This window comes from Gymnoscopelus braueri (assembly GCF_963280865.1).
Source record: "Gymnoscopelus braueri genome assembly, chromosome: 11".
Classification (NCBI taxonomy): domain Eukaryota; kingdom Metazoa; phylum Chordata; class Actinopteri; order Myctophiformes; family Myctophidae; genus Gymnoscopelus; species Gymnoscopelus braueri.
The window spans coordinates 51,227,738-51,352,643 of NC_137613.1; the positions used below are offsets into that span (position 1 = coordinate 51,227,738).

At 43.5% G+C, this 124,906-nt stretch overlaps 1 protein-coding gene across 4 annotated transcripts; it reads right to left on the minus strand.

Annotated features, from left to right (window-relative positions):
* Positions 1–6,972: 6,972 nt before the first annotated feature.
* arid1ab (AT-rich interactive domain 1Ab) lies at positions 6,973–120,191 on the minus strand. 4 transcript variants are annotated; one of them, XM_080442822.1, is made up of 26 exons: positions 118,791–120,191; positions 79,880–80,137; positions 76,456–77,292; positions 73,643–73,759; positions 48,650–48,899; positions 47,503–47,592; positions 46,649–46,819; positions 42,874–43,198; positions 40,196–40,350; positions 39,320–39,432; positions 38,403–38,612; positions 37,160–37,367; positions 31,016–31,148; positions 28,383–28,561; positions 26,158–26,308; positions 24,495–24,614; positions 22,151–22,247; positions 20,744–21,080; positions 18,893–19,185; positions 17,849–18,095; positions 17,258–17,388; positions 16,254–16,520; positions 15,101–15,322; positions 13,989–14,207; positions 12,930–13,483; positions 6,973–9,726 (listed from the first exon to the last, which is right to left on the minus strand). In XM_080442822.1, exons 1-26 carry the CDS (start codon positions 120,036–120,038, stop codon positions 8,916–8,918), a joined length of 7,743 nt encoding a protein of 2,580 aa, XP_080298948.1. In that variant the 5' UTR covers positions 120,039–120,191; the 3' UTR covers positions 6,973–8,915. The 4 variants fall into 4 exon arrangements, with proteins under 4 accessions (XP_080298948.1, XP_080298947.1, XP_080298950.1 ...); XM_080442821.1 differs by having other exon boundaries at positions 24,495–24,617; XM_080442824.1 differs by lacking the exon at positions 118,791–120,191 and adding an exon at positions 95,690–95,797 and having other exon boundaries at positions 24,495–24,617.
* Positions 120,192–124,906: the final 4,715 nt, after the last annotated feature.

A 124,906-nucleotide genomic window follows, 5' to 3' on the forward strand; every position in this document is an offset into this window, starting at 1 on the left:
GCTCCTGTGGGTCATGGCCAAGGTCAGAGCGAGAGAAGGATGAGGCTGGCTGGGTACTGTGTCAGGCACCCGGAACTGGTGGCGAGCAAACTGACACTGTGGGAGCCAACCCAAGGCACAGGCAGTAAGGGATTGATTGATTGAATACTTTATTATCATGATTAACAGTACAGGTTATGCTGGGGGCTTGTTTCCAACTTTCCATTGTGGTCCATTGTACTCAATTCATCGGGAAAGAGGTGCACCACCTACGTAGACTAGTCCACACTCTGGCATGGCATGTCTGCTTGGTGCCCTGCTGAATGGACTGGGTTTTAGTACACTCAACATAGGGTCCAGGGACCGCCAGGGGTCCCTGGAGGGGGGGGGGGTAGGATTGAGCATTCAGTCTCATGCCATAGTTCTTGTCTAGCTTCCAACGATAACAAGGTCACTCTGGCCTGCGCTCTCTCTCTCACACAGTGGTAAACATTTTGGCTGCCTGCTCCAAACGCCATGAAAAACACTATGCTCGTATGATCAATTTATTCTTAGAAATTCTGACATAGGCAATTAATTTAATATTTGGCTTCCAATCTATGGATTTACTAATCATTGCATTAGTTTTCATGAGATGCATTTTCATGCATTTTCAAAACACAAAATATGTATTTGTATCTCAAACACATTTCTCAGACCGGTATTTTGCATTTGTATTGTGATAAATCCTTTGATCCAGTATTTGTAATTTGTATCCAAATACTTTTTAATGTATTTTCGCCCATCTCTGGTTATACTGTCCAGTGTCCGCCACTGTACCGTGACATCAATTCCTTTGAAAGCCTCTTGATGCAAACACAACTCATCAACTTTGTCATTTAGAAGATTAACCTCTGCCCTGAGTCGTGTGCAACTCATTTGTCAAAGCCTGTAAAGACTGTAGGCTGGCAGGCTGGTATTTGAGCCTCGATGATGTTGTCTGGGTATGAATGACTTGGGACTAATTGCGCTCATCCATGCATTCTGTCTGCCTGGTGTTGTCATGCTCAGTCAGTGTCATTGCTAATGCCGGAAGGGGCAGTATCTAGGTCAGATAGCACAGTTTTTCTCAAACTTTTACATTTCAAGGATTAAAGGAATAGTTCACCCAAAAAAATGCCACCCCATGTCACCTCATGGAGACGTGAATTATTACGTGAAAGACGTGAGATATTTTTTTGTTTTTGTCGCATTCCTAAGCCAATAATTTGATGACCAGCGGAACGGTAGGCAGCGGTTCCGGTAGGAGACACATAGGAGACTCTTTGTGTCTCCTACCGGAACCGCTGCCGGTCATCAAATTATTGGCTTAGGAATGCGACAAAAACAAAAAGATATCCATGAAATCAAGTCTCCATGGGGTGACTAATCGATAGATAAAAAGTCATTTTAGGGGTGAACTATCCCTTTAATTCTGACAGTATAGAAATGGCCCTAACAGGTCAATTTGGTTCCATTTGTATACTGTCAGAGTTACAGTCTTGTAAGGGTCAATTTAGAACCTCCTCAAGTAGGGTGACCATATTCAGACCCTCAAGAGACGTCAACACCGCCTCACTTGCGGCCATGGCCACACATGGTACACATTATCTTCGGAGTTATGTGATCAAGATGTATCAGCCACCATTGGCTATGACTGACTTCCAAAATGTTGCAGGCCCTGGGTAGCCAACCCGGCCTGACGGAGATCTGCGGTCGGAGGAGCGCACATTTGGACTCATGGTGGCTCCGGGCCCATCGTTGAGAACCCGGACTCTTTTCCCAGTGTTTCGCCCAGGTGGGCGTGGTTTTGAGGTTAGGGTTCGGCATAGTTTCTGTGAGGTTAGGGTTAGGGTTAAGGTTAGGTTCAAGCATAGTTTTTGTGAGGTTAAAGTGGCACACTGGGATATGGATCAGACTCCAACAGATTAAATAGATAGAACTCAAGTGCATTTTTTAATATTCTTTCTTTATCACAATTATTTCAGAAGGCCCAGGGCTCCTGTTACACAGAATGACCACTAGAGGGGGGAGTGAGACAATGTTTTATACCTGCATGGACTGAACGGGACTTCCACGCACTTAACCACTGGAGTGCTGAGGGACTCAACCATAAATGGGGTTTAAGTGGGTAAGGTCCACTCACTGCTCATCACACTGCAGTAGTCTTAATGTCTTGTTTTGGGGACAACGGATGGAAATTAGCATTCGCTATTATTATATTTACACATAATCATGTGTATGCACTACTACATCATGTCATAAGGTCCTTACACACCGGCGAATATGCGAATATACGCAAAATTCGGACTCGTTCCGAATAATTAAAAGACGCTTTTTCGCTTCGCGAAACTGATGTGGACGCTTGCATTGACTTTATAAGGTTTTAAAAAATGTATTCGCATGAAGAATTCGCCCCGGTGTGTAAGGACCTTTAATGTTCATTAATGTGCAGTGTCCCGGCCAAATAAACAAATACAGTAAATTAAAGCAAGAGGGGCCTCCAAATAATTGGCAAAACACTAAGATTTGAATGATAATATAATATTAAAAGTAGGGTAAGTGATGTTTTTGTAAAAATAAGTGTTAAATTGTGTTATTTTTTTATTTATTTTTATCCCACGATTTTTGTAACCCCATTTTTTACACCCAGTGCCAATTGTCTATGTAATCCTGGGCACTACCTTCCCTCTGCCAACCTAGGGAGGCCAGGGCCGAGCTCATGCCTCCTTCAATGCATGAGAGCCAACTGACCTTCTTGTCACCTGACAGGGGAGAGTTTCCCTGGTTGGACGTAGCGCGCGGAAGATCAGGAACTCTGACAGTGAAGTGACAATTTATGGACTTTTAAGACCTTTTTGATACCTAAAAAAAGAAAGAAACGAAAAGAGACCATTACTGCATCAAAAGTATCAACAAACTATACTATTAAAACTGCTCAAACATTGGCCAAATTGTCAAATAACTAGAAGTTCTGCCCGCTACGCGGGCAGAATTCTAGTACCCCCCCCCTAACCCCGCCAAAGAAAATGTTGTTTGGGGGTACAAAATCATGGGATAAAAAAAAAAAACATTGGGTGCCCCCCCCCCCCCCCCCTTGGGGGTCCCTGGAGACAGGCCATGACCTACAGACGCGAAGGAAAACTGTGAAGCCACCCACAGCCAGCATGCAAGATGTTGCACATGAACTCAGCAGCCGCACTGAGGCGCTCCAACACAAACACTCTGACATTAAGCTTCACACAACAAACATCAGCGGCAAACATTCACCACAATGACAAATAAATTACGTCCGCGGGAAAATAAGCGAGGGCTTGCTTATTTTGTCTTTCCCTCCCTCCCTCTCTTCCTCTCTCTCTCTCTCCCTCTCTGTCTCTGCGTCAGCGAAAATTATGTCGCGCTGTTTAGCTGACTATTCTCTCTCTTCCACCCTCCCTCTCTCTCCCTGTGTGTGTGTGTGTGTGTGTGTGTGTGTGTGTGTGTGTGTGTGTGTGGTGTGTGGTGGGGGTGGGGCGGGGGGGACAGCCATGACGCAACGGGACTTTTGAGATGGCTATTGGCAAAATAGGTTGACTTATTCGGATACATGCGTGTGACTGTTCGCCCCTGACGGTTCTCTGAATTTTTATTTTTAAATAGGCTCTGTCATGATTAATTGACCACATATATGAAGTGAAACAACTAAATTCTATCCAAACGATATGTTATAAGTGAATTCCGTGCCTCAAAGCAGTAGTTTGAGAGCGTTTAATAAGCGAAAATAAGAAGTGAAGGCACTCGGACAACCAACAATGGCTGCCGTTCGTATTTTTTCAGGCTGCGAACTCGCCACCTGATTGGCCAACTTTTGCTGTCAATCACAGAACGATGAGCGACGTTGCCATGTCCAGGTTTTGTAAGCGTGAAGTGGGTGTAAATTGGTTAGAGAAAGTGCGTCGACGCATGCGCAGTGCGCAGCTTTGTGTTTTTTCATGAAGCTGGTTGCTTGTTGCTCGCGCACGATCTGGCAACAGCGGGGCATACGCATGCGCAGTTTAACACCGGTGACTGATTTTCCCCTTTCAGCCAGTTTGCGAATTGTAAGGTAGATGTAAGAAAAAGGCAAACATTTTGAAAATAGCCGATCTACAAGCTCACAACGCCTCAAGCGTTGTGAGCTTGTAGATCGGCTATTTTCACAATATTTATCAGCGGAACAGAGTCAAACTAATTGTAATGCCTCAACTCCTACATTCCAAATGCTTATCATGGTGGGGGGTCCCCAGTTCAAATATGATTATTTTGGGGGGTCCCCAGTTCAAATATGATCATTTTGGGGGGTCCCCAGTTCAAATATGATTATTTTGGGGGGTCCCCAGTTCAAATATGATCATTTTGGGGGGTCCCCAGTTCAAATATGATTATGATGAATATGGGGGCCTGAAAAGGTTGAGAATCATTGCTCTAGGTGATGATATTCTGGAGCGTTTCACCGTCACTGAATGAGAACTCTTCAGTCATCTGTATGCAGCCTTCCACCTGCTCACCCCCATCTCCCACCCGCCTAATGTAAATATGCTCAGTGTCGTGGTGGAAACCTCATATGTCCAAAACTGTTTTTTCATGTTAATGTGAGTTTTCAGACTTTTAACCACATAAACCGTCCATACTAGGTAAACTTGACCCACTCTGTACTTAGTCTGCTCTTTTTCCCCCTACACCAAACCTCTTTCTCAAAAATAGCAGATCTACAAGCGCACAACGCCTCACAGCGTGAGGCGTTGTGTGCTTGTAGATCTGCAATTTTTGGCTAAAGTTCTCCTCAGAATAGGGATGCTTGATTGAAGTGGTTAATGTTAAAATCGCATAGATTTGGCGGCCCCCCTGTAGTAACTCTGAGGACCCCCTAGGGGTCCCGGAGCACCTGTTGAAGACCCCTGAAGTAGGGCATTAACTTACCAAACCCCCTACACAAAAAGTTAGAATATGGAGATAAGAGATTTCTGCCCGACAACAGCAATATGGATGTGGATAATATCAGCATGCATGATCCATCAGGAGGCAGAGAGAGATGCAGTGTCTTGGGGTTCAGATGGAAGTGATTGTAGAATAATGGGAGCCGCGGCGGTGCATTCGATAATGTAAGGGCCCCGTGTGTCAACGTGTGTGTGTGTGAGCATAATGTGCAAATATCAACACACTCAGCACAAACACCACATGGATGAGGTGAATGCAAAAGTCAGGGATTTTCTTTGTTTTAGCCGGTTAAGACCCGAGGCGACTGTGTTTTGGGGGGGGGATTTTGGTATTCCTTCTAAATCCTAAAATAAATGATGTTGCTTATGTGGTTCTCAAACTTTTTCATGTCAAGGACCGCCAAAATTATATTTGTCTATTTGGCCACGGACCCCGACCTTAAAATATGTTCGCTTTAAAAATATATATATTCAAAGATTTGCACAAATTTAAGATATAAAACAAAAGAAAAAAAAGAGCTTGTATATCTGCTATTTTTGAATAGCCAAAAGAATTCTAAAATGACGCGTTTCCAAAGGGTTTTTCAACTGGGAAAACAAAACGATAAAACCAGCATTAAATCAACTCGTCCGGCATTTCCGGGATTGTTGCGCTGACAACGCGTCGCGACGTGACGTGTCAATCAGCATGTTTTTGGGGACCCAGCATTGGCCGGGATTATTGTTTGGGTGAAATATTCCCGCTCTCTCGCTGATTGAGTTCTAGTGCGATGACCGTCTGAACGCATGCCCCTTCGCTTACGCAATACCTGAAGTAATCATAATAGTCAAAGTACTTTGACTAGTTTGATGTCTCCATATATGGGGATCTGCAGATTTGTAGAAAACCAATGATCAGACCGACTTCACACCGGGCGCCGCACTCCCTCGGGTCCATGGCGCTAAACACGCCGAGTTTGAAGTCACACGGTTGTTGAGATATGCGAAGGACAAACACACACACACACACACACATCATTTGTAGGGGTGTAACGATACAGTAGTTGTATCAATGCATCGATTTTGAATTCCATCGATACAACTGCATCGATATGTAAACAGCAACATACCGTGTCGTGTGACTTATGTAGAATTGGTTTTCAATGCAAATAATTGATTGTATCGATACTAAGAACTTGTGCGTTATGTTAACTCATTCAGTGCCAGACTTATTTCTGGCTGTGTTTGATTTTTTAATTTCTCTTAGATTTTCAAGTAGTCACAGCATATTTATCTCCAGTATGATCGATCCCCTGATGGCTGCTAATCACAGAGGGTTTCACTGTGCTTCCGCAAAAAAAAAAAAAAAAAAGTCATCGCGACCTCCCGTTCCCTTTATTCCACCTTTGAAAATAGCATGTCTCGGCCAAAAATACATAGTAAAAAAAACAAAGTACACCAGAGCCGAGATACAGGATTTTTAGTTGAACCAAAAAGAGAATGGAGCAGTACATCTACGGATCACGTTATCTTGGGTTCTGGACGTTCTTTTATTTATTTTTTACGGACGTCGGCGACGTCAATGGCGCTCTGGGCTTATGAAAATGTGGACGTCGGCGACGTCAATGGCACTGAATGAGTTAAGACAAGAAAGAGGGGTTTAATTGCTTTCCCATTCCATATCGCTACATTTGGGTCTATCGATGAATGTGTGTGATCTGTGTTCATGTCAAGGTGCGAGTTTGTCCGTATGTGTTCAAATACAACATCCACGTATTTGCCAGAGAGTCACTGTGTTTACTTACTTATATCCATAATACATTTTTCACTTAAAAGAAAAATCTTGCACTATCCACACGTTTCACACAGATAGAATCTTTTTGCTAAATAGTTACTGTATCGACTTTAAATCATTGATGCGCATCGTATTGCTGTTAACATGTATCGTTACACCCCAATAGATAATAAAATTATATATATACAATATATAGACATCACATAGGAGGGGAATAATGAATAAATCAACAGCCAACATCTTACAAAGATTTCATGTACATTTATTCTTAACACGTGGAACATATAGTATAAAGATTTTCATACTGAATAAATGATATTCATTAAGCCAAAAAAAGGAAAAAGGGGAATTTACATCAAGGGGTTTTTAGCTACATCGTCTGAAATACAAATATGCAGAATCCGCATCACTGAAAAAAAAAGAAAGAAAAAAGAACAAATTAAAACAAAACAAAGAAAAAAACAAAATCAAATGGTTTCTTCATCAAGGTCTATAGCTTGTGGTTTTTGACAAAGAGTTCAAATGGAGCCGCAGATGTGATACTTTTTTGTTTTTGTCGTGTCATTATATTTCTCTTACAACCTGTAACTGGAGATAGATACAGAAACTTGATCTTGTGTGTGTTGGTTGGTGGGTTCGGTTTGGGTGGGGGGAGGGTGGGGGTTGCACGGGAGAGCAGCAGCGCACCCCTGTGGCCAGACGTAGACGAGCAGGGGGGAGGTGGGTGATGCCGAGGGGCTCGGAGGTCAAAGGAAAGAGAGATGAGGGAGGGGGGTAGTAATCACAAACGCGGGGAAAAGCTTCGATTAGCGTAACTCCGAGAGAGAACAAATGCATTCGAACATTTGTTCTCCTCTCGGAGTTACGCTAACTGAGGATTTCTTTTTACGGCGCGGCGACCTCGATGCGGTGAACTTTCACTTGAACGTGACCTTTTTAAATTTGTCGGAGGTTTAAAAAACGGTGAAGAGCAACGGAAGGTGGAGAAAAAAAGGGAGGAAGGGAGAGAGAAAGAGAGAGAGAGAGGTGTAATGTACATGGTATTATATACACTGCAGCTTGGTTTCTGCATCTAAGAGTCAAGGACGAGTCCTAAAAACGAGGTTTTGTCCTAAAACGAGGTGACTTCTTTCATTTAAGGGTCAAGTCATACAATCAAGGAAGTTAAGAAGAGGTCGGGGTGTTGTAAGGTTTCTCCGTTTTAAACTTTGGGGGGAAAGCCGTTTTTGTTTGTTTTTTTTTCTCGTTTTTTTTTCGTTTTTTCTCTCTCGAACATTTAACTAAAATGAAAGTTTTTAAAAACTACAGTTTTTTTTTCCCGCTGCCAAGCCAGCCTCAGTGTGAAACAGTATTATTACAGTATGTATACATTTTTTTTTTTTTTTTTTTTTTTACTTTTTAAAGGTGTACAGTACAAGAAAAAAAGTTTTCCTACAATCTACTGCACAGGCCTCCCCATCGTGACAACGTCATCTGTTCACAGCCAATAGCCTGGTTCCTTGTAAGGGGCTGAGTAATATAAGATTCCAAGTTTACAGCAATTATACCACACCAGAGTTCCATGAGTTTCTAGTTAATTTAGCCTCCAAAAACATGAACCAAGACATTGTTTTTTTTTCTCGCCCCCTAAAAATCACTCCCCGGTTCAACCACCAGGGGGGGTGGGGGGGACGACACCGGGGCGCACACAACATTATCCCCCAAATTCACTGTAAACGAGACAGCAACTTTGGTTACAGTTTTTATGTTTGTTTTTTTTTCTTCTTTTTCTGAAGGTTTTTCTTTTTCATTAAAAAAAGAAAGGAAAAAAAAATAGGTGTCCTTTTTTTTTCTCCGCAGGGGGCAGCGCACTCTCTCCTTAAAAACCCGGGTCCCGATTTATCGTTCCGTTTCTTTTCGTCCCCCCCCACACCGGACGATTTTAAAATCCACAGCGAGCGACTTCATGATATTCCTTCCTTTCAGGTGGGAAGCAGGGCTTAAACAGAGACAGTGGAATCCGAGGTGATTTTGCATAAATAAAAAAAAAACAAAAAAAAAACAGGACAAGTTTTTATTTCCTCTCAGTCTCTTCACTCACACGCAACAGACACACAAACGAAATAAGGGGGGAGGGGGAGAGAAGAAGAAGGGGAGGCGGGAGGAGGGGGGGAGGCGTGGGGTCAACGGAAAGAAACCCCCAGCGGCCGTCATGACCGGCCGATGAGAAAGAGTACGTCACAGATCACGTGGGACACCAGCGAGTTCATGAGGGGCGACACCGAGATGTCGAGCAGCCGCGACTCGTACAGGGTGAACTCCGAGCGGTTCTCCTCCAACTTGGCCAGGGCGTGCAGGGCCCGCGCCGCCCGCCGCATCATGTCCACGCTGGTGGGCTCCGGCCCGACGCCAGCGCCTTGCTGCATGTGCAGCAGCGAGCCCTGCTGGCTCTGCTGGTACTGCGTGGCAGCCAGGCTGTCCTCCAGGAAGCCCAGCAGGTTGCCCACGCTGGCCTTCTGCACGGCGATGGCGCGCGCCGCCAGCCCATCGCCTTGCGCCAGGTTGGCGAGCAGCACGACCGCCATCTCGCGGCACACGGCCACCTTGCGCTCGCCGACCAGGCGCACCAGCGCGCCGTAGAGCTTCTCCATGCGGCTGAAGGGCGGCGTGGCCAGGATGAGGTCCACGTTGTTGTCCTGGATGCTGAGCTTGCTGAGGGTCTCCAGGACCAGTCTCTGCGGCGAGAGCGAGCCGTGCGGCCCCAGCGTGGGGAAGGGGTCCAGGGCCTCGGCCGAGGGGCACACGGCCCAGTGGAGGAGGCCGTCGAGCAGGGGCAGGCAGATGCTCTCGGGGTAGACGCTGAGGTCCAGCTGGCCCGAGATGTTGGCGAGCGTCACCAGGCAGTTCTCCCGCAGCACCTCCAGACAGTCCCACCACCACTCGTCGCGCTCGCAGCTCACGCCCTCGTCCTCCTCGTCCTCCTTCTCATAGGTGACGGGCGCCTGCTTGCGCTCGGGATGCCTGCGGGGGTGAGAGGGGGAGAATCGGTTAAATCAGACTAATTGATATAATAGAGATTATTTAAAAAAAGAATCAACTAGTGCTCCTCGGAGCACAGGTCTCCGGCAGGTCAGGTAGGTTATTGTGGCTTCCTGGTGGCGCTATAATAGGCCAATGTGAAAAGGGTGCCCATTTCTTCTTAGGCCTTTCACGACAATCGGACACTGCATTCATGATTTGATGCATTTTGTTCCAAAAATGTGTTTTGCTAGATTAGACCTGCTGGTGGCGCTATAACAGGCCAATGTTAAAAGGGTGGCATTTCTTCCTCAGCCTAGTGGGAATGTGCGTGTAAAATTTCACGGAAATCGCAAGCTGAGTGCATAATTTGAGGCATTTCGTTCAAAACGGACCAATCCTGCAAACTTTGGAAGCCAGCCTTAGCCAATGAGGATGGAATATGGGAAATCGGACAGATCCGTGTTGATCACATGACTATAGAGATACTGTGTACCGATTTGCATGACGTTTGCATAAAATCTGTAGGAGTAATATAAAGAAATTGGTTTTGCACAAATCGGCCTCCTGGTGGCGCTATAACAGGCCCATGTGAAAAATTTGGGGCAGAGGTTCTGAATTGGCATCCAGGGAGTGTGTGTGCACAGTTTCGCAGCGACCGGGCCAACGGTGCCAGAGATTAGCTGCGGACAGACGGACGGACGGACGGACGGACGGACGGACGGACAGGGTGAAAAACACACTCTCTCGCCATGCCTTTCGGCCTGGCGGAGACAATAATTGAACTTTGAATTGATTTTTTTGGGGGAGGTGGGGTTGAAATTGTTTGCCATTTTATTTTCTATATGAAAAACAAATCACGAAATAGCAATAGATCGGCAATGTGCAACAATGTTGTACAACAAAGTATTAAAGAGATAGTTCACCCACAAAAAAAAAAATTCCTATCGATTAGTCACCCCATTGTTTTGTCGCATTCTGTTGTTTTTTGTCGCATTCCTAAGCCAACAATTTGATGACCAGTGGACCGGTAGGCACTAGGCAGCGGTTCCAGTAGGAGACACAAAGGAGACTCTTTAGCCTCTTTTCCATTACAGCTTAAGCACGACACTGTCCAGTACAGTCCAGAACCGCACCGCACCGCTTCAAAATGTCTTGCGTTTCCATTGCACAAAAGTCCCCACTCCAAAATCCCCACCCTCCCCTCCCCTCCCCTCCCCTCCCGAAGGAAATCAACGCCCCTTTCTTTAACACACCAACTTAGCCTCAGGCTACAGGGTTAGCCTAAATGCTAGCGTGCTTCCTCAGAGCTAGTTTGGCTCTTAAAGGGGAAGACCACCCATTTTCAATATTTAACTATGTCATTAATATAGCATAAAGGAGTTGTGTGGAAATAAGAAAAATTTTAAATGTTAAAAATTTTAAATTTTAAACCCAAATTGATTTTGGGTTTAACATTGCAAATTACACCATGATGAGTCATCACGGTGTAATTTGCAATGTTAAACCCAAAATCAATTTGGGTTTAAAATTTAAAATTTTTAACATTTAAAATTTTTCTTATTTCCACACAACTCCTTTATGCTATATTAATGACATAGTTAAATATTGAAAATGGGTGGTCTTCCCCTTTAAGTTATTATTTGGCCATGTTCACCCTGACTTTAATCTTCGCTATTGTTGGGAAGACCTGTGTGGTGTCTAAACACGTTGCCATCACTTATATAAAAAACATTATTAGCGTGTATCGTCGCACATTCATTGTTGCCAGGTTTAGCAGAAAAAAATAAGCAATCAGGTCTATGAAAACAATCCCAAAAGAAGCGACTATCTACGGCCAATTGAAAATAGCAGATCTACAAACTCACAACGCGTAGCGATGCTACGCATTGTGAGTGTGTGCATCTGCTATTTAAAAAATATATATACATATATAATGTTGACAAATACATATTAATTTGGGGGTCCTTGACATGAAAATGTTTAAGAACCACTGGTTTCAACAACATATGGAAACAAGCCCCAAATAATCAACTACATTTTAGAAACAAGCAGTGGTGGAAAAAGTACTCAAATGTTTTACTTAAGTAAAAGTATCAATACTGCAATGTAGAAGCACTCTACAAGTGAAAGTCTGGAATTACTTGAGTAAAAGTACAAAAACTATTGGTATCAAAATGTACTTAAGGTACCAAAAGTAAGTACTAAAATGTTTGAAAATAGCAGATCTACAATGATGCGATGCGTTGTGAGCTTGTAGATCGGCTATTTTCAAATAGCCTAGGTATAAAATAGGGCTTAAGTGGTTAATGTATGTTTTATAATGTAATCATTTATAGCTGAAAAGTAACTAGTAACTAGTAACTAATACGTTTTCAGATAATTGTAGTGGAGTAAAAGTACTACCAATATTTACAAGCAACTTTACAGAAAAATAAGCCCAATGTCGCTTATAATAAGTGGACATGGCAACACTGCAACCGTAGTGTTTACATTTTACAGAGACCTGAGTGGTCAGACACAGCTGTGAGCCGACCAATCAGCTTTATCACAGCTTTAGCCCTGCTTAGCCCAGCTCAGACCTACCCAAGACTGGGTACTTTTTAGGCACCAGTTTAGTACCACTTACACACCACTCTACCCACTTCATTGTAGTGGAAACCGTCGCTGTGGTGGGCGGTGTGGGGTGGGGCTAGGTAAGTCCATGTATATGGAAAGCCGCCTTTTGTGTCTCCTACCGGAACCGCTGCCTGTCATCAAATTATTGGCTTAGGAATGCGACAAAAATAAAAGAATATCCATGAATTCAAATCTCCATGGGGTGACTAATCGAATAGAAAAAAAGTCATTTTGGGAGTGAACTATCCCTTTAAACTTCAGACTAATCCATTTACCAATTCTTTTGTATATAAAATGTCACACCCAGTGTGAAGAACAAAGTGTGAAGTACAAATAAAAGTGCAAATACTGCTAATTAAAGATCAGGCAGGCTGCTGCTGTCTCTCTGCCTTCTCTCTTATAAATTAGTTGCATCCATTTGCAACTGTTTATGCGGTACTCATACATAACAGACATACAGACACAAACACAAAGATATAGAACAGATGTAGTTCTGATTCTGATAGAAAACGAAACAAACAAAAAACAAAAAACGCTTCTCGATTATTCCAAAAAGAGCATAATCGCAATTGGCCATCCCTACACACCTGTGGTGCAGCAGAACCAGGCGCCCCAGCAGCAGCAGCAGCCCGGGGTGCTTGGACATCTCCTCGTCGTTGCCGGGCACGAAGGAGAGGCTCCGCACGATGTTGGACACGCAGACGCAGCGGCGCGCCAGCGAGTCCTGCCAGTCCGTCAGCACGCTGAGCGGCGTCTCGTCCTTGCTGTGCGGCTCGTCCTCCAGGATCTTGACGTGGCGCCGGCGGCCGCTCTGCAGCTCGGCGGGGTTGATGCCGAACAGGAACTTGCCGGCGCTCCCCTTCTGCTCGTCGGGGCCGCCGCGCACCGCCTCCTCCGTCACCGAGCCGGGGCGCGCCGACAGGACGTCGTCGATGGTGGCGACGACCACCGGCGTGGCCAGCAGGTTGGAAAGAGCCGGCGCTTTGTCTGAGGATGACGACGACGACTTCTGCGTTTCCGAAGAAGACGATGACGACGACGACTGTTGTTGCCGGGGCTCGTCTCGCGTTGCGCTGCTCGTTGCCTTGGCTCCTCCTCCTCGCTCTGGGTTTTCCGTCGACGCTGTTGTCGCCTCGGAGGCCTGTTACGATCGTGACATTTTTGTTGATTAGTTGTCATATGAATAATTGTGTTTGATGATTTAAAGGAGTAGTTCACCCCATGAATTCAAGGCTTCATGTGGTGTGCAATTGATAGAAAATAAGTCATTTTCTGGGTAAACTACTCCTTTAATTTTGTATTTGGCATTGAAGACTAACAGAATTTAAATTTCTATTTATTTCACATAGAACAGGGAAGACGTAAAACACTAAGAAATTACTGACAATGTCCGGTACCAATAATCAAAATAAATAATGTACTTATGGCCAAAACAGGTCAAATTTGAATAATGTTATACTTCCAAAAACATTCAAAAATAGTGGAGCAACGCGTTGTGAGTTTGTAGAACGGCTGTTTCCATTATTTTTGAACGGATTACTTAATAAAGATGAATGAAAAACGGATCATGCCAAAAAATAACCTCGATGTCAAATAATTGCAATCAGTCGATCATGTAATAATAAATATTTCAAACAAAGCCTTACCGTCTCGCGTGCGTTCGAGGCGTTCTTGCGGCTCTCACCGGCCGCCGGCGTTCGTTTCCGGGACTTGAGGAGGTGTTTGCGGCTCTCGAAGTGTGTCTGGATGTGTTCCGTGGTGTCGCCGCCGCCGATGCTCCAGTGGATCAGACCGCTGTCGAAGCTCTGCCTCTGGCCCAGTTTGGACGAGTGGCTGCCCAGGAACGGGTTCTTCTTCCGCACCACCTGGGATTTGAACAAGATTTGAATTGATTAGAAGTTACGTTTAACCATTCAATCCGGGAACGCATCTGTGTGTACCCACTTTAACCATTATTTTATACTTTGGCTATTTAAAAATAGCAGATCTACAAACTCATAGCGTGAGATCTATGAGCGTGTAGATCTGCTATTTGAAAAAGATCTTTGAATACATATATTGTTTGAAACAAAATTTTTAACTCAAATCTTTGAGTCCCTGGAACAATATATTTTCAGATGGGGGGGGTCCGCGGCCAAATACATATAATTTTGGGGGTCCTTGACATGAAAAAGGTTTTGAGCACCACTGATTTTTTTCAGAAAACTTTTTGTCGCTTGTTTTTTTAAAGTTTTTTGTCGACATTTGTAGAATCCCCAGAAGCAAAGAAAGATTTAAGTTACAAATGTTCGCTTTAAAAACTATATATTCAAAGATTTGCACACATTTTCACGATTTTTGAAAAATAGCAGATCTACAAGCTCATAGTGCGGCACTCGGTGCCACGCTATGAGCTTGTAGATCTGCTATTTAAATAGCCAAAGAAATCTTTAAAAAAAACGTGGCATACATGCTTCTCACTGACAGAAAGCGGATAGAAAAACAATAGTCAGATGGAGTTTTGTGTGTCTAAGGACCACCAACGGAAATGAGTCAATTCCATTGTGGTCCTTGGACACACAAAACATGACAAACAACAAGCATCAGGTACATTCAATTATATACAACACTAAAAACGGTTCAGAGCATAAATAAAAAACAATTTAAACAAGGAACTGTTACTGTGCTATCCTGCAACATTTTTTACAGCTGTGATTTGACATTTTTTCCTTAAGAAGATGATTACCGCTAAAGTGCTCTTTATATGGTATTTCTTTACCTTGATGGGGAGCTTATCAAACTTGCTGGCCTGTTTGGGTTTTTCAACAGGGGGGACGGCGGTTGCGGCCTCCTGGGTCGAACCCGAGGAGGCGGGCTCCTTGAGGGAGGCCGAGGAGGCGGGCTCTCCTTTCCTCTCCTCCTCCTCCTCCTTGGATGGAGGAGGAACCGACTTGGCCTTGTCCGCAGCCTCCTCTTCCTCATCCTCCTCCTCCTGCTTCACCTGGATAGATAGTAATAAAAAAAACATTACAAACTACATATTACACATGAACGACATTATACGACGAGTATAGACCTGATAAACTGTATCCAGCCCTGTGCATAAAAAAAATACGTATTTGTATTTTATTTTATATTTTGTATAATATCAATGAATCAACGCAGGAAAGTTCTAATATATTCTTTTAAAATTGAGTAAATCAATATTAGCCAATTAACCTCTTAAAAGAGTAGTTCACCCAGAACATTTCAGGCAGATATATGCTAATGTATCCGGTAGGAGACTCAAAGGAGACTCTTTGAGTCTCCTACCGGAGTGACCGCCGGTCATCAAATGATTGGCTCTGGAATGGGACAAAAACAAAAAAAATTCCATGAATTCAATGCTTCATGGGGTGTGTAATTGATAGAAAATAAGTAATTTTTTGGGGTGAACTACTCCTTTAAGGCACACATTATACTTTTGCTCTGCAAAAACAGCAAAAGTAGCAGATCTACAAGCTCACAAATAGCTGAGCTTGTAGATCAGTCATTTTCCCTTTTGTATCACTCATTCATTGTAATCGAGGGAAACGTTTTAACTAATCGGTTAACAGTATCATTACAGTACCCTGCACTCAGTGTTGCCAGATTCTGTGAGAGAAACAAGCAACCAGGCCTAGGAAAACCAGCCCAAAAGAAGCAACTATGGGCCACATCAGCACTTTAACACACACACATCAGCTATTTGAAAATAGCAGATCTACAAGCTCACAACGCGTCGCGATGCGACGCGTTGTGAGCTTGTAGATCGGCTATTTTCAAATAAAATCTTGCGGGGAAATTATAATAAGCAGATCTGGCAACCCTGCCTGCACTATGCAGACATGAACACACGCAATCACAGTGTCACAGTGTCATCATCCCACACTATACAGAACCACATAACACACCTGGACTAGCGTCGAGGAGGACGACGATAGCGGCGGAGGAGGCGGATTCGATTTGGCTTCGTCTTCGTCCTCCTCCTCTTCGTCTGTGTCGGGGTCGTCCAGCAGGTCGGGGGGCATGGGGAAGTCGTCGTCGACGTCCTCGGCCGCATTGGGGTCGATGAGGGTCCGCTGGCCGGGGTCGCCCACCTCGTACTCCTTCAGGATGCCGAAGATCTCGATCAGACACCGTCTGAAGTACTCCACCACCAGCTCCAGGAAGCCAGGCAGCTGGACGTAAACACAAGCACAATGTTAACACGTGGGCATCTGCACAGTTCAAAATATGTTGTTCCAGGGACCCCCAAGATTTGAGTCAAAAATGTTCCCTTTAAAAAAATATATATATTCATGGAAATATATATATATATATATATATATATATATATATATATATATATATATATATATATATATATATATATTTTTTTTTTTTTTTTTTTTTAAAGAAATAACAGAACTACAAGCTCATAGCTCATATGAGCTTGTATATCTGCTATTTTTTTTATAGCCAAAGTATAAAATAATGGTTATAGCTAAAATCTAAAATGCTAAATTAGTTAATATAGTATCAAAATCTGTTTTACTACTTTAACCCTATGAACATCAGCTATTTAGCAGCCTGTGAATGATCCAAGTACCACCGAAGAAGAGTACACGCAGAAATCACGTAATCGCAACAACAAAAAGCAAGGCACCTTTCATCCTTTCATGTTAAAGGATTTATAAAAAGTCAAATTTTCTCGGATTTCTGTTGTTTTCCGAGTGTTTTTCAAAAAACAAGCCACATTCAAACGGCCCTGTGTGTGTAATGAGCCGATCTCCGTGATGACGGCGCTGACGGAGAATATTCCATGATTTTTCAAAAGGTACAGTAGAATCGCCATTTTCGCTGGGCAAGGGGACCGGAGACAATGTTTCAACTCTGGCAGTCAATGAATTAAGAACCCATAAATGAAAAGCCATACCTGGCAGAGGTTGAAGGTGGAGATGCTGGAGTCATCGTACAGTAGAATATTAATGGTGTCCAGGGCCCAGGTGCTCTCTGCCAGCAGACCTGACTTTAGAGACATCATGACTCTCCAAGCCTCTGGTGTGCCTGTGTGGACGCAGAAGAATAGAAGAATGAATGAATGAATAAGGGGGGTCAAATGCAGTGTTTCCCAAATGGTGGGTCGTGGACCCATTTCTATGGGTCGCGGGTAAATATCCCCCTTTTTTTTTTTTACCTTGTTTTCCACACAATCTTTTAAAATTATTATGATTCTGTTGCAGAATGTCATCTGGTTGAAGTACTGTATAAATACATTTAAAGGTAGTGTAAGAGTTGTTTTGGGGTTTAAACAAAGGAGATAAAGCTCTATATTGTGATAGGGGTCATTGCAGTGGAGTGTTTGTTCAGTAACGGGGGTCTTCATCTCTCTCCAGCTCTTCAGTAAGCAGAACATACACAAATTACATAATTGTAGTGGAGTAAAAAGTGCAATATTTGCCTCTGAGATGTAGTTAAATATAAAGCATTGAAAAATGTAAATGCAAATGAAGAGTTTTTCCATTACCGATATCTTTCATGGTGAGCCTCCGGCGGGGCTTGAGGTGGGGTTGCGACGCCTCCACCGAGCCGGGGGGGAAGCTGATGTCCCGCCGGATGAGGGGCGGCTGGACGGGGGCGTGGCCTATGTGGGAGGCGGGCACGGGCGGCCCGGCCTTCTGCATCTTGATGCCCGACGGGTGCATGTAGGGAGACGACTTGCTGGGAGACGTCCTGCTCTCCATGGGCCGCGGCATGGGCGCCGGGCTCGATACCTGCAAGGGTTTGGAATTTTGTCGTTCATTTTTATTCATATATTCTTGGAGTTTGTGCTTTCAATTTCAACGTTTTATTTTTGTTTTTGGCCACTTAAACACTCTAAGCCTAGTAAATTGGACCCTTGGTGGCTCGGTGCTTGGACCGCTTTTTTTTCTGTCCGCACCAAATCTCTTTGCCAAAAATAGCCGATCTACAAGCTTGATTCAAAGTTTACTATTGTAAAACATAGCATTAAAAAATGTAGTCACAGTTAAAGGAGTAGTTCACCCAAAAAAAATCTTATTTATTTTCTATCAATCACACACCCCATGAAGCATTGAATTCATGGAGATTGTTTCGTTTTTGTCACATTCATGAGCCAATCATTTCATGACCAGCTGCGTTTCCGGTAGGAGACTCAAAGAGACTCTTTTGAGTCTCCTACCGGATACATTAGCATCTTTCCGCCGGTCATTAAATTATTAGCTTAGGAATGCGACAAAAAAAATCCATGAATTCAAGGCTTCACAGGCTGCGTAATTAATATAAAATGGCACACAGAGAAAAAAGGAAGATAGATTTCATATCCACTCAAAACACTAGGCTTATGTTTGAAATATTGATAAAGACTAAGGTCATTTTCTCTATGATTGTTAGTTTTGTAAACAATACAGTTTCACTTGGGCATCTTTTTATTGTAAAGCTTCGTTTTAGTTTTGAATCTCCGTTAGCCAATTTCCTTTAAAAAATACAATTCAAGTCTAGTATTTGTTATTGTGTTAGTTTCATAGTGAACCACAACAACCTGGTCTACCTGTGGAATGTGGTTCTGTGCGTTCTGGTAGTTGGAAGGCAGCGGCCGGGACATGGGCGGCCCCGAGGCTCCCGGAACGTAGGGGGGCTGCCGCTGGTTGACGTGGCCCGGCCACGGACCGCCCTCGCTCATGCGCTGGTCCGACGGCATCATCTCCTCGGAGCGGTTCATGCCGTGGTAGACGCCGGGGGGGCCCTGGCCCGGCCCGGGGGGGCCCTGGCGGCTGGGGTAGGTGGGGTAGCCCCCCATCTCGTTGCGGCTCTGCCACATGGGGCCCTGTGGCCCGTCGGGACCTGAAGGTGGAGACAAGGACTTTTTTACTTGTCGATTCGTTGCCGTGCAAATAATTACGCTTTAATGATTTAATTTATGTTTTGGGTTTTGAACGTTGAAACATAGAGATAAAAATAACATTTCAGTTTGACTTTTACGCTTTCTAAACAAAAATTGCACAGGGCAGATACAGTATGACAAATAACTTAAAGGGATAGTTCACCCCCAAAATGACTTTTTTCCTATCGATTAGTCACCCCATGGAGACTTGAATTCATGGATATTCTTTTGTTTTTGTCGCATTCCTAAGCCAATAATTTGATGACCGGCAGCGGTCAAAGAGTCTCCTTTGTGTCTCCTACCGGAACCGCTGCCTGTCATCATTGGCTTATGAATGCGACAAAAACAAAAAAAATATCCATGAATTCAAGTCTCCATGGGGTGACTAATCGATAGAGAAAAAGTAATCTTTTGGGTGAATTATCCCTTTAAATATACAAAGAAATTACTGATAATGAGCGGTACCAAACATATGATTAACACATTGGGTGCCAAACAAGGTCTGAACCGTGTTTTCACAGAGTAGCACTTTGGTGCCGAACACGGTCTGAACCGTGTTTTCAGTCTTTTTGTTTTTTTCCACACGGGAGGGGCTAGAGCAGCTCTGGAATCACCCGTGGTGATTCTGAGAAGGAAAGGACAGATGGATCACCGTGTCAAAAAACATGGCTCCGATCCGCTTCCGTTCTATCTCCTTCTCTAAAACCCCTATAACTCCGAAACCTTTTACGCTGGGGAAAACCGAACGACTCATTTTGTATGCACGATCGCTCCGCCATTGTTACTCGTGTGAGAGATGTTATCGTTCCAGGCGTTAGCCAGGACCATCGTGCAAAATGAACACATGCTTTGTTTCACATGGATTTCTCGTCTTCAGCTAAAACAGCGCCGCGCAGCTTAACGGTGAGATTTCTGGCACCGTAATCTGTTATTATAAAATTCTGGCACCCAATGTGTTAAATGATATGTACTGTGGCCAAAACAGGCCATATCTAATCATTTTGTACTTCCAAAATTTGTAAAAAATAAATACATAGTGGAAATAGCGGATCTTACTAGCTCGCAATGCGCTGCATTGTTAACTTGTAGATCTGCCATTTCCGCTATCTTTGAAGATGCATAATTTGTACAGACGAATGGAAAACGATTAAAGAGATACTTCACCCCCAAAATGACTTTTTTCCTATCGAAGTCACCCCATGGAGAATTGAATTCATGGATATTTTTTTGTTTTTGTCGCATTCCTAAGCCAATAATTTGATGACGACAGCGGTTCCGGTAGGAGACACAAAGAGTCTCCTTTGTGTCTCCTGCCGGAACCGCCGCCTACAAATTATTGGTCAACAAATTATTGGCTTAGGAATTCGACAAAAACTAAAAAATATCCATGAATTGAAGTCTCCATGGGGTGACTAATCAATAGGGTGAATTTGGGTGAACTATCCCTTTAAGCAAAGCAATAACTGCAATTATCTCAAATAATTTGTGATCAATGTGATATTTGTGACAGAGCCTTACCTGAAGCCATGGGGCTAGACATCATCTGGGGGTTCATGGGGGACCCCTGGGGGTTGGGTCCCGCAGAGGACCCCGGGGGTCCCCGGTCCCGGCCAAAAGGGAATCCGGGGAACTGGTTCTGTGGGCCCGGCGGCGGACCCCCCCGGCGGTCCCCTCCTCCGGGTCCGGGGTAGGCGTTGTACTGGTTGTACATGTCCTGCTGGGGACCCTGGGGACCCCCGGAGGACTGGGGTCCCCCCGGCTGCTGCTGCTGGCCGCTGTAGGGGACGTTGTACATGTCCCCCTCGTGGCGCTTGGCGGGGGGTCCGTAGCCTCCGTCTGCAGGTCTCTTGTAGTTCTGTCGGGGACACATAAACACTCAGTGTTATTCATCAAGTATCATTGCTTAACCCCATTCAATCCGGGAACTAGGGAGGCAAAGTATCGATTCATTCATTAATTGATAGTTTTTGCAGTTTTTTAGGACCAAAAGGAAAATTCTTAAATGAGTGCAGAAACTGTAACATTAACGAGCGTCAACGAGCATCAGCTGGACACAGACACACACCTCCCCTCTGCGGGGCTCTATGGAGTCTGTTTCATTTCTCTCCAAAAGCTCTTGAATATGATGGAATATGATTAAGGATTACTGTGATTATGGTAAACTCACATTTGATATCACACACCCAAAAAAAACAACGCATTTGTTTTTCAACATCTATTTTTTCAATTCATTGAACGTTTTATTTATGTATTTAACCACTTTTAGCTGCACTATGTAACTTGAACTATGAACCCGTTTCCTGTGCAAGTTCCTGCTTGCTCAGGGGATACATTGAATCTTCACCCTCAGGTCAAAATTCATGTCAGATCCTGTGTCTAGGTGAGACATGACCTTTGACACTGTCTAAATGTCTCAATAGAAGAGCAGGGAGACAAAATACAACCACTACAATTGTATAAGGTTATATTGCATTAACATACTCTACCATACAGATTGGACTAAATGTCATTTTATTCATAAAAGAAAGTTACATAGCGCCGCTCAAACCCTACTAAAAAAAATTCCAATAATAGTAATTGGAAAATAGACAATTTCCTACGACGACATGCCCAAAATAGGGAAATCGGGTTGAAAGTGGTTTAAAATAAATCGGCTGCATAATTGCCGCAAAAAGAATGGCCTGGCACATCGATCTGGCTCTAATCATCATTACATAATCAACCATAATGATACGGAGAGGGCTCAAAGCCAGACTAATGACGCAGCAATCAACAAGATATCCAACGTTTTTGGGGAATTTGGAATGCCATTTAGAAAGCAGTGAAACGTGTCCAAATCAAGAGGGGCTGCGGGCTGTGCTGCTCGTGGGAGAGGAGAACACAGCACAGCAAGAACACAACAGCGTACAAAATGTTCTCTCTCACCGCTTGTTGCTGGGGGTACATTCCTGGCTGCTGGTTGGGGTAGGGGCCACCAGGGGGAGCTCCTTGGCCAGGATACTGATTGCCATAGGAGTCATGCCTGTTAAAACAGAAACAAGAAAACAACAACAGTCAATAGATTTCTCCTTGTAAGTTGTTGAACGGTTAAAATAAAGACTGGTATCTTAGGTTTTTTTTACACACACTACACACCCCTCTGGTTGTCAATGTGAGGTCCCGGGGACCACCAGGGGGTCCAGATGTGAACGCTTAACCCATTACAACCGGGAATGCATCTGTGCAACCACTAAAACCATTATTTTATACTTTGGCTAGTCAAAAATAGCAGATATACAAGCTCATATAGCTATTTTTGAAAAATAGTGAAAATGTGTGTAAAGCATTTTTTTTTAACTCAAATCATTGCTTCTGGGGGGTCCCTGGAACAACATATTTTGAGATGTGGGTCCGTGGCCAAATACATATCATTTTTGGGGGTCCTTGACATGAAACAGTTTGAGAACCACTGCTGTGGGCTAATGCATATTAAACTGGGTGAGAATCACTCCACGACGCTGTTCTCTCTGCAATCTATTTTGCGATTACTTACCTTGGTTTCTTTTCGGAGCCCATTCTCACTCTGCTTATTCCGATCTCGCACTAAAGTAAAGTTCCTCTGGATGAGAGCGTCTGCTAGACGCCTAACACTGTACAAGGTCTGTTCTGGTGTAACGTCTAATATACTGGCTGTAGCACTGACCAAGTATAGCATCACACTGATGTCAGCATCCCATTTAACGCCCTTATATGGAGATCTCTATATACTGTATGTCTGTGTCGATTTAATGTCCATATATGGAGATATCTATCTGTCTGTCTGTGTTCCTTTTATGCCCATATATAGAGGCCTCTATCTGTCTGTCAGTGTCCCTTTTATGCCCATATATAGAGATTCCCCACATGACGTCATATTACTGATGTCATAGGCTGGCCTCCAAGTACCAGAGCCATATAAGGAGAGTTGCGTCACGTCCGTTCACTTCATCGGGCCAATCTGAGGAGCCGAATAGTGACAAAGCCCTGAACCGGAGGTTTACGGAATGCACTGGAGTCTAGGAGGAGCGTTTGTCACTATTCCGGGTTTACATGAACCGGTGTGACCGGTGCCGTTTCTGCCCCCAACGCAACTCTCCCAAGTACTACCCGTTTCACTATACATACATATACATATAATATATGGATATATGAAGATCTCTGTATCTGTCTGTCATGTCCCTTTTATACCCACATATGGAGATAGCCATATGACTTCATAGTATTCACGTCATAGGCTGGCCTCCAAGTACTATCTGTGTCCCTTTTTATACCCAAATATGGAGATCCCTGATGTCAACACATGATGTCATAGTAGTGATATCATAGGCTGGCCTCCATGTACTATGATATTAAACCATTCAACCCGGAACGTGCATCTACTGTCATTTTAGATTTCTTTGGCTATTTTTTGAAAAAAAAATCTTGAAAATCTGTGCTAATCTTTAAATATATATTTCTTTTAAAGCGAACATTTGTAAAATATTTTTGTTCAAATCCTTGCTTCTGGGGGGGGGTCCCTCGAACAAAGTCAAATACATATCATTTTGGGGGTCCTTGACATGACAAAAGTTTGAGAACCGCTGATATTATAGCAACATACGTTTTTTTTTGTTTTTTAACTGTTAACACATTGGGTGCCAAAACCGTATATATACGGTTTTGCGCATACTAACGTTGAGTGCCAAAACCGTATATATACGGTTTTTGAAAAAAAAATCCAATCCACCTCCTGGTTAACTTATGACTTCAAAAACCTGTATCTCGGCTCCTGTGCACTTTTTTTTTTTACAATGTTAATTTAACTATTTTCAACTGGCTGCAACTATGGAATGGATTTCCGAATGTTTTAAATTTTTTCCCCCCGATTGTACGAGACCTGTATGTGTGTAATGAGGGGATCACCGTGAGGACGGTGATCACTGAAAATATTTTGTGACTACTTGAAAAAGGTTCAAAATGTTTAAAAAGTCCTGGCACTCAAAGTATAATATTTTAATAAACCTCTGGCACCCAATGTGTTAAGCTCCTTACACACCGGGTGCGATTTTTTATAATAATAAATAATACGTTTTTTTTTACTCTGTGCCACGCAATGAGCTTGTATATCTGCTATTTTTTAATAGCCAAAGAAATCTAAAATGACATCGAGATGCGTTCCCGTATTGATTAAAGCTAACATCTTATAGTGTAAGGCTAATGAACAGACGGAATGTGTTTTACAATGCAACGTCAATAAACGGCGGTTTCTGACCGTTGCTGCTGAGGCGGGCGGCCCGGCGAGTACATCCCCGAGTCGGCCCCAGCGGGGAGGAGGTTGGCCTGGGGGGCCCCGGGGCCCATGCTGCCTTCAGGCCCCATGCCAGGCTCCGCTCTGCTGGGGATGACAACACACACCACCGCTTTATTAACTAGAACGGCTTAAACCCGGTGGTGGAAAGTAACTAAGTACATGTACTCAAGTACTGTACTTCCAAGTACAATTTTGAAGTATTTGTACTTGAGTATATCCAATTTCCAATACTTTTACTCCACTACAATTATTTAAAATCTTTAGTTACTAGTTACTTTATAGATTTAGATTATTATTACCAAACATACATTAACCACTTCAGCCCTATATACATTTCGGCCATTTGAAAATAGCCGATCTACGAGCTCCGCATTGTGAGCTTGTAGATCTGCTATTTTCAAAAGAATTTTATACATTTGAAAACGTGAAATGGGACATTCTGCATAATGAGTACTTTTACTTTTGGTACTTTACGTACATTTTGATTCCAATACTTTTGTGCTTTTACTCAAGCACATTTTGAATTCCGGACTTTTACTTGTAACAGAGTATTTCTATACTGCAGTATTGATCCTTTACTTGAGTCAAAAAATATAGTACTTTTCCCACCACTGCTTAAACCTGTCATTCTATACCTCATGAATTGCAAGGACCCCTCAAGTTTGATATTCATTATTCAAACCACCTTTCCCAATCTACACTGTAAAATCTACAACGTAAAAAAAATGGAACCAAATGGACCCGTAATCGGACCCCACGTTGCCAAACAGTGACCTAAAAACCCTCTTTACTTCCCTTTAAAGGTCTTTCAAGTCATCCAGGTCTGTTTACGTTAGGTTGCCATGGCTACTCAATATGTAAGATATCATGGACATGGTCGACCCGGGACTCCATATTTGGGCATGGATGACTCACCCAAATATGGAGTCCCCCAGGAGTCTACACACGGTCCCCCTCCTGTTTTCTCTCTACACCAAATCTCTTCTGCTATTGTGAAGCTACTCGTTTACCCTGTATCTCTACTTTTAACTGCTGTGCTGCTTCTGGCAACTGAATGTCCTCCACGGGATCAATAAAAGGGCCATCTATCTATCGAGATCAGCTATTTTCGCCAAATGATCGCTCCAGAATAAGGACAAATACATGTCTAAAACACGTTTTCTAAATCCTAACAGTATGTTGCTATATCAGTGGTGCTCCAAACTTTTTCCTTGTCAAGGACCCCCAAAATGATATGTATTTGGCGGCCGCGGACCCCCATCTCAATATTTTGTTCCAGGGACCCCCAGAAGCAAAGATTGCAGTTAAAAATGTTTGCTTTAAAAATATATATATATTCAAAAATAAAGTACAAATCATTAAAAAATATATATATATATATATATATTCAAAGATTTGCACACATTTTCACGATTTTTCTAAAATAGCAAATCTACAAGCTCATAGCGCGGCACTCTGTGCCGCGCTATGAGCTTGTAGATATGCTATTTTTGAAGTATAAAATAATGGTTAAAGTGGTTACACACAGATGCGTTCCCGGTCTCAATGGTATCAAAAGGTAATCATTGCACAAGGTTTTTTAACATGGGGGGGGAAGACATTATAATGGTGGCCATTATTATACCTGCGGTCGTACCCGGGTCCGTAGGGGTACTGCTGTCTCTGACCCAGCTGCATGGTGGCCATGGGGCCCGGCGGGCCTCTGTTGTACTGCTCCCCCATCCCACTGTTGGGACCGGGGCCCGGACCACCCGGAGACATGAACTGCTCCCCAGCTTAAATAAATAAATAAAAAAACACAGGAAAAAAATAAGACAATATTAGCATTTGTCAATCTCTTAATTTGGCATCGACTAGCAGACATGGCAACCTGTTATTATCGTCTCTGTCCAGTCGGAAACCGTTACTTTTCCGGGTTCAAATTCAAAAGGATCAAAAGTAGCAGATCTACAAGCTTGTAGATCTGCTACTTTTGATGCTTTGGTGTGACGCTGTAGTATGATCAAGTAGTGCGTTCATTTACGGGAAAAAAAAGAGTTAGAATATGGAGATAAGAGGTTTCTAGGCCAACAGCAACGATAGAATGGTTTGATTTACACATTCAAAACACGTACATGCCACTCGACTGCACGCTGGCAGTTTACAATAAAAAGATAACTGAATTACAGTGCAGAATACATGCTTAAAACGTGCTTGTGCGTGCGTACACACACACACACACACACACACACACACACACACACACACACACAGGCAGCTACACACAAACAGCACCTCAAAGTGTGCTATGATTAATGTACATACTTTGATATTGTTCTTTACCTTTTTCCTATTACTGTTGCTATTCTTATATTATATATATTTCTTTGTTATTGTTGTTATTGCTGCTACAATGCCAAGGAACCAAAACCAAATAACCCATAACCCAATAATCTTGTGGACTTGCATAACAAGACGTAACGAACATATGACGGTAGAAAGCATGTAGTGTCTATTGAGTAATCTAAATTGGAGGGTACATGTTATTGTAGCACAGAGTCGTTCTTCCACCTTGTCCTTGTTCCTTCTCATTGCTCTGATTGGCTCTGATCAAATTCAGTCTGACATGTCCCGTCCTTATAGCTCTGAGCTTTTCAAGGTGCTCTGGCTATGTGGAAGCAGCACCCACCAGGATAGCCATTGGTTCCGTAAAGGTGACTCTCCACCAAACAGATTACTTCAGACTACAACAGACTACGACAGGCTGGCAGTCTGTTGGCTAAAGTTTGCATTTAGTTGTCAGCTGACGTTAATGAGGACACATTTTTAGAGGCAGTGTTGCCATATTTTGTGAGAAAAATAAACAACCAGCGTCTAGGAAAACAAGCCCAAAAGAAGCAACTTAGGCCACATGAGCATTTTAAACCTATCGGCTATTTGAAAATAACAGATCTACAAGCTCGGCTATTTTCAAAAACTCTTGCAATAAAATGTGGAATATCTTTGAAATATTTGAACACAAATGTACAAAACATTTTCATGAAAATATTTGAGAAACAAGCCTCAATAAGCAACTACACTTTAGAAACAAGCCCAAAAAAACGCAACCCGCAACAACCAATTTTTTACAAGCAACTTTACAGGAAAAAAAACCCAAAGTCGCTTATAATAAGCCGACATGGTAACACTAATTACAGGGGCTAGGGAAGGGGCAACAACCGTTTCTCTACTCGTGCTTTGAATCACTTCACTACCCCACAGCTCTACCGGTCGGGACACGACCGAACCTGCTCTGTCGCTGATCGTCAGGAGCAGAGTTATAAAGTAACTAAGTCTATTTAGCTACTCAAGTACTGTACTTGAGTACAATTTTGAGGTATTTTTACTTTACTTGAGTATTTCCAATTTTCAATACTTTTACTTCTACTCCACTACATCTCAGAGGCAAATATTGTATTTTTACTCCACTACAATTATTTGAAAACTTTAGATACTAGTTACTTTGCAGATATAAATTATTATATTATAAAACATACATTAACCACTTCAGCCCTATTTTGTACATAGGCTATTTGAAAATAGCCAATCTATAAGCTCACAACACGTCGCGAAGCGACGCGTTGCGAGCTTGTCGATCGGCTATTTTCAAACATTTTAGTACTTTTACTTTTGGTACTTTAAGTATATTTTGATGCCAATACTTTTGTACTTTTACTCAAGTATCATTTTGAACACAGGCCTTTTACTTGTAACAGAGTATTTTTTATGTTATGGTATTGCTACTTTTACTTAAGCAAAATGTCCGAGTACTTCTTCCACCACTGGTCAGGAGATGCTTTCCAACGCCTTCGCAGACACCGTTTGGCTCACCTTTCCTCATGCCACCGAAGGGGTCTTTGCTGGGCTCGTAGGGCCCCATGCGGCCCATCATGTCGGGACCGCCCATGCCGGGCTGGAAGCCCCCCTGGGAGTTGGGCGTCATGGCGTTCCTCCTGGAGAACGCGGGGTCTCCGCCGTCAGCGAAGGGGTCCTGCAGATTCACACTACTCCTAGACCCCCCCAACACAGGACACGAGTTAGGACACATTATAACCGACCATAACCACTTGACCTGTAACAGGTTCCATTTACAGTAACTGTTCTTTCTTATTTTACTTGTCTAGTATGTTGAAATTGTATAAATGTTATTATTTTTGTTTTGTTTCTGGTACCCCCACCTCCTCCAAAACACAAGGCACTCAGTTAAGTAATTTGTAAAGTAATGTGGTGGCTAAAATGCTGTTGGGTGTATGTACACCAAGATCATATTCACATGTACATACGCTGATGTTCTCTTTTTATGCTCTTTTTGCACTCTCTTTACCCTTTTATTATTATCATTACCCATGCTGCTGCATTGTCTGAAGGAGTTTTTACTCTTATGTACCTGTACAAAAGATGTAACAATAAAGCACAACCTTGAACCTTGTATTTTCCCTCAAAGAACCACAATGGAAATAAGCTCTCAAGCTTTTCTTTTGTATTTTATCCTTTTGACAGATACTGTATGTACAAATACAGTATATGGTCATGGAAATGCCTCTCCCCCCCACCCCCCGATCAATGGAGAATATCGTACTTGTAAACAAAATAAAATAAATATCCATTATTGCACAAACGTTTCGGCAATGAACGTTTTGGGACAGAAACGTTTGGGTGTTAATATATACTTTTACTGGATTGTTGTCCATGTTTGGGGGATTCAGCATCCATAATGATCTAAACATTAGTATAGGCTCTATGCACAACAGCTTCTTCCTAACTTCCTTCACAGGTGTTACCAATGATACTAATTAAGACTCTGTTCCATTTAAGGCAGGTACAGACTGCAGGACCTTTAAGTGGTCGGGGGGTCATCTGATCTTTAAGCATTACACACTGCAGGAGTTTATTTCTTGAAATCGGCTGTCATATATCGTTGTGGTTTTCACACTATAGATTGATCCCCGACCAGGGATTACACACTGTAGGATAGTTCACTAGGATGCTATCTCCAGAGTCAGACCCAATACATACATTTGTGTTTATTCCAATTCATTTTAATCGACGTATCCCGTGATATGCCTCTCTCCCTCTCCCTCTCCCTCTCCCCCTCCCCCTCTCTCTCCCTCTCTCTCTCGCACGTCAAGTGCGCTGAAGTCAGTGACAGCGTTGCCATGTCCGCTTATTATAAGCGACTTTGGGGTTGTTTTTCTGTAAAGTTGCTTGAAAGTGTAGTTGCTTTTTTGGCCTTGTTTCCTAATATTGTTTGAACCAGTTGTTCTCAAACATTTTCATGGCAAGGACCCCCAAATTAATAATAATAATTAATTGTCCGCAGAGGCGCAGGCCTCCCCCTTCTGAAAATATGTTGTGCCATAGACCCCCATACAAGATCTGTGTGGATTTGGAAAATATCCCCCCCCCCCCCCCCCCGAAATTTCTTCTTTAAAAATAGCCTATCTACAACGTGAGCTTGTAGATCGTCTATTTTCAAGTATCCAATGTATTTGTATATAGGCTTAAAGTGCTCATAGTTGTTGGGCTTGTTTTCACAAACCTGGTTGCTTATTTCTCTCGCAAAATCTGGCAACACTCACAGACAGTCAGACAACGACTCACACACACACACACACACACACATCGCTCGCTCTCTGTGTCTTTCTCTCTCTCTATCTCTGTGCAATAGTCTCAAATAAACAGCCCCCTTCGAGCATGCTCGCTCACTCTCATTCTGTTTTATAATAATGTTTAACTTAATACAGGACTGGACGGTAACTATGAGGGGGATCTGTTTGTTGTGGTCAGGTGCTGTAATGTCATGTGCTCTCATTGGCTGTAGCGTTCATCTCTTTGCAAGGTGGTCGCAGCACCTTTCATACTGTACGATATTGTCTGCTGTCCTGTCTGGGACAGAGCTGAATATCTAACATGGTAGTTATCTGAAAACGGTCGGAAAGCCGTCGCAGAGCGGATAATCGCGGCCACATCGTCTCGCGGAACCTTTCACACAGAGCGAGCATTAGCTCGCCGATCAAAGGCCGATCTGTGTCAGATCGGGAGGTTTTGTCGGCGAGCGCCAAAAAATGTCCGCGACAGCAATATCGGACCAAATCTCCTGCAGTGTGTACCTGCCCTTAGTGTAGCACAGTGGTTTTCAAACGTTTTTAATGTCAAGGACCCCCATAACTCTGAAAGTGTAAATGTGTACACTCTCAAGAGTTACACAACTGTAAGGTGCAATTTGGAACCCTCTCAAGGAACCATGAGGGTCCCTGGACCACACTTTGAGACCCACTGGTGAAGAAGAGTAGCACTCTGACTCTGTTTGACCAGAATGGAACAGAGCCTTAATTAGTATAATTGGTAAGACCTGTGAAGGAAGTATGGAAGAGGCCCAATTTCTTTCCAATATGGCTGCTGTGCATAGAGCCTATTGAGCATGTTGGGGGGGGGGGTACTTCCAGAAGGTCTGTGGGTCATACCTGACGCCGGGCATGGGGGTCATCTGGCCGTGAGGCGTGGTGGCCGGGGTGGGGGGCTTCAGGTCTCCCCCCTCGGCCATGGAGCTACTGGTGGACTGAGGAGTCTGGGGGCCTTGGAGAGACCCCGAACCCGCTGGAAGACACACACACACATTTTAACAATGTATTCACGTCCACATAAAAGGAGAGCACACAAGGACACAGATATTAAAGATAAAGTTGAGGTTACGTTCACAAAATCATGTTATATGTCTTCATGATACAATAAGCATGTCACTCAGTACTCTATGGTCTATCTAAGTAACAGCGGCACACACACACACACACACACACACACACACACATACACACATACACACACACACACACACACACGCTAAATTTAGAAACCATGGACGGGAGAATAAAAAGGAATTGGACAAAAAAGAAAAGATAAATCCAAAGAATTCCACACCGCATATTGTCTGTCAGGCAGAAACCTTGTATCTCCAACATTTGATGTTTTTTTTGTGTAAATCTAGTAGGGACTAGAGTGACATGCAAAAGCAGCAAATATAATTGCCGATTTACAAGCTCCCAAAGCTTGTAAATCTGCTGTTTCTTTAAACATTTTGAAAGTGAAGGCGGTTAAGTGTGTCTATGTTTTTTTTTATAAATATCGAACCGATGGAAAAGCATTAACAAGAGTGTGTGATTAAAACAAATAACTACATTGGAAAATAACATGTTTTTTTATATACAAGGTTTCCACCCGACAGACAGCCAAGGAAAAAAACGCAACACGCGGTGTTTTCCCACACTCCAGGGGAGCGCATGGAAAGGGGAAAAAAACGTTGAGTTCACACAGAGGCGACATAGCCTTGGAGTTGGATAGGCCCTGAACACCGCTGGGGGCTCTCTGCCGTCGGCCAGAAACCTCGCATCACCATCAACTATTTACGATTTTTTAGTAAATCAACGCCCTACTTCACCGTGCAAGAGTACCGCACAAAAGTAGTGAAAATAGCGCGCGATGCTGCTGCATTGTCTGAAGGCGTTGCGTTGCGAGCTTGTAGATCGCCTATTTTCACTCTTTTTTTTATGTTTAATTTTTTTTTTTAAGGAACGGTTTTGGACATACAAGCTTTCCACCCGACAGTCTATTGGAATGAACCCACGCTGCTTTTTTGGCAATCCTAAAAAAAAACATTAAGACATTCCGGCGCGCTGAGCGCAGTTTTTGTGTGTGTGTGTGTGTGTGTGTGTGTGTGTGTGTGTGTGTGTGTCTGGCTGGCTCAGCTTTTCAGCAGCACAGCCAGCCAGCGTGGAATCCTTCAGCTCAACGCACAGCATGCCAAACTGACACCCCTCCACCCTCACCCCACCCTCCCCCCAATTCCTCTTACCCCACACCACCACCTCCACCACCCCGTACCCCCACCCACCCACCACCGCCAGCCCTAAGTCACTGAGAAAACAATGATCTAAACATCCTGGGCTGTGACAAGATTACTGAGAGAGAGAGAGAGATCAAGACAAATAGGACAGGAAGAGAGAGAGAGAGGGCAGAGAGAGAGAGAGAGGGCACAGAGAGAGAGGGCACAGAGAGAGAGAGAGAGAGAGAGAGAGAGAGAGAGAGAGAGAGAGAGAGAGAGAGAGAGAGAGAGAGAGAGAGAGAGAGAGAGAGAGAGAGAGAGAGAGAGAGAGAGAGAGAGAGAGAGAGAGAGAGAGAGAGAGAGAGAGAGTGTCTGATGTCTTGTTTGGGTGGTGTCTTTGTGTGCGTGCAGTGGTGGAAAAAATACTAAAATGTTTTACCTAAGTAATAGTACCAATACTGCAATGCAAAGTAAAAGTCCAGAGTTCAAAATGTACTTGAGTAAAAGTACATAAGTATTGGCATCAAAATGTACTTAAACTACCAAAAGTAAAAGTTGAAAATAACAGATCTACAAGCTCACAACGCGTTGTGAGCTTGTAGATCGGCTATTTTCAAATTGCCAAAGTTTAAATAGGGCTGAAGTAGTTTTGTAATAATAATCAAAATCTACAAAGTAACTAGTAACTAAAGTTAAATTTCAAATAAATGTAGTGGAGTAAAAGTAAAATATTTGCCTCTGAGATGTAGTGCAGTAGAAGTAAAAGTATTGCAAATTAGAAATACTCCAGTAAAGTAAAAGTACCTCAAAATTTTACTTAAGTACAGTACTTGAGTACATGTACTTAGTTACTTTCCACCACTGGGTGTGTGTGTGCGCGTCTCATCCTTTAACCTGGGACTCAGGAGGTTGTCACTGCTATTAGCACATTAGCAACGCCACCGGTTGCCACGACGACGCAACACAGCAGCGGGTTCACATGACTCACCAGTTCCATTCATTAAAAAACTGGCACACACACACACACACGCTGCCGGGGGGTCACCGGGAGGTCACACTTATTCACATCTTCTCACATCACCCGCTCGCGGCTCTCACACACACACGCTCGCGTGCACACTGCACACACACACTATCAGGCTACCCCCCATCCTGCTCCCTTTGGGCAGGGATTTCCCTCAAATACAGATGAAGAGAGAGAGAGAGAGAGGGGGGAGGATGGAGCGTGTGACTTGCACGCACACACACACACACACACACACACACACACACACACACACACACACACACACACACACACACACACACACACACACACACACACACACACACACACACACGCACGCACACAGGCCTCTCTTCCTGCACATCCATCATTTCCTGGCTCTAATCTCCAGGGAGCGTTGCCGTATGTTTGTAGCCCAGGGCCACACATCACACACCAGCCACATCCAACCATCCACCCACCCACCCACCCACCCATCCTCACACACACACACACACCACGACCAACATCCACCCGTCAGTGTTCATTTTGTTGACTAAAACCATGAAGAAAAATGTTCGTCGACTAACTTCTTTTCCATGACGAAAACTAAATAAAAACAAATCTATGATGACTAAAACTATGTCTAAATATTAGGGGTGTGTCGATATATCGTCCCGCGATATATCACGATACGTTTTCGTGACGATATGTATCGGTTTGCGTTTTTTTTTTTGCAATAATAATAATGCAAAAACAGAAGTATTTGTTTGCATTTGCTCCCCCCCCCCATATATTTTCATGATAAAAAAGTGCCATATATCGTATCGTATCGATATCGTGAGCCCAATATTGTGTATCGTATCGTGAAATTAGTTTATCGGCACACCCCTACTAAATATATTGACAATTTCATCAACAAATAAAAACTAGACTAACATGTTAGGGAGGGACTAGTGGAGAAGAGATCCAGTAGAACTAAAAGACAAGTTTTGACATTTGGCATTTAGGCTTAGTTGCGCTCGGGTGTTGCTCTCCGGAAATAGCCGACTTACAAGCTCACAACTAGGGATGCCAGAAACTGATATAAACTCAATATCGAATATGCTACTGCCCTGGCGACGATTTGTCTGACTATTCGGCCCTCAGCCAGGCTTGGTTTTTACGACGTAAACCAAGCCTTCCTGAGATGACACCATCACCTGCCCAGCCTACCCCCCACCCACTCCCCCCCGTCCGATTTCGTCGACTACCTTTTGTCACTGACGAAAACTAAATAAAAACTAAGCTACGATGACAATAACTAAGACTAAGTACATTGACAATTTCGTCAACACAATTAAAAACTAGACTAAAATGTTAGTGAGGGACTAGTGGAGAAGAGATCCAGTAGAACTAAAAGACAGTGTGGTTGCGCTCGAGTGTTGCGCTCTGAAAATAGCAGATCTACAAGCTCACAACATGTCGTGCTGCGACACGCTGTGGGCTTGTAGATCTGCTATTTTCAGCATGCAACAAAGTGTACAAATCTGCCATAACCATTACGACACCATCAAGGCCCGCCAAGACACATTTTAGTCTAATAAATCAACTGTAGATTTAGTCGACTATAATCTTATGACATTCAGTCAACTAAAACTAGACAAAAACTAAATGGAATTGTATTGAAAAGTCTATGACTAAAACTAAATCTAAATGTGCTGTCTAAATCAACAGTGGGTCTGAGGCCAGAGCATGAGACCGCTGCAGGCTGCTCCTGGCATCAAAGCCAAGCAGCCGGTGATATGACTCTCCAAAACAAACACCCCCTCCGGAGGGGACTCACCACCAGCCCCCTCAGGAACCCCCCTCCACCTCTGACACACTGACACACACTCCCAGCTGACACAACAACCACAACACACTTGTGGCCCGACGGGCATTTCGTAAGAATGTTTTGTCCCCGTGAACCAACATTTCAAAAGATCAACAACACTGATGTGTGTGTGTGTGTGTGTGTGTGTGTGTGTGTGTATATATATATATATATATATATATATATATATATATATATATCGTCTCTGTTGGGTGGGAAACCTCATATGTCCAAAACTGTTTTTTTTTTGTAAGACAAAATTCTTTGGGGGGCTTTTATGGCCTTTTTATTTATAGTTGCACAGTAGAGACAGACAGGAAACGGGAAGAGAGAGATGGAAAGAGACATGCAGCAAAGTTCGTCGGGAACGGGACTCAAATTCACGAAGCGCTGTCAGGCCTAGGTGCCCGGACCGCTACGCCAGCCATCCGGGCCAACTGTTAAGGTCCTTACACACCGGGGCGATTTTTTCATGCGAATAATACCTTTTTTTAAAAAACCTTATAAAGTCAATGCAAGCGTAGTAGCGTACATGGCGCGTAAAAGTGAAAAGGCGAAGCGAAAAAGCGTCTTTTAATTATTCGGAACGAGTCCGAATTTTGCATATATTCGCATATTCGGCGGTGTGTAACCGCCTTTACTTTTAATGCCCTACTTTTCAAATTCAAAAGTAGCAGATCCACAAACTCGACACGCGGCGTGAGGTCTGCTACTTTTTGATGCTTTCGTGTGACGCTGTAGTATGATAAAGTAGGGCTTTTGAAAGAAAGCGGTTTCTGCCCGACACCAGTATATAAATATAACGGCGTCCCGCGGGCGTCAACATGAAAACAGGGGACCGCTTGACGCCGGTCAGGGAAAGGACAAGTCCGCAGGTTGGGAAACACTGCTGATTTACAGCGAAACGTTTCGCCCACGAGAGAGAGGGCCAAAACAGCTGGGATTTACGGGGGATGGCGGCTCATACGTGAAGATGACAGACCGGCGACGGGAGATTGCCTTTTAACATCACAATTAATAGGATACAATAAAAATACGCAGGTTTATAGGCAGATTATATGGAGCAGGGAGAGAGAGAGAGCGGAGGAGGTGATGAAGCACACGGCAGCACCCAAGGGAGACAGAGATGGACCCAAAACGGTGAAATAATATACTTTCATTCATTCTGTTTGAATTGGATGTGTAAGGTTCCATGTCCACGGAAAGTGTTCGTTTTTTTTGTGGAGGAGTGCTTTGGATATCGTTTGTCGGGCACCTCTTATCTCCATATTTCAATTTTTATTTTGTGAATTAACGGCCTACTTGATCATACTACAACGTCGCACAAAAAGCATCAAACGTAGCAGATCTACAAGCTCAAAACGTGGCGCTAAGCGACGTGGTTTCGAGCTCCAGCATGCCAGCCCAAACAAAGATGGCCATTGAAGTAGAAAGCGACCACACTTGTCGTCGATGTAAGCATAACCTCTTGGATCCCTTTACAGCAGTGGTTTTCAACCCGTTTCATATCAAGGTGCATTATTTATTCGGCATTTGAGCCGCAGACCACCGTTTGATGAGATTTAGACTCTCAGACCCAAGACTTTGAATATTGTGTTGTCGTTGGATGAGAATTTGTCCACAATTCCATGCTGTATTGATGTTGGTTCCATGTAGGAGAGACAACAGGCAAACGTTGATCAAAATAGCAATTCTTCTACATTCTCTAATTGTGTGGACTTCTTGTAAATTAAGAAATGCAGATTTTTAACAATAATTTAACTCTTGAGAGCGTAAAATGAAACCAAATGGACCCGTAAGGGTCCATTTGGTTTCATTGTACGCTCTCAAGAGTTAAAGATCTATATAAGGGTCCATTTCGTTACCAACTCTCCATCATTTAGCTGGGTTTGCAGAAATTTACTGGCAGCAAAAAAAAAAAAAAAACATGTTTCGTAGACTCCACTCACCTGGGCTTGGAGGCTGGACCTTGGGCGTGTTCTTCTTGTTGGCGTCCGTGTTGAAGAAGTCCGGGGGCGGGTCCTCGCCCCGCTCGATCTTGCACTCGAAGGCGTACAGACATTGGATGTACTGCTTCTTCAGGGAGCTGGCGGCGCTGCTAGACGTGCCCACGTTCAGGTTGGTGGACAGCTCTCTCCACTTCTTGTTTTTGTTTACCTGGGCGGGGGCGGACCAAAGTGAAGGAAGCAGAATGTGAAATAAGTTATAATGAAGAATAAAGGCGGTTACACACCGGCGAATATGCGAATATACGCAAAATTCAGACTCGTTCCGAATAATTAAAAGACGCTTTTTTCGCTCCGCGAAACTGGTGTGTAAGCTTGCATTGACTTTATAAGGTTTTTAAAAAAAACGTATTATTCGCATGAAGAAAATCGCCCCGGTGTGTAAGGACCTTAAGTCTTAAATAGCTCTATGTCCCATTAAGACTCGGGAACGCATCAGTGTCATTTTAGATTTGAGCAATAAAAAAAAAAGTTTTCAGTCATTTGCTACTGTATTGAAAAGAGGACAAGAGAAAACACAGTATTGTAAAAAAAAACACAATAATAATAATAATACTGGATTTGTGTAAGACAAATTGTAATAAAAAATATTTTTCAGTCATTTGCTACTGTATTGAAAAGAGGATAAGAGAACTTTTGTAAAATTTTGTTTATTTATTGTAAAAAAAAATACTGGATTTGTGCAAGATAATTAACCCATTAACTGCCAGAGGTATTTTCATATTTTTCTAGCCAGTGCCAGAGTTTTTCATTGAAAAAAAAAAAGTACTCAGGAGCCGAGATACAGCATTTTTAAGTTTTAAGTTAACAAGGAAGTGGATAGGAGTCTAGATCTTCGAAAAATCATATCTCCTTGGTCTTTGGGTCAAATTGGAAAAAATAAATAAAATAAAAATTAGTTCACGTAGATCTACGCGATTGGCACGTGGCGGCTTTAAATAGGTTCGCGTAGATCTACGTGATTGGCAGTGAATCAGTTAATAATTAAAAAGATTTTTCTGTCATGTATGGAAAATAATGTTGTGTTTAAAAAATCTTGAAAAATCGTATCGTGATTCAAATCGTATCGTGAGTTGAGTGAATCGTTACATGCCTAATCAAAAACATCAAATATAAACCGATATATTGGCCAAATCGATATATATCGGTTGGCTCTAGAAAAAAAACATAGGATGTTCCCACAGACCTGTGTGAGGCCGCCGATCTCTTTGACGGACACGTAGAGCCTGAAGAGGTCGAGGGGCTTGCGGCCCACGGCCGGCAAGTTGTTCATGCCCATGGCCTTCTCCTCGGCGAAGGCCAGGAAGCGGTCTACCCACATCTTCCTCTCCGGCTCCGGGCCCAGCTCGTACAGCCGCGTGATCTTCTCGTTGGTGGTGGTGGACGAGCTCGACTTCTGAGGGGGGGAGGGGTCCGAAGATTAAGAGCAGTGGTTCTGAGAGACATCTGACTGCGATGTCTTTCCATATCAATGCTGTTATCTATTAGCAGTGGTTCTCAAAGTGGGGTTCCGGGGACCGCTAAGGGTTCCTTGAGGGAGTTCCCGGGGGGTCCCCAGCTAAATTAGTTAGCGTTAGTGTCACAATTATTTGAACCCCTTTATCCATATTTCATACGTTGGCTATTCAAAAATGGCAGATACACAAGCTCACGGCGCGTCACTTCGTGCGAGCTTGTACATCTGCTATTTTTGATTTTTTTTTATGTTGAATAATTTGGAATTTCTTAACACAAATCTTCTCTGCTGGGGAAGAGAAGGTGGAATTCCCATTTCCTGTTCCGGGGTCAAGTTTCTCAAAGCTTCATTTTGATTGGTTCAGCAGCAGATTTGAACCGTCTGTTTTCAAGTTCAAATCTGCAGCTGAGTCAATCGAATGAAGCTATGAAAAACCTCCCCTGGAACATGGAAAATAACTATTTCAAGGATGTCCATAACAAATGGAATTTGACCTGTAAGAGTCCATTTGGAACCCCCTCAAGGAACCATGAGGGTCCCTGGACCACACTTTGAGAACCATTGGAATAGAGATTGAAAACTTGGGACCAAAAGCGATAAGGAAACCTCGACCCTTCAAACTAGTTCTTATCGTGTTTTCACTGTACCTTTTTTGTCTGTACCTTTTTGGCCTCAGGTTTAGGAGTACAGTCCACCTTGTTGTTCATCTTCTGGGCGGGGGCCATCTTGTCCATGCCGAACTCCGGACTGGGAGACATGCCTGCCGGAGGTGCCGAGCAAAGAGGCGGGGTTTAAACGTGCACAAACACCATATCGGTACGCGTCAACTGAAACTAAATGGGCAGCATGCGCTTATGAGGCCATATTTATGAAAAGGTGTTTCTCAAAACATTACCCAGTGACAGCAACAATTATATATTATTTTAATTCATCGTATATTTATTGCTATGATGGTATTAAAAGATGGCTGTCAGTTACAACAGCGGATATTTACACCTGACTAATTAAAAGATAGGGTAAGTGATATGTTTTGGTTAAAACAAAACAGTTGTTTTTGTTAAAATGTTAAAGGTCTATATCGTGATAGTAATCATTGCTATAGGGGTCTCCCTGACTCTCCAACTCATTAATAAACATAAAATGCATTTGCAGATTGGTTGCCAATTTGAGCGAATTGGTATGGTACAGTAGCTAACATTGGTATGTTAGCTCCATACCTGGGGTGTTATTTATTTGGTATGTTAGCTCCATACCTGGGGTGTTATTTATTTGGTATGTTAGCTCCATACCTGGGTTGTTATTTATTTGGTATGTTAGCTCCATACCTGGGGTGTTATTTATTTGTTATGTTAGCTCCATACCTGGGGTGTTATTTATTTGTTATGTTAGCTCCATACCTGGGGTGTTATTTATTTGTTATGTTAGCTCCATACCTGGGGTGTCATTTATTTGGTATGTTAGCTCCATACCTGGGGTGTCATTTATTTGGTATATTAGCTCCATAGGTGGGCGCTGTAACTCACCTGGGGTGTTATTTGGTATGTTAGCCCCCATGGGGAAGGGTCCGGGTCCGGGCCCGGGTGCTCCCTGGTTCATCATGCCCTGCATGCTGTTCATGCCCGGCCCGTACGGAGAGCCTCCTCCCATCCCATGGGACATGTTGGGGTAGCCCGGCGGCCTGGACAACGACAAACAAACCATCATCAATGTCGCAATATGGGCTTTCACTCAATATATATCGACATTCAAATATCACAAAAAAAATCTGTAAGTTACCAAAATGAATGGTTCTATTTGGACACTATCAGAGTGTTACGGGGTACCGTGGCCTAATTGCACATGTCCTTGAAATTAAGAAGTTTGGGAACCACTGTCCTGGTATATTATACTACTAGTAGGGATGCACGATATTGACATTTTGGCCGATATCCGATATGATGAACGATTGACCACTTACACCCTATGCTTAGTTGACTGGAGTCCCTCAGTGTTCTGTACTAGGCTCCCCCTCCTGTTTTCACTCTATGCTGCGTTCACACGGGCAGATACAAAGATACAAAAATACGCCACATATTTGTCGCTCTGTCACTTTGTATCCGTGTTGCTCAACACGGTCGTTGACGTCATCAAGCGTGCATCCGTGGAGCTACAGTTGTAGTTTTGTATCTTTGTGTCTGGAAGTTGAACCCAGCTCAACTTCAATTTGTATCTTTGTATCTTTTGTAGCAGCTACAAACGTAAGATGTTGCTTTTTTCACAAAAACATGTAGTAATCCTGGTCGCTATAACGCCTCCCCATGACAGCCGGGGAGGGCCTGATGGAGGGGAAGGGAACTGGTTGGAATAACGTGTTCCTTCCACGCGCTACATCCTACCGGGGAAACTCTCCCCTGTCAGGTGACAAGAAGGTCAGTTGGCTCTCACGCATTGAAGGAGGCATGAGCTCGGCCCTGGCCTCCCTAGGCTGGTGAGGGGAGTGTAGCGTCCAGGATCACTTAGAAAATTGGCACCGGGTGAAAAACAAGGGTTACAAAATCGCGGGATAAAAATTTAAGAGTAAAAATATATATATATAAAAAAAATTGTATCTTCATGTCTCTGGCTTCCATTGATAATTAATGGTAGACTGTATCTTTGCATCTGCCCGTGTGAACGCAGCATGAGTATCTTCACCAAAAACAGCTGATCTACAAGCCCACGATGTGTCACGACGCAGCGCTGTTTGTTGTGAGGCTATTTTCGCCAAATGTTTGCGCCCCCTCCCCCAGAGTAGGCAGTCTAGGGTTCAAGTGGGCTAATTGTGCATCCTTATCATGTACATCACACCAGACACACAACTAGCTTCTACAGACAAGAAACACACGTTGTGTTAGCATTAAAAACAGAAAACCGTGTGGGGAAATTTGTCTCCAGTTCTCAGAGGCTTTTTGCCATTTTTAAAAAAGGCCTCCCTTTCACACTTCTGTTGTGTTCCGTTCATTGGCCACACGGCTTCAAATTCCACACAGGGAGGATGAGTCCCGTCCTCCCCAATATGTTTCCACACACTGCCAAGCACAAGCTGAACAAGTGGCTTCCAAAGCCCATGTGAGTCACTCGTCTAAAGAGCTTGTTTTTCTCTCTATCGCTCTTCTTTAACACATCTCTCACTCTCTCTCCCTCCCTCTATCTCTCGCTCTCTCTCAATCTCCCTCAAGTTTTCCACTTTCAATATCCCCCAGTCAGTAATGTGTCGCGCGTTCGGGCGACAAAACAGACCATGACGCAGCCCGCCTACGCGAGGCAGACGAGCATTTTTCAGGGTCACACACACACACACACACACACACACAAACACACACACACACACACACACACACACACAACCTCACGCTTGTTATTCCACAATGAAATGAAAGCAGAACTCTCCAGACTCCAGAGAGTCTTAACTCCATTCTGTGAGGCGACCGTGGGTGAATGACCCTTGACGCGTAACGGCTCCCCGGTGTCTTGTTGAGACCCTGACAGAGGTGGCTGGCTGGCTGGCTGTTCGGTTAGGGATGGGGGGGAGGATCCTAAAACGGACTCGGTTCCAATGTTTTTGACACCCGGAGTCTAGCGGGTCCGTGAAGTGAAGTCATGCGTCACGTATGGATGGAGGGGGGGGTCGAGAAATCGGAATCGGACGGAATCGATTCCGAAGTTATTGAGCATTTTCATGGCCAGTTTTGCCTACATTGTATTTGGCCACAGACCCCATCTGAAAATATATTCTGTGCCGGGGACCCCGGAAGTGCATTAATTCACAATTATTAAAAATGTTCAAGATTTTTCTAAAATGTAAAAAAAATAGCAGCTGTACAAGCTGGCATGTGCAGAATTATGTTTAAAGGGATAGTTCACCCTCAAAAAATATTTTTTTCTATCGAGACGGACCCCATGGAGACTTGTTTTTGTCGCATTACTAAGCCAATAATTTGATGACCAGCGGACCGGTAGGCAGCGATTCCGGTAGGAGACACAAAGGAGACTCTTTGTGTCTCCTACCAGAACCGCTGCCGGTCATCAAATTATTGGCTTCAAATAACTGTAGCCGAGTAAAAAGTACAACATTTGTCTCTGCGATGTGGTAAAGTAGATATAAAAGGTACCGAAAAAAAGTAAACCAAAAAGTGCAGTACTCGAGTAAATGTACTTTACACCACTGGGCGGGGCCACCCACCTGGTGTGTATGGAGTTGGAGGGTCCGTGGTGCATGGGGGGGCCTCCTTCCTTCCGGTTCATGCCCGGAGGCGGGCACATGCCCGACGCCACCTGAGGCGGCATGCCCGCCATGTTGGGTCCCCCCATGCCGGGGCCGAAGGGCCCCCGAGGGGCCATCTGTCCCGGGCCCATCCTGCCGGGGGGCATGCCCCCGTACGGAGCCCCCCCGCCGCCTCCGCCGCCCTGACCGGGCATCCCGGGGTTCATGGAGCCCGCCATGCCCGGCCCGCCGCTATAGTTGGCGTTGGGGGGCATGCCGCTGTAGCCCGCCTGTCTGGGGTAACCTGCGGGGACGAGATAGGAGATACGAAAGAAACAAGTTAGTCCAGGGGGTCTTCAATGTTTTTTTAACCCATTAAGACCGGAGGCGATTTTTAGCTATAACCATTATTTTATTCTTATTCAAAATAGCAGATACACAAGCTTGGAGATCTGCTATTTCTTTGGAAAATCGTGAAACATTTTTAACTCAAATCTTTGCTTCTGGGAATTCTATAAATGTCTTCTACATCCTAACATTTTTATTTTATTTTTTTACTTATGTGGCTACAATATCAGTGGTTCTCAAACTTTTGTCCAAAATGATATGCATTTGTCCACAGACTCTCCCATCTCAAAATATTTTGTTCCAGGGACCTCCAGAAGCAAAGATTTGAATAAAAAAATGTATATTATATTCAAAGATTTGCACACATTTTCACGTTTTTTTCTTATTTTTTTCAAAATAGCAGATCTACAAGCTCATAGCGCGGCACTAGCTTGTAGATCTACTATTTAGCCAAAGAAATCTAAAGTGACACAGAAGCGTTCCCGGATTGAAAGGGTTAAATTGTGTTGCAGATTAAACTATTTCATAGATAGCTTCAAAGATGTGTTTGACAGCACTATCATCAGTGTTGTAGTTTTACAGTAGAGTAGAGTTACACATTTTAGTTATTTCAGCTCCAGACAGAAAAAAAAGAGAGAAATCCGGTGTCTCCCCGGGACTCAAACTAACAAAAATAGATGAATCACTTAAAAAGGAACACTTCATTTTCAACCCCATCTTCATATAATTGGTCCTCACTAATGTTCATTATAAGATGGCACCATTTCTGTCTACTTACTGTGTCTCAGAGGAGCTCTGTGGACAGTTCAGATTTGTATTAATGCAAGAACAATGGCTTCTATTTCAGCATGCTAACTTTCCAGGAAGAGAAAAGGCTGTAGTTTCTTTTGTTTTGGAATCCCCACTGATGATGTGATTGGTAGGCAGGTTTCTGAACTATCCACAGCCCTCCAATGAGACGCAGAGTGAGTAGACAGAAATGGAGCCATCTTATAATGAACATTAGTGAGGACCAATTATATGATAAGGTTAAAAATGGGTGAAACGCTCCTTTAAGCCACATTTCAAAAATAGTGAAAGCAGGAGCTCTCAAAACTCACAACATATCGTGATGCGTTGTGAGCTTGCACATATACTGTTTTTCCTTTCTTTTCTTTCTGAAAATCTCTTTTTTTGTAGAAAAAGTACAAAAAAAATCACTTGACATGACAAAATGTGTTGGTAAACATTAGATCACACTTAAAATCACATCTTCGGTTTTAAAGGGATAGCTCACCCAAAAAAGTACTTATTTTCTATCAATTACACACCCCATGAAGCCTTGAATTCATGGAGATTTTTTTGTTTTTGTCGCATTCCTGAGACAATAATTTGATTACGAGCAGAAAGATGCTAATGTATCCGGTAGAGACTCAAAGTGTCTCCTACCGGAGACACCGCCGGTCATCAAATTATTGGCTTAGGAATGCGACAAAAAACTAAAATTCTCCATGAATTCAAGTCTCCATGGGGTGTGTAAATCGTAATTTTGGGGGTGAACTATCCCTTTAAAGTAGCAGATGAATGAACCCATAGTGGGTCTGCATTATCAGCCTCTTTTTATTTCAACTCAAAACGCAATTCAGTGTAGAAACTAAGTAATGTCACAGTTGCTACAGTCTTGGCACACACAATCAACACCACCAAATTGGATGAGGGTTTCAGCGCCCTGCTTCTAAATTTACCTACAGCACAGAGCTTCCTGTTCTGACAAGCAGTGGTGGGAAAAGTACTCAAATTGTTTACTTAAGTAAAAGTATCATTATTGCAATGTAGAAATACTTTGTTACAAGTTAAAGTCCGGAATTCAAAATGTACAGTAAAAAAGTACAAACGTTTTGGCATCAAATTGTACTTAAAAGTACCAAAAGTAAAAGTACTAGTTATGCCGAATGTCCCGTCTAAAATGTGTAAAAGGCTTTTGAAAATAGCAGATCTACAAGCTCACTGTGAGCTCACTGTGAGCTTGTAGATGGGCTATTTTCAAATAGCCAAAGTTTACATCGAAGTGGTTAATGTATGTTTTGTAATAATAATCAAAATATACTAAGTAACTAGTAACTAAAGTATTCAAATAATTGCAGTGGAGTAAAAGTACAATATTTGTCTCTGAGATGTAGTGGAGTAGAAGTAAAATTATAGGAAAATGGAAATGCTCCAGTAAAGTAAAAATTCCTCAAAATTGTACTTAAGTACAGTACTCAAGTACACGTACTTAGTTACTTTCCACCACTGCTGACAAGCATCCTAGCAAGGCTGGGTTTTTTGTCTGGGACCGCCATGTTGTTTGGCTCTGATGACTATTAGCGCCGACTGTCTTCAAAGCCCCGCGACACTCTCCTCGACTTCAACTTCAAAGTGAAAATCTTTCATAAATATACATAAAGAGAAGAAAAAAAGAGCTATCTTCAAAGCCTCTCTAAAATCTGGGCTAGCAGCGGAACTCTTGCCACCGTCACAGAACAACATCTGTTAATTCATTCAAAAGCAGAAATATATTTGTATAATTTCTAATGTTGACGACGAGAGCAGAGCGGAGCACGCTACGAATGTCTGGTTTATTTTATGGTGGATGTTGTTTTGTAGGGGAACTGTCTTTCAACTGCACCCGCTCCAGTGGTATAACAAACTAGTTACCAGAAAATGTTTTACTTAAGTAAAAGTGTCAATACTGCAATGCAGGAATACTCTGTGACAAGTAAAGGTCCGGTGTTCAAAATTCACTTGAGTAAAAGTATAGGCATCAAAATGTACTTAAAGTACCAAAAGTAAAAGTACTCATTATGCAGAATGTCCCATTTCATGGGTTTCAAATGTATAAAAAATCTTTTGAAAATAGCAGATCTACAAGCTCACAACGCGTCGCAAATAGCCAAAGTTTAAATAGGGCTGAAGGGGTTAATGTATGTTTTGTATTAATAATCCAAATCTACAAAGTAACTAGTAACTAAAGTTTTTTAAATAACTGTAGTGGAGTAAAAGTATAATATTTGCCTCTGAGATGTAGTGGAGTAGAAGTAAACGTGTACAAAATTGGAAATACTCCAGTAAAGTAAAAAATCCTCAAAATTGTACTTAAGTACAGTGCTTAAGTAATTTTACTGTATTTTCCACCACTGCTAGTTACTAAGGGATATATTACTGTATATATTATTACTTATTTTTAAGCATGCACCCTCTCGCTAAATTATGGGGTAGCTAAAATAATGTAGCATGTAACTACAGTAGTTATAGTTGATACCGAGTAATACGTTATGTAATATTATTACTTTCTAAAATGAGTAATAATAATATAATAATAGTCTTCCTGAGTAACTTCCCCGGCACTGAGCGGTTTTCCCTCTACACCACGTTTCCCTTCTCTCACCTTGTGGGCCGTACTGCGCCCCCTGGGGGCCATAGTTGCCCATGGAGTTGTTCTGAGGGTAGGGACCCATCCCAGCATGCATCTGGCCTCCCGAAGACTGGCGTGGAGATAAGGCGGAGCCAGGCTGACCCGGGGACCCGTAAGGTGGCATCTGGGGGTTCCGCATGTACACTGAGGGGAGCGGGGGGGACAAAGCAATTAGACAAGGGTACAACAGATAATAAAACATTCTGGATTGCAAATATATCTGGTTTTCAATGCTAGATATTTAACACTTCCTCACCATACTGCTACCGGTAAGGTCTGCTACCTGTAAGGTCAGCTTTTTAAGTCAATTTCCATATAATTCTATGAAAAAATAAAAGGATATTGTTGTGTAGATATGGACCAGTATTTACATTTCAAAAAGTTGTCCATTATCCGTTTTTGTCCTACATTTAAACATTATACATAGTAGTATAGACCTCAGGGGTCTATACTAGGCCCCCTCCCTTTCACCAATCTACACCTTATATCTTCACCGAAAATGTTTTTCAAACGAAAACGCTTGTGTCGGATATTTTCGGTGAAATGTTTGCCCCCAGAATAGGTACGCTATGGTTCATGTGGCTAAAAGACAAGCTGCTTAACCAAGTGCCCTGTCCTCTTTACTATTTGAGTATCTGAATATGTATTTCAATAAGAACAAACTTCTGCTTCAAAGTAACTGCCTAGAGAGGGAAGGTCACACACACACACACACACACACACACACACACACACACACACCTGGGAGTTGAACTTTGTCAACCCCCACTTTCCGAGCGCCAGGTTGTGCCCCTACCCTCCCCAACCATCTGTGGGAGCGTACTCACCCCTTTCCTGACCCATGGCTGATTGGTTCATGGACGAGTGCATGATGCCATCTGATTGGACGCTGGGCGGCCTGGGAGGCATCTGATTACCTGCGGACGATTAACACCAGGAATTTGTCACTATCCACCTAGAACCGGTTCTGAGCCTTTATCTTTTCCATTTCACGTTTTAATTCTGAACGCGACTGGATGCTCAGAGCATACATCTTATTGCTGTAAAGGATTACTTTTTTTGGGGTAAAAATAAGTGTTAAATAGCTGTGTGTGAGTGTTTGTTCAGTAACAGAGGTCTCATAAAGTCTCAGGTCAGGATACCAACCGATTCATCCAATCAGAAGAGAGAACTCATACAGGAAACAAGTGAAAACATCAGAAAGTAATGAAACAAAGAAATGAGCTGACACAATTGGAATCGGAACACTATAAAATTGAAGCTGATAAATGGGTACTCTCTCCTGAATTAATGAGATTGGTATCCCATCTGAACATTTATTTTATTTTTATTAAAAAGCTGAAGGAGAAGGAGAGAAAGAGAGAGACAGAAGAGGGATATACAAGCATACTGTATGCAAGTAATAACAATACTAGTAAATACAATAGTGTAAGATAGTCTGCTTGGCCGCCGTGGTGGCTTTAAAAAGTATTTCAAACCACAACTAAGTTTTTTGGTGAGAAGAGTCAGAAGAGTGAATGGTGATGGATTTATGCATCTTTTGTGCAACAGTGTCGCGCACCGAAAATAGCCGATCGACAAGCACACAATTAGGGTTGGCATCCGGAACCAACACTGAGGAACCAGAATCGGTTCCATCACATTTGCAAAAAAAAATTATCCCACGATATTGTAACCCATATTTTCACCCAGAGCCAATTGCCTACGTAATCCTGGGTGCTACTCTCCCTCTGCCAGCCTAGGGAGAGCCCAGAACTGAGCTCATGCCTCCTTCAATGCATGAGGAGCTGGCAAGCCGCTTCTTATCACCTTCCATCACATTCGGAACTGGTCACACTGTCAGAGCTGGTATGTGGACTTCACGTCCGCTATACAATTACAATACCTGTGGTTCTCAAACTTTGTAATTTCAAGGACCAAGGATAAAGTAATCAATCAATCCTGTTCGTTGCAATGCAGACGGTTCCTTCTTACCTGGCACGGCAGCTGGGGACAGGGGGCCCGTGCGGGAGGGGGGCCCCGTGACGCTGGCGGGGGAGCCCACGGGCGAGGGCGAGGGCCCGCCGCGGATGCCCGAAAGGTGGGGCGAGGTGTGCGGGGAGAAGGGCGACTGCGCAGGGTTGCTCTGCTCCCCTTGGCTGCTGGACACCCCCGAGGTGCTGACGCCCGGACTCAGGGCGCCCTCCGTGCCCGTGGGCAGGTCGTCGATGGAGCCGGACAGGTCCTGGAAAACACAGGAGAGAGAGACGGGTTAAGCACCAGGCACTCTAAGAACGTATAAATCAGTTGGTTCTCAAAATAATAGGCTCTATGCACAGCAGCCATATTGGAAATAAACTGGGCCTCTTCTTACTTCCTTCACAGGTGTTACCACTGATACTAATTAAGGCTCTGTTTCATTCTGGTCAAACAGAGTCAGGGTATTGTTGTCTCACCACTGTGCTACACGAAATGGAACAGAGCCTTCATTAGTATCATTTCCTTCCAATATGGCTGCTGTGCATAGAGCCTATTATGTCACCCGACAGAGAAGAAGTTGCATTGTTCACAACGCGTCATGATGTGGTAGATCGTCTCATTTCCAATAGATTAGGGCCGAAGTGTTTCAATTGTTCCTCATTTTGCTGGGAGGAGCCCCCAGGAAACCCTGTCGAGGACCCCTGGAGAAGCTCCGGCATAGATCTCACGGAAAGCGATACCCAGTTAACAGTGAGAGCATCGAGACGAAGGAGTCTCATCCCTGGGCGGAAAAAAAAGAAAGAAAAAGCGATCGGTTTCAAACGCGACGGGAACGAAGCGGTCTCCATCGCTCAGACAAGACAAAAGGCACCCTAAAGCGGGTCATCAATCCTGTGCGATTAACGCGGGACGCTTTGAGCGTACAGTGGAGGGGAGGGGGTGTGTGCATGCAGCGCCGCAGACCTCGGGATAAACAACAAACGGCCACGCCACCAGGCAGAGTCACATTAATAAGGTTGGTGTGTCATCCATCTCAGCAAGAGGCTCTCAGGGCTTTTCTCACACAGGCAGGCAGGCAGGACAGTGGTGGTTGGTGGCAGGATGAAAACGACACAAAAACTGTTGGCGTCTGGGGAGAGACCCGTTAAAAATATAATTGGCGGCGGGGCCCTCACGGGCGGCGAGCCGGTGCCATGTGGCGACCACGACGGTACCGAGCCGAGGAGAGGGCGTTTGCTTGTTGTTGGCCGTGCCAACGAGCAAGGCACCAAGACAGCCAGACAGACAGACATAAAGACAGTCGGAGAGGGAGAGCAGGCAGGAAACATCTACATATATACACAAAATGGTAACACATTGGTCGGTCCACATAGCGGCAGGTATGTGCATGAGATTAGACATGAGGTGCACATTCGTCACACTACAGTGTCACACAAAAGTAGCAAAAATGGCAGATCTACAAGTTCAAAGTGCGACGTGTTTCGACATCGTATGTCTTCTGTTTTTGTATTTAAATCCTGTTAAACCGAACAGTAAATTGGACATACTGTAAGAGGTTTTAACCAACCCGACAGCGACGCTTATCCACATGAAGGAACAGTATTTGGGAGGAAGGTAAAAAGTGTGTGTACACGCCGGGCCGCCAATCACGTGGTGCCCATGTGCTTGCATGCCTGCTCACTCAGCCATGCACGCTCAAACTGCCAATCACATCGCAGGAGAGAAGGAAGAGAGAGAAAAAAATGGAGGGAGGAGGAGGAGGATAAGGGGGGGGGAGGAGGAGGGGGGGCTCGTTGGAAGGTTGCCAACTATTTCCCATAGAAAATCTCACACTGGCAGGCAGGCAAGGCAAGGCAAGGCAGGGCTGGCTGCAGCCCCCCGAAAGCCGGCGCTTCTTTTTTTTTGCACTTGAAACGGCGCCCGTTGCTATTTTTGGGACATGACCTGATGGAGGAACCCCAGAGGGAGCGACAGGAGGAGAACGCTGATTCAGACAACCTCCCCATCCCCCCCCACCCCACCGCATCCATACACCCCTCCCCTCCTCCCCCTCATCTCCCCGTCGACTGGCAGCACAGAGCCCCGCCGACCTGCCCCCACACACACTCACACAGAGAGAGAGAGAGAGAGAGATGTGTGTCGCTATAGAAAACACGAGGGAACCAATCTTGGAGATGACTGGGGATGGGAGGGGCCACAGAGCACAGCGAGAGAGGAAAGCCAGTGAGTGACAGAGAGATAAATATACAGAGAGAGAGAGAGGCCACAGAGCACAGCGAGAGAGAGGGAGGGAGAGATAAAGAGAGACACACAGAGATAGGGGCAGAGAGAGAGAGAGAGACAGAGAGAGACATAGGCCACAGAACACAGCGAGAGAGAGAGGGAGAGAGAGAGATAAAGAAAGAGACACAGACTGAGACAGAGACAGAGACAGAGAGAGAGAGAGAGATAAACAGACACAGACAGAGACAGAAAGAAAGAGACACAGACAGAGACGGAGAGAGAGAAAAAGAGAGAAACATAGGCCACAGAACACAGAGAGACACTGACAGACAGAGAGACACTGACATACAGAAGACAGACAGACAGACAGACAGACAGACAGACAGACAGACGCCACAGAACACAGTGAGAGAGGGATAGAGAGACACAGAGAGAGACAGAGAGAGACACAGACAGACAGGGAGGAAGACAGACAGACAGACGGAGAGGAGAGGAAAAGGGATGATTTGGGGAAGGGAGAGCGCTGACCTGTTGGCTGAAAAAAAAAGAAAAGAAAAGCAAATTAAGTAAAAAGCATGGCGGCATTCCTTCTCAAACATCAACCATAGAAGCCAGCCAGCCAAAGCTAGCCAGCCAGCAGCCCCCGCCTGGTCAGCTGACCCCCCCCCCCCCGGGCAGCAGAGCACAGACATCACAAGACCAGTCATCTGATAGAAGGGTCGGCCCGCTCCGCTCCGAGGGCTGACCGCCACAATGAGCCTCTCTGCTTCGCCCTCGCGACGCACCATGCTTCACAGATCAGAGCGTGGCGGCCCTGTCTCAGACACACACACACACACACACACAGGCTAACCCCCCCCCCCTTACTCCCTGCCTCCCCGGGCCAGAGAACTGGACTGGGGGGGGGTCAAAGGTCAATCCCTGATTGGAGTTGATGCCCGGGAGTTCTCAACTCAGCAGGAGGTCAGCCCAGGAGAACCATTGCAATAGAACTCTATATACTGTACAGTATATAAGCAGTGGTGGAAAAAGCACTCACATTTTTTACTTAGGTAAAAGTATCAATACTGCAATGTAGAAATACTCTGTCCGGAATCCAAAATTTACTTGAGTAAAAGTACAAAAGTATTGGTTTCAAAATATACTTAAAATACAAAAGTAAAAATACCCATCATGCAGAATGTTGTAGATCGGCTATTTTCAAATGGCCAAAATGCATATACTGTAGGGCTGAAGTGGTTAATGTATATTTTGTAATAATAATCAAAATCTACAAAGTAACTTGTAACTAAAGTTTTCAAATAAGTGCAGTGAAGTAAAAACATAATATTTGCCACTGAGATGTAGTGGAGTAGAAGTAAAAGTATTGGAAATTGGAAATACTCCGGTAAAGTAAAAACACCTCAACATTGTACTTACTCAAGTACAGTACTTGAGTAAATGTACTCAAGTACTGTACTTAAGTACAATGTTACTTTCACCACTGGTTATAGGACTAAGAGTCTGAGACCAGAACCAGATGAAATAGTAAGGCTGGGCGATAGGACTCCGAATCCATGTCACAGTTGTTTCAAACGTTTCCATCGATTGCGTTTTTGTTGTAAAAAGGCTGTGTAACAGCAGATCTACAAGCTCATAAGGCGTCCCCAGCATTGTAAGCATAATACAGGGTTAAGTGGTTAATCAGACAAATCGATTTAGTTGATTATTAACTCATTGAGTGCCATTGACGTGTTTCATGTGTTTTACCGCTATGGCGCAACGTGCCAATGATGTGTTTGAAGTGTTTTTGAAAAAAATGTAAAAAAAAATTCATTCATGTCGGTTTGCTGATATATGGATTGTAGATCTGCTACTTTGGATTTTTATTTATTTTTTTAATCCTGAAAAGTAACAGTTTTGTACGTCCACCCGACAGAGACAATACATATTTTTTTCAAAAACTGCTTCTCGATTAATTTGTTTAATTCCCTGTGCCCCACGAAACAGGTTGAGGTTCTTTGCATTATTGTTATGATGAAGGAAATCAAAGCTTTCAAAAGGCAGCAGGCAGGCAGCATGGAGGTACAGTACACCGCTCCATTAGTGTGCAGCAGCGTTTGCACAGAACAGGAGCTCTTAACATTCTGTAAATATCTGAGAACTGACAAGCCCCCTCAGCCTGGATGGGCAGAAGCTCCATGCACACACACACACACAGTCGCACACACGCGCACACACACATACACGCGCGCGTACGCAGAGGTTTGTATTACTACACTTGCGAGGACATTAAAAATTAAAGGACAGCATTGAAAACAGCTGAAGATAGCTGAAAAGTAGCCGAAAAATTGCAGATCTTCAAGATCTTTGAAGATCGGCTATTTTCCGGTGCATGGACACCGACACGGAAACCCAAGTATAAACCAGGCATAAGTACAACGTTAACCCCCTAAACCTAACGTCTTAACTGTCGAATTCTAACCATAACCCCTGACCGGAATCTTGTCCTATAATTCTAAACCTATCACTAAAAAAATATGTTTTTAACCACAAAACGACCGTTTCTCTTGTGAGAAACCAGGAAAATGTCCGTTTCTCAAATTCTACTATAATTCTGGGGACATTTTGTCCCACAAGTATAGCAATATGAACACACACACACACACACACACACACACATACAGAGTCCTGCCTACTCCCACTCTGCAGTCATTGATTTTTCCCAGCTCAATACTGCACAGCACCAGCGAGCTGAAGCCAGTTCTGCTGACTGCACACTCACACTGCTCAGAGAGAGAGAGAGAGCGAGAGAGAGAGCGAGAGAGTAAGAGAGAGAGATAGAGCGAGAGAGAGAGAGAAGGGCAGCAGGAGAGGGGGTGTAGCTCTTGCTATTCAACTTCCTCCAGTTATCACAGAAGGCAAATGACAGAGGATGATGATCAGAGAGGGAAGAGGGATAGAGAGACGGAACGACTGCGTTGGAACTGTGTGTGTGTGTGTGTGTGTGTGTGTGTGTGTGTGTGTGTGTGTGTGTGTGTGTGTGTGTGTGTGTGTGTGTGTGTGTGTGTGTGTGTGTGTGTGCGTGTGTATCACTGTACTTGTGAGGGCCAAATATCCCCACAAGTATAAGTAGAATGTGAGAAATAGACATTGTGAGGTCCATTTTTAAGAGTTTGGCTTATAAAAACAGGTTAGTTTTAAGACATTTAGAGGCTAGGTTTAGGGGTTAGTGTTGGGAGTTATGCCTGATTTGTACATAGTCTCTAGTGTTGGTATCGTGCACCGAATCTATAAGCTCACAACATGTTGCAGCGCGACACCTTGTGAGCTTATAGATTGGCTCTTTTTCTGTTGTGTAAGCAAGTATAACTCAGGCTTTAGATTTAAAAATGATAATTTGTGTAACGTTTTATGTCCTCACAAGTATGGCACGACATGTGTGTGTGTGTGTGTGTGTGTGTGTGTGTGTGTGTGTGTGTGTGTGTGTGTGTACTGAAGTGATGGGGTGGGGGGGTGCACTAATTACATTAAAATAATACATAGTCCGATATGGCAAGCATGCACATAAACACACTGTTATGTGCGTTCTCGTGCACACACGAGACAGCAAGGCCTGTTTAAGTGTTTATGTTGTGCAGGCAGTGTGAGAGAGAGAGAGAGAGAGAGAGACTGCAGCTGTGTGTGTGTGTGTGTGTGTGTGTGTGTGTGTGTGTGTGTGTGTGTGTGTGTGTGTGTGTGTGTGTGTGTATGTGGGGGTGTGTGTGTGTGTGTGTGTCTAGTAGCACCATGTTTCTCTATACGGCGGCCATTTTGTGCTCCCCAGCACTCCCTATAACATGGAACTTCAGCGTCTGTAGCTTGCAAGAACCAGAATGCAACTGTAAGTAAACCAAGGAAAAAAGGATTCGATTATTTGGCTTAGATTTGCAGCGATAAATGTTGAAATAAAAATGTTTGGGGTGGATGTTTTTGGAGGGGATTAAAAATACCTTAGTAATCCCAACTTTATTCCACTATAAATGAAGTCATGCAGTCATGTTTTTTTGTGTGTGTTAAGTTTTATGTTGGGTGTGTGTGTTGTGTTGTATGTATATGTATCTTGTTTTTGTTTAGTTTGTATTCACGAGGCATCCATGTATACTATGTTATGCTGGCACAATTGTATTGTTTTTGTGATATAATGAATAAAAACAATTGATAACCAAACAAAAAAAGGACCCCCATAACTCTCCAGCGTTACAGACCTGTAAGGGTCCATTTGGAACCCCCTCAATGACCTCTGAGGGGGTCCATGGTGCCTGCACTGTCCTAGGCCATCAATTTACCAACGTTTTTGTCCAAAAAGTGCAACGTTTTCTAATTAAAAAAACGTAGCTTTGATTAAAGTTGCCCTCTGAGAACATTTAACTTACACTCTTCAAAAACCTTCAAAAACACTTTTAAATGTTTAGAAAACCTTCATACATTTTCAGCAGGAACGGGCATCCGTATTGTGGGGAAAGCTTTCGCAAGAAAATAGCCGATCGAAACGGTCACAACGCAGCCGAACACGACTAACGTGAGCTTGTTGATCTGCTATTTTCTTGCGAAAGCTTTCCCCACAATAACAGAAAACTGAAAAGACACTAGCATAGCCCATTTAGACCTGGAAAAATCAGCATTTGTGTCATTTTAGTTTTTGCTATAGATATGTAGTGCGCTTTTTAAGAAATCAACCTCAGGTCTAAATGGGATAAGAGCCCTGAGGGAATCCGCTATGGGGTTTAAACGTGGTTAAAAAAAAAGCAGGACACATCGGCCCCTGCATAACCGCCGATACCGATGTGGTAAAAAAAAAAACAGTCACAAATAATGAGCGCTATGTATCGGGCCAGACAGATACATGGTTCGGGGCTGTAATAATGTTCCGTTGGGGTTCCTGTGCATGTGTGTGTGTCTGTTGGGTTCTGTCTGAGTCATCTCCTCTCCTCTTAATGTATTCCATTTGCAGATTACTTCACTGAATCAATCAAGCCAGCCAGGGCCATTAGTCTGCCAAGCGAGCTAGCGGACGGACGGGCGGGCAGGCAGTCCAGAGAACGATTCCTCTCCCCCCAACCCCACCCCCCCCCCCCCCCCCCTTCCTTCCTTCCACGAGGAAACGGAGGTGGCAGGCGGGCGGGCAGCGAGCGAGCGGCCAGCGTTTTGCCCTTATCGGCCCCGCTCCGAGATAATGAAACCTATCTGGAATGTCTGTGACCCTCCCGGGCCAAGCTGTGTGTAACGCGATCTGGACCGCTGGCAGCGTGCGGAGGGTGCGAGGGTTCAACACGCAGTCACACACTCTCCCTGACCCACTCCGCGTGCGTGTGTGTGTGTGTGTGTACAGTATGTGTGTGTGTGTGTGTGTGTGCGCTTGTATTACTATACTTGTGAGGACCAAAAGTATAGTCAAATTGGAGAAATTAAGACATTGTGAGGACAATTTTCCTTGGTCCTCAACAGGAGTCATGTTTGTTTTATGGTTTAAAAAATAGGATTTGTGAAGTTAGACTTTTTCCAATAATGAAAATATTCAGGTTGGGTTTAGGATTAGACAGTTGGGAGGTGATGTTTAGGGGGTCAAGAGTTTTCCCTATTTTAAACTTAGTTTAAAACCGAAAGATTAGCCATTTTTCAGCCATTTGCAATGCCGTCTTAAAATGTTGATGTCCTCACTAGCATAGTAATAAAACAAGCGTGTGTGTGTCTCTCTCTCTCCCTCCCTCTCTTTCTCTCAGCCTCGGGCTCTCACCCACCGCCTGGCAGGCTTCCTGTTCTCAGGCCTTGCACGCACACACGCACACGCACACACACACAAGCGCACGCACGCTCTAAACACAATATACAAAGCTCAGTGTGGCTGCACACAGACATGCATACTTGCACACACATGCTCTCTCATCCTCTCTCCGGTTGAGGTGACGGCCGGGGGGGGAGGAGGGGGGAGTGGGGGGAGGGGGGATATGGGGGTTGACGGCATAAAAAAAGGAGAAAAAAAAGAAAAAGAAAGCCTGCCGCGTCTTGGGGGCTGCCATGGTTACCGGTGCTCCACGTGGGTTGACACATTAGAGCAGACGCCCTCTCTCTCTCCCTCCCTCCACCCATACTATCTCTCTCTCTCTCTGTGTGTTCTCTCTGGTCTCCTGTGTGTGTGTGTGTGTGTGTGTGTGTGTGTGTGTGTGTGTGTGTGTGTGTGTGTGTGTGTGTGTGTGTGTGTGTGTGTGTGTGTGTGTGTGCGCGCGCGCGCCTGGCTGGGGTCACAGCGCAGTCAGCTACTACAAAGAGCAAGCACGTCATTGTTACAGGAAGCACTGTGCGCACAACCAAAAGACCCCCCCCCACCCACCCCGCGCCTCCCTCCCTCCCTCCCTCCCCGCGCATGCTGCCACCACTTTAATTACACACTAAAAGCCTCCGGGGAAACAAGACACACACACACACACACACAAACAGGACTCGCGAGCACACAGCCACACACGTGCACGCACACAACCTTTCACTGAGAACAATTACTAGACAGTGGAAAACCCTTGAAAAAAAGGCCCCGGTCATTGGTTGGTGGGGTTGTTTGGTGGGTTGTTTGGTGGGTTGTTTGCCCGGCGCGGCGACGGCGTGGCCTTCTTCATCCCCCCCCCCCCCCCTACGGTGTGTTTGTGCTTATACGATGGCAGACACCGTTCACCGACACTGGTTCGAGCAGAGCTTTGAACGTTTGATATAAAAAAAGGAAAAAAAAGGCACGGGTCATGGGAAAAGCCATCTCTGCTCTCTTTTATGCTTGAAGATCAAGTGCATTTTCTTCCCTTTTGCACTTTCCACAGAGGTTTTACATCCCACCACCGTCCTTCCCTCTCCGACCCCCCTCCCCAAACCCCCCACCCCACCCCACCCCCACCTCCGCCTCTAGCAGCATAGCGATGCTGAGTCTGCTCTTATCTCGGCTTTTAAGTGTATTATCTATTCCCGGCCGTCGTTCTCAACCCGGTTTTCATTTCAAGGACCCCCCTCCGGTTTGATATGCACCAGGCTACGGACAAATCCCCCCCCCCCCCAATTTGATAGTTGTTTTTGTTATCTCTGGGACCCCTGATCTAAACTGTAACCTCTTCAGTGTTTATGTCAGTCTGAGAGTGTACAAGTGGAACACAGTTACAGACCCCGTAATATCAGTGGTTCTCAAACTTTTTTCATGTCAAGGACCCCCAAAATTATATGTATTTGGCCGCTGACCCCCATTTCAAATATTTTGTTCCAGGGACCTACCCAGAAGCAAAGATTTGAGTAACAAATGTTCGCTTAAAAAAATAAAATAATATATATATATATATATATATATATATATATATATATATATATATATATATATATATATATATATATATATATAAATAAATGGTTTGCACAAACGTTCACGATTTTTCTAAAATAGCAGATCGACAAGCTCATAGCGCGGCACTCTGTGTCGCACTATGAGCTTGTAGATCTGCTATTTTTGAATAGCCCAAAGTATAAAAAGTTTAAATTATTGTGACGCTATATCAACACATTTTGCTGGGGACCCCCTGGAACCACCCCCCCCCCCTTCCCCCCCTGGACCCCACTTTGAGAACCAACGCCGTAAGGGGTCCATTTCGACCCATTGTTGAGAGATACCAGTGATCTATTCCCAGAGTGATTCCATTACCCCACCCAACCCCACCCCCGGAAACACCCCCTCCCCATTTTCAATCAGTCGCCCACACATGGCTCGGCCCTCTCCCGCACTCAATCCCACATTACCATTGGATGACAGCATGACGGACAGCAGGAATGAGGCGTGCGGCTATATGGGGGGGGGGGGGGGCGACAGGGGGACAGAGGGCAGCTGGCGCACAGGGGGGGCCCCTCAGCAGCCCGGGCTGGGGGTCCACCCCATCCAAGGCTATATCCCGGGATAGGGTGGGCTGTCGACAAGAGTGCCTCTTTTTTTTAATACTATACTGCCTCCCCCTGGTCAGCCGGGGCGCCTGATGGAGGGGAAAGGAACTGGTTGGAATAACGTGTTCCTTCCACGCGCTACGTCCTAACGGGGACACTCCCCCCTGTCGGGTGATAAGAAGCGGCCTGCTCACTCCTCATGCGTTGAAGAGAGCATGAGCTGAGTTCGGGGCTCTCCCCAGGCTGGCAGAGGGAGAGTAGAGCCCAGGATTACATGCTTAGGCAATTGGCACTGGGTGAAAAATAGGGGTTACAAAATCGTGGGATAGAAAATATGTAAAAAAAAAAAGAGTGCCTCTTTTCAGGGTGTCTCGCTTCGGATTGGGGAGTGGTTTTAGGTTGTTTAGGCATAGTTTCTGTGAAGTTAAGGTTACAGGTTAGGGCGACGGGCACATTTAGGGGTGGGCCCTGGGCGAAACACCCTGGAAAAGGGTTAGGGGCTTGAAAGAGTCCCAGCCAAAGCCCCAGCCTCCCCCAGACTCTGAGGTTTGCAGGGCTGTGCTCAACCATAAGGGGGCACTACCATCCCACAGTGGAGGAGAGGAGAGGAGAGGAATGGAAGAGGCAGGCCCCTGCCTCACACACACACACACAAACACACACACACACACAGCAGCCATTACAGGCTCTCACACACAACCACACCACTCTGCTGTGGACCCCCTCGACCCAGAACCGAAAGCACGGACCCCCGAACCGAAGAACAAAAGCACGGAGGACCCCTCAACCCAAAACTAAAAGCACTGTGGACCCCTCAGGTCTGGAGTGGTTCTAAACCAGTTGTGTATGTTTTATTTCAAAAGATATGCATTATGCCACAGACATACTGTATGATCTCTGGTCCAATCTATAATGCAATATATATCATCTGTTTTAATGTAACTCTGAACCAACTTCCATCTGTACACTCAAGAGTTAAAGAGCCATAAAAAGTTCCACTTGGTTCCATTTGTACACACTCAAAGAGTTACAGACCTGTAAGGGTCCATTGGGTTCCTCACTATCAATCATTTAGCTGGGGGGCCGCCTGGAACCCCCTCACCGACCCCTGAGGGGGTCCGCAGACCGCACGTTGAGAACCACTGATAGTGTGTGTGGACAGGCAGCGTTGAAGAGTAATTCCACTCACTTAGAAAAAAGCAACACCACAAAAATTGCCTGCGGCTGAAAATAACATAAATGAGCGTTCCATTTGATCGCATAGAGATGCAATATAATATACACCATGATGTAGCTGTGGACGCTATGTAGAGGTGCAACAGTTAATCAAACCAATCAATTTAATAATATTGAAAAATTCACGATAATTTTATATTATCAATTCATAATTTATGCTTATTTTGGGGCATGTCACAGGCAAAAAGTTTCAAAAATGTTTTACAAAATTGCAAAAAATAATGCAAAAATAGTTAAAATAGCCAATTACTCAACCACAAAGTCTACAACTGACAAAAAAAACTCAACCACAAAATCTACAACCGACAAAGTACAAGGGGCAATTTCTTGAAATAAGAATTACAAAAACAAGCTCAATTATTCGATTTATCGACAGAATAATTCCCAGGCCCTGGCGCTATGAAAGCCAGGCAGCGTCGCAGTAGACGGGGAACAACTGGCTGTAGTGGATGTCTGTATGAAGTACATCCCTGGCTCCTGTACCAAATAAATGTGCTCTCCCTCAACAGGCTGGTTCCCTCTCTCTCTCTCTCTCTCCCAGGAGACAGCCATTAGACTTTTACTTTATCACCACGTGCCACATGGGAGAGCTAATAAAAAAAACGGACAAAGTAGCAGAAGGAAAAGAGTGAAACAGCATTCCCCTCCACACACACACCCCACAAATACACACACACACACCATTTCACACTAATCAATATCGCTCAGCTGCTATTTCCACAAACATTGCTAAATATATATTTATATACTTCGTTGCCGTAAAAAAAAAGGGAAGACAAGAATTTAAAAGGCAAGATGACGAATCCTGATCAATAAGTGCGAATTCCCTTTTCTAAAAAGAACCGTCCCTGATTTGCCTAATTGAGTTTCTCTGTAGGAGCAGGAAGATTGCATAGGCGCACACACACAAACACACACGCAAGCGCACACACACACACACACACACTCTGCAGTAGGCAGTCTGTGTGGATCTAATGCAGAGTGTAGAGAGGCATGGATAGATGGGGAGAGGGTAGGGGAGGAGGGATAGGTGGGGGAGAAGTGTGTGTGTGTGTGTGTGTGTGTGTGTGTGTGTGTGTGTGTGTGTGTGTGTGTGTGTGTGTGTGTGTGTGTGTGTGTGTGTGTGTGTGTGTGCATGCGTTTTTTGCGGGGGGGGGGGTCCTGATTGCAGTGAATAATGGGGCGATGGTGTGTGTGTGTGTGAACGGGGAGGGGGGGGGGGTCTTTTGTACGGATCACAATAGTAGCGGGAGTCCCAGGGCGGGCGCACAGATGCCCAAGTGAGGCAGGCAGCTGCCCAGCCCGAGGTGAGGGCTGCTGGGTTATACAGGGCTGGCTGAGGGGGCTTGGCTGCCTGGGTGGGTGGGTGGGTGGGTGGGGAGAAAGCTCCGGAGCCAGCCTGCCTGCTCTCCAGAGCAACGCCCCTCCCCTCCTAGTGTCACTAACTCTCTCTCTCTCTCTCACACACACACACACAAACACACACACACACACACAATTTGTTTTACTATACTTGTGAGGACATCAACATTTAAGGATAAAAATGTTATGAATGCCGTATTCGTTTTACAATTGTTTGCCAACTTTTAACCCCAATGCCAAAAAATAGTAGCTCTACAGGCTTGTACATCAGATGTGTTTGAAGTTTAAATCAGGCATAACTCCCAACATTAACCTCCTAACCCTCTAGATGTCTAATTCAAACCCCAACCTGAATCTTTTCCCTCATTGTAAGCCTAAGTAAAATATACTAAAAACAATTTGAACTATATGAAAACAACCATTTCTCTTGCGAGGACCAAATTGTCTTCACAATGTCTATTTCTCTAATTCTACTATACTTGTGGGGACATTTAGCTCTCACAAGTATAGCAACACACACACACACACACTCTCAATCTAGAGGGCGCTAAACGAGTGCCTCACACACCAGACTCAAATACAGATTCTAAATGTCTTTTTTTTATAATAACGCTGATAATAATGATGATGATACTAACAACACAAGAGGGTGGCTAGTTATGTACAGTAAAGTGTTACTGGTTGTACAGTAACAGTGTATATAGAGCTGGGCTGTGTGTGTGTTCAGCAGTGCTGCAGTCAGCCACTGTCTTTGTGCTGCAAAACTAGCTCAGCCCAGCACAAATGAAGAGAGAGAAGAGAGCGGGGAGGGGAGGGGCGAGCGAGTGTGAGCCGGAGTGAGAGACCAGGGAGTGAGCGCATGTGTGTGTGTGTGTGTGTGTGTGTGTTCGTTCACAAGAGCTACAGAGGAAAAAAAAGAAAAACACACACACACACACACACACACACACACACACACACACACACACACACACACACACACACAGAACAGGGCTCGGGTTCTACGCCCCCCCCCCCCCTTCCAAAAAAACAATCCACTGAACCAAATGCAAAAACAACCACACTTTGTCAGCAGATTGAATTTTCTCAAGTATATTAATTAAAAATCACATAGAGGAGAAAGAAGAGAGGGAGGTGGGGTGAGACTGAGAGAAGCAGAGACGGAGAGTGTGTGTGTGTGTTTGTGTGTGTGTGTGTGAGATAGAGAGCAGAGCAGAGGGAGGGAGGGAGGGAGAGAACGAGAGCGAGCCGAGAGAAGAGGGCGCCCTGGAATCTGAATAAGACACGCACTCACACAGGAAGCCAAAGGGCCCCAGAATAGCAACAGGAAACCGGCCCCGGACTCTGAATGAGCGCATACACAGGCAGAGAGCGAGAGAGAGCGAGAGAGAGAGAGCGAGAGACTCGCAAAACAAGGCTGAGCGCCACAGCGTTACGAAAGCTGATTTACACAGAAGAGAGAGAGAGAGAGAGAGAGAGAGAGAGAGAGAGAGAGAGGAGGGGGGGTTGAGCAGGCGAGCTAGCAAGGAGAGCAGGCAGGCAAGAGGAGAAGGAAGGAGGAAATGAGAATACAGATAGAAAGAGGAAGGAGAGAAAGAGAAAGGGAAGGAGAGAGAGAAGCAAACACCAAAAAGAACTGGGGGGGGGGGGGGGACGAAAGGGAGAGAAAAAGAGAGCGAGAGAGAGAGAGAGCGAGAGAGAGAGAAAATACAGTGTAATAGTGAGAGGCTTCAGGGTGGGGGTGGGGCCGGGTTGGAGAGAAAAAGTGGGCCGGCCTAGCGAGGCAGATTGCTCCACAGCTATGTCGCAAAAACAAGCTGTAGCTGCAGAGGAGAGCTGGGCTGGGCTGGTCGGGGGGTTTAGCACAGCGATTCTCAACCTTTTGAATTCCAAGGACCCCCAGTCTGATATGCATTAGGCCACAGACCCCCCAATTGATACCATTTTCCCATCTCTGGGACCCCTTATCTATACTATAAAATCCTCTGTGTTTATTCAAATCTGGGAGCGTCCAAAAAAAAAACATTTGTACGCTTCTCAGAGTTACAGACCCCGGTTAAGTAAAGGGTCCAATTTGGGACCCCCTGGTGGTGGTCCCCCCCTCCCCCCCCGTGGAGCCCATGTTGAGAACCAGTGCCACGTTCTGGAGGAACCTCACGACTCCCCCTTCCCTTCAGTCAGTCAGGAGTCTTGGCACACGAGATTGGAAGGTCACGGGGGTGGATCTGTTTCGGGGGGGAGAGAGAGAGAGAGATGCGTGTGGTCTCGTCTGGGCCGTGCCAGTAGTAATATAAAAAAAAGGCTGAAAAAAGGCCTGTGTGTGTGTGAATGCACGGGGGAGGGAGGGGAGGGGCTCAAGTCGTCTGCACCGACACACACAAACAACGCGGAGAAGCGAACGACGACAAACGCACGACAAACCAAACGTGGTGCAAACCACACAGCGGCACGAGAGAAAGAGACTTTTTTTTGCTCAAGAACGTTCTTCTGAATTAAACCATTCCAGATGAACACCATACACCCCCCCCCCACACACACACACACACACACACCGTTTGGTCGGGGGAGAGGAGGAGAGAAAAGAGAGGAGGAGAGCGGAGGGAAAGGAAAAATAAATGAGTGAGTGAGTGAGTGTGTATGACCAACATGTGACCTTCCTCTCAAGTCCACCACAGCACAGAGACGGGACCCTCTACATCAGAGGGGAGGGGAGGTGGGGGGGGGGGGGGGGGTACTTAGGGGTCCTACAATCCTTAGCGGTGCACGGGACCACAAAAAAAAAAGAAGCAGTGGGCGGTCTAGGAGTGGGGATTAGCCCCTTACATGGGAGAAAGGGGCTACAAAAGATTCGGGTGAGGTGCAAAGGGAAAAAAATAGAGAGAGAGAGAAGGGTGAGGGGAGTGGGAGCGGAGGGTCTTATCCACCCCCCCCCACTTCCACTCCCACAAGAGACTGTGACACAGAGAGGAAGTGTCACTTCCAGGGAATATGAAAAGGTCTCTGTGACGCTGTGACAATCACAGGCCTCTTTAAATGACCACAGAGGGATGAGGACGGCCGGCCGGCACGTTTAAGTTGGAGCCCGCTGGAGAAGATAGGACTTCCGCGAAACTGATGAAGACCCACAGTGGTCGAAACGTTGTTTAAATTGAATACGTTTTCTACTGGGAGCTACGGTGTGCAGACTCCCATTTCACCTGATAAGGCCTGAAGTTCCGAAATCTACAAATTGTCAGTTTTCTGAAAACCTATGTTGCTACATCAGTGATTCTCAAACCTTTTCATGTCAAGGACCTCCAAAGTTATATGTATTTGGACGCATTTTCTAGATTTTTCGAAAAATTGCAGATATACAAGCTCATAGCGCGGCCGTGCTATGAGCTTGTATATCTGCCATTAATGAATAGCCAAAGTATAAAATAATGGTTTAAGTGGCTATACAGATGCGTTACTGGTTTGAATGGGTCAAGAGTGAATCCAGTGATTCTGAAAACCTTCTTAGTTTCAAGGACAGAATACTGCCTATAAATGTAAACTGGATTATGTATAATATGCATTCACTCTTCACTCTATAGGAAACGGGCATCTTCTATAGTGAAGATGCCCGTTTCAATCTAATTTTCCTTGCTTGTTATGTTCTAATTCTTCCACTTTCCTGAAAACGACAAACAATGGAGCTTGTGCAAAACACAATTTCACCCACTTTGTCTACACCTGTAAAGCTGTGACGGGACAATAAAGCTGTAAAATTCTCTTGCAATTTAACCCATTAACACATTGACTGCCAATCACGTAGATCTACGCGAACCGCTTTAAAGCCGCCACGTGCCAATCGCGTAGATCTACGTGAAGTGAAAAAAAAAAAAAATTCCAATTTCACCCAAAGACCAAGGAGATATGATTAGTTGAAGATCTAGACTCCTATCCACTTCCTTGTTAACTTAAAACTTAAAAAGTCTGTATTTCGGCTACTGAGTACTTTTTTTTTTCCAATGAAAAACTCTGGCACTGGCTAAAAAAATATGATATAATTCTGGCAGTCAATGTGTTAAGACCTGAAGCCGATTCTACAAATGTCTTCTAAATCCCAACAGTATTCTGGAAATAAAACGTATGTTTCTATATCAGTGGTTCTTTTTCATGTCAAGGACCCCCAAAATTATATGTATTTGGCCGCCGACCCCCATCTCAAAATGTTTAGTTCCAGGGACCCCTAGAAGCAAAGAATAGAGTTAAAAATGTTCGCTTTAAACAATATATATTCAAAGATTTGCACACATTTTCACGATTTAAAAAAAATAGCAGATCTACAAGCTCGTAGCGCGGCGGTGCCGCGCTATGAGCTTGTATATCTGCTATTTTTGAATAGCCAAAGTGTAAAATGATGCTTTTTAGCTCAAATGAAAAAGTGACACAGATGTGTTCCAGTCTTAATGGGTTAAGTCCCGCCCCTCCCTCCCTCGCTTGCTGCTCACACCTGTCCAGGTGTTAACCCATTTAGACCTGTCGTAACCTATACGTTGTTATACCTTTCAATCCGGGAGCCACCTCTGTGTCTCATTAGTTGTTGCTATACATATAGCAACATCATTTATTTATTTTTTAGAATTTTAGAATTTGAACGTTTTCAGAATACTTAGGTTAGGTTTTAGAAGGCGTTTTTCTTGAATTCATGGAGATAGAGAAATAAATAAGGAAATAAATCTGTGCCAATGCTCCTAATTTACAGTCAGGAACACATCTTATTTTGGCAGCTGCTGCTGTGTAGGTGTGTGACTCTCATGTCTGTCACGCCGGCGTGTTCAGGAGCGTCACGGGAAGAAACGGAACAGAGAAGAGAAAGAAAAGAGAGGTGGCTGCCGTTATTAGTGCCTGTGATGTCAGCGGCAGCCTTTCACTGAGTGAGCCCGGTAATTGTGTGTGTGTGTGTGTGTGTGTGTGTGTGTGTGTGTGTGTGTGTGTGTGTGTGTGTGTGTGTGTGTGTGTGTGTGTGTTGCGCTCGGTTTCTCACCGCCAACACGAAAAGTACTAATCAAACGACAACTTCATCTCGACTGTTATAAGGTTTGCTCTGCGCGTTCCCGACACCGCGCTCCTCGTTTTGATTGTCTAAAAAATGTACCTCCTCTTAACCAGACAATACATCAAGAGTAATGCCATGGATTCATAAATAACTTGGTCATGGCTTACTCATGAGCTTGAAGATCTGCAATTTTTTTGAACAAATCTTGAAATGTGTGCAATTTGGCCACATTTTCACACATTTAAAAAAAATAGCAGATCTACAAGCTCATAGATGAGCTTGTATGTCTGCTATTTTTGAATAGAAAATCTTAAAATGACACAGATGCGTTCCCGGTTTGAATGGATTAACCAGACAATACATCAAGAGTAATGCGTCATAGTAGTGCCCATACCCTAGGTGGGGTTGGTGAAAGGGCCTTTTTTGTGTGGAGTTTGCATGTTCTCCCCATGTCTCCTAGGGTAGGTACCCTCACAAAAAACATGCAGTAATCCTGGTCTCTAACTGATGGAGGGGAAAGGAACTGGTTGGAATAACGTGTTCCTTCCACGCGCTATGTCCTACCGGGGAAACTCCCCCCTGTCAGGTGATAAGAAGCGGCTTGCTAGCTCCTCATGCATTGAAGGAGGTTCTGGGCTCTCCCTAGGCTGGCAGAGTGAGAGTAGCGCCCAGGATTACATAGGCAATTGGCACTGGGTGAAAAAATGGGTTACAAAATCGTGGGATTTAAAGTAAAGAGATTCATAAATTACTTGGTTGCTAAAAGAAAATGGTAAATGGTGCATTTATATGGCGCCGTTATCCAAAGCGCTTTACAACGTGCATTACATTCAACCATTCACACACACATTCACACACCGACGGCGGAGGAAACCATGCAAGGCCTGCTCATCAGGAGCAATTAGAGGTTTAGGTGTCTTGCTCAAGGACACGTTGACAGTCAACACTGGGGGGAGCCCAGGAATCGAACCGCTTCCGTTACTGTCGGGTGGAAAACCTGACAGTAACGGGTCCAAAACCGTACCTTTTTTTTCAATTATTAAATACATTTTAAAATTATGAAAATAGCAGATCTACAAGCTCACAAGATGCGACGCATTCTGCTAGTTTCACTACTTTTGTGTGACACTCTTGTATGATGAAGAAGGGCATTCATTTACAAAAAAAAACCCATAAAAATATGGAAACACAAGGTTTCTGTCCGACAGCAACAATATACTTTGTTGACTGGTGTACCGCAGAGGTCTACTTGGCCCCCCTCCTTTTTTTCCTCAACACCAAATATCAGCCACTCTACAAGCTCACAATGCATCACAAAGGCCACACAATGTGACCTTCTAGATCTGCTATTTCCGCTCAATGTTCGGCCCCAGTAAAAGGGGGGGACGCCAGGTTTCATGTAGTTAACCCTTTCAATCCAGGAACGTATACCGTGTCATTTTAGATGTTTAGCCATAACCTTTTTTTTTGCAAATCTTTGATTATTATTATTATTATTATATATATATTTTTTTACATAAAGTAACTCAAAGCTTTGCTTCTGGGGGGATTCTACAAATGTCTTCTAAATCCTAACAAGTATTTTTTTTTCAACTTATGTCGCTATATCATCAGTGGTTCTCAAACTTTTTTCATGTCAAGGACCCCTAAAATGATATGTATTTGACCCCCATCTCAAAATATTTTGTTCCAGGGACCCCAGACGCAAAGATTTGAGTTACATGTGCACACATCTTTCAAGAATAGCAGATCTACAATCTACTGAGCTTGTATAACTGCTATTTTTCTATAGCCAAATAAATCTTAAAATGACAGATTGATTGAATGGGTTAAAAACAAAAGAGTAATATAGAGTGTGTGTGTGTGTGTGTGTGTGTGTGTGTGTGTGTGTGTCCACCCACCCGATAAGACAACATTTGATGGAGGAAATGAATGGCAGTGAATGACGTTACTCCATTCAAAAAAAAAAGGGGAAACGGCATTATTCAAAGTCATTATTCCCGTGTACCGCCATGACTGTTCAGAGCTGAACAGGCTGGGTGCTGCCTCGCTTTGAGCCGTTTCTCAGTCTTTGTGTGTCTGTGTGTACATGTGCTTATGTGCGCGCGCGTGTGTGTGTATGTGTGTGTGTGTGAGTGTCCCGGAGCCTGGTGAAAACAAACCAGGAACCAGTTCAACCTGCTCAGCTAGTTCAACTCTCGCTTGGCTGTTATTTTTCTCCTTTCCCCCCCGCTCTCTCGATCACCTACAGGCCTGACTGTTACTCTCCTACCTGTTCTCCTCCAACAGTCCACAAGATTTGTGTATTCCCACACGTACGGCGGGCGGGCGTACCAAACAGAACAGAACAGACGCCTGGCTTTCTTTCAGCACCTGGGCTCTAACGGACCCATCTGTGCTGTGAGGCGAGGGGCTGGCTGGCTGGCTGGCTGGCTGGCTGGCGGGGCTGTCTGTCTGGCTGGGATGCAGTTCCATGTATGTGTGCTTAAAGGGCTGCTCTGTCTGTCTGTCGCCTAGCGGGTCTGGATTCAAGGCCGGGTTATTATAGTTATAACTAGAACTAAGAAAAAACAAATTTTTGTCTTTGTGTTGTGAGCTACTGCTAGATCTGATGTTTTTTTGCTTTTCTTCTTACTTCTTGAATCTTGCCCCTGACTGATCCATATTACAATAAAAAACTAAAACCAAACCCAATAGACATTAAACTTAAACTAAAGCAAGCTAAACTGAAATATAAAACAAAAAGTTTTAAAAAAAACTCGAACTAATGAAAACTTGTACAGTACACTATAAAAACCTTCATTCAAGGAGGGTTGTGTCTGTGACATATTAGGGGAAACTCATCTGGACAAAATAATGACTGATGCCCCATTAATACGGTTTGGTTTATATATCAGCCATTATGTGACTTTCTTTGATGACATCGCTCTCGGCTAACCCTCCACCAATATGTAATATATTCTAAGTATCAAGGAGAAGATAAAAAAACATCCGCACAATTTTTTAAGCTCCAAAAACGTGCTTTTATCTACTGGCGCAACGTTTCAACCCTTTTAGGTCTTCATCAGGCAAATATTGATATATTCTTAGTATGAAAGATGTCGGAGTATGAATGATTCATATTGTTTTTGTCTCTTTGAACAAAGCAACGGAAAACATCCGTCCGTCTATTTTCAGACCCTTCACTATGAAGTCTTTTACGCGCAAATAATAACATGGAGGTTCACATCTCGGACATTTTTAAGAAAGACGTGGCGACGTTTGACGAATCAGACATTTGAAATATCTGCGTTTTGTTTTTGCGATGCGGTCGCGTACGTGCATTTTACCCAATAATAAAACTATCAATCATAAAAACATAACCATAATAATAATAACAATAACACCTGTAGGACATTTCAGCTCAGCAGACGCTGCCAAAGACATGCTGGCTTCAACCGCACAACACTGACTGAGGCTGCCAGGGGCTGTTGTGTGTGCGTGCGCGTGTGTGTGTGTGTGTGTGTGTGAGTGTGCGTGCATGAGAAAGCATGGTTACAGTTGGCGGGTTCTAATCTGCACACACACAGTGTCATGTGCGCTCCACGGGGGAAGCAGAGGAGGAGGAGGAGAGGGAGGGAGGGAGGGAGGGAGGGAGGGAGGGGGGATCTGCTCACACAGACCATAGACACATTCATGGCTCTCGTGGCCAATCACACGCCACCGATGGGGGAATCCCCAAGAACAGAAAAAAAATGTGTTTTTTCCCCCCCCCATATATATATATTAACATAAACATGTATACACAAAACGTAGTTCGGACAGGGCCTTCCTCAGCCAATAGATGAGGCCATTAGGAGAAATAAATAAATAACTAAATAAGAAAAAAATAATAAATAAGGGTAATACATCCTGAGGGCATCCCCCACTGGCACAGGCATCTCTCTCTCTTTTTCCATCCCTCTCTCTCTCTCCCTCCCTCCCTTTGTTATGCTATTTGTAACATTTGTAACAAACATTTGTGACTCAAATCTAAATAAACAACTAAATAAGAGAAATAAATAAATAAGGCCAACACATCCTGAGGGCATCCCCCACTGGCACAGACTTCTCGCCCTCTTTTTTCATCCCTCTCTCCCTCCCTCCCTCTCCCCTCTCTCAGTACTCTCCCACACATACCAATCATTCACACTATTGGAAGTCATTTGCTTGCACTGCCTTGCTCTGGCTCTTTTACCTTTCTCTCTCTCCCTCTATCTCTCCCTGTGTCTCTCTCTCTCTCTCTCTCCCCCCTCTCATTCTCTCTCATTAATGATCTCATTTTCGCTCTCCTTCCCCGAGGTGTGGAATGAGGTTAGCTGCACAGCCTGACCTATAAACACTGCCATGGCAACGGCACTGTGCAGCCAAGATACCTGGATTTCAGAGGAGAGAGAGAGAGAGAGAGAGAGAGAGGAGTGGGTTCACCTTTTAACTCAGACATGGAACCATCAGGGTCCACTTTTACCCCACTTCCACCGTTCCACTTCCACACACAAACGCACCCCCCCCCCTCTCTCTCTCTCTCTCAACGTTGAGACACCTGACTCATTCAAGCTTCCAATGAGGCCTGTGTGTCAACATAAGAACTACAGAGAGAGAGAGAGACAGAGAGAGAGAGAGAGAGAGAGAGAGAGAGAGAGAGAGAGAGAGAGAGACACAGAGAGAGAGAGAGAGAGAGAGAGAGAGAGAGAGAGAGAGAGAGAGGGAGGGGGTTCTTGAAGTGAAGGTAGGGGGAGTAATGTTAGAGTCCCAGCTGATCACCATGTCAACAGTCAAGGTCAGCTCAGCTCACAGCAGGGGGGGGGGGTGTGTGTGTGTGTGTGTGGTCAGAGAATGGAAGCCAAAGCATAGCAGTACAGTGACTGGGAGAGACGAGGGTTTTCTGAGCACCAACCTTGACCCATTCAATCCGGGAACGTGGCTGTCATTTTAGATTTCTTTTAGGCTATTCAAGAATAGCAGATCTACAAGCTCATAGCGCCGCGCTATGAGCTTTTTCTTCATTTGTTGTTTGGTTGCTATATCAGTGGTGCTCCAACTTTTTTCATGTCAAGGACGCCCAAAATTATATGTATTTGGCCGCGGACCCCCAACTCAAAATATGTTGTTCCAGGGACCCCCAGTAGCAAATATTGGAGTTACAAATGTTGACTTTAAAAATATATATATATTCAAAGATTTGCACAAATTCTCAAGCCAAATAAATCTAAAATGACACAGATGCGTTCCCGGTCTTAATGGATTAATGTCTCCCTCAAGTGCATACAAAATTGCTGACTACATACTTGTGTAAGATTCCCAGTTTATTCCAAGGACCTGGATACTGACCAGTTCATTGTGCCCACTCTTGTTGACTGTCCGAGCTCGTGCGACTCTTACCCCCCAATATGTCTGCAGCTACTATGCCACGCCCCCCCCGCCCCCGTGGTGACGACACGTTGCCAAGCACTATAAGCACAAGACGTACCTCAATACCCGTCTGTGCTGCGCCGGCAATTTATCGGCCTTGATCTATACGATCACTAGTATATCAGTGCGTTAATTTACGAAAAAACACAAAACATTCGAATATGCAGATAAGAGGTTTCTGCCCGGCGACAGCAACGATATACATGTTAACCTAGTGCAGAAGTCAAGAGTCAGAGGCTCTAAGTCTATTTATTTGGGTTGTATTCTTCTTATTCTCACCTCTCTACTCTTACCTGTGCTGTAACCTCTCTGGTGTTTCATCATGCTTACACTGCTGCTGTTGCTGCTACAACTGAATTTCCCGCCACGTGGATCAATATAAAGGTTTATCTGTTTATCCATCTATCCATTTACTACCATCCTGTAATCGGAGGCAGAGAAATACTCACCACACATCAATTAAACAGGACCTGAGTTGGTTCTGTACTTGGACCGTTTTTTGTTGTCGTTTTTGTTTCCGCTTTACAGCTAAACAAATGAGCTCCACTTGGACCCCACGCTGAAAACAGGTGTCATAGAGAGACACAGACGTGTGTCATGACGCAGAGCGGTTTGTTTTGGTCTTTATGGGAGGTCAAGGTGGGGGTGAGGGGTTATGCACGCTGGGCACGACCTAGCCGGGTTGAGTGCCTAAACGGAAGTACAGGAATTTGGCGGAAGTACCGCCCAAGGAAATGCCGTTGAGGCTATACAAATCTGATTACATTCTCCGTGAATGAAACAAGTGTTGTGATTGGTAAAAAAAAAAGATAAGTTTCCGGGGGGGAAGTACATACGACAGAAGTCCCGGCCCTATAGACACTTTCTGGCATGGCCATACTGACTGATATCACAGAGTAGATATTAGTCTGGAATCTCTGAGTGGAACCTGCATTTCCGAGCGGCAAATTTAAAACATTTCCCTGGTGATATAAACCCGCCCCGTATTTGCATACTGGGCCCTGATTGGTCCCAACAACAACTTCGGAGGGAGAGAAATCCAATCTCTATTGAGAGGGACCAGACCTAATCTGCCAAGGGCATTTTTTTTGTTTGTTGCAATGGCAGATTCGTCTGGAACCAGGCTAGACACCTTTGTGCATTAGGTCGTGACCAGGCTTCTCTCCTCGGAGATGAGCAAAGGCTGGGAAGTGGGAACGAGGCTAGGGATCAGGGGTGGAAAAAGTACTCAAATGTTTTACTTAAGTAAAAGTATCAATACTGCAATGTAGAAGTACTCTGTTACAAGTAAAAGTCCGGAATAAAAAATGTTCTCGAGTAAAAGTACAAAAGTATTGGTATCAAAATGTACTTAAAGTACCAAAAGTAAAAGTACTCATTATGCAGAATGTCCAATTTCAAGTTTTCAAATCTATAAAAATCTTTTGAAAATAGCAGATCTACAAGCTCACAATGCTTCGCATCGCGACGCATTGTGAGCTTGTAGATCGGCTATTTTCAAATGGTCAAAATATGTATAGGGCTGAAGTGGTTAATGTATGTTTTGTGATAATAATCCAAATCTACAAAGTAACTAGTAACTAAAGTTTTCCAAAAAAAATGAGTGAAGTTAAAGTACAATATTTGGATCCGAGATGTAGTGGAGTAGAAGTAAAGGTATTGGAAACTGGAAATGCTCAAGTAAAGTACAACTACCTCAAAATTGTACTTAAGTACAGTACTTAAGTAAATGTATGTTACTTTCCACCACTGCTAGGGATTATGTGGGGGTGAGGGGGTGGGGGTGTGGGGGGCGAGGGGGTGTTGAGGCTCACCGGGAGACTTGACGGCCGGCCCTGCATGCTGTCCTCTTGGCTGCTCTTGTTGGAAGCCATGGGCTGGTTGGAGGGCGGAGCGCTGGACTGGGAGCTGAAGGAGTCCTGCGAGAGTTCCTGGGGACAGCAGGGAGAAAACATGGAAAGGCGGTTTAATGTGCGGGCAGAGCGCTTTGGACATCATGTCCAGAGCGCTCGCAAAAGCAGCATTTATTGATGCCTGCCACGTTCAAAACTGATCATCAACGTCATGTCAACTGCGTTATTAGAACAAGTAACTCAGCTGAAACAAAGGTAAACATCGGCTTGTCGTGGTTAAGATTCAACGTTGGGAAGCTCTTCAAACACCAACCTCCTCAACACCCACAAGGCCAAACTACGTACCATGGGCGACCAGGGCTTTTTGCTCGGTCGCCCCCGAACTGTGGAACGCCCTCCCTTTCCACCTGAGAGCACCACAATCGGTTGACTGCTTTAAGAGAGGACTAAAGACCAAAGCATTTTTTTTAGCTACACTGGTTTTACCTCTAGGCTTTATGCCCCATGTTTTAATTGTTTTATTTCAGTTTCTCAGATGTTTTTAATGGTGTGATGTTTCTTTTTATGCAACTGCCTATTGTAGCTTTGAGATTTTTCAAATGCAAAGTGCATTATAAATAAAATCCATTATTATTATTTATAATATTAATATTAAGTAAATTACCGGGTTGTCATACACAATCAGGAGGATCAAATGATAGGCGCTGCTCTCCAAAAGTTGGAACTATTCTCTGTTTGAGAAGCCCAGGGCGCACCGGCGAGAAAAAAAGAAAAGGTGGGCGCAGAGAGCACAGAAGCGCGATGCTAGGGCGCTAGGAAGAGGAGCGCACCAGCGCGTCTTTACCATAGAAATGCATGGCAGACAGGCACAGCCAGATATATATATTTTTTTAAACACGCTTTAAGTGGGGCCCTAATAGTCATGGGAGGGGGTAGGGGGGTGCATGCGTGTCCTAAAAGCATCAGTGAAGAGATTCCGCAAATTAAAAGTGTTTCGTCTTGTCATACAACACATTTATGTGGAAAGCTTATTGTGAAAAATATACAAGTGAAAGTTTACATTACATAATACTTAACACATTGGGTGCCAAAACCGTATATATACGGTTTTGCGCATACTAACGTTGAGTGCCAAAACCGTATATATACGGTTTTGGCACAGCAACAGGAAATATCACTCCTACAAGATTTAGACTCCAATCCACCTCCTGGTTAACTTATGACTTCAAAAACCTGTATCTCGGCTCCTGTGCACTTTTTTTTTTTACAATGTTAATTTAACTATTTTCAACTGGCTGCAACTATGGAATGGATTTCCGAATGTTTTAAATTTTTTCCCCCCGATTGTACGAGACCTGTATGTGTGTAATGAGGGGATCACCGTGAGGACGGTGATCACTGAAAATATTTTGTGACTACTTGAAAAAGGTTCAAAATGTTTAAAAAGTCCTGGCACTCAAAGTATAATATTTTAATAAACCTCTGGCACCCAATGTGTTAAAAACATAATAATTGGAGAAAAAAAGAAAAGTTACACAGTATGACTTTAATCTCTCTGACAGCAAGGCCAGCAGGATCAAACTACTGACACATACGCTGGCAGCATACTTCAAACAAAGTCCAATTTCTTTTTGGCTCGCCGAAAACGACAAGTTGTGCTCAGGGTGCTGAACGTTTGACACAGCCCACTGTGTACGGTGTTGGAATGGGGATTTTAGCCACCTTTATCCAATTGTGGAAATCATACAAATTAAAATAAAAGACAAGACAAGCAACTTGTATTTCTGGCCAAACATACACACTGTGGTGATGTTCGGCTAGTTAGGAAATCCCCGACATGCAAGTAATGCCGGAACAAACCTGGGCAAGGCAATACAGTTTGTTTTCTCCACAATGAGGTCTCGAAAAACCTTTATAAATGTTACCCCTTTTTCTCCCTAATTTCGTCCTTATGCCAAGACATTCCTCAACATTCCCCGCTGACAGGCTCTGTCCTGGCCCATAGGAGTAACATGCAGTGACAAATATCACCCTCCCCGCCTGGCTTCCCTCCCCCAAAACATGGCCAATTGTGTCCGTATAGACGCTAGCATGTCGACAGCGTGTGCGTGTATGCGCCGCGCTAGCATGTCGACAGCGTGTGTGTGTATGCACCGCGCTAGCATGCAGATCAAACCGGAAGCACCCATGGTGGATTCAAGCCCCATGACCATTTGTTCTCAAAGTGGGGGACGGGGACCCCCAGGGGTCCTTGAGGGAGTTCCAGGGGGTCCCCAGCTAAATGTTGGATAGTTAGGAACCAAAAGGACCCTTGTGGGTCTGTAACTCTGAGAGTGCACAAATGGAACCAAATGGACCCGTTACGGTCCATTTGTGCACTCTGAGTTAAACATTGATTTTACAATAAATTGGGGTCCCATAGAAATGACATTAAATGGGGGTCCGTAGCCTAATGCATGTGGGGGTCCTTGAAATTAAAATGGTTGAAAATCAATGTTAGAACCGTATAAATCTCCTCTTATGGGGGTCCCTGGCATATCTTTTCAAATGGGGGTCCGCGGGCTAATAAGTGTCAAGTTGGGAGGTCCTTGACATGAAAAAGTTTGAGAGCCACTGCCCTAGACTAGAGACTCTGTGGTGGTAGGCAGGTGCTCTAGCCCCGCGCCACCCGAGCGCCCACCGAGTCATCGTGTTCGTAAGACGTGGCTGGATTTCATTTGGCCAAGAAGCATGCTGCGGCCTAATAGACGGCACTTAGGGGTGTACTGCGTTACCTGGGGAGGAGGAGGGAACCTCTGGTAAGGTGATTGTTGCTGTTGCCGCTGCTGTTCTTGTTGTTGTTGTTGTTGTTGCTGCTGCTGTTGCTGTTGTTGTTGCTGTTGTTGCTGCCGCTGATGTTCTTGTTGTTGCTGCCGTTGCTGTTCTTGTTGTTGTTGCTGTTGCCGCTGCTGCTGCTGTTCTTGTTGCTGTTGCTGCTGTTGCCGTTGCTGCTGCTGCTGTTCTTGTTGTTGTTGTTGTAACGGAGATGTTTGCGAGTACGGTGAGGGCTGACCCTGTTGACCTTGGCTGTGACCTTGAGGTGGCTGGGTCTGTGAGGGGGGACCTCCCGCCTGCGGTTGTTGTTGTTGTTGTTGTTGGTTTTGTTGTTGTTGCTGTTGTTGGGGACCTTGCTGCTGCGGTGGTTGTTGTTGCGGGGGCTGCTGTGGCGGCTGCCCTGGCCCGGGCGACTGAGAGTAGCCAGGCTGGCCTTGAGGTCCGGGTCCTTGCTGCTGCTGCTGCTGCTGCTGAGGGGGGCTGCCGTAAGGCGGCTGGCCAGGTTGGGACTGCGGGGACTGGCTATACGGGGGCTGACCCTGAGGTGACGCGTGGGGGGGGCCTTGGGACTGCTGCGCGTAAGGGGGCCCCGGTTGCCCGTGTTGGCCGGGGGGCTGCGAGGAAGGGTGGCCCTGTTGGGGATAGGGAGCTCCGGAGCCGGAGCCGCCGCCGCCCTGCGGCTGGCCAGGGTAGGGCGGCTGCTGCTGGCCGGGGTGCGATGGAGGCCCGTGCTGGCCGTAGTATGCTTGGCTCTGCTGACCGTACGCCCCTGGCCCCTGTTGTCCGTACGCAGACATCTGGTCAAAAGGAAGACGGAGCGCACGGTTAGCATCGAAAGAAAGAAAAGCTAATTGTAATAAAATAAATAAATAAAAATGTTAAATCACAGAAGAACCAACATTTGAATCCGTGTCGTCAAAGACATGCAATCTGCAGCTGCGTGGGTGAATATGCATGGGTGAAGATGAAGGGAGAAAAATATGCGTGACTAATAGAGATTTAGTATTCTACGCTTGGATCAACAAAAGAAGGAGGTTCATTTTATGCAATCCGGAAGCGATGCGAGCACAGCGTATGACCATGACCCTAAACAGACGGCATTGAGCGCGTTTTTACCAATGCTGCACGCTGGGATAACAACATCTTCTGCCTCACATTGCTGGCAATATGACTCGACTGTCCTTGTGCATAGGAAAATCATATTCAAGGGCTGCAGTTCAGTAGAACATCCCTTGCACACTGCAGCGGTGAAAATATATCTATTAAAAAAAAAAAAAACAGCCTTCAATTAATCTCCTTGAATTTTCGACCCAAGCGCCATTTCAGGCTTTTCAAAAAAGCCTCTCGGCGCACACGTGCGTTTGTTGGCCCTTCGTTCGCTCTCAAGTAGCGTTGAGGAGAGAAAGCGTTGTGACCTTGTGTGGATACAATGGAAGACGGAAAAGGGAAGGAAATGGAGAAGGAGAGGAAAAAAATGGAGAAGAAACGACAACCACATCAACAACAACAATTCCACGTGTTGTGTGGAGGGCACGTGGGTTACTCAAAAGGATTCAAAGGGGGGGGAAGAGAGATGACACGGTGGCAAATCGCGCACGTTTAACCCATTAAGACCGGGAACGCATCTGTGTCATTTTAAGATGTATTTTGGCTATTAAAAAATAGCAGATATACAAGCTCATAGCGCGGCACCGAGTGCCGCGCTATGAGCTTGTAGATCTGCTATTTTTGAAAAATCGTGATTTGTGCAAATCTTTGAATACGTATTTTTTTTAAGGCGAACATTTTTAACTGTTATAACTTCTGAGGGTCCCTGGAACAAAATATTCTGAGATGGGGGTCCACGGCCAAATACATATCATTTTGGGTGGTCCTTGACATGAAAAAGTTTGGGAACCACTGATATATATATAGCAGCATACGTATTTTTTTTAAACTGTTAGGATTTAGAAGACATTTGTAGAATCCCCCAGACGCAAAGATTTTAGTTAAAAAACATATATATTCAAAGATTTGCACACATTTTCACAATAAAAAATAAATAAATAGCAGATCTAGAAGCTCATAGCGATGAGGTTGTAGATCTGCTATTTATTTAATAGCCCAAGAAATCTGAAAATGACGCGGGTGCGTTCCCGGTCTTAATGGGTTAAAAAAAAAAACGTGAAGTGGCTGGTTTTGTATGCGCCTGACAAAAGGGGGGCTAGGGGTACCCACTCCCATCTCTGCGGGCGGTTATCGAGCAACACAGTCGGACGCCCAGGCGAACCCGTGTGAGATAATCACTGCACACACAATGGACACGAGACCGCAGGAAGTGTAGCCTTGGAGGAAGGAGGCTTCACGCTAAGGGATTTCCCCACTGTGTGTGTGTGTGTGTGTGTGTGTGTGTGTGTGTGCGCGCTTGCTTCTCTGGTTAAAGATGGACAGACTCATGGGCCTTATTCACAGCTGCCAAGTCTCCGCTGTCGGCTGAAGACCTTGTAAGTTCAAAACGGTTACTTTTCGGGAAACGGAAATTGTAATTTAGTCACAATCTCTTATTTAAACGTTTCATTGGTTATACAGTACATGTATGAAACCACTTTCACTTTCAAAACGGCAGATCTTCAAGGCCACGACGCGTCACATCGCGACACGTTCCGACCTCTTAGATCGGCTATTTTCGATACTTCTGCGTCACCACTCTGGCATGATAAAGTAGGGCATTCCCATAGGAAAAAAACAAACAAAACAAAAAAAAGTCGAAGTACGGAGATACAAGGTTTCGTTCCGAGTAAGGAAGAAAAAAAAAATGCTGATAGCGTACGGATTAAAGAAGCCAGCTTAATGTGCAACAGTGTACGTATTAACACATTCCACGCCAGAGTTTAATATCATAATGTACTCACCAGTGCCAGCGATTTATTGTTGTTTTTTTGTTTTTTTCACGTCGCCACAAACCTCGCTAAATACCTTAAAATCGCACGTTCAACTGTTTGTAGACACACAGGGTAGCTGTGTGAGTGGCCCAGAGAAGACCGTTTCGATCGGCGATCAGCCATTTTGAAGCTACAGCGGTTTATGTTAAACAGCGATCAGCGAGGAGAAAAACAACAACCGAGAAAATGGAGATTTAGTTTCCGCTTTAGAGTGGAGGCGGATGGGAACGAAAATCTCCGGATACGGATATTTCCGTTTCCGGTGGTGCTACAATGAAATGTGTCGTGGCGAACGAGGCCTACAATGAAATGTGAACCTGCGAGAAAAAAAAAAAAAAGACCACTTCGCGTAGATCTACGCGACTGGCACGCTGCGCAATTATTTAGGTTCGTGTAGATCTACGCGATTGGCACGCAATGTGTTAAGTGTGGAGATTAGGGGGGGGGGGCAACAAATACCAACCTGCTGTCCGTACTGCATGGCCGCCATGCTGCCGGGGCTCCGGCCCTGCATCCCCTGCATGGGATACCTCTGAGGGCCCGGGGGTCCGTAGCCCTGGCCCGGATACGTTCCTCCTCCCTGCTGGGGGCCCGGGGAAGGCCCCTGTTGCGGTTGCTGTTGTTGCTGCTGCTGTTGCTGCTGCGGCTGTTGCGTGTACGGGTTGCCAGCGCCGTAGGGCTGGCCTCGCATCTTCCCTACCTGGTCCATTGGACTGGGAGGCTGTGGGGAGCACGAGAGAGAGAGAGAGAGAACGCATAGACGTTAAAAAACAATGAGTTTATTTCATGATCATTATTTGTTGCTTTACTTGAGTATTTCCAATTTTCTGTACTTTAATTTTTCTGTAATTTTTTGTACTTTCGCGATGCGACGCGTTGTGAGCTTGTAGATCGGCTATTTTCAAAAGATTTTTATACATTTTAGACATAACTTGTGAAACGGGACATTCAGCATAACGAGCACTTTTACTTTTGGTATTTTAAGTATATTTTATAGTTTTTATTTATATAAAGTTTGATTACCGGAGACTTTTACTTGTAAAGGAGTGTTTCTACATTGCAGTATTGATCATTTGACTTAAATACAAATTTTTAGTTCTTTTTCCACCACTGATTTCTGGCCAAGACATTATTAGTGGCTGGTAAGAAAGCCATCACAAGGAAAAGGGGTTAAATAGAGCCCCCAACCCAGGAACAATGGGAAGAGTTGGTAAAGGAAGTATAAATGACACAAAAGCTGTCACACCCCTTGAGATTATAGGGAACTCAAATGGAAGAAAATGATCAAATAAAATGGATATATAGGTATAAGAAACTCAAACAGCGACGAGGACTGTGGTAAGGTCATCTGAAGCAGATGACGGAGAATGTAAGACTGCACAATTGTAACTCCCAAACAACAGTTGTCTTTTCGTGTGGTTTTTTGTGTGTCTGTTTAAATTTGTATTGTCGTCGTCGTCTAGTACACCTCGTCTGTAACTAAAAAAAATTATACAAATTTAAGTGGCAGGAGAAAAAAAACGAATTTATTGTAATTTTATTCTTTGAAAGGTTAACACGCTAGAGCACATTAAGCATTTTATAATTAGACCTTATTGTGCTCATTCTCTTGAAGAACGCCAAGGCTGAGCGAGTGCATAACAAAAAAAAAAAAAGTGAGGCGCGCGGAGACAAAAGCCAAAATATCAACATTCCGCTCTGAAAAAAAAGAACGTCTGTTGTGAAAGAAGCACTAACATCAAAGTAAAACAGTCAAGACATATTGGGAGTAAATATAGAACACAAACCAGAGAGAGAGAGAGAGGGGGGGGGGTGTGGTAATGGGACTCACTTTCCCACTTGAAAAAGAGGAAGAAAAAAAAACAAACGTTGGCCAGGAATGAATGAATGAGCTGCACTATATCCCGCCAGGAGCGTGTTCTCCCTGCCCAGGAGATCATTGTGCCAGTAGGGTGGATACTGTTACAGGCAGAGACGTCGGCGAGGGTTCCTATGAAAATAAACTTAACCCATTGAGACCGGGAACGCATCGGTGTCATTTTGAGAAAAAGAAAATGTGGCTATTGAAAATTAGCAGATATACAAGCTCTAGATCCGAGCTTGTAGATCTGCTATTTTTGAAAAATCGTGAACATTTTTGCAAATCTTTGAATATGTATATTTTTTAATTTGCAACTCAAATCTTTGCTTCTGGGGGGATTCTACAAATGTCTTCTAAATCCTACAGTCTTTTGAAAAACCTATGTTTCTATATCAGTGGTTCTCAAACTTTTTCATGTCAAGCGGACCCCCAAAATGATATGAATTTGGCCGCCGACCCCATCTCAAAATATTTTGTTCCAGGGACCCCCATGAAGCAAATATTTGAGTTACAAATGTTCGCTTTAAAAACATATATTCAAAGAAAGAAAAATGTTCATGAAAAAAATAGCAGATCTACAAGCTCATTAAGCTTGTATCCGCTATTTTTGAATAGCCAAAGTATAAAATAATGGTTTAAGTGGTTACACAGATGCCGTTCCCGGTCTCAATGGGTTAAGGAAGTGGAAGTGTCTGCGGTGGCTGGAGCCCGGCCCACCCCTCAGCTGGGAACGCCGGGGGGGAAGGAGGGGTGAGGGTGGGGGGTGGGGGGTGGGGGTAGCCTGACCTTGGCTGTGGACCCTGACTGACTGACTGGCTGGCTGGCTGGGCTGCTACTGCCTTGGCAGCGGCTGGACAGAAGTATTCAACCCCCACCAGTTACTTGAGTCAAAGTATTGAGATACTCCTGGGTCAAACGTTTGCTCGTCTCCGAGTGGAAAGCTTGCCCTGTCAAATTTCGGTTACTCAAGGTAAAGTACTTGCTTTTGTAAAGAAAATGCTTAGTAACGGGGTAGCCGCGTCTGTCGACAGCTGGAGCCAAGGTCATAAAAGTCCACCGTAGCTCGGTGTGTGTGTCTGTGTGTGTGTGTGTGTGTGTGTGTGTGTGTGTGTGTGTGTGTGTGTGTGTGTGTGTGTGTGTGTCCGATGCCGATCTTGGAGAGTCCTAGACCACCGTCGACTACCGATGTTTTAAACTGTGTTTTCTCAAAAAGTGCAAAAGCAATTCTAATCAATTTGAAAAACTTAAGATCTGATAAAAATGTAGCAAAAATTGAAAATGCTAATTTTGCAGATCTGCTATTTTGGAACTTTTGGAAATATTCACCTATAATCACATGCTCAAAATAAGGACGCCAGGTTGAAAGCGTTTAACCCCAGCATCCGGAAAACTTTGCAGAAAACAGAAAAGACACTAGCACAGAGCCCTGAGGTACTCCAGTCAACAACGTAAGGGGTTGAAAGTGGCTCAGAATCGGGACACATCAGCTGCACAATTGCCAATACTGGTGTTGTCAAAAAGGTGAAATAATGGTCGATATATATCATCCAAAGCCATATATCGGTCATAAGGGCCATTCACACCAAACACTATACAGGACACTCGCGCTATAACTAGCACTATAATTATAACCATAAAGATATAGTTTTAAATATAGTTCTAACTCAAGTAGACGGCAGAGTCCACGCCACAACTATAACAAAGACAATGGTGAAGGATGCCGTTATAGTGCTTGGTGTGAACTTAAGTGAACGGCCCTTTACTCTAATGTGTACGTGTGTGCGTGCATGCGTGCGTGGGTGTGCGTGCGTGCACCCACCAGGTGAGTTCGGTGGAACTCCTCCAATAACAATACTCGTAAACATATAAAATGTTCATGTTGTCACTGAACCGTGCCACGACTGAAGACGGATTTTATCTCACGCTCCTCAGATGTCTGTCTGTCTGTCTGTCTGCCTGCCTGCTTCTCTGTCTGTCTGTCTGTCTGTCTGCCTGCTTCTCTGTCTGTCTGTCTGTCTGCTTGTCTATCTGCCTGCCTGTCTGCAGCCCCATTAACCCATTAAGACCGGGAACGCATCTGTGTGTCATTTTAAGATTTCTTTGGCTATTCAAAAATAGCAGATCTGCAAGCTCGTAGATCTGCTATTTTTGAATAGCCGGTCTTAATGGGTTAAAGCGGTGCATCAGCTGATCAGAGCGTCAGTCAGGGTGCACGTGGAGGAGAGAGGCAGTGAGACAGACCGCAAGCGAAGGCCACGAAGCAACGCTGCCAGGGCTCTTTGAAGTTTGAACACCTCTCTCTCTCTCTCTCTCTCTCTCTCTGCTCTGTTGACCTCAGGCTGCAACACACAATGCTTTCACTGCTTCCCACGCTTATTAATGTGTGTGTGTGTGTGTGTGTGTGTGTGTGTGTGTGTGTGTGTGTGTGTGTGTGTGTGTGTGTGTTGGTATTAATATACTTGTGAGGACCAAATATCCCCACACGCTTAGTAGAATTCAGTGGTGTAAAGTAACTAAGTACATTTACTCAAGTCCAATTTTTAGGTACTTTTACTTTACCGGAGTATTTCCAAATGTCTATACTTTTACTTCTACTCCACTACATCTCAGAGGCAAATATTGTACTTTTATTCTACTACTATTTGAAAACTTTAGTTACAAGTTACTCTGCAGATATAAATGAATATATTACACTATAAAACATACATTAACCACTTTAACCCCATTTTATACCTAGGCTATTTGAAAATGGCCGATCTACAAGCTCGCATCACGACGCGTTGTGAGCTTGTAGATCTGCTATTTTCAAACATTTTAGTACATTTTACTTTTGGTACTTTAAGTACATTTTGATACCAATACTTTTGTACTTTTGCTGAAGTAAATTTTGAATTCCGACTTTTACTTGTAACAGAGTACTTCTACATTGCAGTATTGATTCTTTTACTTAAGTAAAACATTTGAGTACTTTTTCCACCACTGGTACAATTTGAGAAACAGACATTGAGAAGAGAAATTGTCGTTTTATAAAATAAAAAAAAGGTTTTTAGAGATATGTTTACGATCAAAGATTCAGGTTAGGATTAGACATTTAAAGGTTAGGTTTAAGGGTTGGGGTTTAGAGTTATGCCTGATTTATACTTAGTTGCGTGCTGGTGCAAAATAGCCGATCTACAAGCTCACGCTGCTATTTCTTGGCTATTGTTCAGCTATTTCCGTCAATTTCCAATCCCGTCCTAAAATGATGATGTCCTCACAAGTATAATAACACAAACCTGTGTGTGTGTGTGTGTGTGTGTGTGTGTGTGTGTGTGTGTGTGTGTGTGTGTGTGTGTGTGTGTGTGTGTGTGTGTGTGTGTATCCCCCTCCCCTCCCCATCAAAAACCTCTATTCCTCGGTGAAGGAAGACAACCACCAGGGTCTATTTATAGCCGTTGGAGAGACGGCGAGGAGAGGAGGGCAGCCTGCCGAAAATGTAACGTGTCCCAGCTGCAGCAGTGTGTGTGTGTGTGTGTGTGTGTGTGTGTGTGTGTGTGTGTGTGTGTGTGTGTGTGTGTGTGTGTGGTGTTTGAACCCAGGCCAGAAACGAAGGGCTCTGGTTCTTCAGTGTGTGTGTTTGAACCCGGGCCAGAAACGAAGGCTCTGGTGCTTCCTGTATGGGCTTTAATAAAAGCAAAGCCCAGGCTTTGGCACTCTATGAATGACAGCACCGCCATGGGAGAGGAGAGGAGAGGAGAGGAGAGGAGGACGAAGTACCCACATATTTTTACTCAAGTAAAAGTAGCGATACCAAGGCCGGGTCATACCAAAGACTATACAACTTTTTTAGCCAATGCCTCCCTGCTTGGTACTCAGCATCAAGGTGCCTCACGCTACAGAAACCAGAGACAGCATCCTGCCCTATGGGCCACATGGCTTGGGAATCGTTGGTTGCCAAGGCTACTTACTTGGAAGTAAAATGTCTGTATTACAACAGATAAAGTACTCAATTATTGGCATTAGGGATGTTAACAATTCATTGTCTATTGATTAATCTATCGTTGAGAATTTCCTGTTAAATGAATCAATTAAACAATTAATTAAACATCCCACGGTTCTGATTTCCTTCCTCTGTAATGTTGATGCTACAGTGTTTTCACTGGTGTGTTCTAGGTTTTTTTATTCCCTCCCACGTACATGTGCCGAATAAAATAACCACTCTATTGTTAAGTAGTTAATGTGTGAATTACTTCAAAACTCCAACGGCCAGCGGTCATTATCACCTCAAGGCAACGGTCACACATAAGCCTTCACCTCAGATGCCACAGTATCACATGAAAAAGGCTATTTGAACTCAAGTTTACATTCTTGCTGCCCCCAGCCCCTCCCCTCCTGCATATCAGATAAGCTTTCTCGGGCGGTTTATGGATGGCTACGAATATGTTCTGCAGGTCACACTACGTATTATAGCATCAAACACGGTAGAACACACCACTGAGTGTTTTCTACCGTATGTGTTTTATTGTATGTGTTGTATTGTATTGTATGTATGGTATTTTATGTATGTATGGTATTGTATGTATGGTATTTTATGTATGTATGGTATTGTATGTATGGTATTGTATGTGTTGTATGTATGTATGTATGTATGTATGTATGTATGTATGTATGTATGCATGTATGTATGTATGTATGTATGTATGTATGCATGTATGCATGCATGTAATATGTACTAGGATGGCGCAATTAGTCATTGCCCATGTTGTAGAAATGTCTCGCGAAGCTCTAGCCAATAAGCTTAGCCAATAATAAACCGTGTTGCCAAGTGCTCAAAAGTTTTTCAATAGCCTAAGTATAAAACAGGGCTGAAGTAATTAGTAAGTACCGCTGTCAAATAATTGCAGTGGAGTTAAAAAAAAAAGTAGAATATTTGTCTTTGAGACGTATTGGAGCAGAAGTATAGAAGTACTGAAAAATGTAAATAAAATTGAAGTAAAGTAAATAAAAAATTATAGTCAACCCATTAAGAACGGGAAAGCATCTGTCATTTTAGATTTTAACCACTTTAACCTTTATTTTATACTTTGGGCTAATCAAAGATAGCAGATCTACAAGCTCATAGCGCGGCACCGAGTGCCGCGCTATGAGCTTGTAGATTTTTGAAAAATCATGAAAATGAGTGCAAATCTTTGAATATATATATTTCTTAAAGCGAACATTTGTAACTCAAATCTTTGCTTCACAGGGTCACCTGAAACTAAATATTTTTGAGATGGGGGTCCGCGGCCAAATACATATCATTTTGGGTGGTCCTTGACATGAAAAAGTTTGAGTAAATTCCAATTATAGTTAAGTACAGTACTTGAGTGAATGTACTTAAAAGTTACTTTCCACCACTGAGGTGGGTGGTGGATGGTTGGATGGTTCCCTCTCTACAGGCTGGCAGTGGAGAGAGAGAAGGGTGTGTGTGTGTGGGGGGGGGGGGGGGTTTGGGGGCCTAGCGGGGGGTGGTCGGTCGACTGACACCGGCCAAAATAATATAATTCCACTCCAGGTTTTTCCTGCAGCCTCCCCCCAGGCAGGGCCACACACTTTCCTGAGCTTATCCAGGTTGGTGGACAGTGTGTGTGTGTGTGTGTGTGTGTGTGTGTGTGTGTGTGTGGGGGGGGGGGGGGGGACTATACTCCCTGGGGTCATTAAGGAGTGTGCCACGGGGGGGAAGAGCTAACAGGCCCCAGTAGGCGTTCTCCGGTGACCTCTGATGCACTTTTAACCCCTAGATCTGTGTGTGGAAGAACCACACCTCCAAACCCCCCCCCCCCTCTACCTGACTTAACAACCCTGACAAGACAAAACCCCCCTCTTCTTCAAAGACCCCCAAATTAAAAGCCTATGTATGTACTAGTCCATGTGGCCCCCCGTCTGAAAGTATTGTCCAGGGACCACCCATACAAGATTTGTGTTGCTAAAATGTTTTTAAAATATATATATATATATATATATATATTGTATAGCCAATTTATCTAGGTTTAAAGTAGTAACACATTTTTATACCATATTAACTCATTTAGCTGGGGACCCCGCTGGAACCCCTTCGAGGACCCCGGTGGGTCCCCAGACCCCACTTTGAGAACCGCTGTTCTAGATCAGTGGTTCTCAAACATTTCAATTTCAAGGACCCCCAAGTCTAATTTTTAGTCTACACTGTGAAATCGTCAGTGTTCATTTAACTCTGAGCAGCCAGGCTCAACTACTCTCGCATTTACAGACCTTTAACTCCTCAAGGACCCCTGGGGGTCCCCGGACCCCACTTTGAGAACCAAGCAAGATCAGATTATTCATTTCGTCTCGCCTGTCTCAGTGGTTAACTACTCTTTTTTACTTTTAATGTCAGCAAAATAATCCCGACATTTTTAGCCAATATTTTATAATAATATTATCCATGAATGTGAAGCTGGAAATGCCTCGTGTGATCATAAAGGCTGCAAGATTTTTGTGGGGAAGATTTCAAAAGGGTCTACCTGTAGAGCAAATAAAAGCAAACAAGTTGGGGAAAATACAAAAAAAATCATGTTAAATCTTGATTAAATTGTCTTTTTTTTTACCCAGGGTAGTAGCTGAGAACAAGTGCTCATTTTCAGCAAGTGCACATAGACACACACACACACACATTATCACTTTGTGATACACTGCGATATTTTCTATTGTTGTTCATGTATATTAATATCTTGAACCCCAGAGGAACACTAGCTGTTAAGGCATCAGCTAATGGGGATCCGTATAAATAAACAAATACAAATTTAAACCTGGGAGGCGACCAGTACAACCACAGTATTATACTGTCGGCCAGTTGCCCACTGAGTAGCTCCACTGGAGCAGTTCAATGCCTTGCTCAAGAACACTTCAGCTGTGTTGGGGAGGGGTAAGTGTGGTGGCCATTCACTTCCCCAACCAGATCTTTCCCTGCCAGTCCGGGGAATCGAACCGACAACCTTCCGGCAACAAGTGCGTTTCCCTAACCTTTTGGCCACCGCCGGCCCAAAGTGAAGTTGTTTGAACTAAGAAGTGCATCAGTACGGCTAATAAATCAGGTTATAAGAATGCTGTTTTTGTAGGAGTCTGCATCTGCACCCAGAATCACAGTTACCGTATAACAGGTGCAACGTTAACCCTACTGGAGACTTTGCAATATCTATATCGATTTGACCAAGCAATTAACACATTGGGTGCCAGCATTTTATAATAACAGATTACGTTCGTACATTCCATGTGAAAAAAAGCATGCCTCCATTTTGCCCCATGGTGCTGGCTAACGCCTGGAACACTAACATCTCTCACGCGAGTAACAATGGCGGAGCGATCGTGCATACAAAATGAGTCGTTTTCCCCAGCGTAAAAAGTTTCGGCGTTATAGGGGTTTTAGAGAAGGAACTAGAACGGAAGCGGATGGGAGCCATGTTTTTTGACACGGTGATGCATCTGGCCTATCCTTCTCAGAATCACCACGGGTGATCCCAGAGCTGCTCCAGCCCCTCCCGTGTGGAAAAAAACGAAAAGACACCAAATACGGTTCAGACCGTGTTCGGCACCAATGCGCTACTCTGTGAAAACACGGTTCAGACCGTGTTCGGCACCCGATGTGTTATTAGGGCTGGTAAATGTATCAAGTTATAAAAACGAACACAATATATGTTTTATTGGATCCGAGCACTTGATACATTTTGTATTATTCCTGTCAAGTAAACATAATAAATAAATAAAAAAATAAAAAAAAAAAAAAAAAAATATATATATATATATATATATAATTTTTAAGACCAATATTCGAATATCATTTCTGAGGAATGTCACCATCCCTACAGGTTATCAGGTAAAATTTCATTATCACGCATCCCTAAAGAAAAAGCCACCTTGTTCTCATCCAATTCCTTCATACTTCAACAGTCTCAGTTCCCACTTCTTTCAAAACGTCGAATCACAACACGTTTCCTCTGAGCGGTAAAACTGTCAAACAGCTGGGGGTTGTCGCTGCCAAAAACAAGGCAGCGGCACTTCAGAGAGGAAAAGGTTTGTTCACATCTGCTGCCCGGCCTGCCGTGGCTGTTGAGGTGCGCTGGATGGAAGAAAAAGCGCCATAGCTCTTCTGCTAAATGGGCTGGTTAAGAAATTAAACTCTTAAGACAACTGGACTTTGAGTTACAACTGCACTTTGATCACCTTTTCTGTCTACACCAGGGGTCTTCAACAGGGGGTCCGGGACCCCTAGCGGGTCCTCAGAGTTACCACAAATCTTTGTGGGATATGATTTTTGTTTTTATATTAACCACTTTAACCCTAGCATCCCTATTCTGGAGGAAAACTTTAGCCAAAAATCGCAGCGCGAGGCGTTGTGAGCTTGTAGATCTGCTATTTTTGGAGGTATAGGTGTAGAGGGAAAAAAAGAGTAGACCATGTAAAAAAAAATAATAATATCTGAAACACAATTTTTATACAATGTAGTGGGGGGTCCCTGCTTCATCTCTCTCTCAGCTACGGGGTCCTTGGCCTGAAAAACATTGAAGACCCCTGGTCTACACCAAATCTCTTCGCCAAAAATAGACGATCTACAATGCTTCGCAACGCGAACAAAAATTCCCCCCCCCCCATCCCTCTCCACATGAAAAATGACTCTTAAAAAAACAAGCCACACAAGAACGCAAAAGCTTGGACCTCAGCCATTTCTCATTACGGGGCAAAATTCGTCCAAGTGGTGTGTAGCCAAAAAAAATAAGAAAGAAAAACGGTTCATCTTTCACCAAATTTCAGAACATATGCCACCGGCGTTCAAACACCCCACTGGCATCATTCTAAAAACAGGGTTTTGTTAGTGTACACCTGAGACCTGTGCGCCCCGTCTAGGGGGCAGAGAGGACGGGGCAAGAGAGCGCACATGAGAGGACCCAAACATTAGCAGCGCGCCACGTGGACCGCTGTGTTGTTTGACATCGTCGCTATGACAACCACACCTCGTCTCCGAGCTCAGCCATTCTCACACAGAGAGAGAGAGAGAGAGAGAGAGAGAGAGAGAGAGGCCCCCCCAGGCCAAAGCAATCAACCTTGGAGAGTCATATTGTTAAAGCTACACACGTGATTAGATAAAACTGAAATGTGTGACCGGCCTCGCTGGGGTCACCGACAACGCTGACACAATTATGATATAATAGTCTGAGCGTGATTATTTGAGATAGTCACAATTATTTTTGCATAATCGTCATGATTGTTTCCATGTTGAAAATGTTTCATAAATCTTCCAAAAATAGCGGAAATGGCTGATCTACAAGTGTTGTAGAGCTGTAGATCTACTATTTCTGATATTTTAAGTATAAAAGTATTAAATAGGTCATTAATTTCATTGTATATTTAAGTTATTTGTCATATCTGCCCTGTGACATTTTTGTTTACGAAGCCTAAAAAGGCAAACAGAAATAACATTTATATTCATATGTTCCACTGTTCAATGCCAAAAACACAATAAAAATCGTTAAATCGCAATTATGCAATGGTCAACTTAAATGTTGTTATCGTGACAGCCCTAGATATATCATAATAATGACACTCGGGCTGTACATTATGGGTGCGTTCGGAAATTGCGCACCGGAGCACACTCGCCTATTAGTTTGTATTGGCCAGTGCGCTCAGTGCTGTATTTACGAACGCATCCTATGACCAAGGCGGAATGTCAAGACTAGCCCCCCCCCCCCCCCCCCCCACAGATCATCACATTAACATTTCTCTGGGCTAAAAAGCAGGAAGCTAAGCTACCTGTGGTCAGTGGACATGCTGCTCTCTCATTGATCTGTTTACTATGTTTTCCACAGATTTGCTTGAGTTGTTCAACTCGGACACGCGGTGAACGCTACACACACACCATCATCCCAGAGGGGAAACTCTGTGACGAGGTGTATGTATGTATGTATGTATGTATGTATGTATGTATGTATGTATGTATGTGTGTATGTGTGTGTGTGTGTGTGTGTGTGTGTGTGTGTGTGTGTGTGTGTTTGCATTACTATGCTTGTGAGGGCCGATTTGTAGCTACAGTATAGTAGGATTTGAGAAATAGTTATTGTGAGGACAAAGTTTCTCTATCATGTGTGGTGTTTTTATCTGCTTTTAAGCGAGTGAGGCATTTAGAGGTTAGGTTTAGAGGAGCTATGGTTGGACTGTGTGTGTGTGTGTGTGTGTGTGTGTGTGTGTGTGTGTGTGTGTGTGTGTGTGTGTGCATGCTTTTGTGGGCATGTAGGCTTTTTCTGTGACCCCCAGAGCACTGCTGGAAAGTGGATCTTCTGGGGGCCACTGCCGAGGCCCTGCATCATGACCTCCATTTAATATCACCATCATCTTTCTTGGAAAGAAACATCCTCTGGAGGTGTGAGAGCAGCTGCTGAGCAGAACAAGTACCATCAAGGGTCGCTGCAGAGATGGTCCCTTGACCCACTTTCATTCTAACAAGGCCACAAATATTAGCATCACAACTTGAGCTGCTGTGCAATCAATCAACATATCGTTGCTGTCGGGTGGATACATCTTGTGCCCAAAACAGTTCATTTAGAATGATTAAACAGTGAGAATAGCCGATCTACAAGCACACATCGTGAGGCGTTGTGTGATTGTAGATCATCACTGCGTGTTTGACACTCTTGTTAAGTAGGGCTTTGATTTACGAAGAAGAAAAAAAGAAACTTGGAGATCCGAGGTTTCTGCCTGACAACAGCGTTATGAAACTACAAAATGATGGTAAATGTTCATCACAAGTTGTGAACGCAAACAGCCATATGTTCACCCAGGAGTCAAAAACATAACTTTTCCAATTTATGATTTAGTGAAGTTGTAAAAGAGCAAATATAATGGTTTACATCATACACCACTAAACTTATTTAATCACAAAATACATATCTTAACTCACATTACACGTAGCGTCCCTATTTTGGGGAGAACACTGGGCAAACATATCTGATCTACAAGCTCACGAGTGTTTTCAATGCGATGTGGGGAACAAGGAGGGGACAAAGCATATACTGATAAAGCGTTGTCTTTCAATCGATTGATGGTTCAATTAATCGTTTCACCCATGATCCAATCTATGAATGACTTGACCGTCCACTTAAAATGGCCAACAGAGAATACGAATTTTGTCTAAAGGTGACCACAATATATGGGCTTATATCTTAGTGGCGTGCCAGACGAAATGTCCACAATGTGGCACAGAGTCAGACATACATCATCATGAGCCTCTTCTTGGGTCATTCAGTGCTACAATCAACTCCAGATCCTTACATAATGGCTACATACATGCTAAGAAATAAAGGGAAGGTCATCGTGTGTGTTAACAGAAACCTATCTGCTGGGCTACTGGGGGCAGACAGTTCCATGAAAAATGGCTACTGGAGCGGAGATATTACCAGCTCTCCCTTTGGAGAATTGCCAACCTGTGTTGTCCCTTCTCTTCTGCTGAGTCAAGACCCGGCTGTGTTTTGTGGAGGCGAATGGTTGCTCTGGCGTACTGACGTCAGCTCACACACTCACACAAACACAGAATGGTTGCTCTGGCTTACTGACGTCAGCTCACACACTCACACACACACACACAAACACAGAATGGTTGCTCTGGCGTACTGACGTCAGCTCACACACTCACACACACACACACACACACACAAACACAGAATGGTTGCTCTGGCATACTGACGTCAGCTCACTGCCTCCTCACCAGTGGTGGAAAAAGTAATCACATTTACTGAAGTAAAAGTAACAATACTGCCGGAGTTCTACATTTACTTGAGTAAAAATACAAAAGTATTGGTATCAAAATGTACTTAAAAGTACCGAAAGTAGAAAGTACTCATTATGCAGAATGTCCCATTTCACAAGTTTTCAAATGTATGAAAATCTTTTGAAAATAGCAGATCTACAAGCAAACAATGCGTCTCATTGTGAGCTTGCAGATCGGCTATTTTCAAATGGCCAAAATGTATATAGGGCTGAGGTGGTTAATGTATGTTTTGTAATTAATAATCAAAATCTACAAAGTAACTAAAGTTTTTAAATAATTGTAGTGGAGTAAAAGTACAATATTTGCCGGAAGTACAGTACTTGTACTTAGTTACTTTACACCACTGCTCCTCACACACACACACACACACACACACACACACACACACACACACACACACACACACACACACACACAGACGGGAACACAGACGAGTTGGACTCGCACAGCCTGATGAGGTGGATCATCAACATGTACCTTTTCCCCACATGGCATCATGTGCTGACATGTAACGACCATGTACGGGTATGTTCACACCACGTCTTACTTAAACCACTAGGACTTAAACTGTAACCTGAACCTGGGTTGGCTCTGTACTTGAACAGTTTTTTCCCACTGACACCAAAGATTGAGCTTGTAGATCTGCTATTGTTGGCTAATGTTCCTTCCATGAATGTGCATGAGGTTTTTTTTTTTTTAAAGAAAAAAAACCCTGCTGCCTTTCTACATTAACCCATTCAATCCGGGAACGCATCGGTGTCATTTTAGATGACAATGACACAAATGTCTTCTAGATCCTAAGTATGTTTCTATATATCTGTGGTTCTCAAACTTTATTTGGCCGCGGACTCCCCCATCTCAAAATATTTTGTTCCAGGGACCCTCCATGAAGCAAAGATTTGAGTCACAAATGTTTGCTTTAAAAAATGTATACATTCAAAGATTTTCAAGATTTTTCAAAAATAGCAGATCTACAAGCTCATAGCGTGGCACCCACACTATGAGCTTATACTATCTGCTATTTCTGTATAGCTAAAGTATAAAATGACACAAATGCGTTCCTGGTCATAATGGATTAAACCCTATGAGATATGACCTAAAGGCAACCGACCGCATAGCGTTCTCAAGTCAATCGTTTCGGATTTGACTTTAGATTGTTCAGGACTAGAACAGTGCACTCGTTAGAACTAGGGCTGCAACTATTAATCGGTTATTTTCTTACGCGTCACGTTCAGAATCATTTCGCCTATAATGTCATTGCTGAAAACAGGGATCGATTGTTAATCGATTATTTTATTAAATTATCAACAACAACAAAGGTTGTATAAACGTTTGAATTGATTTGTTCGATTTTAACTGTCCCTAATTAGAATAGTCATACATCCATGGAACAGACAGAATGTTAAACACTATACATGTCATCCAACATCTGTCACAGCTTGTTCAGCCTATATTGTTGAAAATCAAACAATGAACGAAGGCAAACATGAACGGTGGAATTGCAGCACGTGACATCATTACAAAATGTAAAATGTATAGGACTGAAACCTCATGTCTCCATATTTCAACTTTTTGCATTTCTTTCACAAATTAATGCCCTGCTTCATCATACAAGAGTGTCACACAAAAGCAGTGAAAATAGCAGATCTACAAGCTCACAACGCGTCGCATTGTGAGCTTGTAGATCGGCTATTTTCACTACTTTAAAAATGCTTTTAAACTAATAAAAAAAAAGGAACGGTTTTGGACATACAAGGTTTCCATCCGAACAGAGGCAATACGGGTTGTTTATCAGCTCTGCCACCATATGACATGCAGGAAGGGTTCTCGTAAAGCTGGTTCCATAAACGTTATCTTCCATATGCTTCACTGTTCATATAGATTGTTAAGTGTCACATAACCAAACCATCAGAGATCTTACATGTCATGGTATGGGGGGGGAATCTATGTTCAATGCTGGGGGGCTTGCCTTGAATCGCAGAGGATTTTGGTGTCACGTGAGAAAAGGAGCCCACGCTTTCGACTGAAATCGTCAGATTATCATAACTAGGCCTGTTACGGTTATTAAATAACAATTATTTGAGATAATCGCAAATAATATTGCTTAATCATAATTATTTCCAAAATATTCATACATTTAAAAAAAATGTTTAAAAAAAGCTGAAAGTACAGATCTAAAAGCTTGTAGATCAGCCATTTCCGCTATTTTTACATTCTTTCTAAGAATAAAATGATTTATTATGTCAGTAATTTCTTTGTCAACTTTGCAGCCATATTGGAAAGAAATTGGGCCTCTTCCTTACTTCCTTCACAGGTGTTACCAATGACACTAATTAAGGCTCTGTTCCATTTTACACACCCGTAAGGGGCCATTTGGAACCCCCTCAAGGAAGCATGAGGGTCTCTGGACCACACTTTGAGACCCACTGGTGTAGCAGAGTGTTTCTAGTGAGCCAACATGCACAATAATCAGCACCCTGACTCTGTTTGACCAGAATGGATGACAGAGCCTTCATTAGTATCATTGGTAACACCTGTGAAGGAATATGGAATATGGTTGCTGTGCATAGAGCCCATTGGCCCGTGTTCAGGGGAGGGTGATGTTTGTCATATACACGTACTCCTACGGGCTGGGTGGGGGACGGCACCTGGTCAGCGTGGAGTGTTGGGCAGGAGGAGTATGTTCCTCCCGGTGGGGGCTCCTCACAGGCAGGTGAGTCAGTAGGGTCCAACTGCAGTGGACAAAACCACAAATGTGTGTGGGGAGGAATTAATTGGCATAATAGAAAAAGTCGGTTGTTGGTTAAAAAAAACACGTTTTCGATATATTTCCGGTTTACACACAAGCACATCGACAGCAGTGCAACGTGTGGTTTTCACACTTTCAGAAACAGAAACGACTACCAAATACCACTGGATTCTTATCTGTGTAACATTGGGCATCGGTTCTCAAAGTGGGGTCACTTCGTGCCGCGCTGCGAGCTTGTAGATCTGCTATTTTTGAACATTTTTGAAAAATCTTCAAAGTGTTGTGGATAATCTCTTCTGAGGGTTCCTGGCACAAAACATTTTCAGATGGGGGTCCACGGCCAAATATTTATCACTTTGGGGGTCCTTGGAACGGAAAGGTTTGAGAACTACTGACATAGGGGTCTTCAACAAGAGGTCCTCAGAGTTACTTTTACCGTGATAAGAACGTTTGATAGGAACGTTTTGTTGTCTTTTCACATTAAGCATGAACCTTGAACCGTAGCAACCCTATTCTAGGGGGAACGGAACGTAAAAAAAACGCCGAAAATAGCAGATCTACAAGCTCACAACACGTCGGCTATTTCAGCAAAGACATTTGGTGTAGAGCGGGGGAAAAAGCAGACATAGTACAGAGCCAAAGGTCAAGTTTACTATGTATTGAGGGTTTAAAACGTTTAAATGTCTAAAAACACACATCAACGTGAGTCCAACATAGAAAAGATCAAGTGTAAACAAACATTAATTTACACTGATGATAGTGCTGTCAAACAAGTCTATGAAGCCATCTATGAAATCTATGAAAAGGTTCAATCTGCAACGCAATTTTATACAATATGTGGGGTATACAAGCTCATAGCGCACACTATGAGCTTGTAGATCTGCTATTTTTGAATAGCAGATCCCCCACGGGACCCCCACACATTTTCAAGGATATCTTGAAAATGTAAAGATTTGCAAAAAAAAAACATGATTTGTTTTTAAATTGCAGATCTACAAGCTCATCTTCTATTTTTGAATAGCCAAAGAAATCTTAAAATGACACAGATGCGTTCCCGGTCTTAATGGGTTAAACCGAAGAAGAACAACGTCACACTGTACGAGATCACAACATATTAAAAAAAACCTATCTAAGTCTCGCTAGACGAGATTGAAATCTCGAGATTTCAATCTCGTCTAGCAAGACTTCTGTTTTTTTTTGGACAGTGTTCTGTCACTATGAACATCAGATCTAAAAAAAAAAAAAAAAAAGCTATTAAAATATGTGATCTAACGCAAGGCTTATCCGCGCACGTTTTAAGCTGTGGCGGACCCAGGATGGAGTTATGAAAATGTTCTACTGTACCATTCATCCTAAGATATATCATAGAAAAGGTAAGAAAAACTTAGTCCAAAATTCTCCTTTAACTCGTTCTCAGGCGCCTGCGCTCTGTCTCTGCGAAGGCGCCGTTTCATTTCTGTACATTAGAGGCGGATGATGAGAAAGATTAAGACACAAGTGTAGCGGAGAGTCAAAATCTGTCTCGCCATCAGGTGTGAAGATGAAGTTGTGTTTGTGTTTCAGGTTAACGAGGCTCAAAGGTTTACGAGTTGAACAGCGGCACCGTGTCACAGACACCACAACCTGCATGCTGATTGCTCACACCACATATCATTGCTGTCGGGGGGAAACTTTGTCATGTCCAAAACCGTTGCTTTTTTTATTCTTTTAAAAACTGTTTAAAAATAGTGAAAATAGCTGATCTACAAGCTCACAACGCGTCGCGATGCAACGCGTTGTGAGCTTGTAGATCGGCTGTTCTAACTACTTCTGTGCAACTCTCTTGAATGATGAAGTAGGCGTTAATTTACGGAAAAAAACATAAACAAAGTTGAAATATGGAGATACAAGCTTTCTGCCCGACAGCATAGATACGTACGTACCATGTCTGTCTCTCTCTCTCTCTCCTTCTCCCTTTCCCATACCCTCTGTCTGTCTCTCCCCCATCCCTCTCTCTCTGCCCAGTCATTTAATCGATTGCCGGAGGAGACTCCTCCCCCGGCTCTCCCCCCTCCCCCTCAAACACCAAATAATAAATAAATAAGTGCAATTAAGCACATGGCTAATCTGCATAAAGGAAAAGCCAGCTCACTGTTTGGCACCAGAGGTTGCTCTGGGTATATTGTCGCATGACTGGGCTGTCTGTTGGAAAGGGAAGAAGTGGGGGGAGTGTATATATGCAGGTGTGTGTGTGTGTGTGTGTGTGTGTGTGTGTGTGTGTGTGTGTGTGTGTGTGTGTCGAGTCCAGCAGATGGACTGGGTACAAACCATAAACAAGTGGTGCTAATTTAATCCACCACATGGCCGGGGCTCTGCGCACACGCACCATTGTTCTGCACTAAAGCCCTCCACACACACCATCAGTTCTCTCACACACACGACCAGCTTTCTCTCTCACACACACATGCACAACCAACTTTCTCTCACCACACACACACACACACACACACACGTACGACTATAATTGTGAGAACATCATTTTAGGACGTCAATTTCTTTTCTATTATTACCATTTCTTGTCATTTTCAACTCTAAAGCCCCTTACACACCGGGGACGAATTTTTCATGCGAATAATACGTTTTTTTTTTAAACCTTATAAAGTCAATGCAAGCTTACATGGAGCAAAAAAGCAAAAAAGCGTCTTTTAATTATTCGGAACGAGTCCGAATTTTGCGTATATTCGCCGGTGTGTAATGACCTTGACTCTAAAGACGAAAATGGCAATCTACAAGCTTTGGCTTTTTCCGATGCGCAACACCAGTACGCAAAGTACCGTAAGTATACTGTAAATTAGTCCTAACTCCAGACCTAACCCCTTAACCTAACCTCTAAATGTCTACTCCTAACCCCAACCGAAATCTGTTCCTCATTGTAACGTAACCCTAAAAAAATATTTTAACCATAAAAACGTCAATTTCATTGACAATGTCTATTTCTCAAATTCTACTATACTTGTAGACACACACACTCAGTATACAAGTATGGCTACACACACACACACGTGAGGCCGCCACCCTGGTGTGTTGCACACATCACATGTTCATGGGCCTCCATTGGGCTTGGTTTTTAAGCACACCTGTCCGTAACCGACTACAACACCACCAGGGTTGTGAACAGGAAAGCAGAATGAAAGGGGGCCACGCGTCCAACAAAGACCGTGATAAAAGGAAAGGGATCAACCACCATATCGACATTAAATCATCACAAAAAAGCTTTTCCACCTTCACAAAATCAAACGCATATATTCTAAAACTAAATATCGGCTACAAAATATCAGCCTTATTTTTGCACATTACAGATTTTACCGATACAGCATTTTCTTTAGGTAAATATTGTGCATCCTTATATGAACATATCACATGGCAGAATATAACCTCAGCATCAATCAGCATTGTAAACCATTTCTCCTTGTTGGGTCATATTATTGTTGTTGTCGGGCAGAAAACCTTCATCTCCATATTTCAACTTTTTATATATTTTCGTAAAATTTATTCTCTACTTCATCATACAAGTGTTGCACAAAAGCAGTGAAAATAGCCGAACATTTTTGGAATATTAATCCATTTAGACCCGAGGCCGATTCCACAAATGTCTTCTAAATCCTAACAGGTTTCTGAAAAAAACGTATGTTGCTATGTCAGTGGTTCTCAAACCGTTCCATGTCAAGGACCCCCAAAATGATATGTATTTGGCCGCTGACCCCCATATCAAACTATTTAGTTCCAGGGACCACCAGAAGTAAATATTTGAGTTACGAATGTTCGCTTTAAAAATACATATATATTCAAAGATTTGCACAAATTGTCACGATTTTTAAAAGCACTCTGTGCCGCGCTATGAGCTTGTATATCTGCTATTTTTGAAAAGCCCAAACAAATCTAAAATTACAGATGCTTTCCTGGTCTTAATGGGTTAATGAACATTTTTAAACTGATGAATCAATACAGAAGATGAATGGGAAAACGATTCCAAACGATTATGCAAATAACTGTGACAGGCCCCCCCATCGGCAACGACTATAAACCATTTCTCCTTGTTGGGTCATAAAAAGCGGCCGCACCAAAACACACACAGGAACCGATCCTTGGACCGCTCAACAGCTGGCCAAAGTGGGGCGAGGTCGGTGCAGTATACTGTCAACATTACAGCCAACGGAACTCAGAACTGCTGCGATGTAGCTGAAACTCTGTTTCCTAATGGCCCCCTTTTAGGTAAATATTACAAAGTGCGCCCGCCGTTTAGCTAAACACTTAAAACACTCTAGACTTACTAGAACCAAACCCAATGTGTAATGACCTAGAAAAAAAAAGACATAAAAAGGTTATACCCTACCCAAACTCAAAAACGGATCTAAAAAAAAAGTCCTGTCTTTAACGCATTAAGACAGGGAAATTATCTGTGTCATTAAAAATAGCAGATCTACAAGCTCACAGCGCGGCACTCGTGAGGATTTGTGCAAATCTTTTAATACATATATTTTTTAAAGCTTTGCTTCTGGGGGGGGGGGCTAGGACAACATAGTTTGAGATGGGGGGGTCCGCATCTGCATCGCAAGGTCCCCCAAATGTATTATTGTATTATAGTCATTATTATTATATGTTTTTGGCTGCCGACCTCCATCGAAATATTTTGTTCCAGGGACAACCCAAAAGCAAAGACTTGAGTTTCAAAAAAGATATGTATTCAAAGATTCTATACATCTGCTATTCTTGAACATTTTAGAAAGATCTTGAAAGTGTTTGAGTGTTTACACAAATCTTCTCTTCTGGGTGGGTCCCTAGCACAAAACAATCTCAGATGGGGGTCCGCGTGGCCAAATACATATCAATTTTGGGGGTCCTTGGCACAAAAAAAAACGGAGAACTACTGGGGCTAGACTGGCAGCTAATTTGATCTGAGATGGTTTGCAGGAAGAGAGTTCCCTCCGTTACCACGTTTATAAAAGAAAGTGTTAACATCGACAAGAAGCCGCAAAGACTAAACAAAATTTTTTTTACAGAAAACCGCCGGCTTGTTCTCAATTAAGGCAATTGGGTCTCTCTGCTCTTGCCTGTCTGTCCGACAAATCAGCCTTAGTGGTTCCAGCCCGCCTTTAGAGAGCTGACCGCCGCATGACTCTGGAAAATAAGAGGGGGGGGGGGGTCTATCCATCCACTAGACTAGAGCAGAAGCAGCATATTACTCACCCAGATGTTCAGCCAGCTGTTCTCAAGAATGCTAAAGATTTACAGGGAAGAGGGGACTGACTGAGCAGCCAACCAACCCCCCCCACACACACACACACACACACACACACACACACACGATGATGAGAAACTATTACTTTTCCTTTACTGTGTCTTGTATCCGTGGATGTGAAGGGGGGGGATGCAACAGGTTTACGTGAGGTTATGAGAGGTTAATACGAGCAACAAAAAAAGGAAAAGAAAAAAAGAAAGGTTATCGTTAAAAGAAAAGTCTGTGTACGATAAGGCCGGTGCCACATGCCAAGCACAGAGTAGTCTAACCTCAGTGGTTCCCAAACCGGGGGTCGGGACCCCCAGGGGGGTCCCCAAATTATTATGGGGGGGGGGGTCCCCAGATGATTAGCTTAATGTGCAACATTGTTTTCTCACTCAACAGTAAACAAACCAACATACAGTTTAAGTGTATACAGGGTATCTGCACATTTCTAAAGTGACAATTGAATGACTTTTAAGACCTTTTTAATACCAAATAGGCCAAATTGTCAAATATTACATAAGAAAGAGGCAAACATTGTGAAAATAGCCGATCTGCAAGCTTGTGGTTTGGCTATTTTCACAAATATTTATCTGTGGAAGCGAGTCAAACTAAATGTAACGCCTACAATTCCAAGTGCTTGTCAGTGCCCAGTTCAAATATGATTATTTTTGGGTCACGGCACTGAAAAGTTTGGGAATCCTTGGTACCAGTGGTGGACAAAGTCCTGAACCCCAGTAATTGAGTCAAAATATAGATACTCCTGGTCAAATATTACGCAACTGCAAGTGAAGGTCAAATTATTGGCTTAGGAATGCGACAAAAACAAATCCATGAATTCAAGGCTACATGGGGTGTGTAATTGATAGAAAATAAGTACTTTTTTTGGGTGAACTACTCCTTTAAAGTAAAATATCTGAGTACTTCTTCCGCCACTGTTGATTACCAACAAGCTCCCGGGAACGTGCAAACCGGCCCGGGCCGGGCGGCAAGGGGTGACAAAAATCTACCGATACGGCGAATCAGAGAGAGAGAGGCAGCCGAAGCATTTCCAAACCCCGCCTGTCAAGAGAGAGATGTCAGGTCAGAAATAGAGAGAGAGAGAGAAGAGAGACACTGGAGGTTCCCGCTGACTGCTGTGTGTCAACCTGCTGTCACCCCAGACACTGTTCCAGGTGACTGCTGTGGGGGATTCCCCCCGACTGTGGGGGGGGGGAACAACAGGGCATCATGCCTCAGACGGGAGAGGCCACAAGCCCACACGGTTCTTCTTGGGAGTCGGAGCACGCGTATGTCGTTGCTGTCGAGCAGAAACCTTTTATCTCTATATTTTAACTTTTTGTGTTTTGCACATACATTTAAAAAGGTAGGGTAAGTGATATTTTTTGGTTAAAACTAAAAGTTTTTTGTTAAAAGGTTAAAGCACTATATTCTATTCTAGTAAGCATTGCTATAGAGTGTTTGTTCAGTAACAGGGGTCCCCATGTCTCTCCAGCTCTTTAATAAACAGAAAATAAATGTTCAAGTAGGTGACATATTTTCAGCCAATCAGAAGAGAGTACCTATTTATCAGCTTATTTTTTTTATAGTGTTCCAGTTTCAATTTGGTCTGCTCATTTCTTTGTTTCATCACTTCCAATTTCACTTGTTTAATCTGTATCCTGACTGAGTTCTCTATCCTGATTGGATAAAATTGGTATCCTGACCTGGAAACTAATTTTCTGTTTAATAAAGAGCTGGAGAGACATGGAGACTCCTGTTACTGAACAAACACTCTCTATAGCAATGACTACTATCACACTATAGAGCTATTTAACACTTATTTTAACCAAAGAAAATCACTTACCCTACCTTTAACGCCCTTGCTTGATCATACTACAGCGTCTCACACGAAAGCATCAAAAGTAGCAGATCTACAAGCTCGAAACGCGGCGCGAAGCGTCGCATTTCGAGCTTGCAGATCTACTACTTTTCATGCTTTTGAATTTGAACCCTGAAAAGTAACAATTTTTGGGACATATGAGGTTTCCACCCGACACAAACGTATTACGAAACACCAATCCCAACGGGGTCACGTGACCGATTTTTAGTATGATAACTTAGAGGGGGCTTTCACGGTCGTGAAATTTGAAGAGGCACAGGACACGACGACACGTCACGTTCCACTGATCTCGGCTTGCACTCCTCAACCGTGGTGTGAGCGATACTTTCATTCAGTCTGACCGACTTGTGTGGGCACCCTGGGCTGGCCGTCACCCATTACGATAAGTGTGTCACTCACTACCGACGCCAGAAATAACCCTTGGCTACGGAACGGGGGGAGAGAAGCCACTTAAAGGTCGCCTGGGCTGGGTCACTGCCCGTCTCGTGGTCAAACCACAAACACACACACCTCCTGCGCCACATGGCCGGGACAATCGTCATAAAATGAACACACACACACACACACACACACACACAATGATTTAAGGATGTTTCATCTATGTGGAACACAGAGTTATTTTTTTCCCCAGCGGCGATGTCAACACTGTAGTGCCACCGTCAGCGACCGCTTTGAAGTCAAATTATTTTTCATACTAAGTAGTCTGCACTCTGCAGAGGAATCGGCCCTTGCAGCAAGTAAATACTACAGTATTCAAAAAAGAAAAAAAGAAAAAAAGAAAAAAACATTCAGAATATATTTTTGCAAGTTTGGGTCACAAGAAATGTCCTAGAAATGTTGAGTCGGCGCAGTTGGTAAAGTGCCTGCCCGCTACTGCGGCGGTTGTGGGTTCAAATCCACCGTGGTGCATCCGGCTTTGTCGGGCGTCTATATACGAACACAACCGATAATAATAATAATAAACTTTATTTATATAGCACCTTTCATGACATAAATGCAGCTCAGTGCTTTACAGAGCAAGAAAAACAAAAAACAAAACACAGAGTATTCCTACGGGCTGGGGGCGGCACCTGTCAGCAGGGAGTGTTGGGGGGAGTGTTGGGGGCGAAAGGAGTTGGACGAACGTTCAACGTCCTCTCGGTGGGGGCTCCTTACTGGCAGGTGAGTCAGTCAGATAAAACAGCAGCCAGTGACAACAAACCAATATGTGTGGGGCGGAATTAATTGGCATAACGAGTACATTGAGGAGAAAAAGGGGTGAAAAACATATAAAAGAAGAAGTCAAAAGTGCAATATTTCTATTTGAAACGTAGCAGACTGAAAGTCACGAGCTTGGGGGAAATAAAAAAATAAAAAATACACCTAAAAAGTACAACACTAACACTAAATGTACTTAGAGAACACCAAAGGTTTCTAGCTAACCTGTGTGAGAACACACTGTGAGAGCAGCAGAGCCGGTGGAAACAGTTCATTTGCAAACATAACAGCTATATTATGCCATTATGCAAATTCTCTTCTGGTTCAAAGAGACACCAAGCAGGAGCATGCATTTCTGCTTCCCCGTCATGCCAGTCTCGCCAAGCCTTAGTTGTCGGGCAGAAACCTCGCATCTCCACATTTCAACTTTGTTTTTATTTAATTCATTTAGACCGGGAACGCAGCTGTATGTCATTTTAAGGTTTCCTTTTTATATTTCATATTTTAATTTTTTATAAATGTTTATATGTGTTATGTTTTTAAAAAAAGTATTTTGAAAAATCTTTTAGGATCTTCTTCAGGTCTTAATGGGTTAAACTAATGCCCTACTTCAACACACAAAAGTAGTGCAAATAGCCGATCTACAAGCTCACAACGTGTCGGCTATTTTCACAATTTTTGGTTAAAAAAAAAAGTGACACAATCAGAGTGCAGACTACATAATAAAACATGGTCGACTTCAAAGCAGTCGTTCTGAAAGTGGGCTCCGGGGGGTCCCCAGCTAAATGATAGGTAACTCCTGTGTACAAATGGAACCAAATGGACCCGTACACTCTAAAGGGTTATGGGGGTCCGTGGTCTAATGCATAGTAAACCGGGGGTCCTTGAAATGAAAAGAAGTTTGAGAATTACTGAAGTGCTCACCGTTTTCTATTTCAACATAGATAACATGATAAAAAAACATCTATGGGCGCAACAGTTAATTGAACTAATCAATGTAATCGATTATCATTCCGTCTTTTGTGAAAGTCATTATAGGTGAAAAGTCTTTTTTTTATGTAATTATGTAATTATGTAATTTTTTTTTGAAAATAGCAGATCTACAAACTCAAATTTCACAATATTTGCATGGCACCATTGTGCGACTTAGTAGGAAATAAATCTCAAGTGGATAATCAATTCCTTTGATATATGAAACTCTATGAAACTCAATTACTTGATTAATCAAAAGGTAATCAAGAAAAATAATCGATAGTTGCAAACCTAAAAAAATAAGAATCTATAATTAAAAAACGGAGGTTACTAGCATTGGGATTGGAATCAAGACGTTGGGTATTGCGATAGATCTCAGAGATAATATTTTGCCTAGAATCTCTGTGCAACCCTTTGGTCTTTTCCAATCCACTCCTCAGCTGTGGATAGATTGCCCTTAGCCAGGCTGGAACCACGCCAGCCAAATGTTGGACAAAAACACAAAGCAATGATTTCTCACTGGAGGGCAAATTCACAACACCATATGTCATAATTGAGTTGCACGCGCACACACAGTTTTGTATTACGTCGTGTGAGGACAATAAAATATTAGAAAATAGCCTAATAATAGCACATCGACAAGCTCACAAAGCACCACGCATTGCAAGCTTGTAGACTTGTTATATTTCGGTACGGAACAAAATCACTGGCCGTGAACTACATATAACTCAGGTATAATTCCAACCCCTAAATCAGTGGTTTTCAAACTTTTTCATGTCAAGGACCCTCAAAATGATTAATGTATTTGTGAATGTATTTGGCCGCAGACCAAATATATTATATTTTGTTCCAGGGACCCCCAGAAGCAAAGATTTGAGTTACAAATGTTCGGTTTATAAATATATATATATTCAAAGATTTGCACAAATGTTCACAATTTTTCAAAAATGGCAGATCTACAAGCTCACAATGCGTCGTGAGCTTGTAGATCTGCTATTTTCAAAAGATTTTTATACATTGTATACATTTGAAAACTTGGGAAATTCTGCATAATGAGTACTTTTACTCAAGTAAATTTTGAATTCCAGACATTTACCTGTAACAGAGTATTTCTACATTGCAGCATTGATACTTTTACTTAACACATTGATTGCCAAGATTATTTTTTTTTTTTTTGACCCAAAGACCAAGGAGATATGATTTTTCGAAGATCTAGACTCCTATCCACTTCCTTGTTAACTTACAAATTCTGTATCTCGGCTCCTGAGTACTTTTTTTTTCTCAATGAAAAATCTCTGGCATAAAACTGCAAAAAATCTGAAATAATTCTGGCAGGCAATGTGTTAAGTAAAAAAACGTGAGTACTTTTTCCACCACTGACACAAACGCACACACACACACACACAAACAAGTCAAAATCCTCCTTGCACGCTTACATGGTTCTCCATGCCTCATATAGGAGCCATTGGCAATTTTTGAGGAGAGCAAAGGTGAGCGCTGCGTGTAAAGAGAAGCCTAGGGGTGGCGTCAGTCTCAGCATCCACCGGATCAGCAGCAACTGCATACATTTAAAGGTTAACTGCTTTTTAAAACACACACACACACACACACACACACACACACACATACATACACACAGACACACACACACACACACACACACCCTACAAGTCATGTAAATGAAGTCTGTAGTGTGACACAGACGCAGAGAAAGATATTACTATGCTAATCTTGAGCATTTTACAAAAAAAAAAGACAAAAAATGAAAGAAGCAAAATGTCAAAAGAAATGATTTAGCGTCGCGTTTCCGTCTCTCGAACGACCACAACAGCACAAGTTTGACATTTTGTCCGTGGGGACATTGGTGGAGGGTCTTTTTTTTTCAATGCATTTCCAATGTGCAAAAAAATTGCTACTTAGTTTTTTTTCTCCATTAATGCAAGATAAGTCTTAACTCTCAACTCTGTTCACTGGCATGAAAGGAAAATAGCTTTTTTCGGCCAACAGTGACTGCTGCTTCATCGCTGAATTCTGACATCTTTCACAAATTTCCCCGTCAGCAAAGATTTCTAAATAGATGTGGTTAGCTTGTGGTTGCCTGAGGAAAGTCATGTGTGACCAAAGCGTTGCTTAATAAATCCTTCATGTGCCGTGCAAGTGGCAGCGTGCGGGTAAACTTTTATTGTTGATGTTCACTGTTTCACCTTACGCGCCTGCTTTTACCCATTAAGACCAGGAACGCAACTGTGGCTTTTTTTTTTTTTAGGTAAAAAAGCATTATTTTACACTTTGGCTATTCAAAAATAGCAGATCTACAAGCTTGTAGCGCTACGTGCTGATTTTGAATTTGATTATTCAAAATCTCACATGCTGATTCATGCAATGAATTGCCTTATTAAAACATTCCAAAAGAATTCACAGATCTTCCAGAAATCTTCGAAAAATCGTCACAAAGCGACGTTGTGAGCTTGCAGATCTACTATTTTCACTACATTTGAAATAGGGCTTAAAGCGGCACCATGTAACTTGTTTTTAATGAATAAAATGTAATTTTGTCCAATCTGTATGGTAGAGTATGTTAATACAATATAACTTATACCATTGGGGTGGTTGTATTGTGTCTCCCTGCTCTTCCAAAGAGACATTTAGATCGTGTCAAAGGTCATGTCTCACCTACTAGACACAGGATCTGACACGAGTTCAAATCCGGGGTAAGAAGAGGACAGTTACAGTGGAAGTGGTCGTACCGTTTTCCCCTTCCTAGAAACGCATCAGTCAAAAGTACAATATTTGTCTTTGAAATGTAGCGGAGTGAAAGTATCAACAAAAAGAAAATACAAATATTCAAGTAAAGTACAGATACTCAAAAAAACGGTAACTCAAGTAAATGTACTTTGTCACGATACCGTCCACCGCTGCTAAAGAGAGACGGGATGGTCGGTGGCACATGGACCGCGAGGCAGGTCAGAGCTGCTCCCGAAGGCAGCCGGCCCCCCATTCCCCCCCCATCCCCCCCTTCAAGGAAGAGAGAGCACACGCGCGCACGTTACACACACACTTTTAATACACAAATACACACAGCTGTCAGAGACAGACCCAGTCAGATCATTCACAAAACCCTCCTTCCCTCCTCCTCCTCACTCACTCCCCCGGGTATCACTGACACCATTTCTCCCTCGTGCACGCAAATCATCCAGTCAAGAGGGCACGTGCGCATGTCCGTGTTTGCCTTTCATACACACACACAGACACACGTGCATGTGGTCACACACACACACACAGAGCCGGGAGGCAGTATACTGTCCATGTGGCTGTGAGTAGAATCATTACTCAGCAAAGCGCACACTGAGGGGAGAAAGAAAATACAGAAAAAGAGAAGTCTTCTTTTGAACTCCCCGGCAACACAACTCCTGCACCATCGCGATAAAACCAACCAGGGGTTTTAACCCATTCAATCCGGGAACGCATACTATGTCATTTTAGATGTTTTTTTTTTAGCCATAACCATTATTTTATACTTTGGGCTATTCAGAAATAGCAGATCTACAAGCTCATAGCTTGTAGATCTGCTAATTCTTTTTCATTAAATCGTGAAAATGTTTTCAAATCAATATATATGTTTTTCATGGCGAACAAAATCTTTGCTTCTGGAGATTCTACAAATGTAGAAAGAAAACTTATGTTGCTATATCATCAGTGGTTCTCAAATGTTTTTCATGTCACCAGACAAAATTATGTATATTTAGTCATATATAATATTTTGTTCCAGGGACCCACAGAAGCAAAGATTTTAGTTAGAAATATGTGTGTGTGTGTGTGTGTGTGTGTGTGTGTGTGTGTGTGTGTGTGTGTGTGTGTGTGTGTGTGTGTGTGTGTGTGTGTGTGTGTGTATATACACACACACACACACAAAGACTTGCACACATTCACTTTTCTTCTTTTTTTTCAAAAATAACAGATCTACAAGCTCATAGCGCGGTGAGCTTGTATATCTGCTACTTTTGAATAGCCAAAGAATCTTAAAATGACACAGATGCGTTCCCCGATTGAATGGGTTTAAAGGAGCCATTTGTAAATATATTACATATTTCTTTTGTGATCTGATGGGAAGAAATCAGGTGGATGATGTTGGTTTTACTGCGCGAGGACGTTTGTGTTGGTAAGAAGAGAGAAAAGTAGGGCTGTCACGGTCATGAGATTGTATTTTTAATTACGATTAATTGTCATACAAATGATTGCGATGGAGCATTTTTGGCAGTGAACGTCGGAACATATGGATACAAATTACATGTCTGTTTGCCTTCGAGGCTTTGTAAACAAACATTGCACAGGGGAGATATGAAAAATAACTTAAAGGGATAGTTCTTGTAGATCTGCTATTTTTAACAATATGAAAAAGTTTGTTTTAATAATAAAAAAAAGGGAACGGTTTTGGACATACAAGGTTTAGAGCCACCCCAGAAACCAGTACTTGGTCACAGACAGTTCACTTCTATAGCAGAGAGAAAAACTAGGCCAAACGCACGGCTGTGAAAAAGTGAGGATGTGTGGCAGCCGGGCTGGACTTTGGTCCGCTGGCTGCCACATCAGTCACACATGTGTCTGGGTATCACTGTGGTGGTGGTGGCCTCATCTGACATCTGTCACACTTACCCCCAAAATGGTATGGAGGCCTAAAGTTTTTTGAAAAAGGTTTAGATTTTAGGCTTTAGATGTGATCATGACTTGGATTTTTTTTGGCTTGGAAACAAGAACGTCTATGGAATACTTATTTTTAAAGTGTATTTTTTTGGGGTACTGGCTGGGTTGGGGGGGGGGGGGGGGGGTGTACCTTTTCACTGAATGTGACAGCTTGTCCGTCTGCATGTACCATGCATATTACTTATTGTTGTGGGCTGTTAGGTAGGGCAAGTGATATTTTTTTGTTAAAACAAAAAGGTTTTCGTTAAAAGGTTAAAGCTCTATATTGTGATAGTAATCATCGCTATAGAGTGTTTGTTCAGTAACAGGGGGGAGACCCCTTCTCTCCAGTTCTTTAACAAGAAAAATACATTTTCAGGTGGGTGGCAAAATGTCAGCCGATCAGGACAGAGTAGTAACCATTTATCAGCTTCAATTTTATAGTGTTCCAGTTCCAATTTGGTCTGCTCATTTCTTTGTGTCATCACTTCCAATTTCACTATTACTGAACAAACACTCTATAACAATGGTTACTATCAGAATATAGAGCTATTTAACACTTATTTTAACAAACAAATTCCACTTACGCCACTTTTAACTTAAGCCCTATATGCTTTGTCATACGATCAATAGCGAGAATAGCTGATCTACAATCAAGATCTGCCATTTAAAGTTAGGGTAAGTGATATTGTTTTGTTAAACAGCTTTATATTGTGATAGTAATCATTGCTATAGAGTGTTTGTTCAGTAACAGGGGTCTCCCTGTCTCTCCAGCTCTTTAGTAAACAGAAGGAACCATGTTCATGTCGGGATGTTACTTTTTATCCAATCAATAGAGAAAACTCATACAGGATGCAGGATAAACACGTGACATTGGAAGTGTAGACGCAAAGAAATGAACAGACCAAATTGGAACACTATCAAATTGAAGCTGATGAATGGGTACTCTCTGCCGATTGGATGAAATTGGCAACCCACCTGAAAATGTATTATTTTCTGTTTATTTAAGAGCTGGAGAGACGGAGAGACCCCTGTTACTGAACATACACTCTATAGCAATGATTATTATCACAATATAGTTATGGTTTTAACAAACAAAAAACATAGCGTCATAGCGTATCTATTCTTTGGTGAATTCTGTCGAAAACAGCATATAGATCTGCAATTTTCGGCAAAGGGAAAAGGAATACAGACCCCTGGGGTCAACTACCTAAGTAAAAGGTTTGAAGTGGTTAAAAACAAAAGACAACATGTGACAACTGTCACCTATAATGACATGACCCAAACATGGACACCATGGTTGAAAGTGTCAAATCGATGTACCCCTGCAACAATCTTAACCAAGTCATGTTTCTCTCTACGTCAGTGATTCTCAAACTTTTTCCATGTCAAGGACCCCCAAATTATCCAAATTTTTTTTCAAATATTTCCAAAAATAGCAGTGACGCGCTGCAAGCTTGTAGATCTGCTATTTTTGAAGAGCCAACATACAAATGGATGAAGTGAGAACCCACGCTTTAAATTCCTTCTACTTTTCCAATGCAGTTGATTCTGGCTCTTCTCATTCGGTGTCACTAATGAGATTTCGGAAATTAGCCTCTTTTCCGTTCTCAGAAAATACAGTTGCTGCCAAAACAACAGATCCGCCGTGAACCAACCGGGGGCTGAGGCACCCGCCGCCGATGTCCAATTAATGCAACCAACGTCCTCCCAGACATTTTTCCAGTTTTCAGAGCGAGCCAAGGGCCCTTTAAGTAAGAAACTGCTTATTATTACCACATGCAAGGCCAATCAATCCATATGAAGAAAGCTCGGGGCAAACTAGCGTCTAAAAGGAGTGTTGGTTTAAGTTGATGTCTTTGCTCTCTAAAGTGCATGATGATTACTGCAGCGATAATAAAAACACGATTAATTCCGATGCAATCAGACTGACAAAACGTGGTCTACCCACTATATTAGCCTGGCTGATGTCAATTTAATGTCATATACAGTACATAGACGTATTGGTACTTGTATTGGCAGTAGGGATTGCGTGATACATCGCCTAGCGGGGAATAAATGACAACAGTAAACAGCGTTTCTGGCGCCAACAGAAAAAATTAAATAAACAGGAAAATAAATACTCTTTAAGCACAGGGGCCAAGAAAAAATTGCTTTGCCGATTATGTCAAGGCACTGCTCGTCACTGAAATAGTCTCATTGTAAACTTCCAACATAAGTAACGCTCAGAAATTCAAGAAAAGCGACGGAAGATTAATTTGCACACTGGATGTGTCAGTGTGGGAAGACAATTGCCCTCGTCAGTATTTGTTTTATTTATTTTTTTCTTCCTTTGTTTGTTTCCAGTTAACCCATTAAGACCGGGAACGCATCTGTGCCATGTTTAGAATTCTTTGGCTATTTTTGAAAAATCTTGACATGTGCAAATCTTTGAATATATATATTTTTTTAAAGCAAACATGTGTAACATGTGTATGTTTCTATATCAGTGGTTCTCAAAGACCCCCAAAATTATATGTATTTGGCCGCGGACCCCCATCTCAAAATATGTTGTTCCAGGGACCCCCAGAAGCAAAGATTTGAGTTAAAAATGTTCACTTGAAAAAATATATATATATATTCAAAGATTTGACCCATTTCCACTATTTATTTTCAAAAATAGCAGATATACAAAAATAGCCAAAGACATCTTAAAATTGACACAGATGCGTTCCCGGATTGAATGGGTTAAGCTCTCTCAACTTTCATAACTCTTGAATTGAGACCCCGAAGCGGCACTAAAAATCAGCTTCTTTGAGCTTTGATTTAGCCGCAACCAGAGAAGGATAAATATATTAAAAACACGAAAGAAAACAATAATGTACGTCTTGAGGCGTCTATTTGGAGTCAAACAGTCCCTGAGGGACACAGTGAATGAGATGGAAGGTTATTTAGACTAGTCTACGACACCTGCAAACACAGATGAGCTAGGAGGAGGAGAACGTGTTATTTCCACCTCCTGGAGGAGAAAACTGCCCGTGCTTTACATCAGTGGTCTTCAACAGTGGGTGCGGGACCCCAAGGGGCCGGGGGGGGGGGGTCCTCAGAGTTACTACAGGAGGGGACTCCAAATCTTTGTGTGATAGGGACTTATTTTACATTAACCACTTGAGCCCTAGCATCCATATTCTGAGAGAACTTTAGCCAAAAAGTAACCGATCTACAATCTCACAACAACGCCCCACAGTGCGAGGCGTTGTGAGCTTGTAGATCGGGTATTTTCTGCAAAGACGAATAGTGTACTGTATTGGGGGAAAAGAGCAGACTAAGTACAGAGTGAAAGGTCAAGTTTACTAAGTATTGACGGTTTAAGTGGTTAAATGTCTGAAAATACACATTATCATGAATCTATTCAATCAAAAGGTTTAATCTGCAACACAATTGCATACAATATGTAGTGGGGGTCCCTGCTTCATCTCTCTCTCAGCTAAGGGGTCCTTGGCCTGAAAACCCTTGAAGACCCCTGCTTTACACAGTTATCACAACAAGCACACAAACTGTGTTCACATATTATACTCTTAAAAAAGGGTAGGGTAAGTGATATTTTTTGGTTAAAACAAGTTATTTGTTAAAGGTTAAAGGTCTATATTGTGTGATAGTAATCATTGCTAGAGTGTTGGTAGCAGGGGTCTCTCCAGCTCTTTAATAAACTGAAAATACATGTTCAGGTGGGTTGCCAATTTCAGCCAATCAGGAGAGAGTACACAATGATCCGCTTATATTTTATAGTGTTCCAGTTGCAATTTGGTCTGCTCATTTATTTGGGTCATCACTTCCAATTTCACTTGTTTAATATGTAACCTGTGTGAGTTCTCTCTCCTGATTGTATGAAATTGGCATTGCGACCTGAAAATGTTTACCGTTTACTAAAGAGCTGGAGACAGGGAGACTCCTGTTACTTAACAAACACTTTATAGCAATTATTACTATCACAATATAGAACTTATTTTAACAAAAGAAACTGTCACTTACCCTACCTTTAATATAAAGATAAACAAAGATGCAGTCACTGCTGCAGCTTAATAAATGAGTTCCTGTCAAAAGCCACACAAAAACCTCATATTGGGGAAGAACGTGGCAGTATGAATTCTAAAATTCAGACATTTACACCACTTTAAGTTACCGCCTGGCCATGTCAGAGGCAAAAACTGTCACACACAAATATGTAAATAGCAAAAATATAGCAAATCCAAAAGCCCGCGTTGTAATCGTTGTAACTCGTATGTACACTATTTTGACTATCCATCGTACGACAAAGTATATAGGGCTTCTAAGTGGTTAAACAGGCCATAAGGGGGAGCCTAATACATGTAATTGTTTATGCACAGCGTCAGCAATACATTATTGTACACATGCGTCTTGCAGTGTAGACTAATTGCAAAGCAAAATGTTCCACACTTTGCTGAGTGTTCATTCCCCACACGGTTGAGGAAGCTCATGCTAATGCTAACCAGCTACTGTATATTCCGGTTATCCTATATCTGTCTCCTATCCACCGACAACTCAACCAAACAGTTCGCAAGCCAAGTGATAGTCTGCCATTTACCACATTGTGTCAAAGCACACCACTGAGTCAGTTATGTTGCTTATTGCGAACGCGGAAGGAGGCGCCTCCGACCAAGTGGAGCTTACTATGTAACTGTGCTTGGGTTGTGTGTGTGTGTCTCCGTATCTCTGTGTGCATGCACTGCCTAGTAGAGGGCCAGAGGGCGCCAGAGTGCAGGAATTTAGACACACACACACACACACACACACACACACACACACTGTTCTCTCCCCATCACGGTGAAATAACACAGATTACAAGTCCGTAAATACACAATATTTTCGAGCTGCGTTCGCGCGTCTTACTTGTCTTAGTAAGACGGTATGAACGGTACATTGTGTTTTCACTGTCACTGACTCCAAAGAGTCGAATGGCAAATGTATGCACAACGCATCGCATCCACGACACGTTGTGAGCTTGTAGATTGGCTATTTTCGCCGTGCGACACTCAGGCAAGAAGCAACTGGTGAGAACACCTCCCAAAGGCATAAGGTTATTTTTTTCTGGTTATTTTTTGTAGTCTTCTATTTGCATGCTCTCATTTTATGCTTTAGTCCATGAGCCAGAGCCCCAAAATTGAGCAATGATTATCGAAAGAGTGGGCAAAACCATACCTATATTAAATTGTTCATAGGGTCAATACGAGTAAATAAATATATGATAACCTTTCCACAGGAGCAGCTTTTTCATAGTTATCACACATTTTGTTATTTTCCCCATACGTACATGACAGGTGAAAAAATGACAATTTTAAAAAGAGTTATCATAATGAAACTTCCTGAGTTGATTACTTGCATGAAGACAATGATTTATCGTATTACAAGTTTTCTGAAATTGTATATTTAAATATGCAAATTAGGCATTTAGTCCATGAGCCAGAGCCCCAAAATTGAGCCAGATATTGAATATTCCCTCGTTAAAAACCTTTGACTCCAACATCTTAACAAAATGAAATAAGAATGTTGACTCTGGCTTTGTCCAATGTTCCAATGTTGATTCTGGAAAGTTATACAAATTCGGGCATATTTTCATAATGCCTAATTTGCATATTTAAATATACAATTTCAGAAAACTTGTAATACGATAAATCATTGTCTTCATGCAAGTAATCAACTCAGGAAGTTTCATTATGATAACTCTTTTTTAAATTTTGTCATTTTTTCACCTGTCATGTATGTATGGGGAAAATAACAAAATGTGTGATAACCATGAAAAAGCTGCTCCTGTGGAAAGGTTATCATGTATTTATTTACTCGTATTGACCCTATGAACAATTTAATATAGGTTTGGTTTTGCCCACTCTTTCGATAATGAAATCTTGTCTGGCTCATGGACTACTTGTTTTGTGTTTCAATTATAAGCTCAACAGACTTGAAAAAGACAGTTCTTTCTCAATTCACAGTGTCTTTTCCCAAGTGCGGATAAAGGTTGAACAAATTAATAAAAAATAAGCAACCCATCCCGCTGTGAAGACATAAAAACGTATTCCATTATGTCATAACTTCAGCTACGCCAATATTATCGGTTATTACAAATGTATTAGCATCTTATACTAGTAGTATAAGATGCTATGCTACATGTAAATGTAAACCAGAATATATATTGCAAACCGATCCTTTAATTAAACCAAACTCATGCTGAATGATAACCAGTTACTCCTCATCAATGAATCAGCATGATAAAAAACAACAACAAAAAACATTAATTAAGACATGCTGAAGCTGAACACAACACAGCCTTGGATTTTCGCCAACACATGAACCCTATTCCCTATTCTGGGCATGTCTTAATAGGCGAACATTCGCCGAAAATAGCCGATATACAAGCTCACAGCGCGTCAGCAACGCGTTGTGAGCTTGTGTATCGGCTATTTTCAGCAAAGAGGTTTGGTGTAGTGGGAAGAATGGAAGGGACCAAGTACAGATCCCTGGGAGGCCCCGCTTAACCCATTTTGGGCGGGAACCCCTATTTGTAACAATGCCTTTCAGGATGGGAACCCCTTTTTATTTGGGGTTCTTGTTTGCGATGTACAGTATATAGCAACATACATTTGTTTTAATACATATTTGAAGTTTTTCAGAAAACTTAGGTCAGGATTTAGATGGCGTTTTTAGAATCGGCCTCAGGTCTAAATGAGTTAATGAAGAACATAGGGTTTAAAGTGATTAAAAAATGACCGGCATGCTACAAAACATCTCACTCTTGTTAGTGGAGGAGAGCACTAAATACAGGTACGGTACCCTTCCCTCATCCCCTTTAAGCATCTAAAATGAGCCGTTGGTATCACTTTAAATGACGTATAGGCCTAATGAGGGGGTTTTAAAAGAAAAAGAGGGCAACCTACCTATGATAAAAACCAACATGTGACACACATGTTTGCAGAGTGAAAACAGTCCACGGTTAAAAGCCCGGGCTGATGTCACCGGAGAAGAGGATGTAGGTTAGCGAGCGAGCGGCGGTGTTGACATGGTTACGACACTCTGCATGCGAAAGTAAATTTGGCCATTGTAACCCCGGTGAAAAGAGGCAGTGACACTTGGCTGACACCTTGGCAGCTTGTAAACACAACCGCCGCCAGTCCGACTTCTACTCCCCTCACGTGGGCCAAAGATTATCCAGGCCAGTCTCTCTCTCTCTCTCTCTCTCTCTCTCTCTCTCTCTATGCACAACCTAACCGCTGATCTAGAAACAGTGGGAAAGGCTGCTCTAGAAAGTGCCAGAGGACCACACCTACTCCTATCTGCTGTACTGGGATCAGATTTAAGAGAGTAGACAACCGGGGCGTGTGAGCGACAGCGACGACAACTTTTTGGGGAGAACACCTTGATCGATTTGTCAGAAAAACTCCTCGACACACAGAGCAAGAGTTAGGGTTAACAACAAAACCTAAAAGCTTTCATAAATAAAAGAGTCAGCATGCAAATTACTGCAGTAGGAGGGAGAGGACAAAATGTGTTCAATAAAATGCAACCGACATGGAGTGTGTGATTTCCAAAACAGAATGTGCAGTCTTCTCTCTTTTGTGTTCTTGCTTTAAACAGGATTAGATCGGTTGAAAAAAAAAAGGTGTTCATTCAGGAACAAAAACACATACTAAACATATTTTTTCAGATTATATAAATGCCACATATGCATGCGTTAAAAGGATGAATGACAGAATGGATTTAATTTTCCTGATAAGGTGGAAGAACAAGAGTTAAAGCAAAGGGCTAGGTGTTTTTTTTTCTTCCTTTTTTTGCAGCGGTACATTAGATGCAATTATAAATGGCCAGGAGCAGGGGAAGGGGGAGCCAATCAGATCTCGACTCGCATGTCAACCTAAGACCAACTGTCTCCTGGCTCTGACAGCAGGATTTTTACCTCCATAATTCAAATCCCAAAGCAAAGCAATCTGCACTTTTTGCCAACTCAAATCACTGGCCGTGTTTACAAGCGGCACATGGGAGACAAGGAGCTCCGAAGGGGAAAATGGTCGTGCAAAGACACTAGACATCGCCTCTCCTTCGACACAAAACGTATCCATCGCGATCGTTATTAGACTTTAATACAATTACAGACGTTCCAGCGGATGCAATGTTGCGATTCACGGTCTCTCTGCAACATTTTTTACTCACATTCAGATCCGACACTCGCCTTTAAATGACAGCCTTTTCTAAATCGTGACGATGGCTTATGAATATGCAAATGCGATTTTTCTTAACAGCTATCGTCTTTCTTGCATCTTGTTTGGTAGCTCAGACAGGGCTTTCATCACAAAACTTTTTGCTCGTACCGAAAGGAAAGCAAACCCCCCCACAGAAGGCTATTTAGACAGCGGATTCCCACAGAAAGCTGACAGCCACACACACACACACACACACACAGGCTGGAGGCTGAAAAGAAGAAGCAGTTTAGCCTCGATCACCTTTAGCCTCGATCCCCCCAATGTCTAACTGGACAAAACTCTGCTCTAGTTTCAACCCGGAGCAGCAAAGTGAGCTAAGATCCACACACCAAAGTTGACGTGAACACAACATTTAAACGTCTTTTCCCCCCCAACCTAAACATGATTGCAGGGGGGGTGGTACTGAGAGAAACACAGAGAGAGAGAGAAGGCAGCCATTTTAGAGATCTAGCTTACATAGACAATGGCTGTGTTTCCCATTGCAATAGAGCAGCAACTCTCTAAAACCAGTGGCTCTTTTCCTCCACACACAGCTTGCTGGTGCGATAGAGTGATATAATAGTGATCCAGCGTGATCCAAGTGACGAAAGACGATTCGTGTATTTATGAAACGAATCGCCTTGTCACTGGATCACACTGGATCACTATTATAATCACTCCGATCACACTGGGGTTAGGTTCTGGTTAACTGGGTGAAAGTGGGCAACTGTTGTAGTGAGAGGGGAAGTTTTACCTGGCTTCTGCTTATTGTCTGTCCAGTGTTTCCCGGGCTCATAGGAGGATGGTGGCTCCTTTGTTGCCAAGTGTTGTGGCCCCCACCTCCTCCACCGCCTCCACCACCGCCTCCTCCTCCATACTGGCTCCCACCTCCCACCACCATGTCCGCCGGGCTCGGCCCCTTATTCCCGGGGCCTTGGTCCGGGCTGCTATTGTAGTCCGCTTGCTGCGGGTAGTTCTGGTAGCTCCTGGCGGAGCTGGGGGAGGTCAGGAGCTGGTTGAGGGTCGGCGTGGCCGTGGCCGTGGGCTGGTTGTTGCCCATGTTGTACCGCGTGCCGCTGTACGGGGAGGAGGCGGGCATGGAGCCGGCGGAGCCGCCGGGTTGAGGCTGCTGCTTGCCACCGGGTTGCTGCGGCGGCTGCTGCTGCGGCGGCTGTTGCTGACCCACAGCCCCGGCCTGCGGAGGAGCAGGAGGAGGCTGCTGCTGGCTGCCGCTCCGCGGGGAGGACGAGCTCATGGCTCCGGCGTAGCCTCCTCCTCCGCCGCCGCCGCCTCCTCCTCCTCCTTGCTGCTGGGCCTGATACGCAGTCCTGTTGGGGAAGGGGCTGTAGCTGTTATAGTGGTTGGGGTAGCCGTGCTCCGGGTGCGAGTTCGGCGGGTAGCCGGGCTGCTCCATCATGCCTCCCGACGCAGCTGCCATGCCAGGGCTTTGTTGGCCGCCATGTTGATGAAAAGCGGCCCGGCTGTTGTAGTGCTGGTTGTAGCCGTAAGGCGGTGGAGGGAAGGCGGAGGCGCCCGGGTGTTGTTGTTGGTGTTGGTGGTGTTGTTGGTGGTGTTGGTGGTGGTGGTGTCCCATCCCGGGATGGTTGTTGTTGTTGTTGTTCCCCCCCTCGGGCCCTGGCCCTCCTCCTCCACCACCTCCTCCGCCGGCATCGTTCTGGTTGCTGCTATTATTATTATTATTCACCCGGCCGCCGCTGCTGGATAAATTCCCGTTGCCGTTCTTCATGTCAGGCTCTCCTCCTCTCTCTCCTCCTCTCTCTCCCCCGGCAGCGGCGGCAGCATCGGTCCCGTCCTGCAGCTCCTTCCCTCCTTGGCCCGGCGGCGACGACCCGTCGCATCCCGCCGGGTCCTTGTTGTCGTGCTCCGGCGCCGACTCCTGCTCCTGCGCGCCGGGCTGCTGCTGCTCCCGGTCCGGCTTTTTGAGTTCGGAAGGCGGGCTGGTGTTGAGAGTTGCGACGCTGCTAGCGACCTGAGCGGCCATGATAATATATATATCTCTACTCTCTCTCTTTCTCTCCCCTCCTCTCTCTCCTCACAGCGACTCCGTGCTCACAAGCAAACCCTTAGAATCGCATGGAACCATAAATACTAGTATTATTATCATTCCTCGAACGAAAAACGTACCCGATGTCCCGGTTCATTCCTCCCCCTCCTCCCTCCCTCCCTCCCCGGCCCCGAACCGAACCTCGTCCCGGACCGAATCCGGCATCCGCTCAGCGTATAGTCCGTTTTGGGAAAAAAAGTTAAAAGTTTTTTTGAGGGGGTATAAAAGGAACGATATTAAACCGTTAAACCCAGACTGTGTGAAGGGGGGAATGAACCGTAGCGACGCAAGACGCTGTGTGTTTGAGGCTTCTGTTACAGAAGGAGAGTGCGAGCTGGAGAGCCGAGCGAAGCGACACGAGGCTCCACAGCCATTTTACTGAACGCACGGGGCGGCGCTGAAACACGGAGCGGACTCAGCCCCGGCTCACTGGAACCGGACTCACACACACTGCATGCACCTATACTACTAGTACCACTAATGAGCTGAAGGGTTTGTTTTTGTGTCTATGTGTGAGCGAGTTATAGAGGTAACCTGAGTTGTAAACAAAAGATGGGACGCTCCTCCTGGGCCTTGTTGTTGGATGGTCGAAAAACAAGAAATGACACAGTCATATTATCCCAGCTTGGGGCAAGCTTGTTTTTTTTGTTTTGCCCCCGATCCAATCATTAATTTAGTCTTGAACAAACTTGATGTCTTTTTTATTTTAAGATTTCTTTAAAATAAAATCTAAGCAATTCCAATGCAACAAACATCTAACATCACATCTAAGCAGTAGCAGTGATGTTCGGTTTTCATTAAAAAAAAACGTGTTTTCCCATTCATTCCCAACATCGTCTGCCTTTCATCGTTTTCAATGCAAAAAACAAACCATGTCACTCTCTGCCTTTCAAGTATATTCAAGGCACAAAAGTACCTTATCATCTGTTAAATGCAGCCTGTGCAGCGTGAAAGTAAGCAACTGAGAGCGTGATATTAATGAATACATGCAATTTGTGGTCTTCTTTATGTGATTGCATGTTTATGTTGGCAAATAAATTGTTGCTGTTCATAGAGCATTTAATTATTTCCGCGGTTGTTAAGTTAATAAAGCAGTCCTAATAAAATAAAAGCCTATTTTTCCATTCAGACAGTATGGCAACATTGTCTGCATTTCATTGTTTTCAAGGCACAAAAGTACCCTAGCCCCGAACTCCGGTGGAATTGAAAGTTTTAAACTCTGTAAAGGGTTGCTGGATGTTTGTTTTTTTCACCAGGCAATGTTGCAACAACTTGCGAGCAGTCGCGTCTAGTAGGATTAACTTTTCATTGTCATTATTAAAGTTTATTGAATTCTGACGGAGCAAGTTAATTAACATTAATTGAACTCCGATAGGGTACAAATAAGACCCTTACGGGTCCATTTGGTTCCATGCATTTTCACGAGTAGCAAACACACCCAAAACAGGTATTTTAAGAGCCACCTCAGAGGGTACAAACCAATGTTAATCTAACTCGGGGAGGGTACAAATAAGAGACCCTTACGGGTCCATTTGGTTTCATGCATTTTCACGAGTAGCAAACACACCCAAAACAGCTCTTTTAAGAGCCACCCGAAAGGGTACAAATAAGACCCTTACAGGTCCATTTGGCCTCATTTGCCAGGCCACCAGCCAGCCAATGAGGAAAAAGTGTCATGAAAGCATCAATCTGGGAACCCATCGCCAAATAAAAAGGAAAAACAGCGCCCTCTGCTGTTTTTTACTCTTTCACTTGGCTCTGGGACAAGCTGAATGGAGCACCCGTGCGCAAGGAAACCGGGGTTTTGGTCTGCCCTCAGCGCTCCACTTCCGGTGGTGCGCTTATGTTTTCATTCCCACTAACAATATTTCTACACGGAACACTAACACCACTTCTCCCAGAGAACATGGATCGTTTTGGTTATAAGCCCACTTGTTTCTATGATGAAAGAGCAAGTTAAAATGTGAATATCTGTCCGTGGTTTTGTCTGCTCCAAGGACGCTATTGTTAAATGAGTTTCGGTTTGTTTTCAGTGGGAAGGGAGCGCAAAGACAGTAAATCCCGCCCACTACATTTGATTGGGTAACGCGCGGCCTGCTTCCTGATCTGAAGGCACGCCCACTTGTAAGCTAACGCGCACACGTTCTGAACGGGGCTCTCGACAGATTCAGTAGCGTAGCTCTGAATCTGTTCTTGGGAGATTATGAAAGCATTGACTAGGTGCAGAGTCTGTTCATAGACCAGCTGCTCATCAAGCAAGCTGGTAAAAAAGTGTGCCATGCCAACAAGTAAAGGAAAAATAGATATTAACGCAACTTAAACTTGTCAAAACATAGGTAAAAAAAACTAAGTGGGTGCAATTATTTTGTTGCATAAGCACCATTTGCAGTTTTCAAGAAAGGGGAAAATAACAGAAATAAGAAACAGGGAAAGACATAATTTGTTTGACATTTTACTCATATTAGGAATATTTGACGTTAGTAAAATATTCCTAAAATATAAAAAATATAAATACATAAGGTGCATGGTTAAAGGTAGGGTAAGTGATTTTCTTTGGTTAAAATAAGTGTTAAATAGCTCTATATTCTGATAGTACTCATTGCTATAGAGTGTTTGTTCAGTAAAAGGAGTCTCCTTGACTCTCCAGCTCTTTATAAAACAGAAAATGCATTTTCGTTTCAGTTTCAGTTTCATTTCCAATTTTATCCAATCAGGATAGAGAACTCAATCAGGATATAGATTAAACAAGTGAAATTGGAAGTGATGACACTAAGAAACGAGCAGGCAAAATTGGAACTGGAACACTATAAAATGAAGCTTAAAAATGGGTACTTTCTTCTGATTGGCTGAGATGTTGACACCTACCGGAAAATGTATTTTCTGTTTATTAAAGAGCTGGAGAGACGGGGAGACTCCTTACTCTATAGCAATGATTACTATCAGAATATAGTGCTTTAACCTTTTAACAAAATACTTTTTGTTTTAACCAAAAAATATCACTTACCCTACCTTTAAATAAAACAACAGCAATAAAAATTAGCTGGTTTTGTCAGAAGCACTTTTTAATGCTTTTCATTGGTTTCACTGTTTCAGCCCAGCCCTGCACATGAACTCTGCAGCCGCACTGAGGCCCCTGCTGGAAAGCATCCCAGCCCAAACATTAACGTAACTAATAATTGGGCCACACGACCCTGAAATGACCGTAATAATCCTAAAACGGGAGCAAAAATATTTGATTTAAAAAAAAAAAAAAAAAAAAAAAAAAAATTTGCCCGGTACGCCAAATGGCCAGTCCACCCCTGCATACACACACACATACATACACACACATACACACACACACACATACAATATAGAAAAACAAATAGGCAGAACTCATGTAATTATGTTTATTGATCAAGAAAAAGAAATGTACACAAAACAATGGAACAGGAGCACACAGATAAGATAAACTGTTTCAAAGAAAAGTATTTTGTTCCAGGGACCCCAGAAGCAAAGATTTTTTTTTCAAAATGTTCACTCTAGAAATATATATTCAAAGATTCTGAATCAGGTTTATTGTCACATCACAGGTTTACGTAAAAAAAGTGGGTGAAATTCGTGTCTACATATTTACACTAGTACCTGAGATAAGATATGTGCGTGAACATATCAGCAATGTATTCTGTGCACGATATACTTTTGGACGTTAGTTAAGGTGCTTAGGAAAAAAAAACACAATAAAAGACAAAAGTCAGTGCGTTATACACAGGATTATGGTGCGTGTGTCGACCGCATAATCCACAAAGTAGACTGACACTGGTATAGTCCATGAGGAAGAGCAAAGAAAAATAGGGGAAAAAGGAAAACACAGTCACTTGTAGGCTACTTGGTGTAATCCACAGGTGGGTCCATGTAAGAGCTAAATCCAAGTCATTTGTCCCTGGCATAATCCACAGGAAGAAATATAGAAATAAAGAAACGTAATTTGTTCCAGGGACCCCAGAAGCAAAGCTTTGAGTTAAATAGCAGATCTACAAGCGCGGCATGAAAAAGACCCGTTGTGGTCCTCAAGCTCTTTGTCGTCAAGCATTGGGTCCTGGAGAACGCAGCGTTTGGTACAAGGTCCTGGAGATGATCTCCTGAAAAGAAAAAATAATTGCAATTAAACCACTGAAACAGGAACACAACAGTGTGTGTGTGTGTGTGTGTGTGTGTGTGTGTGTGTGTGTGTGTGTGTGTGTGTGTGTGTGTGTGTGTGTGTGTGTGTGTGTGTGTGTGTGTGTGTGTGTGTGTGTGTGTGTGTGTGTGTGTGTGTATTGTCTTGTCTGCTGACTGTCTGCTGCATCTTCTACCAAACCATTGTCCTTTTGACTACTGACATGCAAATTGCAATTTATTTGAGAGACAGTTTGACTGCAGTCACTGCACTCCCTTTGCACAGGGCAGGGAATGGCATCAGCAGCATATACTTAAATTATCAAAGTAAAAGTACATTATCAAAGTAAAAGTACAAAGTACAGTTCTTGCTGAATTTGCCAGCCTTTACAAACAAAAAGAAAGAAAAAAGAAGAGGGTGTGTGCTGGAGATTACCTGTTAAAACTCCGAAGGGTCCTCAGACATATACCCCTGGATGCCAACAACTGTAAAATATATAATTGCAATTAAAACTCAGAAAACTTCAACTTAAACAGGAGTGCACACAAATAAATAGTTAAATGAAGAAGAAGAAGAGTTTGGGTGTGTGTTGGAGTAGGCTACCTTTTAAAACTTCCTCGTCAACGGTGGGGAAATCAATGGAATGTGTCCTGCAAATATAATTTTA

What these genes read in the sequence shown, in the direction of transcription:
- arid1ab (XM_080442821.1), bottom strand. Translation starts at nt 120,038, where the DNA reads ATGGCCGCTCAGGTCGCTAGCAGCGTCGCAACTCTCAACACCAGCCCG. An exon ending in AGACAATAAGCAGAAGCCAG is followed by an intron (nt 80,138 to 118,790) that starts GTAAAACTTCCC and finishes TGCTCCCCACAG; the next exon opens with CCTCCCAGTCCAATGGACCA. An exon ending in CGCCCGCCTCAGCAGCAACG is followed by an intron (nt 22,248 to 24,494) that starts GTCAGAAACCGC and finishes CTGTTTTAACAG; the next exon opens with GCATGACTCCTATGGCAATC.